At 32.2% G+C, this 144,179-nt stretch overlaps 2 protein-coding genes and 1 long non-coding RNA gene across 6 annotated transcripts; 2 read left to right on the forward strand and 1 right to left on the reverse strand.

Moving 5' to 3' along the window:
* The first annotated feature begins 2,637 nt into the window (after nt 1–2,637).
* On the forward strand, nt 2,638–73,487 carry LOC114329471 (E3 ubiquitin-protein ligase Topors-like). Of its 4 annotated transcripts, XM_050643781.1 has the most exons (9): nt 2,639–3,080; nt 5,717–5,919; nt 13,555–13,653; nt 15,023–15,193; nt 41,108–41,194; nt 48,955–49,259; nt 50,251–50,509; nt 50,945–51,022; nt 71,301–73,487. In XM_050643781.1, the coding sequence occupies exons 1-9, from the start codon at nt 2,931–2,933 to the stop codon at nt 71,968–71,970; spliced, it is 2,022 nt and encodes a 673-aa protein (XP_050499738.1). In that variant the 5' UTR covers nt 2,639–2,930; the 3' UTR covers nt 71,971–73,487. The 4 variants fall into 4 exon arrangements, with proteins under 4 accessions (XP_050499741.1, XP_050499738.1, XP_050499742.1 ...); XM_050643784.1 differs by lacking the exon at nt 13,555–13,653 and having other exon boundaries at nt 2,638–3,080; XM_050643783.1 differs by lacking the exon at nt 41,108–41,194 and having other exon boundaries at nt 2,640–3,080.
* A 19,170-nt stretch (nt 73,488–92,657) lies between these two features.
* Nucleotides 92,658–117,841, forward strand: LOC114329477 (protein snakeskin). The gene is made up of 4 exons (XM_028278595.2): nt 92,658–92,892; nt 109,832–110,028; nt 113,464–113,593; nt 116,925–117,841. Exons 1-4 carry the CDS (start codon nt 92,842–92,844, stop codon nt 117,024–117,026), a joined length of 480 nt encoding a protein of 159 aa, XP_028134396.1. The 5' UTR covers nt 92,658–92,841; the 3' UTR covers nt 117,027–117,841.
* A 2,246-nt stretch (nt 117,842–120,087) lies between these two features.
* LOC114329478 (uncharacterized) lies at nt 120,088–142,194 on the reverse strand. The gene is made up of 2 exons (XR_007696409.1): nt 142,012–142,194; nt 120,088–125,251 (listed from the first exon to the last, which is right to left on the reverse strand). It is a non-coding gene; the product is annotated as an uncharacterized LOC114329478 (long non-coding RNA).
* Between the last annotated feature and the right edge of the window lie 1,985 nt (nt 142,195–144,179).

Raw genomic sequence — 144,179 nt, forward strand, 5'->3', positions numbered from 1 at the left:
CATTTAAAACACACGTTCCAAAAGTGAAGCCAGTTTTTGGTTTGTTTGTCACCAGAAACATGGCGGTCACGTCAAAAATAACAATGGGTTGCCAGTGGTGGGTGTTCGTTGAAGGTTAAAATTTCATAAAAAATAAAGTAAATCATCATCTAAAATTCGTAATAAAAACATATGTATGTATTGAAACATATGTACGTAATATGAGCAACTTAATAAAACATTTACCGTACACAAATTCTTCATTTTAAATACATTTCATGTTTTTATTCTAAATACTCAATGCATAACAATACCCCAAAGATACGTCGATGATCAAAATCTCTGGTGTCAGTTTGGCTTCACTTTTGGTCAAGGATTACTCGTCCTCTCTCTTTCCTTGTCTAAGAATATTAGCATAGAGAGAGTGTCATTCAGAGCGAAGTGACGACACCATCTTTTTTATTTGGATTAGTGCTGTTTCACTCTTATGCATAGTAAAGCTGCTACAGTTGTCCTCCTCTTCCGTGCCTATATTCACACTGAAAGTCATTATAGATTCTCGATACAATGTGTTAGAAGGAGATGCAGCAAACCAGTCCTTGAGATCTTGTCGTCAGGAAGCGCGGAAGGTAGGCTCCCTCTATGTTAATATATACCTCTATGGGAGAAATATTGCAACTATCTTAAATAATTCATATTGTCAATTGAAATTGTCAAATTGACGTATATTTCATACCTTCTGTCATTGACGCAGAAAAATTATATATTGCTCCACAATATTGATATGATATGCAATTATTATATAAAGGTAAATTTAATTAATTGTATTTTGCTTGCAGTACTGCATTTTAATAACTGATTTTATTTACTACATACAATTGTTTACGTTTGCTAAACATAACCTGCATCTTATTTTTTCTTATTATTTTTTTGGACTATGGTCTTGACAATTATCCAGCAACCAGGACTAATATAATTGGCCAATATAATTAAAAGTGCGAATAAAAGTACAGAGCGTAGAAATAGAGGTCGCTTTGCCGAACTTGCACGGTCCCAATACTAGAAATTCGCGGATGGAATCGATTTATCTTTGGAAAATAAATAATAAATAGGCGTACCAGTTTTCGTTTTTCTAAAAATAGAAGTGTTCTACGGGTAATTAAAAACGCTGTGTCTAGGTACACGCTAACGTGTACGCAAATAAAAAAGTTAGGTACTCGCTTAAACGTCATCAAGCCAGTGACGTCATTATTTAGCGTGTACTATGACTGGGTTTTTTTGGTACACGCTAATTTGAGCCGCGTGTATGCTGTGGTATTAAGTATCTGTAAGTATCGCGAGTGTCAGAGTGTGGTTAGAATTTGTCTAATCGCGTTATGTTTACACTGTAATTAATTTGTAAAGAGTTTCCTTATTTTTACTTGTTTAGTGTTTTTTTTTGTTAATTAACTATGGAGTATGGACAATTATTTAGTTCTTTTAATGAGTTTAACAACATTCTAAAACAGTATGAATAAGATAAGAGACAAAAATTCGTGATTAAGGGTAGCAGAAGCAATAAGATAAAATATACGGGGTGATTGATTAGTGTGATAAAGCTCAGTAGATTCGGTATAGTAATAGATAGCAATACAAGTTAGTAACAAAATTTTAGCAAACTTTGAGCTTCATATTACAAAATTACTAAAATTAGTTAGAATGTTACAGGGCGTTCGATAATATAGTGGCAGAACAAACTTATGTTTTTTAAATGGAACACCCTATATTTTATTTTATGTTCGAAATATTCTTAACTTCCATATAACAAAAATATAAAAGTTTATTATGTTATACAGGGTATTTACAAAGTTATAACCAATTTTACATGAAAATCGTAACAAGTTCAACTCCCTGTATAAATAAAAATAAACACCACAGCAAAAATGAACACCAATATAAACTCGTATAATTAACTTACGTATAAAAATTATTTTAGTAGTATTTTGTATAACATCATGTTAACGAATAGGTATTTATTTTACTAACCTGAATATATACTTTTATATACATATTGTTTTATTACAATTAAGTTTGAAATATCTGAATAGTTTTGCTTCCCTTCCCCTTCATTTAATAAAAATATTTTCTATCAAACAAACAACAAACACAAACATATCAAAATAGCGTGTACCAAAATATAAAGTCACTGCGCGCACGCTAAATAATGACGTCACTGGCTTGATGAAGTTTATTTCGCGTGTACCTAACTTTTTTATTTGCGTACACGTTAGCGTGTACCTAGACACAGCGAATTAAAAACACTAATTAAAATATTAAAAGACGCTATATTCAACGAGCTCGCTAGCTCCCGGAAGCATTTTCGGACTATTTAGCTGATTTGAGTTAAACCTTAATATTTTGAGCTCAGGAATTTACAGTTAAAATATTTCCAATTATTAATGAAACACCCTGTATAGATATGCAAGAGAATAAAAAATGTGTTTAGTTTCTGTTGTTTGGAAAAAATATTGTCATTGTCATACAAAAGTAGCTAGTTGCTCAAAGGCAAAGGTCTACTCACAGTAGAAAACGAAGAAGAATAAATTTTCTGTCATGATTTGCCTATTTATGACGTTTATGCCTATTTATGCCTATTTATGTCATGCGCTTCTCATGCGTATGCGTTTGCGTTCTGTTCGTTTTGTGCCGAGTGCCCTAGTGTAATATGGCGGAAAGCTTTTATCAATTTCTTTTGTTACAGTTGTTCTGCATTTGCTTTTAAAAAGTTGTAGTTTGAATTTGATGTTTCGAAATTATTGCAAGCATTCGTAATTAATTTCCTTGCAAAATTTGCAATATTTATTTATCTACCAGTCATATCTACAAGGTCATATGGTTATGACAAATGTAGTTAGAAAGATTGTTTTTCGGAATCAATATTTTTTCAGTGGAAAATAAATCAGAAATTAAGAATGGCGGAGAGTCGGCTGCTCATAAAACGTCCTAGTTCCTCAAGTCCTCCTCCAAATTGTGCAATTTGTTTGGGTTCATTCTCAAATAAATGTGTATCTGATACTTGTTTGCATCAATTCTGTTTCAAATGTCTTTTGGAATGGTCAAAGGTAAGTAAAAAAAATACCTGATAATTTCTTAACCAATATTGTTGATTAAAAAATAATGCTCTACTAATGTAGATGTCACCTAGAGTCTTCTAGAATGTTTTAAAGAAGATAATAATATTACAAAAATATATTATAGGTATTACCAAAAAACCTATTACCACTTACAAGTATAATATAGGATAGTAGCCACAATAGTAAAAATAATGCAGCATGATTGTGTTAAAAATAACACAAATTTTGATAATTTTTATTTCTTGCTCTCATTGCTTCACCTAGTTTCTATAATTGAATGCTATGTTGGAAGCTGTAACCACCAATAGTTTCATATGTGGGTTTTTATCTCAAAACTTCGTTTTTGGCCTTAGGCCACTATTGCTCTGATAGCCTCAAGTACATGTTTAAACATATCTATATCTATATAGATGAAGATATGTCAGGCCTGTTTCTTCAGGTCATCTGACACATCACATTTGTGGCCTTCCCCTTTCTTGTTTGTGGTTCCTTTGTAACTTTGAGGAAACATATCTATATATGAAGAGTACAGGGGAAAAACAAGGAATGTCACATTTTATACATCTTGAGATAAAGACCAATAAAGGTTTAATTCTTATGATAACTACAAACTACTTAGAAGATTCTTAGCAGAATTCTAGCAATTCTTATGCTAAAATCTTAAAGTTGTTCTGAAGCTATTTCCTTGTGGCATTTTTATGATTAACTATTTAGTGGGAAATAAGCCACAATTAAATTGAAAAAATAATTTTATTAACGTTTCGAAGCCCAAATCGGGTTTCGTTGTCAAAATACAAAATACAACTAAAATAAACAAAAATGTTGTTGCTAAGTAAAAAAATTCTTCTAATAATTTATTTAATCTGACTCATTTATATTGGCAATTCAGACGTATATTATACATTTTAAATTAGAAGACTTTAAAATGATATCGCCAATATTTATGAGTTGCGTTCCTGGGACGACTTTACTAAAAGATAGTTCATTCGATTACATGAAATCAATCCCAACTCAAGAATATCCGTCACAAAAAAATCATAGCATGTGATTTGTCTTTAAAAAGACAAACAAATGCAACGATGACAGTAAAATTCTCGCGTTAGAGATTCCATAGTAAATCACGAGGGAAAATCGGGAAAAAACCTTGTGATACTGTCCCGACATCATAAGTATTTGGTCTTACATTTAATTTACTTTCAAAATACTAATACCAAATTCTGACTTTAATATGTTTAAGGTACTAGTACACTTTAGAAGACCAAAAATAAGCATTTTTTCAAGATTTTTTTCCTCAGAAACTTTATTAAAAATGAACATAAAACTTTTTACATATTAATATCTAACTCTTAGAGAATACAAAAATTATATCTTTTTTAATTTGTGCACGTACAATAATAATGTAGAGGGCGCCAAAGTCGAGGCCTCGAAAAAAAGTAGTTCCGATGGCAGACAGTTAATCTCAGGATTGGGATTTCTGAAACCAAAAAATCGTACTTCATTTGAAAAAGGAAGGTTTCTTACGTGACAATTTACCACCGTTAGTGTGCCATTATTATAGACCCCTTTGTTGATTAATTCACCACTCTGTTCTGCTTTGTATTTTCCATCTTAAAAAGCACAGAGGATAACAATTCGAATTTCAAGTATTCTGTATGGGTTTCAATGTGAAAAATCTCATATCTATTTACTTATTGGACCCATGCAATGAAGACTATCCTAACTCATAAAACTTTACATTTGACTTACTATTATGGTATTATTATTCTTTTTAAGCTTTTTTTGGTGGAAAAGTATGGTAAATCAGGTATGAATTTTAAGGCAACCAGTAAAGCATTTGCATGTGTATAGTAAGTTTACTGACCCACACTCCTGCAAGCGAAAACTATAGTAAGTTGAGTTACTGTAGTCTTCGTTGCAAGAAACACCAGAAGGTATTCCAAGTTTGAGTTAAACTGTTTGACTTACTATAGTTTTCTCTAGACTCTAATTTTAGGTATTCCGATTAACTATAGAAATGTTTTTTATTACAATTTTTTAAATAGTACTGTTTTGCTTCAATAAATCTGTTACTAGTAAGTCTAGTCTAAAATAAGTATTTTTTCGGTAACTGTTTCGACGAAAACTATAGTAAGTCTACAAAATTTAGCAAAAAATCTGTTTTTTGTTATTATTGATCTGTGAAATCGCTTAAAACCTTTTATACATAATATAATAGAAATTTAAATTTGTAAGACGTATTTCTTCCAAAGATAACATCATTTACTGTTACTAAGTCTAGAGTAAGTATTATTTTTTCCTTAATTGCTTCGACGAAAACTTTAGTAAGTCTACAAGATTTAAAAAATGTGTTTTTTGTTATGTTTGATTTGTGAAATCCCTTAATATCCTTTAAATATAATATATCAGAAATTACAGTGTGTAAGTATTTGTTCCAAAGATATCGTCATTTCTTACAGCGAACTCTTTGCGAAAAATTTTCAAACCCAATTATCCTCGGTTTATCCCAATTTCGAACCCTGATTATCTCAGTTCAACCAAAATTGAGTTACAATAGTCTTCGTTGCATGGGTCGTTATGTAGTTATAGTTATTAATATTTATATAATTTGTTTCTTTTCTTTTCAGATAAAAGCAGAATGTCCTCTTTGCAAGCAGCCATTTACCAGAATACTTCATAACATTAAAAACAATGGCGAATATGATGAACATGTGGTGGACATTCTTGCTAATGACCTTACTGCTGAGGAAATACATGTTGAGGAAATTAGGGAATATAATACTTTTTTACCAAATGCTCTGCCACCCACCAGACATCACTTTCATTTTAGGTAGGTATATTATTATCTAAATTTACTTAGTATAATTAGTTATTACACTTTTCTATAAGTATTATTTACAGGGGCGTCATTTGAAATTTTGATTGGGGGGGGGGGGCAAGAATTATATATACAATATATTATATATACAATATATTATATATGATTTAATGATGAAAATTGATGTATTTTTTGTAAATTTCAGTCATTTTCAGGGTCAGGGGGCAAATGACCCCCCTTACCCTATCAAATGACGCCCCTAATTATTTACTATCTGCAATGGTTTGGTTGTTTCGGAGTTAAGATGTTTGTTACTTTGGTGAGAATTATGTTTTCAACAGGTCGGAGCAGCCTGTGTTATCCCATAAAATGTTATGCCACAAAAAATTGATTTGGAAACTACAGTGTAAACATCCTTTCTTTGCCTTTTTAACAGTATTTTTCAAAATGGCATTGAAAGAGTATGGCATAAAACTAAACAGACATTAACACGTTGACAGACAGAACGTCTATAGATGTCTAAGTTCCATTGATGTAATGTGACACAACGTCTATAGATGTCTAACTTTACTAAGGAGGCCATAGAATGGATATAAAGTTTTTTTAAAGGATTGAAAACAATGGGTGAAACTATTTAATTTCCAATCAGAAATCATTTGAGGTTTTATCAGGTGTCCCCCAAGGATGCCACTGTTTACCATTACTATTTAATCTCTTTATACAAGGTGTCCCAAAAGTAGTGGAACTGTCGAATATTTCGCGAACTAAACACCGGATCGAAAAACTGAAAAATACATCTTTAATAATTTTCAAAAATCTATCCAATGACACCAAACACTATCCCCCACTACACCCCCTGGAGGTGGAATGGGGGGTAACTTCAAAATCTCAAATGGAAACCCCCAGTTTTTCTTGCAGATTTTAATTCGTTACGTAATAGTAAGCAACTTTTATTCAAGAAATTTTTTCGAACTGTGGATAGATGGCGCTATAATTGGAAAAAACGATTTATCCATATACCATAGGTAAATTATAGAAACGGTCTAATATCTCACGAAATACACTTCCAAATGAGAAACTAAAAAACAGATTTTTAATATTTTTCAAAAACCTTTCGAATAACACCAAATGTGACCCTCCAACCCACCCCCTGGAGGTGGGGTGGGGGGTAACTTTAAAATTTTAAATAGCAACCCACACTTTTTATTACAGATTCGGATCCGTCATTAAAAATTAAGCAACATTTATTCGAAACATTTTTTAGAATTGTTAATAGATTAATTAATCCTTTAATTGGAAAAATACGATTTATTAGCGCCATCTATCAGAAATTTTAAAAAATGTTTCGAATAAATGTTTCCTAATTTTTTATGACGAATCCGAATCTGCAATAAAAAGTGGGGGTTGCTATTTAAGATTTTAAAGTTATCCCCCACCACACCTCCAGGGGGTGGGTTGGAGGGTCATGTTTGGTGTTATTCGATAGGTTTTCAAAAAGATTAAAAATCTGTTTTTTGGTTTCTCATTTGGAAGTGTATTTCGTGAGATATTAGACCGTTTCTAGAATTTACCTATGGTATCAGGTTAAATCGTTTTTCCCAATTATAGCGCCATCTATCCAGAGTTCGAAAAAATGTCTTGAATAAAAGTTACCTACTTTTACGTAACGAATCCAAATTTGCAAGAAAAACTGGGGGTTTCCATTTGAGATATAAAGTTACCTCCCACCCCACCTCCAGAGGGTGTAGTGGGGATTGGTGTTTGGTGTAATTGGATAGATTTTTGAAAATAATTGAATATGTATTTTTTAGTTTTTCGATCCGATGTTTAGTTCGCGAAATATTCGACTGTTCTGCTACTTTTGGGACACCCTATATATTTCTGATAATCTTGAATCATTAGTTTTACTTTTTGCAGATGACTTAAAGTTATATAGATGTATAAAATCTATAGCTGACATACATATATTGCAAAAGGATACAATATTTTCCCATGGCTACAACAGGTTTTTGTATCCCAATGCAATTATACATGCGTTGGACTTGTTACGATTTTCATTAAAATTTTATTATAACTTTTTATATAGTCTGTATAATAAAAACAACTTTGTATTATTGCGGTAAAACATATCTTGTGGTACAATGTTGTGGAAGACCCTGTGTATTTGTAACTAATTTTAAAATGTGAAGCTTACAGCTGCTTCTTCTGTGAATAACTTTGATATCTCCTATAATAATAGCTATATTTTCAAGCATTTCAAGCATTTCAAGCTTATCAGAAAGATCAGTGTTTGAGTGTTCTGCTGCAGAGGTGCAAATTGATGGGAAAAAGATTGTAGTGCTGTCCATATACCGAACCGAAAACCCACAAATTTTAATAGATAAACTGGACCAAATACTCTGTGACCTAGTTGACAAGGACTCCATCATTTTTCTGGCTGGCGATTTTAATTTGGATATGCTGCTTGATGGTGTAGGTTGGCCAGGTACATTAAAAACGTTTTTGAGCTCCTTTGATATTAAACCCTCCATCAAAGACTATACACGCATACAAGGTAACAAAAAATCCTGTATAGACAATATTTTTACAAATCTAGACATATTTGATTCTGTTATATTCAATCCCCATACGTCTGATCATACTGCTCAAAAGGTAAAATTTGAATTAAATAATATTGACTCAAATATAACAAAAAAACGAATATTTAACAATGAGAATAAAGATTCTTTTAAACTTATGTTGAGTAATGTTGACTGGGTATCTGTTATCGAGACATTAGAAGTAGATGATCAGTGGGATACTTTCATGAATATAGTTCAAAAAATTTTTGTAAACTGTTTTCCACTTAAAGAGATAAATACAACAAATAAAAAAAAATCTCAACAGTGCTTGCAAAATGATGATATAAAAAACTGTAAATCTAGGCTTGATGTTTTGTTTACACTATCTAGTAATAATGATGAATATAAAGATATTTACAGGGCAGAAAAACGTAAGTATAATGCTTTACTCACTCAATATCGAAAAAATTGTTATAAGGAACGAATCGAAAATAGTGAAAATAAAACTAAAATGGCTTGGCAGTTGGTAAAAGAGATTAAGGGCAATTCAAAAAATCAAGGTAATTTTTGTTTAGAGGGTGATCCTCAGGTGCTTTCTGATGAAATAAATCAATTTATGGCAAATGCTGCGGCTGAAGCTGTAAAGAAAATTAAGCCTGTAAAAAATTTTCAAATTAATATCGAACAAAATAATCATTGCATGTTTTTAACTCCTGTTTCAGAAAAAGAAATAGGCCATATAATAAATAACTTAAAAAACAAGCATAGCTCTGGTTATGATGAAATATCAACCAGCTTAATTAAATTTGTTTCATCAGAGATTTGTCTTCCTCTATCCTTTATAGTCAACACTTCTTTCAGGCAAGGTAAATTTCCTCAAAGTCTAAAACTGGCAATTGTCAAGCCACTACATAAAAACCTATAAAAACCTATAAAACTATAGACCAATAAGCCTTCTTCCATCATTCTCAAAAATATTCGAAAAAGCAATATATTACAGACTACAAAACTTTTTTACTACAAACAACTTATTTAGTAATTCGCAGCATGGTTTTCTTGCAGGGAGGTCAGTTGAGACAGCTACCTATGATTTTATATCAAAAATTTTAGAAAAACTAGAGTCAAAAATGAAAACACTAGGTGCTTTTTTAGACCTATCTAAGGCTTTTGATAGCCTAGATCAGAGGTTCCCAAACTATTTTTTCTCGTAGACCACTTTAAAAAATATACTGGTTTCGGTGGACCCCCTGCTGCTATATTTTTACCATACTTCCAATGAAAAACATGGGAGGGGGTTAAAAATAAGACATTGAAGGTCTTTTTCGTCTTCTTTTCTTTTCTCAAAATATCATTTTAAGCGATTTTACAGTGATTTGGAATCTACTTAAACAAATTTGCATTTTTTATCGTAAATTATCAATTGAAAAAATAATTTAAATAATTTAATAGAAGGGTTGTCCAAAATGTGATTATTAGGCATTATAACAAGTTTTTTGTTTTACAACAAGTTGTTGATTAACCTTTAGCATAGAAAACGTTACAATACTGTTTTTCCATTTTCCTCCATTCCCAAAATACATGTTCTTCTATTTGGCTGAAAATTTGCTCACAGATAGCCAAAACACAGGACTTTAATGGTTAAAAGAATTTGTATAGTTTTACAATACAAGAAAAGTTACATGCAATAAAGAGTCAAAATTATATAGTACAGTCGGGATAGCATGTAGTAGTGTAAATTTAAAATCGCGAATAAAGGAGAACCGTTTTTGCTCAATATCTCCGCCATATTTAACTTTTCGACAACAAGTGTAAGGAGTGAAGTTGTGGAAAATATGATTTCGTATAATTGATTCTATTATAAATTTTTTTGTGCCGTCGGTATGGGGGAAAGAGTGACAGTTACAGCATAATTATTGAATTATCTCGTTTATTATTAGTTTTAGAACAAAAATGTACCTATACAAAAATGGATAGAATTAAATTTTATACAATTTTGATCTCTATAATGTTTTTGGTAAAATCAATATTTCAGGTAGTACGTATGCGGTAAAGGCGCGAGCATAAGCCCGGATTGATTTGATAGCAGTGCTTTTTGTTCAATATCTCCGAAATTCTCAACTTTTCGACAAAAATGGTAGGAACTGAAATTGATCCAAATAAACTGTGTTTACAATAATTATTATAATTTTCTTAACCATTTTTTTCGTATGGTCGATATTTTCAGAATTAATTGTCCTTACAGTAGACGCCTATATTTTTGACTCTGATATTATTCCACGTATTTTTTTATATTGTAAAATGATACAAATTCTTTTAATCACTTAAAGTCCTGTGTTTTGGCTATCTGGGCAAATTTTCAGTCAAATCGAAAGACATGTGTTTTGGGAATGGAGGAAAATGTAAAAAACGGTATTTTAACGTTTTCTACACTAAAATTTGATCAAAAACTTGTTTTTGATCAAAATAACTTGTTATGATGCATTATGATAACATTTTGTGAGTCACTATTATTAAAATATTATTTTTTCCATTGATATTTTACAATAAAAAAATGCAGATTTGCTTAAATAAATATCAAATCGCTATAAAATTTTCGTAGACCCCCACTTGCAACTTGTGAACCCCCATTTTTATTTCACGCCAACGTAGACCCCCGTTGAGCCCCTCGTGGACCCCTGGGGGTCCACCTGGACCACTTTGGGAATCATTGGCCTAGATCATGCTCTCCTATTGCAAAAATTATATTGTTATGGAATACAGGGACCAGCATTGAAATGGATAAAATCATTTCTTACAGATAGATCACAAAAAGTATGCTTGGAGAAACAGGGATGTAAGGTTTACTCTGAACCGATAAACTTAAAATTAGGTATACCACAGGGGAGTATTTTAGGGCCTTTTCTCTTTTTGGTCTATATAAATGACCTGCCAAATGCAGTGATTAGTGGTTCCTCAAACCTGGTAAACTTTGCTGATGACTCAAACATGCTATTTTGGGAAGAAACATTAGAAACACTCCTCACAGTGGCAGAACAAACTCTGGACAAGGCTGAACAGTGGTTCTGTGGAAATAAGCTGGTGCTTAATACTGATAAGACAGTATTTGTTTACTTTAGAACCAGCCAATCACGAGAAGAGTTCCCAGATACAGTCAATCTTTTATCCCAAAACACAGAACCTTCTAGATCAGTTAAGTTTCTTGGTCTTCATATTGACCAGAACTTGAATTGGGGAGAACAAATAAAAAATGCGACAAAAAAACTAAATAGAGCCTGCTACTCATTAAGAGTTTTGAAAAACTATCTAGACCAGGGAATCTTACTATCGGTATATTATGCAAACTTTTATTCTCTTATGCGATATGGAATAGTCTTCTGGGGTGCTTCGGTGGATAGCTCAACTGTCTTCATAGTCCAAAAAAAGGCAGTCAGGGTGATCCTAGGACTAAAGGCGAGAGAATCCTGTAGAGGCCGATTCAAATCACTCAATATACTCACTTTCTCAGCTGTCTATATATATGAATGTATTATGTTTCTCTTTAAAAATTTTACTTTATTTTATCACCTACAACCAAATCATGAATATAACACAAGAAGCCTTAATTTGAATATTCCACTTCACAGATTGTCCCTAACAGAGAAAAGTCCTTTGTATGCGTGCGTTAAATTTTACAATAGTCTACCATCTGACATTCAACGGGAAACAAGCTATAAAGCTTTTAAAAAAACGGTTTTTCAACACCTGGTTAACATTGAGCCGTATACTGTGGTGGAGTACCTGGCCTATCAGCCTTGATCAGCATATATGTAATTTGTATTGTTTGTATATTTTAGTGTATTGTTAATATATCTTTTTAATATGTGATTATTAGTAGCATTTTTTAATATGTGATTGTTAGTAATGTGACGTTATTTGCTCAATTATGTTAAAAATTTATGCAAATAAAAATTTACTCTACTCTACTCTACTCTACTATAACAGACTTCTTCTAGTGCTGACTCCACTAGTAAGCTTGGCTATAACCATTGCAAATTCGTCTCTATCTTATGCTTTTCTTAAAAGCCTTTGTGTGTTTAACCCAGTCCAGTCGCTAATGTTTTTCAACCAAGATATTTGTCGTCTACCAGGACTTCTTTTTCCTTCAATTTTACCTTTCATAATCAGCTGTAACATCTCGAACTTATCATTGTTACAAAAATTGATGGCCCTGTATGTTTTTCCATTTTGTCTACATTTGTATTCTGTGTTTATTTTTTTTTCATTACCAATTAAATTTATTTATTTATTTACGGGCCTTACCCATTATTACAAAATAATTTAAGAGCTAAAATATACATTAAACCTCAAAATAAATTATAAAAATATGTAAATATACTTAATTAAAATCACAAAATGGTAACGTTACACAGACAATGATAGCATTATCACAGATAATAAATTAACAAATATTATTTGGACACTTAACACTAAATCACCTAGCTACCTATAAATATACTTATAAATTTATAAATTAGTGTTCTTCCCCAAGCGTTAAATCCTTAATAAAGCACATAAAGCGTCTTTCACATAATATACTGAAATCAATGTTCGGAGATAAGTTATTGACTGTCCTTACAGACCTTGAACTAAAACTATTAAACTTTACATTAGTTCTACATAAAGGTTGTTGAAACATGAGGTGAAATCTAGTATTCCTTGACGGCACTGCCAAACCAATACAGTACAGTAGATCTGGGCAATCAGCAATACCATTACTAGACAATTGCTACTGGAATCAGTGAGCTGAGCATATTTTCCTTTTTAAAATAAATGTTTTTTATTAGATGTTAATAGGCATTATACTCCGTCTACCGAACAGACGGAGCAATCACCTGAATAAATTACCATATTTCTTCAAAATATCTTAACGCACGGCTTTGTACACAATAACTATAACACCAATACCGATTACGTTGTTATCGGTATTGTGTACAAGGCCGTGCGTTAAGGTATTTTGAAGAAATATTGTGATTTATTCACGTGATTACTCCGTCTGTTCGGTAGACGGAGTATAGGTTAGGCAAATTTTCAAAAGAATATTTTTTAGGACAACATTTACTGTGGATACCCATGGAGAACATGCAATACAACAAATGCTTTTGACACATCCCCAAATTTCAGTCAGTACAAGTGGATATCCTGAAAGGTGTGTATAAATAAAATATTTTGATAAATTTATCAAGATAAAAAAATATTTTTGATATACAATATTCAAGACAATATTAAAGACATACAACAACGAATAATCAAACAAACGTCTGAATTTGTCCCACAAAAATGGATTATGTTCAGCCATGAATGTTTAAAAGAAGAAGACTCCAATACCAATTCATAAAGATTTGGTGAATAGGTTAAGGGATTCCACTATATCATTATATTATAACGCAATGAAAAGTTACGGTCGGGAGTTTAGATGTGGTACACTCTTAAACGGGTCTACCCCAAAATCCCGACAGCCAAAATCCCGACAGCCACAATACCGACGGCCAAAATCCCGATACGCCAGAATCCCGACAGGCCAAAATCCCGACAGGCCGGAATCCCGACAAGTTTGATAAGTTTCTTTTTAACATATAATTACATTTATTTCTTGTTTTTTGTTTATGGCCATCTGTTTTTTTATTTTTTATACTAAAGAAAGGTATTTACCATTTAATATGAACTAATTTTCTAAATAAAATTTCCAACATGGGTATATAAATTAAATTATTTTTTTTGCCAATATAGTCCAATAATATATGTATAATCAAATCCTGAATTCAAGTTTACTTTCATATAATATGCAATAGATATTATCATGTCACTTACAACCTTCCATTTCAGTAAGTATATATAGCTTTTATATTATAAAATGAAGTGTTTAAATAATAATTTTTTCTTTTAAAATACATAATAATTTACATGTCGGGATTTTGGCCTGTCGGGATTCTGGCGTGTCGGGATTCTGGCGTGTGGGTGTTTTGGCCGTCGGGATTTTGGCTGTCGGGATTTTGGGCGGACCGCTCTTAAACAGATGTACATGCAGATGACAAAAAATGATAAGTCATCTTTTACCTTAGCATAGACAAGACAAATTCAGAAGGTAAGGTCGTGCTAATTTCTAAATTATATTTTAAAGACGCAATTTTAGTAGCTTTTCTACCCATTGAAACAGTGGCAATTGCTCAAGTAGAATTAACGTGAGGATTCTCCAGATTTTTCCCCGAAGTTATTAACAAATATTTCCATATTTGAAAGCACACTGTCTTCAGTTAATGATGTTATATGGGCTCTAAATCAGTGGTTTATAGAAATCAAACAACCTTTCTTTGTGGACATCAGCATTAGAAACTCAAGAATAAGAGTTCAAAATATATGTTAATCATAATAAAGATTATGTTGAAAAATATAAATGAGATATTTAGCAATTGTTTATTGTAAATATATTTTTATCTCAGTAAAATTGAAAATTGGTTTGTTCAAATTTATTTTCACGTGCCAGGTTTGTTTTATTTGTAACATCTTTATTTTTGTAGGCATTCTGCATATCATAGACGTCGACGTGAGATTCCAAGACGTGAGATGCCAAGACGAGAGATTCCGACTACAACTGCTTTCCGGAGATCTGTTTATACACGAAATTTATGGGCCATTGCGCCTCCAGATGTTGATGGAAATTTCATGGCGTGTACTCCAGAGTATTTCAGGTATATATTTTGTTATTGTTGTTCTGAAGCTATTTTCTTGTGGCATTTTTACAATAATAAAAATTATTCATTAACGTTACATTCGAAACGTTAATAATAAAAATCATTTTTTAATAATATTGTGACTTATTTCCCATTCTAAATAGTTAAAATTATTTTGTTATTGTTTTACGTATTAGCTAGGTCAATACAGTTAAGTCCATGGTTCTTTACCTGCGTGTCATCATTTAGAGCATATGAAATAAGTCGAAAATTTACTCCACGCAACAGCAAGTGACAGAAAGTGGCTACTGCTCCGATCAGGGATTATATGATAAAATTAGATGTTACATATTATATTATTTCTATTCAAATTTCTAATACAAAGTACAAAGAGTTTTTCCAGGCATAATCTAAAAAAAATCTTTCACTTTTGCAGAAACTTAAACAAAACCATTATTTAACTGTGTGAATGAGGTTAACTTTGTATGTAAATGATTGGCAAAATAAAATACACTTACCATAAAATTTAAAACTCCAATATAAAATTAGTTGTCAAAACAGCTGTTTGTGTAATATAAATAACTTCTAAAGGCAAAAACAGGACAAAAAAAGACAGCAAAAAATCCCAACAAACTGACAGCCACAAGTAAACAAACCAGAAAGTTACAAATTGTACTTAACACCTTGGCTGCGTTACAAGACAAATATACCTCGTATTACATTAACAGTTGGTTGCATTGACTGTGTCGTAACACACGCGAGCAAATCGGGTATATGGGACATATTATATGCCTTGTAACGCACTCAACGTAAGTTTACAAATACCTCTGTCCTGTCCTGACCTCTAAAGATGTCCTGAATCTAGAGCGTTCATAAAATGAAGATGTGTCTTTACTTAACCTTTAACTACCCGCGCATCAAGTTATAACATAACTACACGCGTGGAATACTTTATACGCCACACTTAAAACAGCGGATTTGTTTATTTTTTTTTTGAAAAATACACTTTAGTTGTTTGTTATAAACCTTATTCGGCATCAGTGAATACTTTGAGTTAATTCTCAGTAAGCCAATTGGGATTTATAACTGAAATCATGGAATAACTGGATTCCATGATAAATAAAACTACTAATATTTTTTTTTTGAAATGTGATTTTTTACGGAAGAAAAAGTATTGTTTATAAAGAAAAATATATTGTGTGCCATAATGACTAAAAAACAATTGAAATATGTACTTATATCACTACTTATATTAATATAATCGTGGCGTATATTGTCCACCACCGGAAACAACAAATAATAAACTGTAAATTACGATCTTCCCAGAACGCCGATTACAACGAAACTAAAACCAAATTGTAAAGCACATTCCAGTGATAGGTTAGAGAGATAAACAAGGTCAAAAATTAAATTTTTAAATAATTTTACAGTATAATTCTTATATCTGGCGTACAAAATACGCCAGCGCGTGTAGCTAAAGGTTAATAACAGGCAGTAGCTGGTTTGTCTTTCATTTCATGTGTGGAAGATAATGATGCTGATAAAAAGTATGTTTTATCTTGCCATGTATTAATGATGCACAGGTAAAGAGCTCAACTGTAACCACATTGTTTGATAAAAACGTCTCACCCTTTCTTAGTCCCTTTAAGTAGCGCATCACTTAAGAGGAAAGGAATATTTTGACGCCTGTCAAAGTTTTCAATGTATTTTTAATGTAATCATTTTTTTCGAATCCTGAGAAAACTAATAAATATTTTTGGAAAATTTAAACGCAGAATGAAAGATTACTTTATTACCGAGGGCCGAAATTCCCTTAGAATGAATAAAAAGTTTCTTTTGAATGAGATATTTGAAATTAAAAATCACACTACATTTTCTCTTAGTTTTTCACCCCTGTAACTTATTAAAATAAACATTATAGAAGTTTTCAGGGACTTTTGGCCCTCGGTAAGAACGCAATCTTTCATTCTGCGTTTAAATTTTTCAAAAATACTTATTAGTTTTCTCAGGATTCGAAAAAAATGAATACCCATTTAAATACCATTGCAGCCGAAAATACGTACCCATCCCCTTAATAACATAAGTCCCAAACTTGGCATAAGTGGTGCTACTAATAACAAATCTATATTAAGAAAGTGGTATACACAAAAAAGATTTAAAAATAAAAAAACCACTACTTTTGGTAAATTGTCAGTTTTGGTCATAATTTGTCGAGATTGCTAAATCTGAATATCTTAATAAGTTAATCTTTGTGTTTCTGGTAGAATTGGTGGAACATTTTGAACATTAAATATTTAAACCTACATTGTTGTGTTACATACTGCCCTGTGCTTTAGGGAGCGTTCAAGTATTACATAACGCGATTTTTGAAGATTTTTGCCCCCCCCCCCCAACCTGCGTTACGTAATTCTTGAACGGTCCCTTAGCGAAATCAATACTCTTTTCACTGCTAATGAGGTTTGGTGTCAAAGTTAGTTAAACCACATTGTGCTTCACTTAACCATTCAACTTTTTCAAAATTTAATTTTGTTATTTACCAACTGATTTGACCAATTTTTGTTATTTAGGTACCAATTTAATTTACCAACTGATTTGATAGTCCTATAGTTTATTTTTTAACCAGGAGGAGTAAACTAAAAGACAGATTCACACCCAAGAAAGTCACTAGAATAATAACCAAATACATCTTCTTTTTGGTTGATCTAGTCGGCCCTCAACGGTAATCCATAAATATTATATTAAATTAATATGTCGCGAAAGAGTTCCAAAAACAACTGCTTTTTATATAAAAGCAGACTGAAAATCTAAAAATTAAAGGAATAACACAGAAAACACAAAAATCGCCGATATAACTTAATTAACCTATGAAATGTCACTAGTGTCAAAATTTGATAAATGTCATTAGTGTCAAAATTTTATAACAGTGGAGTAAACTTGCCTGCGGTTGGACCAATTACAAACAAGCAATACAGCGCGGTAAATTTGAATCACTCCTCTTGGTTAAAAAAACAAACCATAGCTGTTTCATTGCTCTGAACCTATCTCTTCTATTTACAGTCATAGGTTTGCCGTGTAGTCTATAAATATGTAATGAGTATCTAGAATCTAGGCCACACTCCAGTGGTTTGTCGAAAATTAGTCTCAGGGTTGCAATATGATGAATTGTCGATGTACCATCTCTGGAACCAGCTTGGTATTTTCCTATTATTTGATCCGAATATTATGGTGCCATACAGTGGCATAGTATAGTGGAGAATATTGTATATGCTGCATGTAGAATCGTAATTCCCTGTGTTTAGAGTAGTGGTCGGCAAACTTTTTTAATGGAGAGCCGCAAAGTTCAAAAAATTCTATAGGAGGGCCAGAATTGCAGAAAAAATGCAATGGACCCTCTGTGCGCCGGAATAAATACTTTTGCGGGCTGTACCTTGCCCATCACTGGTTTAGAGCATTCAAAGATATCTCCTTTTTCACTTTCTTTATATAGTTCAGCTGGGAGATTATTCCGGGTGATTTATTTCTGGTTAGTTTTTTAACTGTGTCTTTAACTTTCAGAATCGTTGGTGGTTCCTCTTCCTTCTTGTCTGTTCCATTCACCTCATCTCTTTTGTCTTCAAGATTTTCTCCTCTATATTAAGTGCTGGTTAAAATATTTCATCCATCGATTCAAAACATCTTTTCTTGTTGTTAATAGGATAGGTCACCATTTGGACTTAGACTTCTGCATTAGTTTGTAGTTGCCTTGTATGTGTGTTTGAGAATTATTGGCTTCTGAGTCAATGTCCATTCGCCATCTTACCTTTTTGGAATTGTTTGTATTGTTTATGCGGAAGCTCTAAAGGAGTGCTTCCTGCTTCTACTGGTTTGTTTAGGTAGGTATCCAATCACAATCCTGCTCCAATTTTACAAAGAACTGTTTTATATTATATGTGCATTTGCTACCCATACACCTCCGATTGCTACATCCTTAGTTCGAGAGTGCCTCCGATTTTACGAGTTCGCTTCCGAAATCGGAGGCGAACACGTACAGTCATGTTTCTTGTGCATTTATTTGCTAACTCGTCTGTATAAGGCGTTTGCCAATTTTTTAAGTAGAGGTAAAATCGAGTCATTAACGTCTATCGATATACATTTTAGTTCGCCGTATCTGGCGTCAGAGGCGCAGCTTGTTACACGCGTATACTCTGTCGTTAGCCGAAGGTAGTGGGCGCCTCCGATATATACGCTATGTCCACCGGTTCACTTAGCCTCTTAGTAGTGGCAACATCGCAATCATTTAATCGTATAATGTAGTCGGAACCTGATACACAATGATTATGAATAGCTAGATATAAGACACTGCAACGCTAATATTTGTATTTTCTCACCGTAATAGAAAATTTTATGCAAGTTTGCATTTGACTAAATTCGTATAATTTCGGGGTAATCTTAAATTTATTAGATCCTAAGTAGGTATCTATCTTTATCTATTTATAAAATAGGGCCCGTGATTTAAATTAGAAAGTCTAAAAGGACAAAATTTAACTTTCTTTTCGCGTACATGGCTTTCAATAGTAATAGCACTTAATAGTGATGTAATTATTATGAGTCATACTTTTCTTGTACTAAGCATACCATACAATTGTTTTATGTTTTATTAACACTGTCCTTATTCTTATTCCTTTATTTTGATGTTAATCATGCTCATATTATGCGTACAGCTTTTTCGGAACTTCTGTACGTTGTTGGGTTCATCTAAAAGCATCCGCGCGCACAACTAGTGGTAAAAGTGTCGAAAATTTGCTACACGCACTGACAAAATTTTACGTTGTGAATAAATATGCGAGCTCCCTTGCTCATCCTGTCCCAATCCCGGCAATCCATTTTGGGAGTTGGTGACACCTTTAGGTTTTTATAGTTTTTTACGATTTCTTTCCATCCTTCTCTGTACTGGGCTAGTTGTTCGGAGTCATGTAACCCGTGGTTAATCAGGGTTTCTGTTTGATCCACCCAACGGCGAGATCTTCCCCAGATCTTTTTCCTTTAACTCTACCTTCGATTATAAATTTTCCATCGTGCCCTTCTTGTAATGTGTCCAAAATACTGCAAATATCACTGTTGTATTTGTTAAGGCAATATGTCTTTTACTTTTTGAGTTGTTATAGTATCGATACATTAGTTCGATGATCAACCCAAGATATTCTTAACATACGGCGGTATACCCACATTTCATAAGCATCTATTTTATTTCTATTCGTAATGTTATGGTTGAATTTTGAATTTTTCCAAATTGTTTCCAGTTTCATCATAGCTGTTCTTGCAAAAGTCAACCTTCTACGTAACACCCTCCTCGTATGTTACTAGAGACCCCAGGCATATGAAACTACATATTTACTACTTCGAAGCTTCCTTGCTAGGTTGACATAAATGGTCTGTTTTTACCGCATGCTAAGATTAAAAAACATAATGTAAATTTTAACAACTTTACTTAAACACTAAAGAAATGAAGTATAATATAGTTTACAAAATATAAAACTATAACATGTCAAGAAAGTAATCTGCTACCTAATATAAAAACTACTGTAGAAGTAAAAAAATAGAAAATTCAGTAATTTAAAATAAGTAGGTAGGTAAATAACCTGCCGCAAACGCCTAGAACACTGTACGTGTACAGCGTCTCTCAAATACACACTTTACTATAGAAGAGTGAATAAAGCACATAAAGACGAGCCTTTATTTTAATATACGAAAGTGATAGTCAAATAATAATAAAAAAAATCTTCCTAAAATGTTATATACTACTGTTTTTTTTAATTATTTTTAAAATATTTGAGTTTCGTATAAAAAATCTTGTCTCGATGTATCTTATCCGCTCCTTTAAGATTTTACTTTATGTACGGAAGACCCTGTGTTTTAGTCTTTTGTATTTTGTATATTATTTTCTATAGTTATTATAGACGAAAGTTTTTACTTTAACCCAATCTAAATTTTTTAATAGGGTGGGTTGTTCATAAATTAATGTTTGACATTCTTCTTTTTTTGGTGAAATTTTTTTTAATGTGCCCTTTAAAATATGACTTAACCAATTTTTTTCTGTTCTTCTGTCCAACATACTCTGTTATTCTTCGCCTTCTTTTTAATCATACCTGAACTATTGCAATCTTTCTCCTTACACTTTTTCTGCTTAGTTGTTGTCTCATTATCGCTATTGTCCCTATCCAATGCTTCACTGTCTTCACTAACATAATTATCTGGTCGATCGTTTGGTGGCTCAGAGAGACTGTCATCATCGGAATTATCACATGCTTCGACCAAATCCTTGGTAGGATCGATATCAATATCTTCTAATGACTTTCCTTTATATTGAAGGCCCTGGCTCTTATCAAATAACACAAGTATTTTTGACATCTTTGCCATTTGGTAAGCATCCTGCGTAATTCTGCAAGCAAGTATCAAGAAAAAGAAAAAAATCAATACACATTTCGCACCGACGTAATTCAGACTATACTAAAATCACAATAAAGATGCACTAGAAATAAACAAATCAAGATACTTGAATGTTACGAGGAGCACTCCCGAATCATGATTTATAATGTATAAACTTTGTAAAGTATGATTTAGGATTTATACAATGTATATACATTGTTAATCATTATTTTGGGAGTGCTCCTTGTAGCATTCAACGTGTCTTAGTTTGTTTATTTCTAATGCATCGTGATTGTGATTTTGGTGTAGAGGAAAATATTATTAAAAATACCAATGTTTACCTTATATCGGATGTTAGGATTTCTATTCAGAGTACGTATGGTATAACTAGACCCAAACCCAGACATCCAAAGTGAAAGTTATCCTCCAACACCAAATTGTTCTATATGGTCCACATAATGTTCAGAAAAAAGTCACACCATTTTGAGGTCGGGTTTGGGGGGAAGAGGGGGAGAAATCGGTAAATTCGTAGTTTTTTATGTTTTTCGTCAATATTTCTAAAACTATGCGGTTTAGCATGAACAACCTTCTATACAAAAATGTTCTACATTAAATTTGAAATAAAAAAGGTACATAAAAAATACATAATCCTTCTAAAATGAATGGTTCAAAAGTTACGGAGGTAGTATATGTAGTATAATTGGTCCAAAAAAAGGACTAACCCAGACATCTAAAGTAAAAGTTTTCCTCCAACGCCAAATTGTTCTATATGGTCCACCTGTTGTTCAGTAAAAAGTTACACCATTTTGAGCGTCCGGTTTGGGGGGGAGATGGGGGAAAAGTCGGTAAATTAGTAGTTTTTTTAAGTTTTTCGTCAATATTTCTAAAACTATGCTTTAGTGTAAACAATGCTCTATACAAAAATGTTCTACGTGAAATTTAAAACAAAAAAGGTCCGATACATAATTGTTATAAAATCAACGGTTCCAGAGTTACGGAGGGTAAAAAAGTGGATGTTTTCGATACTTTTTATATTCTTTGGGCAATTTATAGAAATTTTCTTTAACAGGATTGTGTTTTGTAAATAAAACTTACTATTTCAGTGGCCGATGATATGTTAATGATAAGCCCTTGAAGAAACGTCAACCTCACCACCCAAAATTATCATCAATTGCCCAGATAATATAAAAAGTATCGAAAACCTCCACTTTTCACCCTCCGTAACTCTGGAACCGTTGATTTTATAACAATTATGTATACGACCTTTTTTGTTTTAAATTTTATGTAGAACATTTTTATATAGACCATTGTTTACGCTAAAGCATAGTTTTAGAAATATTGACGAAAAACGTAAAAAACTACTAATTTACCGACTTCTCCCCCCCCCAAACCGGACGCTCAAAATGGTGTAACTTTTTACTAAACAATAGGTGGACCATATTCGCGGTGTGCAAGTACTTGGAAAGGGAAACGAGAAACGACCGTGCGCGAGTCGCGGAGAAATATTGCATCTATCTTAAATAATTCATATTGTCAATTGAAATTGTCAAATTGACGTATATTTCATACCTTCTGTCATTGACGCAGAAAAATTATATATTGCTCCACAATATTGATATGATATGCAATTATTATATAAAGGTAAATTTAATTAATTGTATTTTGCTTGCAGTACTGCATTTTAATAACTGATTTTATTTACTACATACAATTGTTTACGTTTACTAAACATAACCTGCATCTTATTTTTTCTTCTTATTATTTTTTTGGACTATGGTCTTGACAATTATCCAGCAACCAGGACTAATATAATTGGCCAATATAATTAAAAGTGCGAATAAAAGTACAGAGCGTAGAAATAGAGGTCGCTTTGCCGAACTTGCACGGTCCCAATAGAACAATTTGGCGTTGGAGGAAAACTTTTACTTTAGATGTCTGGGTTAGGCCTCTTTTGGACCAGTTATAATATACTACCTCCGTAACTTTGGAACCGTTCATTTTAAAAGGATTATGCATAGGACCTTTTTTATTGCAAATTTAATGTAGAGCATTTTGGTATAGAAGGTTGTTCATGCTAAACCGCATAGTTTTAGAAATATTGACGAAAAACTTAAAAAAAATTCGAATTTACCGATTTCTCCTCCCTCTACCCCCCAAACCCGACGCTCAAAATGGTGTGACTTTTTTCTGAACATTATGTGGACCATATAGAACAATTTGGTGTTGGAGGATAACTTTCACTTTGGATGTCTGGGTTATGGCATTATTTGGATCAATTATTATCATACTGTACGTAGTCTGACACTAACATAGTTACCTTTATTACTGCTATTTCTGTTATCTGACAAAACACATACGACACGAACTGTCACTCGAATTATTAAGTGCGTTCGCGGGTACCGTGGACAAATTGTCGCCGATAATTTCTAACCCCACTTAATATAAATAATACCGTCATATTAATAGATAAATATATTAATAGATAAATATACAAGGTATTTTACTTTTAATTAATATTAATAACTAATTATTAAATTATACTAGGTAAATATACCTTGCATATTTATCTATTAACGATATTATTTATATCATTTTAAAGTGCGCATGCGTTTTGCTGTTATTATCAGTATCATTCAGTGCGTCACACTTTTTTGATTTTTTTCTAATGCATTAAATTGTATGTGACAGAAAAAAAGGCCCGTCTGTGATTACTTTTTATAATATTTATTTATAATATTTATTCTAGTTGTGGATAGATAGCGCTATAATCGAAAAAAAAATTATTTACGAATTATAAAATATAATATATCTACGAATATAATCTGTACAATTTTTAAGGCTATACAAATCAACGAAAATGCCATTTTATAAATGCAATAAACACAATTGATTTGTTTTTATGCCAAATTGCAAATAAAATGTGACAACTGTCAGATTTAAATAAAATGTCATGTTAGAATAAATGTTATAAATGCATTATCACGGACTTACCTTTTTTATATCATTTGTGACGCACTGAAAAATGCTCATGAAAAGGACTCTAATTTGTCGCAGACTAGTAGCCGACAGGCACCCGCGAACGCACTTATTATTGTCGTTAAGTTATTGTAAAATTCTGCTGCTATTATAAAAAGTAAAAACTTTTTTGTAACTCGCCATTTTGCTTCTCTCTCTCGTTCCATCCCTCCTTGTGGAGTATTGGGCGCTTATGCGTTTCTTGGCCAAAAGTGTAAGATTGCTGTCTGGCCGGGACAGCGTATCTTCTTTTGTTTTTATTCTCTGGATAAATTGTGAACTAATTCCCTCCACTCTCTTCTATCTTTTGCTCTCTTTTTGACTTCGCCCCATCTTAGTCCAATTTTTTTGTGTTCTCTCGTTGTTGTTCTTTTCCAGCTGTTGTCTGGTCTGCCCCTTTTTCTTTTCCCCTCTGGTTGGTATTCAAGTGCTTGTCTTGCTATGCTGCTTTGGTGTTTCCTTAAAGTGTGGCCGATCCATTTCTATTTTTTTTCCTTGACTGTAGTAGATACGTTAGTTTGCTTTGTTCTTTCCCATAGTTCTGTATTAGTTATTTTATTTGGCCAGTATATTTTCAGGATTTTTCTTAGAGATTTGTTTACAAATGTTTGTAGTTTTTTAGTTGTATTTTCGTCCTGTTTCCATGTTTCTGCTCCATAGAGCAGTATACTTTTAATGCAACTGTTAAATATTTTAATTTTTGTTGTTTCCGATATTTCGTTTGTTTGCCAAATTTTATTTAAAGCGTTGAATGCGTGTTGCGCCTTTGTTATTCTCGTCTGTATATCCTTTTTACACCCCCCGCTCCTTTCCATGACAGATCCCAGATATGTGAACTTGTCTACCTCTTCTACTTCTTTACCGTTTATCATTATTTTATTATTTGGATGGTTATTATTTTTTAGAAGTTTAGTTTTTTCTGTGTTTATTCGAAGTCCGATCGTGTCGGAGTACTGTGCCAATTTGTCAATTTTTGCTTGCATATGATTTCGGTGTTCAGTTATAAGGCAGATGTCATCTGCAAATTCGAGATCTTCTAGCTGTTTGAAAAGGTTCCACCTGATGCCTGTTCGATCGTCGATTACTTTCCTCATTACCCAATCTATCATAATAAGAAATAGGGTAGGGGATAGTACACAACCCTGTTTGACTCCACTTTCTATGGATATTTCTTCTGTTACTTCACCTGAATGTTCTAGTTTGGCTTTGTATCCTTCGTAGAAGAGTTTAATAAAGTTTATGATTTTTTGTGGTATCCCATATAATCTAAGGATTTTCCACATCTGTGCCCTATTTACACGGTCAAAGGCTTTTTCGAAGTCGATAAAACTCACATATATATCTTTATTCCATTCATTTGTTTGTTCCAAGATAATTCTAAGGGTGCAAATGTGATCAATAGTGGAATGGTTGGAACGGAAGCCTGCTTGGTTGTTTCTCAGTTTTTTATCTAGTTCCGGCTTCAATCTTTCCAAAATGATTTTGGTCAGCACTTTGGATGTAGCACTTAGTAGTGTTATTGCACGCCAATTGTTGCATTTGCTCAGGTCTCCTTTTTTGGGTATTTTTATAATCAATCCCTCTTTCCACTCCTTTGGCAATTCTTCGTCCGTCCATATTTTATTCAAAAGTGTATGTAGCATCTCTACTGACTGCTCGGCGTCTGCTTTTATTATGTCAATGGGTATATTGTCGATTCCTGCGGCTTTGCCATTTTTTAGTAGTTTTAGGGTGTTTCCAATTTCTTCCATTGTAATTTCTCCAATATTCACTTCTAGCTCTGGTGATTCTACTTCATCTTCTATGATTAGAGTTATTTCATGCTTAGCATATATCTCTTGGAAGTATTCCTTCCATCTTTGTATTATTTCTTTCTCATTTTTTATTCTATTTCCTTGTTTATCCTTTACTTCTCGTATATTTCGTTGTGCTTTTCCTGTTAAGTTTCGTATGATTGTATATTGTGTTCGTAAGTCGTTTTCTTTCGCTGCTTCTTCTGATATATTTAGCATCTCATTTATATAGTTTCTTTTATCTTTTCTGGCTTGTTTTTTTACTTCTGCGTTTTTTGCCTTGTATTTCCTTTCAAGTGCCCTCTCTTCTTCCGATCCTTCCTTTTGTAGAATTTCTTCTTTGATCTTTTTTCTTTCTTCTATCAGTAGTAGAGTGTCTTTGGTAATCCATTTTTTATTTTGTCTTCTTTTTAATCCGATTGTTTCTTTTGCTGTATTCATCATCACTTCTTTAAAATATTTCCATGTTTCTTCGACTGACTCTCCAGTTTGTTGTAATACTGTTCGGTTAATTGCCAGTTTCTCACTGAATTTATTTCTTATACATTCTTGTTTTAGGGCATCAACGTTGTACTTGTTCCTTCTGCTGATTTTTTTGTTTTTATCTCTGGCTAATTTCATTTTTAGTCTCGCTTTGATTAGCATGTGGTCTGATCCCACATCAGCACCTCTTAAGCTCCTGACATCTTGCAGCCAGCTTCTCCATTTATATTCAATTATTATGTGGTCTATTTGATTCTTGTATCTCCCTCCCGGTGATTTCCATGTTTCCTTATGTATCCGCTTATGTTTAAAGATGCTTCCGCCTATTAAAAGTTCATTTTGCTCACAAAATTCGATTAATCGATTTCCATTGTCGTTTCTCTCTCCGATTCCCTCCTTTCCCATCACATGTTCATGTCCTTTATTATCATTTCCTATTTTTGCATTAAAGTCTCCGATTACTATTTTTATATCTCTTCTATATTTATTATTAATCTTATTAAACGTTGTTTGTAGTTGCTCGTAAAATTCTTCCTTCTCATTTTCGTCGTTTTTATTTGTGGGAGCATATACATTTATTACTATTATGTTATAATATCTTGCCTTCAGTCTCGCCCAAATAATCCTTTCTGACACTGGTTCCCACTCTACTAGAGCCTTTCTCCCCTTTTGGGCTAGCAGTATTGCCACTCCCTTTTCGTGTTTGTCATTTACATCCGTATTCCCAGAATATATCATTAGCTGTTGGTCACCTACTCGGGTTGATCCACTACCATTTCATCTTGTTTCGCTTAGTCCGACAATGTCTAATTTGTACTTATCAATCTCTTGGCTTACCTGCTCCAATTTGCCGGTTTCGTGTAGGGTTCTTACATTCCATGCACCTATAAATATGTTCTCTCTTATGTCTATTTCATGTTTATCTTTCGTTTTTGCTCTATTTCTATTTTCGTCCTTGCTCAATTCCTTTTTCTGTGCCTTGTCTGTCGTGATTTGTGCTTTTGTTTGTGTATTTTCATCTTCTGTTAGTTTTTTGGATTTCCCTGGTCTTCTTCTAGCTGGTTGCTGTATTGATTCCATTTGTGTGTTTTTCCATCTATTATTAATTTATTATATTTTATTGTAACACTTTTACCCTTATTAATTTCTTCATTTGCGACTTGTCTTATTTTTTTCTGTGTTTGTAGTTCTTCTTTTGTTATGTCATTATTTATATATACTTTATTGCCTTTTATGTGTTTTAGTTTAGCTTTATTTTGCATGATCTTTTCTTTTTCAAACTTGTTCTGTAGTTTGACCAAACATGTTTTTTCTCCCAGTTTGATAACTTCTTCGATTTGAACATTGATATTCATTTCTTTTTCCATGAAGCTTCCTACAGTTTGTTTCAGTGCATTTCTATCGATTGTATCTATTGGCAAGCCTTGTATTACAACATTATTTACTTTCCTTTCCTTTTCTAGTCTTTGTACACGTATTTTCATATCGTTTAGTTCTTTTTTCATTTCTTCCTTCTCCTTGTGTTTAGTTTGGTTTTCTTGTTTAACTTTCTCCAATTCTGTTTTCAGGTCGTTTAGTTCCTCCCAGTACTTTCTCTGTTCATTCTTTATCTCTTTTACTTCCGTTGTTAAATTTTTTGTTTCTGTGGTTAAGTCATGCATCATTTTAATAATTTGATCGAGCTTATTATCTTCGTTACGGGTTTTGTTAGGCGATCTAGACACTTTTTTACTTTTTTTGGAACAATTCTTCCTCTTCTTCTCTGTTCCTCTTTCTATGGTCTTCTGATGTGTCGTCGTCCGAATCCACTTTGTATCTATCCATTATTTTTACCGGTGTTAACAAATTCGAAGCCATTTTTTGTGGCGCAGCGTGCATGTATTACTCACTCCCGTTACTTAATAGTCCAATCGGTGTTTTGTCAATGTTCGGTTTGCGAAAAAGTGCCGAGCCCGCCTCAAAAGCGCGGAGGCTCTTCACCTTATCAAACCTAAATAGTTACTGTTATTTATAGTTCGTTAATTTGCATACGATATTTTTGTTCTTTCCCAATAAATATAAGAAATTGTACACATACAGATTATTTTCACTTACTTATATTCACTCCCGTTACTTAATAGTCCAATCGTTATTTTGTAACAGTTTGGTTTGCGAAAAAGTGGCGAGCCCGCCTCGATGGCTCAAAATCAAGTCACCTTATCAGAACTAATTAGTTTCTGGTTTTTATAGTTCTTTAATTTGCAAGCGATATTTTTGTTCTATTCAATAAATGTAAATATAAGAAATTGTACTTACAAATTATTCTGCTTGTTTTCTTGGCTCACTTTCTGCACAATTTCACTTTGTCACTTTATGGTTTCTTTGTCGCTTTAAAAGCTTTTTAATTATAGCCGTAATAATCACAAAACTTGATAAAAGTTACGAGCACTCATAAACACGTCTTACCAATTGTACGTCTTGTACAATTTTTAAGGCTATACAAATCAACGAAAATGCCATTTTATAAATGCAATAAACACAATTGATTTGTTTTTATGCCAAATTGCAAATAAAATGTGACAACTGTCACATTTAAATAAAATGTCATGTTAGAATAAATGTTATAAATGCATTATCACGGACTTACCTTTTTTATATCATTTGTGACGCACTGAAAAATGCTCATGAAAAGGACTCTAATTTATCGCAGACTAGTAGCCGACAGGCACCCGCGAACGCACTTATTATTGTCGTTAAGTTATTGTAAAATTCTGCTGCTATTATAAAAAGTAAAAACTTTTTTGTAACTCGCCATTTTGCTTAATGTAATTGAATGAAAGTTCTAATTAACATCTGATATTATTTATAAATTGTTTATTTTAATTAGAAATTTTTAAGTATGAATTAGTAGTAGCAAAAAATCTAGCAAATTCATCTTTTTAAATTACTAAGTTGCCGAGCACTCTTCACTCATATAAATCAATAATTAGTATAACTTACTCGTAATATTCCCTGTGCGTCTTTTCAGTGTGTCCCATAAATTGTGCAAAATGAGCGTATTCTTCTTTCGATAAATTAATTAGTTGCATTACTGTTGCTATTTGTTTACGTAAGCGATTAGATGTCAGTGCTACAGGATTTTCTGCGCCACTTGCATTCGCAAATTGTCGGATGACGACATCTGCTCTAACCCACTGAGATTTAGAGTTATAGTATAGTATAGTTGATCCAAAAGATGGCATAACCCAGACATCCAAAGTGAAAGTTATCCTTCAACACCAAATTGTTCTATATGGTCCACACAATGTCCAGAAAAAAGTCACACCATTTTAAGCGTCGGGTTTGGGGGGAGAGGGGGAAATCCGTAAATTCGTAGTTTTTTTAAGTTTTTCGCCAATATTTCTAAAACTATGCGGTTTAGCATGAACAACCCTCTATACAAAATTGTTCTACATTAAATTTGAAATAAAAAAGGTCCTATGCATAATCTTTCTAAAATGAATGGTTCCAAAGTTACGGAGGTAGTATAGTATAACTGGTCCAAAAAAGGCCTAACCAAAACATCCAAAGTAAAAGTTTTCCTCCAACACCAAAATGTTCTATATGGTCCACATATTGTTCAGTAAAAAGTTACACCATTTTGAGCGTCCGGTTTGGGAGGGAGATGGGAGAGAAACCGGTAAATTAGTAGTTTTTTACGTTTTTCGTCAATATTTCTAAAACTATGCTTTAACCTAGACAATGTTATATACAAAAATGTTGTACATGAAATTTAAAACAAAATATGTTCTATACATAATTGTTATAAAATCAACGGTTCCAGAGTTAAGAAGGGTGAAAAGTCGAAGTTTTCGATACTTCTTATATTTTTTGGGCAATATTTATGATATAACTGTACCAAAAACCCAGACATCCAAAGTGAAAGTTATCCTCCAACACCAAATTGTTCTATATGGTCCACATACTGTTCAGAAAAAAGTCACACCATTTTGAGCGTCGGGTTTGGGGGGGGGGAGAGGGGAGAGAAATCGGTAAATATAAAAAGTATCGAAAACCTCCACTTTTCACCCTCTGTAACTCTGGAACCGTTGATTTTATAACAATTATGTATAGAACCTTTTTTGTTTTAAATTTTATGTAGAATATTTTTCTATAGAACATTCCTTACGCTAAAGCATAGTTTTAGAAATATTGACGAAAAACTTAAAAAAACTACTAATTCCCCATCTCCCCCCCCCCCTCCCAAACCGGACTCTCAAAATGGTGTAACTTTTTACTGAACAATATGTGGACCATATAGAACAATTTGGTGTTGAAGGAAAACTTTTACTTTGGATGTCTGGGTTAGGCCTTTTTTTGGACCAATTATACTATACTACCTCCGTAACTTTGGAACCGTTCATTTTAGAAGGGTTATGCATAGGGCCTTTTTTATTTCAAATTTAATGTAGAACAATTTTGTGTAGAGGGTTGTTCATGCTAAACCGCTTAGTTTTAGAAATATTGACGAAAAACGTAAAAAACTACGAATTTGCAGATTTCTTCCCCCTCTCTCCCCCAAACCGGACGCTCAAAATGGTGTGACTTTTTTCTGAACATTATGTGGACCATATAGAACAATTTGGTGTTGGAGGATAACTTTCACTTTGGATGTCTGGGTTTGGGTCTACCCATACCATACTATTAGGATAAGAAAATAGATACGGATTTTCCTTAGATAGCATGTTGGTTTCGTTTCTAATTTGCAGTGTTAAGTCGATATATGCTTGTACATTTTTTGGAAATAGTATAATAATAGGTCGACTACCTTTTCCGCCAGCTACAACTCTCTTGTATGTATTTGATAAAAGCTTCTCGGATTCAGTCAGTTGCTCTAAGTACTCTGTTTGGTCAACACATGCGAAATTTTTTAAATATTAATCTATAATTACATATTGAACATCTCCTATCCTCCTTCTATTAAACAGAATAGTTAGTGATAATGCAGAATCAATTACTTTCTTAAAAGCTTGTTGATTTGTCCAATCTTGCTGTAAGAGTTCAAAATTAGTTTCTGCGCAGCTTACAATTTGATTTCTAAATTTTATTATATCTTTTGTCAGAGGTAATAAAACTGGTTTATTCCACTTTTTTTCCGCAAGATCTTTCGCAGCTAATGATGATATTTCAAAACTCCACTGACTATTCACTAACAACTTAAATCTCTTCAATTCTTTTAGTTTTGCGTCTTTATCGTTACAAAAAATATCGGGGTGATCTTTCATTAACAAATGACTACACAAATCACATATTTGCTTTAGTGTAGTTTCCAAATGCATGGCTAAACTTGGAGCTTTATAGATTTTAGTTTCGTCGTTGTAACCGCTTATTATTCTTGCACTTGCTACAACGGTATCAAAGAGCATAGGGTTTAATATCTCAAAAAAGGGTAAATTTTTCTTCTCGGTATGTCGGCGCATTTCAATTAGTAATCTAGAGCATTCCCTCATTTTATTAGAGCAAGCGACCGAAATTTGAGCGCGCTTATGTTTCTTCAAGTAGTTTTCCCCAAAATGTCGAATTAATGGGTCTCTTTTTGCAACTAATGAAATTTGGTCTGCTTTCATTTTTGCAAATACATCATTTTTAAGCCTTAAAGTAGCAGCTGTATTTATAGAAAGATCAGCACAAGCAACTAGAGTTTGAGATTGAGCACGATGCTGAATTTTATGGCCAGTTTCATTTATGGGTTTGGTAGCACACATTTTGTAATGGCGACGTAAGTAATTTACAGCAACTATACGTTTACAATAAACGCAGGGTAATCGATTAGAATCTATTTTCTCTTTCTGTATGAATTCCTCAAATTGAGTTTCATATCGCAATAGAGATAAAATTTTTCTTCCTATTTTTTTGTCTTCCTTCGACCTTGTTGAATAATTTGAAAGAGCTTTTACCTCTTTTTTATCGGCATGATGTCTAACTAGATGCCGTTCAAAATTTGTTACATTATTCTTACAAAATTTGCAAACAGTCCTTTTCTTGTTCCTTTTATTCGATTTTTTTTCTATCTAAAATGAAAGGGATGATAGATAAATCCCACATAACTTTCTTAATCGCAACTTGAATAACATGTAAAATATTTTTTAATGCTTACTTACATGAATGCTTACTGTGGTCTATCGTAAATGAACTGAGAGATAAGACTTCTTCTCCCACCACAATCCCGACTTCTCCTGAGACCCTGAACAATTACTTTGTAAATGTGGCAAAAAATTTAACAAATACTATACCTCCTTCTCAGGATCCGATTTCATATCTTTCGCATAAGAATGTAAATAGTTTCTTTTTTACACCCATAGTATTAGGTGAACTACGCTCTACAATAAATGACATTAAAAATAAATCGTCATCTGGGACTGATGGCCTCACTCTTAAAATGTTTTCTGCTCTACCTGATTGCACTTTAAACCATCTTACTACCTTAATAAACAGGTCATTCGAAACTGGAGTTTTTCCAAGTTGCCTTAAGACAGCGATAATTATTCCTATACACAAAGGAGGCCATAAAGATCTTGCTTCGAATTATCGCCCTATTGCACTCCTGCCCACGTTGTCGAAGATAATTGAAAGTCTGGTAAAAAAAAGAATCTTATCTTTTCTGTTGAAATACAAATTGCTTACTCCACATCAATTTGGATTCCTGAGTGACAAATGCACGAATGATGCTATGTTCTTCCTTTTCGATCATGTTTACTCCAGTCTAAACAACCATCACTCTACAGCAACAATTTTCTGTGATTTCTCTAAAGCATTCGATTGTGTAAACCATAACATCTTGACTGACAAATTACAGCACTATGAATTTAGGGGAAAGGCTCTTAAATGGCTTAAATCATATCTTAATAAAAGAAGTCAGTTTGTAAGGGTTGACACGAAGACGTCTTCTTGCATGCCATTAGAATGTGGGGTACCTCAGGGTTCAGTTCTAGGCCCTATATTGTTTCTGATATACATAAATGATATCTCTAGTCTGAACATTAAAGGTAAAATATGTCTCTTTGCAGATGATACTAGTATTACTTGGAGTAACACGGATATTATGGATCTTCGCAATACCATAGCTACAGACCTAGTCACCATTAAATCGTGGTGCGATTCGAATCTCCTGTTATTTAACGTTTTTAAAACCAAAGTCCTACCTTAATCGGTGAAGTTCTTAGGGCTTATTGTGGATAAGTCTCTAAAATGGAACTTGCACATTGATGCCTTACACAAAAAATTAAGTTCTGCTTGTTTTGCGCTAAGATCAGTTGCTACGGAAATGAATTTGTCAACATCTAGGACCGTTTATTATGCCCTTTTTGAGTCTCATCTTCGGTACGCCCTTCCATTCTGGGGTACGTGTTGTGCGACTCAATTTGAGCGTATTTTTAAACTACAAAAGAGAGCTCTTCGTTACTACCTGAGACTCAATAGCAGAGTTCATTGCCAAGAATTCTTTAAAAAATTTAAAATATTAACTCTTCCTTCTTTGTTTGTTTTTGAATACGTTTGTTTAATCCGCAAACATGCATCAGAAGGTCCAGAGAGACCCACTCACAACTATCCCCTTAGAAACGTGGAGCATAATCTTTATCTGCCAACCCCACGGTCTGAGCTGGTTAAGTGCTCTATACTATACAATTCGAGAAAAATGCACAATCACCTGCCATCTAACATCAAATCTATTACAGCATTTCCCGCTTTTCGCAAGGCCTTGAAAGCTTATTTGCTAGAGAGAGCTTTTTATACAGTGAATGACTTTTTTATAAACGATTTGAATTCAGCAAATTGACTTGCAGGATTATTACTTTCGAGTACTTTTGTACATATTTGCAGCGGCATAGAACTTTTGATTTACTTTCCCTTTTCCTTGTTCGCCTTCTTTTTGCTCTGACGTTGTATACATATTGTTTGCAAAATTTTTAATTTTTTAATGTGTACTTAATAACTGTAAAATTATACTCACGCCATTTACTTGGTTTCTGTTTTTGTTTTGTCTGTAGTTTTTTATTATTTTTTGTTTTTTATTGTATTTTTTTATTTTGTATAAGCTTTGTCCACAAATTGGTAAAATTTTATGACAATAAAGCATACCTTACTTACCTTACATATTCATCCAGTGCAACAGTATTTCTTCTATTAACGACTATTGGTTCCTGAATTGTCAAAATGTCTGAACTAACATCAGAAACTAAATCATCGGAATCGGAAACATAAGAACTGGATATGTGAGATGGATTGTATTCGTCAGTATCGGAATCAGAATGACTGTTTTGGGGATCATCATATTTGTAGACGTTAAAATTATTTGACTTCACCCACTCCTACAAATTACGCGTAATTATCTCGTCAACAATAAGAAGTGTACCAAGCCTGTTTTTGATTATACAGTATGGTGCAAATGAAAGGAATAGATTCGTTATTTCGTAAGCCCGTAGGCGTAACCAGGGGGGTTTTGGGGGTTATAACCCCCCCTATTAGATGTACTTTGAGCTCTATACCCTTAACACCATTCCATACCCCCAAGAGACCGTCAAGTAGTTGTAACCCCCCCCCCCCCCCTTAGGATTATCCTGGTTACACCTCTGCGTAACCCGGCGACTTATCGACCAAGGAAAAATCCTGAAACAGATGGATTTTTATTTTTAAATTATGATTTTTTGACATATTTATAGATATACCGTACTAATGACGTCACTCACCTGGGTGTGATGACGTATGATCGATGATTTTTTAAATGAGAATAGGGGTCATGTGCTAGCTCATTTGAAAGGTTATTCAATTCTTTATCCACTAATTTAAACATTATCATAAATATTTATACAGGGTGTCCAAAAGTTTTTTTTTAAATTAAATTAATTTTCACAAAAAGAAAAATGTATGTAATTTATTAAAGTTAAAATAAATTTTACTGTTGCGAGAGAACCCAAAAAACATTGCTTTTCGCATAAATTCAATGTTCAAGCTGCTACCCACCTGCCTCTTGGCAGTTTGACCATTGAGTTTGAGCGGAAAGCAAAGTATATTGGTCAAATAATTATTTTTTCTATTTTCTTACGACAGTAAAATGTATTTTGAATCAAGTAAATTACATCAATTCTTCTTTTTACAGAGAACAGAGAACTTAATTACCTTGCACATAAGCTATCACACGACCCCTATTCTCATAATTCGCCGGCTTAAGTAATAACGAATTTATTCCTTACATTTGTACAATACGATATAACAATATTACAAAATAAGGAAGTTTAACAATCTTACCAACACATTCCTTTTTCTATCAGCAGAATATTCCGTCTCGGGCTCTTGATGTTGACTTATAATTTTAGTATTCGTACCTACATCCAAAAATATTAAGGTATTTTAACTTAATCATTTACTACTTTCTTATAATATTCAAGACTAATAATTATTACGGTGTTTGCGGGGGTAACTGCATCAATAATAAGATTGTTGAAGCGTTAAGGTACGTATCCATACGTGGATGCTCCGTGCTCGGTGTAGCTGCTCAAATGGATACGGCATCCGCTCCCCTACATATAAACCGCAAACCGGTTGAATCGAAGAGGGTGAGCGGCGAGCACCAACGTATCCACTATGTGGAGCTGCTACACCGAGCATGGAGCATCCTCGTATGGATACGTACCTTTAGAAATAAAGTATAAACTAATAAACATCAAATTCAGTAGTCATTAATAATATAATTGATTAAAAGTAAATAAACTTTCCAAAATATATTATAGAAGTTAACCTAAATGTATTTAATTATTAAAATAATAATAATGTAATTAAATGTAATGTCCAAAAAACACAGTCCAAAATTAAAAAATTAACCGACAAAAACGTAGATATTATTATATTAGACCACAACTGTTTGTATCACCTAATCATACAGTGGCTCACAATAAATAAATACATATCGCCATTCGTTTATTGTAGGTATATTTATTGTGAAAAATATAGTATGTACAATAAGAACATTAAAAAAATTAATAAACTCGATCCTGAAACACAGCTTTTAATGTAAATAATATGAAAAGGAATTAAACAAAAAATAATCTTAACTACACCAAATTTAAAAAATTAGAGTATTTGTTAATTCTAATTCTAACAAACATTGTCATAATCGGAATATCGAGGAATTCCCCTAAGCCCTAAGCAAAAGAGGCTCATTCGATACTATTTCATGTATTTGTTTTGTAGTTAGTAAGTAAAAGTGTTTTATTATAACTGCAAATAGTGTAGACGTCATCATTAAACGTGAATGTTTAGAAGTAATAGAAGCCGAACAACAGTGCAGTACATAATAAAAAAATAGAAACACGAAACCAGCGTGGCAAATAAATTTTAAGCTAGAAATACGAAAAAGTTAACTATAAGCAAGGAACGATGGATTTCTATAAAAAATAAAAAATGATACAAGAATTAATGCACCAAAGCGTACTATTGAAGTACAAACGTGCTGAAACAAGATTGTTCATCCTGAAAACATCCGACGGATATTACGAAAGAATACTTTCATGGTAGGTGTAATAAGCTCGAAGTAACCTTACATTAGTCAAAATAACGGAAAAATTAAAATGCAAAAATTGAAACATGTGCTCTTTCTTGACGAGAGCAAATTTTACCATAATATTATGTTGAAAACAAATTTAAATAAAAGCGTCGAGAAGTTAGTAGTCCTGTCGCCAGGGGGGTACAACGGCCTCCTGTATTCAGATGGACTTACCCAAGTTTTTTTTATGTATTTTGACCTGCAGAATACGAATTTTTTGGGTAACAGTTGATCCGGATGTTGATAAGATTGTTATAAACGAAGAAGTTGAGGAATCACATAACAGCGATTTCTCGCAAAACAAAACATTTTTTTGTATTTTTTGGGCCATTCTAACCAAAAAATGTTCCTACAAATTTTTTCGTAGGATGCATAGTTTTCGAGATAAACGCGGTTGAACTTTCAAATAATCGAAAAATTGAAATTTTTGAACCCGAAAAGCTTTTGATTAAAAAATAAAATAGCAATTCTGCTTACCGCATTTGAAAGTGCAAGTCAAATTATATCGGTTTTAATTATTTGTTTTGCTAAAAATGTATTATTTTATTGTTAAAACAAAGCTATAAACACCTAGTGCTTGAGTGATGTTTCAATGATTTCTCATTTAAAATCGAACGAGTATGTAGAGGAGGTAAAAGTGCAAGCGGGGCTATTTCTAAGTAGCATGCATTAAAACGCATGTATTAGGCACGGGAAACACTATGTGTTTATAGCTTTTTTTAACAATCAAAAAATAAATTTTTAGCAATGCAAGTATTCAAAACAGATATAATTTGACTTGAAACTTTTAAAGGCGGTAAGCAGAATTTCTATTTTATTTTTTATTCAAACGTTATTCGGGTTCAAAAATTGCAATTTTTCGATTTTTTGAAAGTTCAGCCGCGTTTATCTCGAAAACTATGCATCCTACGAAAAAACTTGTAGGAACATTTTTTGGTTACAATGACCCAAAAAATACAAAAAAATGTTTTGTTTTGCGAGAAATCGCTGTTATGTAATTCCTCAACTTCTTTGTTTATAACAATCTTATCGACATCCGGATCAACTGTTACCCAAAAAATTCGTGTTCTACGGGTCAAAATACATAAAAAAACTTGGGTAAGTCCATCTGAATTAAGAAGGCCGTTGTACCCCCCCTGGCGACAGGACTATAGGTATTGTAGATAGTTTTGTCTTCTACATTGATAGTAATTCAAAGCATTCCGCACAAATTGTTAAATAATGGCTATTATATAATTTAGCGTAGGTAATTCAAACACCGACAAAATCACCTGACTTAAATGCAATTAATTTATTTCCTAATTTAGTTTTCCTTATTGAGTTCAGATCCGTTAACATGATATTCACAATAATAATAATAACAGAAGATATTAATATAAAATATAGAAGATACATATACATATTAATATAAAAGATAGAAGATATATAGAAAATATTAATATAAAATATAAGACATTAATATAAAAATGCTCTTCTAGAAGAATGGAGTAAAATTAATCCTAAATATTGAAACAAATTAGTGAAATCAATAATTGATCCAAACAGGCTTAAAAGTGTGGTAGCTCAAAGGAGCTACTGTTATATTGTGGTAATATAATATTATTATATTATCTTATGTGTTAATATTATAATAAAGTGGAGATTGACGATTTTTATTGTGAGCATTAGTATTAACAAATACACAATTTTTTAAAAATTTTTGTGGTTGGAAGACTTTTGTTTAATTTATTTAATATTATTTACATATGTTAAAAGTTGTATTACCACATTGAGTTTATTAATTTAAATTTTAATTTGTTATATACAGTGTTCTGGAATAAGTGTTACACCCTTATTAACTTATTTATTTTTAGCACATAAGCAAAACGCTCGAACAGGTCGATTTTTAAAGTAATCATAGTATATTATAGCATCAATGTTTCGAACTTTACGCGATCCCTCTTCAAGTGACAGGCATAACTTTGACTTTTTTAAATAGGAAAGTACATCATGTGACACCTCATTTAAAAGCTTTTGAAATGCTGATTACAAAAATGTATCATACGTTACTCCGGTTTGAGAGCATAGGCGCAAAATTTCGATCAAATTCTATTTAAACGCATTTATTTTTTTCGAATTCTGAGGAAACTAATAGGTATTTTTGAAAAGATCAAACGCAGAATTATTACGGAGGGCTGCAAGTCCCTTAGACTAAACAAACAGTTTTTTTGAATAATATATTTGAAATTAAAAATCAGACTAAATTTTCTCTTCTTTTCACCCCTGTGAATTGTTAAAATAAACATTACAGAAGTTCTTAGGGAAACTCAACCCTCGATATTTAAAAAAAAGACTTATTAGTTTTCCCAGGATTCGAAAAAAATGAATGCAATTGAAAATAATTCGACCGAAATTTTGCGCCTACGCTCTCAAATAGGATTAAAGTATTATATATTTTTGTAATCAGTATTTCAGATGCTTTTAAATGACGTGTCACATGATGTACTTGCCCATTTAAAAAACTCGGAAGTTATGCCGATCACCTGAAGAGGAGTCGCGTAAAGTTCGAAACACTGTAGTATACTATGCTTATTTTAAAAATCGACCTGTCCGAGCGTTTTGCTTATGTGCTAAAAATAAATAAGTTAATAAGGGGGTAACACTTATTCCAGCGCACTGTATATAATAATGTAATATTTTTTGCAATAAACATATTTCAAACGAATGACCATATTTACCGTGAGCCACTGTATAAGTTGAACAATAATATATAAGTTAAAAAATAAAAAAATATGAAAAGAAAATTTTTTAAGAAACGCTTTTCTTTAGTTACGAGTGACTAAAGGTAAAAATCTTATAAAAAAATCAACTAAAAAGCAAAAAATAAACAAAAATTGAAAAATCTAACACATTCGTCAAAGAAAAGCGTGTTCATCGAATAAACAGTTTTCGCCCCACGCTTTTCTTTAACGAATGTGTTAGATTTTTTCAATTTTTGTTTATTTTTTGCTTTTTAGTTGATTTTTTATAAGATTTTAAATTTTAGTTACTCGTAACTAAAGAAAAGCGTTTCTTAAAATTTTTTTTTTCATATTTTTTTATTTTTTATTTTTAGTCTTACACTTTTCAAACATTAAAATATATCGTCATGTTTATTAAAATATGTATAAAACATATGATGTACTAACATGAAAAGTAGTCGGAATCGGCAAAAAATTTGAAACTTTATTGTTTATTTATGAAGCATAACGTAAACAATTGACGTAAAAAGTGAAATTATGTATTGTTCCTATCATTAGCTACAATCCGTAAAAGTTTCAAGTTTTACATTGTAAAAAACAAGAGCATTTTCCATTAAAATCGTTTTTTTTTACAATTAATAAACATGAAAACATTTTTTTTTATTAACTATTCGTGTATTGTTCCCGCGAATGCAAATGTCTACAAATTTTCATTCATTTGCATTGAAGAAAAGGCAGTCAAATTAACGTCTAAAGATTTGACGTAAACTATTGAACTAAATAAAAGCGTTTAATAATTATATTTTTGGAAAAATATTTACAACAAAATGTGAAGTACTCAATGTATCCAAAATAAATCAAGGAATAAAATAAATAAAGCGTTAAAATGATTGGGATTTCTGTCCGCGTTTATTAATCTTTTGAGACAAATTAACTCACCGTCTTTATTTTCCTGTAGCTCATTAGCAAGTTCCAATAACATCCTTCCTCTTGTTCCGGGTACGTTGGCCATAACATCATTGTTTGATATACTGAAGACAATAAGGTAATAATAATTTAAATTATAGTCTAAATTAAAATTAAATATTTTTAAACTTACCTTTTTAATCCTGGCAGTTCTGACATATTTATGATAGTCAGAATAGATAATGTATACCACTTATATTTATACACAAAGCAAAACTAATTTCTAAAATAGATAAACTGTGTATACACTAACCGCTAAGTAATCATACTATACTGAGAAGTGAGAACTGAACTGAGACAGAGTTCGATTAGCTTGCTAATCACTGAAAAAAGAGCGTACAACACGGGAAACCACCGGGCGAAAGCGATTACGCATTAATAATCTTTATCAATACCAATACCATTAAAAAATAACAGAGAAGGTAAAATACAACAAAAAGTTGCGAAGATTATAAAGAGAAACCGAAGAACTGTACAGTACCTAATAAAAAGGCAGACAGACTAAAAGAGAGGGTGCAAATAAATTCCAAACTAGAAATACGAAAAAGTTAAGTATAAGTATGAATCATCTGTCGCAATCGCGATAATAACACGATAAATTTGGCAACATCTACAGAGGTGGACCCGCACTTGCAACATCATATAAAATATGCAAATGAGGCCATAGAGTATGTTCAGTGTATGGAGGCAGACACGAACTACACAAATAAAATAACTGTATAAAATTAGGTTAATAAATGTTTACCCCTCTTTCTTTGCCTTTATATTATACATCAAAATAAGGTTAATGATGCATTATATGTGCACATACTACCTTTAGTTTTGGTGGAGCGATGGACGTCTGTTGTATGTGCGGAGGCAAAAAGGATACAAATGCACATATATAAATATATATATATATATATATATATATATATATATATATATATATTTAGTCTTGTCTATATATAGTGGCTAAACACCCATTTAGGGGTTACGCCGCTTACGCTCTCTAGATCTATGGTTTGAGGTAGATCAGTCCTCATGTTCGTTATTTAATTTTCTCGGTTATTTTTCTCCACTCTTTCCTGTCTCTGGTTTTTTCTTTCCAATGTCGTATGCCCGCCTTGTTGAGATCACTTACTACTTCTTGTAACCATGTAGATCTTGGTCTTCCACGTCTTCTCTTGCCAGCTGGTGTCCATTCCAATATTGAGAATATCGTCGTAGTTGATCCGGATCTCCATATGTGTCCTAGCCATTTTGCTCTTTGCTGTTTTATTTTACACACTATATCTTCCTTAATTTCATCCAGTAGCTCAAGGTTCGTTCTTTGTCTAAATTCATTGTCACTTATTTTTATTGGTCCTAGTATTGCTCTTAGTATTTTTCTTTCTTGTATTCTAAGGTTTTCCTCTTGTTTTTTTTTGTCATGCTAAGAGTTTCTGCTGCATACATCATCATCGGTCGAATTATTGTTTTGTATACTTTCATTTTATTTCTTACTCAATACTTATTTTTAAGTAATTTTTTATTTGCATGGAAGCTCTTATTTGCTGTAATAATCCTTTCTTTGATTTCGGTTTCTCTTTCTCCATTGTTTGTTATTAATATTCCCAAGTATTTAAATTTTTCGACTTCTTCAAAAGTGTATTCTCCTACTCTAACCTTTCTCTTTTCAAAGTTTTTGTCAAATCTCATTATTTTGGTTTTTTCTTGTTTTATTTTTAATCCCATTACTTTTCCTTCTGTTACCAATTCGTTTAACATTCGTTCCATTGTTTTTCTATTTTTTGTTATTAGAACAATATCATCAGCGTATGCTATTATTTGTCCTTTCGTTCGGAGGGTGCCTTTGTTGATCTTCCTGACGATGTATTCTAGGGCAAGATTAAACAGAGTTGCTGATAATAATGAATCTCCTTGTCTCACGCCTTTATTGATGACAAATTCTTCTGTGTCGCCTACTTGAGTTTTTATGCTAACTACAGTTCTACTCATTGTCATTTGTATTAATCTTCTTAATTTATTTTGTATTCCCATTTCTTTCAGAGCTACCATTAATTTTGATCTTTTTATTGTATCAAATGCTTGTTGAAAATCTATAAAAAGCAGTTCAATTTCTATTTTATATCCATGTGCTTTTTCCATAATTTGTTTAACCGTATGTATGGCATCTGTTGTAGACTTTCCCTTAACAAATCCGCATTGATAGTGTCCTATGATATTAGTGGTAGCTTCGGTCAGTCTTCGTTGTATTAAGGCGGACATGATTTTATATGCTATGTTTAATAGCGTCAGTCCTCTGTAGTTATTGCACATCTGTTGATCTCCTTTTTTTTTAATCGTGATAATTTGTCCTTTGTACCATTCTTCCGGCATTTTTTCTTTGTTCCATATGTCTTTTATTAAATTGTATAATTTATCTTTTAATTCTTCACCACCATATTTTATAAGCTCCATATTGATACAGTCCGATCCTGAGGCTTTACCATTACGGCTGCTATTAATAATTTCCTCAACTTCCTCTTTTGTTGGTATTTCTAGCTGGTTTCCTAACATCATTGTCACTTCTTCTATGTTTTCATTTAGGTCTTGATCTTCTTGTTCTGTTAATAATTCTTTAAAATAGTTAGTTCAAATTTCTTTATACTCTTCATCGTTTTCTGATACTTTTCCATTTTTATCTTTTATGCCTTTTATCTTTCCTTTAAAAGTTTTGTTCTGCTCACTAATTTTCTTATAGAATTCTTTTGTGTTTCTGTTCTTACTTTCTTTTTCTATTTCTTTTATCTTATCATCCAACCAGTCACGTCTAATTTTTCTTATTTTTTTCTTGCATTCATGTCTTATTCTATTGTATTCTTCCCTATAATCCTGTCTATTTGTTCTTATCCACATTTGTCTCATTTCTACCTTCTTTTTTAGCATGTTATGGCATTCTTCGTTATACCATTCTTGTCTTTTTTGTTTCTTTTTATCCCGATGTGTACATCCGCTGTTTCATTTATACATTTTTTTATATTTCTCCAATCTGTTTCTATATCCTTTGTAGGTTTAGATTGTTCCTTCAGTTTTTTATTCATGTCGTCAGCATACTTAATCCTTATGTCTGGAGCATTCAGTTTTTCTACTTGCCATTTATTTTTTGTTGTCGTGTTTTTTTAGAGTTCTTTTGACTTTTTGTCTTACCTTTGCAGTTACCATAAAATGGTCTGTGTCTGCATGTGCACCTCTGTAGGTTCTCACGTCTGTTACCGATGTTTGCTTCCTTCTTGTAATCAGTATATGGTCTATTTGTGACAATGTTTTTTGGTCTGGGGAAATCCACGTTACTTTGTGATATTTAGGATGTTCGAATTTTGTACTAACTGTTTTATATACCTATATCTAATTTTTCAACGATTTTTATTTCTATTTGGAATTATTTCCTTTCGTTGTATTTTTTTTAAATCTTTTTTTTTTTATTTATTTATTTACTTATTTTTTTATTATTATTATTATTTTATTTTCCATTTTTTTTTCATTGTCTTTTTTCAATATAAATTGGGATATTAGACTAGGACACAATTTGACGCTCAGGGGTCGATTAGAGCATTTAGACGAGACAGGTGGACCTCGGATAGACATAGGGTTTAACACAAAGGGAAAAAAACATAGGTTATAAACTTAATCAAATACGATAAAATATGTTTGTACAAAATTTGATAAATATTGTAATCTTCTGCTATTAAGAGGAAACAGTAGCGATCAACAGGTAGCAAAAACGCGTTCCAAGATTGCGGCTGTAATTTTGAATATTTTTTCGAGATACTTGCCACACGTATTCGTAATATAATAAAGAATGGCGGTACAGAGCCCAATTTGAAAAATATATTAATATGTGGAAATTACTCTGTAATTAAATACAATATTAAAAAACGAGCCTGTACCGCCATTAAGAAGAACAAAAAAATACACTTTCTTCAAATAAACTTTTTTATCCGATGCCTAGATTTTGTGTCTTTTGGAACTACTAAATTTTTTTATTTCATTATTAGTTCCAAAATGACACAAAATCTAGGCATCGGATAAAAAAGTTTATTTGAAGAAAGTGTATTTTTTGGTTCTTCTTAATGGCAGTACAGGCTCGTTTTTTTTAATATTGTATTTAATTACAGAGTAATTTCCACATATTAATATATTTTTCAAATTGGGCTCTGTACCGCCATTCTTTATTATATTACGAATACGTGTGCCAAATATCTCGAAAAAATATTCAAAATTACAGCCGCAATCTTGGAACGCGTTTTCGCTACCTGTTGATCGCTACTGTTTCCTCTTAATAGTTGAGTTAGGTTATATGGTCTGGTGATTTTGGGTATTTTGGTCATTTCTTCATTTAATACTTTAACCTCGTTTATTATTTTAGAACAGCTTAAGATCATGTGCTCCGCTGTACCTTCTTCTCCACATGAACAATTAGGAGAATTACTAATTTTATTTTAAATTTGTACTGGGGAGTTAAAACATGGTTGAACCTTAACCTGCACAAAACAGAGAAAAACCGCTTGCTTTCCGAGAGTCTTGAGAATCACGACTGACCAGGAGGCTTGGTAACTATGTGTTTATAACATAGGACTGTTACTGTACATTTCTCTCCATTCTAGTATTATGGGTTTTACGTGGCAGGCAATTTCACTGTAGGGTCACTTATAGCTTAAAAGCTCTCCTGTTCTACTTCCTTTCTTAGCATCTTCGTCCACTTCTTCAATCTCTTTTATTCCACAATGTCTTTTAAACCAAACTAATGATGCCTTGAACTTATTTCTGTTGATGTATTTAATCTGTTTTTGTAAAAAGTCCTTAATCCATAAGGGAAAGAAATATGTCAGGTAGAAAAGCCATCACAATGTTACACAGCATTTTATGGGACCAATCCATCACCAAAGAAAACAAAAAGGGGATAATATGAGACTATAGTGAAAAGTATCACTCTATATATAGCTGTGAGGTATGGCCACTGAAAGAAAGAACACTAGCACCGTTGAGAGCAACAGAAATGGATTTTTGGAGAAGAGGTGCAGGAACATCTAGAAGAGAAAGGATACCAACGATCGCATTAGAGAAATAATGGGAATCAAACGAACAATCACTGATGACGTATCGACAAAACAACTTATCTGGTTCGGACAGATACAAAGAATGGATGAACAACAAATACCAAAAGAAATACTAAAATGGCAACCAGAGGGAAAGAGAGAACGAGGTAGACCGAGAAAAAGTTTGAGGGAAGGAATAGACAAAGAGCTGAGAGAAAGAAACATAGAAGAGGATCTTTGGAACAACGGAGGAAGTGGCGATTTAAGTCGGAAAACGGCGGGGAAGGTTATAAACTGACATGTAGTAGTTTTGTAGAAAGTGCATTTAACATATCGACGCTTGAAAGCTAAAACTGCTAATACGCCAATTACGAATTTTACAGGAGAACCGTTTAAGTTTGAAATTTTATAAAAAAAATTATAATTTTTGTTGTAAGCTTACTATCTTGAAAAATCTTAGGAATATAAATATTTTAGGCTGGAATGCTTTCATGGTATAAATTTCTAAAAGAAATATTATCTAGTTTTAAAATTAATGGCGCATTATACAAAGTTATTCTTGAATGCAATCAGGAGAAATGTATTATAAGCATAATGCGTTATATAACCAGGTAACTGAAAACGGCTAATTTACCAAATATGAGTAATTTTATGAGAAGGTGAAATGTTTTATAATATATTTATCTTATCAGTGCAAGCTATTAGAAGTGTCTTTTGGGAAAATTACAAGAATATGTCATTCTCGGTTTAAATTCTAATATTATTTTATTATATTTATTGCATAATTATTAGATATTCTAGACATTCTACATTAAAAAACAAAAAGAAATAGTTTGAGTTACTAGAAAATACTTTATTTCTATGAAAAAAAAAAGTGAGGTTCATGACAAAAACAATAAAAAACACATCAGCAATATTAAAGTTGAACTCAATCTTCTTCGTCAGTCTCTGGAAGGACATCATTTACACTATTATCTCTAGGTAGATTTGAATATTAATTATGATATTGCAAGGGTACATTCAAACAAAACTTTTACTAAAATAAAAAAATTTCAGCGAAAACCACATACATATTTCTATCTTGAGCCTTTTAAAAGTTATAGGCAGTAAAAATGGGGGAAAATATAAGTGGACACCTGGTATATCAATTACTATTTAACTACCTGTATCGTAATGAACTTCATTATGATACAGATTTTCATTACGATACAGATTTGTAACCAATAGAATCGCGATATGGCATTCGCGATGAAGGTGGCACTCGCGCAGTGACCAATGGCAAGTCAAATACATACTTTGATGGCTTTGACAGTTCTCAATATGTAAACAAACTGACAAATTACTTAATTTGTTTGCGTTACAAAATTAATAAATTCGAATATACAATGATGAGCGCGCTAATAACCCGCAAAATAGCACAAAAGATGGAAAACGTATTAAGTTGTGAGATAAAAAGAAATGAAACCAGTCGAGCTGGGAAGTTTAGCGATATTAACCTATGAATTTACATTATACTTATTGATCGTTTCCCACCTTTACACGTATCAGATGAGTATGTCAACTAAAACTGTAACTGTGACAGTGGCAGTTGCCAAACTCATCCGATACGTCTAAAGGTGGGAAACAATCAACATGATGTAAATTCATCGGTTAATATCGCTAAACTTCCCAGCTCGACTAGTTTCATTTCTTTTTATCTCACAACTTAATACGTTTTCCATCTTTTGTGCTATTTTGCCGGTTATTAGCACGTTCATCACAGTATTTTTTGTTTTGAATGATCATAGAAAAAATCGTGTATACATCTTGCATTTAATTGTCATTATGAAGCACGTACTCTATACAAAACTCGCCGCTAGGCGGCTCGTTTCATATCCCTCATGCTCGCTTCATAATGACCATCGTTAAATGCTCGTTGAATAATATACTATTATGACACTCTCTAATTTTTGTGTTGTAAATCTTTCAATATTTTAAACTTCGAGTTTATTATGAGAATACTATGTGTATAAAAATTAAATGTTTTATTGCCAAAACTGCACCAACTTTTATCAGGAAGAAATATTTCTAAGAGATTTATAATAAAACATTTTTCATTTGCCGCGAACATTTTGGCTCACACTGTACATGTACATATACCTACCATAAAATCGAGTTTCTGTAGGTGAAGTCAGAATTAAAAAAAATTGTTATTTACTTATCAGACATAACCAATTTATATTTTTATGAGTGCTTTTCGCAAAATATTAATAAACCATGTCTTTACTTCTGTGTTGATGTTATGTTTGAAATTTTGTTTGGAAATAGTTTCTATCTTTGGAAAGACCGTCTTCGAAGTGAATAATGTAGCACACTTGATATTATTTTAAACAGATAAAATGTATAATACGCCACCTGTACCCGTAACTGATGTAAACAAAGCACCACATTGCAAAAATATTCTGCCATATGAAATGACTAACACGGCTTTAAGGCTCTAATACCTGAAAGTAAAATTGACTTATTTGCTAGAATCAAACGTGGTGGGTGTATTATACGACTGATAACATATTTTTGTATTAAAATTTGGCGCATAAGACATAGCTGCTTTCAAAACCACTCCAAAAATAAAATGTTTAATACGCCAAAAAAGTAGTTCAAACAGCTTAAATCCCCTTTATACATACGTAGAAAAATTCACTGAATCTAATGGTATATAAAGTCTATTTTACAAAAAGTGGCGTATTATACATTTTACCTTTCAAGCGTCGATATTTATATTGTTCATTTTTAATTTTAGGCAAGCACCATTAACTCGCAATAGACTGGTACCCTGGCTGAATAGAGAACTCAACGCACTTCTTTATGATAACACCCAGTTAGTTATGAGACTTGTAGATACAATCCTGGATATGTTATTGCAGCGTCATATTTGCAGCAGAACATTCCGAAATGTTCTTTTAGAACACCTCAATATCAGAACAGACCACTTTATTCATGAATTTTTCAGTTTCATGAAATCACGGTTTGATATGATTGGATATGATAGACAAGTGATATACAGTGAACGACCACTGTCCCCTTTATCTGTGGTTACTCTTCCAGGTTAGTATAATATAAATATATACACTCACAGACTAAATATTGCAAATTATTTCGAAATTAATGTGTGAAATGAACTTTTTTGGACTGTCCCCAGTGTCATAGAAATAGGATTTCTTTTCTGAGTGCGATGTTTTAAAGTGTCATATAAATGCTATAATCACATAAGCGCTAATATGATGGCTAATATAATTTTTAAATTGAATTTCATTAAGGTAAGTATTCACTATTCTAGCTATATGAAGACATTAATTATCATACATTAACATAACATGCAATATGGCTGACAAACGGCAAAACATGATGTAAAATGTTTTTAATCTACATATAAGCTGTCATTTACCCAACCACCTCCACAAGTTCGGTACCTCCTTTCCAAGAAATCCCACTCGATAACACAGTGCTGCCACCACTAACATTAACGCTCTGTATAAGGTTAAATCTGGCATACCGTGTTCCATATGGAAGCGAGATTCACAAAACTTCGTCTACAGAAGAATTGGCGAACAGTATGTCAGTTGTAACCTCTAACATAGCGTTAGTCTTGGTGGTGGCGGCATAATGGAAGGAGCGATGTTGCTTTGAAAGGACATACCGAACATGTGGAAGTGATTAAGTGAATGCCAACAGACATTGAAAACATTTTAAAAGATCATGTTTTGCCATTTACCAGCTACATTGAATATGACATATTTGTGCTAATGCACGCTAACACATGTCTTCATGTCGCTGAGTACTTACGAATACTTACCTTGATGAGATGAAATTTAAAAATTATATTGATATATATTGATATATTGATATATTGATCACGTTTAAATCCGATTATAGCATTTATGACACTTTAAAACATCGCATTCGGAAAAGAAATCCTAGTTCTGTGACACTGGGGGCTAAGGATAACAGTGTGTATATTGTTAATTTGTTTATATTTATGATTGTAAGTTTAATTTTTTAACTATACTTTTTTTTACCCGTTACATTCTTTTTCCAGATGATGTTTCAGACAGCGGCCATGATAGCGATGTCATTATAGTAGGTTCGACTGGTCCTCAAGAACCTGTAGTTATAGATCTTTTGAACACAGACTCTGATGACGAGCCCATTTTAGTATCTCACGAAGAACCTCCGCCACCAGAACTCATCCCTATATCTGATAGCAGTCCAGAAGCACCACCAAGAGATAACAGATCCCCAGTATTACCCCTTAAGTTACGCCTTAAGCACAAAAGAAGATCTAGGGAAGAGGAAAGGTAAGTAACTATTTGTCTGAATGTACATATGTTTGTATGCAGAAATTGATAAACCCGAAAATTTATTACCCCAACCCCAAGGGGGAAGATGATAATACCGGGGGATTTTAACGCTCGAATTTGGATTTATTGTGATTTCTATGGAAAATCGGCTTAATTTTGCGATACTAGTTTCCGTGAGTTAAAAAGAGACCTGGGGTGGGATTACGAACACTCGATACGAATCGTATCCGCCATGTTTTCCCGTAAGGCGCTATAGGAAAACATGGTGGATACGATTCGTATCGAGTGTTTGTAATCCCTATGCTGGTATAAAAAGTAATTCGTGAATAATTTCATGCATGGGAAAAGATAGCGTGAAAGAACTATATGTAATTTAGTTTTTTTATTTAATGAAGAATTTTACCAAAGTAACAACCCATCTATTTATTTCAGATACAGAAAACGTTTCCGAAGATATCGCTCTTCAAGTTGTAGCTCTTCAAGTGATAGTAGTGTTAGGAGATCAGTTGGGTTTGTACTTTTTTTATTTTAAACAGTTACAAAACTTTACTAAATAAGTCCTGAATAGGGAACTTGCACATTTTTTTATTACACAATAATGTTCAGTTTTGTTTAAAAATGAAATTTCCAAAATTTCACGCTTCAAGAACTCATAATAACTTGGAAGTACAAGTTTAAAATCTTCTGTGATTTAAATAGTTCAAACGACCCGTGACGTCACATAGTTCTACTATATGGTTATGTTTATAGTTATATTTAGGTATATTCTTCTTCTTTAGTTTATTCGCCTCCACTAACTCGGGTATTTGGCCAGCTCATCGTGGCGGAATAATAGTCAATGTGGTGAGACCGCTCCCGTCTGAAAAAAAGTTCTGATTCGGTTTCTTTGTGGATTCCTATTCAAAAATGTGCCCTTTAAACAAATCTGAAGGGTGCCGGGCGAAATTTTTGGGCAAAAATTGTTTAAACAATTTGTTTAAACAATTTTTTTAAACAAATACAAAAGATCACGTTTTTTTGCTCTAATATACAGGGTGTCCCGAAAAGATTGGTCATAAATTATAGCACATATTCTGGGGTCAAAAATAGTTCGACTGAACCTAACTTACCTTAGTACAAATGTGCTCATAAAAAAAGTTACAGCCCTTTGAAGTTACAAAATGAAAATCGATTTTTTTCAATATATCGAAAACTATTAGATATTTTTTATTGAAAATGAACATGTATCATTCTTATGGTAGGAACATCTTTAAACAAAATTATAATGAAATTTGTCCAACCCATAACAATTTTATGGGGGTTTTGTTCCCTTAAACCCGCCCCCCCCCCCCCCAACTTTTGTGTACGTTTCTATTAATTCATTATTGTGGTACCACTAGTTAATCACAACGTTTTTAAAACTTTTTTGCCAGATGCGGCTTATTTTTTAATATATTTACATAAAAATTTTATGGGGGTTTTGTTCCTTTAAACCCCCCAAATGTTTGTGTACGTTCCAATTAAACTATTATTTTAGTACCATTAGTTAAACACAGTGTTTTTAAACTTTTTTGCCTCTTAGTCTTTTTTTGATTAGTTACCTTTTATCGAGATGTGGCTTCTTTTTCAAAATATACCTAAAAATGTAAATTATAAATAAATTTTCAGATTATTAACAGGTCTCTATAATCGTACTTAACCATATACAAATATGTGGTGGATTCGACAAATATTCAAAATATCTCGATAAACAGTGGCTTATCAAAAAAGTACTAGGAGGCAAAAAAGTTTTAAAAACATTGTGTTTAACTGATGGTACCACAATAATAATTTAATTGGAACGTACACAAAAGTTTGAAGGGGTTTAAGGGAACAAAACCCCCGTAAAATTGTTATGGGGTACACAAATTTCACTTTAAATTTTATTTAAGATGTTGCTACCATTAGAATACATACAACACGTCCATTTTCGATAAAAAATCTCTAAGAGTTTTCGATATATGAAAAAAAATCGATTTTCATTTTGTAACTTCAAACTTTTTTTGTGTGCACTATTGTATATAGGTAAGTCAGGTTCAGTCAACATATTTTTGGCCCCAGAATCGGTGGTATAATTTATGACCAATCTTTTCGGGACACCCTGTATATATTTTTAGGTTTTTTGGGTCATTCTAAACAAGAAAGGTATCTTGTGATTTTTCTCAAAAATTGATAGTTTTCGAGTTATAAGCGATTAAAAATCTGGAAAATGCGAAAATACGCATTTTCGAGGCTTAATTAGTATTTTTGAGGTTCCCAGATACTTAATTTGAAGGTTAAACATTTAGCTTCAAGATTCTGAAGAGTGATCGCGTCTATCTTTAATTTATACCGTTGTTTTTTTATTGTTAAATATGCATGTTTATCCGATTTTTTTGCCGGTGCTGCGCGATCTATTTCCAAAATCTCCTATTTTGCTCCGAAAAATATTTTTTCTAGATTATTTGGGATATTCTAAATAAAATAAGTGTCTTGACATTTTTCTCAAAAGTTAACAGTTTTAAAGTTATAAGCGATTTAACATCCGAAAAATGACAAAAAAAGGTATTTTCGGTTTTTAAATCGCTTATAACTTTAAAACTATTAACTTTTGAGAAAAATGTCAAGAAACTTTGTTTATTTAGAATGTCCCAAAGAATCTACAAAAAATATTTTTCGGAGGAAAATAGGAGTTTTTTGGAATAGAGCACGCCGCACCGGCAAAAAAATCGGATGGACATGCATATTTTAACAATTAAAAAACAACTATTTAAATTAAGGTTAGACGCGATCACTCTTTAGAATCTTGAAGCTGAATTAGACCAGTAAGGATCTGTGAAAAAACGTCTATTTTTGGATGTGAGAGGTGGCATTCGGATTTTTGCAGATAAAGTTAGGTGACACCTTCAGTAATAATAATTGACTTATGCTCCTTCTCAAATATGCCCGGAACATTAATAAAAAAATTAAAATATTTAAAAATTTCGAAAAACGTCGATTTTTTTCTGCTTTCTTTGCTTATAACTTTAAAACGATTCGTTTTGGAACAAAGTCGTAGAGAAATAAAATAAAGATAATTAAATTTTGTATGATATACAACTGGTCAAAAATGTCTTAACGTATTACCTTTTCTGCAATATAGCAATAAATACAAAATAAGGGGGCAAAATACGCCTGTTGTTATTCAATGTTTTTAACCACTTTGGTGGCACTTAGAACCTTAGTAATTCACTTAGGAAATTCTTTGTAACATACTTAAACCGTGTACCAAATTTCATTAAAATCGACCTAATAGATTTTGCATAATAAATTTGCAATCTAAATGTTTTTAAAAAAGTTCAAATTTTTTAAAAATCTTTCTGAACAAAAAATAGACCATTTAGAAGTTGGCTAATTTTTTATACCTATACTTAGGCTAATTTTTAGACCTATCTAATATACTTTACAGAATTAAAATCGGATTATTTAAGGGGCCTCAGCAATGTTTTAAACTTATAAACAATTTTTTGGCTTATAAACAAATAGCTTTGTTTAATAATAAAAAAATCATTTTTAGCAATGCAAATAATTAAAACCGGTATAATTTGACTTAATTAAACTTTCAAATGCTGTCAGCAGAATTGCTATTTTATTTTTTAATCAAAAGTTATTCGCGTTCAAAAATTTAAACTTTTCGATTTTTTGAAAGTTCCACTGCGTTTATCTCGAAAACTATGCATCCTACGAAAAAACTTGTAAGAACATTTTTTGCTTGGAATTACCCAAGAAATACAAAAAAAATGTTTTATTTTGCGAAAAATCGATGTTATGTAATTCCTCAAGTTCTTTGTTTATAACAATCTTATCGACATCCGGATCAACTGTTACCCAAAAAAATCGTGTTCTACGGGTCAAAAAATACATAAAAATCTTGGGTAAGTCCATCTAAATAAAGGAGCGCGTAGCACCCCCTCCTGGCCACAGCACTAATTTGTTTATAAGCCAAAAAATTGTTTATAACTTTAAAACATTGCTGAGGCTGCTTAAATAATCCGATTTGAATTCTGTAAAGGTGGAGTGCTTCTTTATATGTAAAAAAATTGACAAATCTTTGTATGTTCTAGTTTTTGTTGAGCAAGATTTTAAAAAAATTTAATTTTTTAAAAAAAGTTTGATTGCAAAATTATTATTCAAAATCTAGTAAGTCAATTTTATTGAAATTTGGTGTACGGTTTTAGCACATTACAAAAATTTTCTAAGCGAATTAGGAATATTCCAAGTGTAACCTAAGTGATGGAAAATCATTGAATAATGACAGGCTTGTTTTGCCCTCTTATTTTATATTTATTGCTATTTTGCAGCAAGGGTGATAAATTAAGACATTTTTAACCAATCGCATCTGATAAAAAATTTAATTATCTTTGTTTTATTCCTATACGACTTTGTTCCAAAATGAATCGTTTTAAAGTTATAAACAAAAAAAGTAGAAAAAAATCGATGTTATTCGAAATTTTTAAATATTTGAATTTTTTTATTAATGTTCCGGGCATATTTGAGAAGGAGCATAAATCAATTATTATTAACGAAGTTATCACCTAACTATATCCGCAAAAATCTGAATGCCACCTCTCACATCCACCTAAAAACAGATCCTTACTGGTCTAAATGTTTAAACTTCAATTTAAGTATATGGCAGGCAACCTTAAAAATACTGATTTAAATACATATGAGTTTTTAAGCCTCAAAAATGCGTATTTTCGCATTTTTCAGATTTTAAATTGCTTATAACTAGAAAACTATCCATTTTTGAGAAAAATTACCATTTACCAAAGATACGTTTCTTGTTTAGAATGACCAAAAAAACCTAAAAATATATATTTCAGAGCAAAAAAACGTGATCTTTTGTATTTGTTTAAAAAAATTGTTTAAACAATTTCTGCCCAAAAATTCCGCCCGGCACCCTTCAGATTTGTTTAAAGGTACATAGGAATCCACAATGAAACCGAATCAGAAATTTTTTTAGACGGGAGCGGTCTCACCACATGGACTATAAGGGAAAAATATTTATATTCTAATGATATTTATCGTATGTCATTGTAATAATATACAGGGTGAGGCAGATAAAGGGCCAATTAGAAATATCTTGAGAACTAAAGGTAAGAGAATCATGAAAATTGGAATACAGGGGTTTTGAGGTATGAACTATTTAATGAAAATATTTTGGTCTCTTTGCTACTTCCGGTTATACCGGAAGTGGATTGTAACTTCGTTTTTTTAATGGGACACCCTGTATATTTTTACATTTTTGGATTTTGCTTAATGTCTTCTTTCTTAAAATATGAGATTTTGTAATATTATACAGGGTGGTTTAAAAGATAATTACGGTTTTTTATAAATTTTGTAGCAAACTTCACACCCTGTAGAATTGTTTGATATCAAAAACTCCATTTATGTTCAGGTGATTTTTGATATAGTCTATTATTATTAAAAATTATTAATATAACGAAATATTTAATTTTATTACACAGGGTTTGTCGAAACTCGGAATGAGTTTTCTTAAATGGAACACCCTGTATTTTAGTATTGTAATAAAATGATATTTTATAGTACTTTTTTATTTCTTAAGCATTCCCTATATCTTAATGCTTTAATTTGTAAGTTATTGGTAGTTCTTTAAGCCAAACATTAATTGCAACAAAAATTACGTGAAATTTTATTAGGTTTGCCGTGAAAATATTCAATCATAAATAAATTTTCGAAAATAAATACATATTAATCTCGACTGACCCTTAATTTATTAATACTGGTTGATATAACAAAATAACTACGCAGTTAAGATTGTTGGTGTGTTTAATATTAATAAAAACATACAATATTCTATCTAGTTGGCTATGACTTTGACACTAAATATGCTTAAACATTTGCTTTGCTTAAACATTCTACTTTTTCTGAAGTTCCAGTTGCTTTGCTACCATTGCTAATATGAATTTTTCTAATGAGGAACTGATTCAGTCAGATGTTTTTGTGTTCTAGGAGAGCATAACCAATAAAAATGTCCTACTAGCAATAAGAATTTATAATCAGCAATTCCATGATAGATGACAACCAAAAAGAGAAACTTTTCAAAATTTACTAGAGCGGTTTCGACGAACTGGAAGTTCGAGAAATCTGATCGAACAAAAACTCTTTTAAATGATTAAAATGAATTAAATGTTAATGTCGCTGAGAATCTGCATATTAGTATGAACGTTCTCGTAATCTAAGTGTCTAGTACGTCGAAACTATTCTATCTAACTTGGCTGTCATCTATCAGGGAGATGCAGATGATAAATTCTTATTGCTAGTAGTACATTTTTGTTATACTCTTCTTAAACAAAAGCTTTACTAATCAGTTCCCCATTACAAAAATTTATATTAGTAATGGTATCAAACCAACTGGAACTATAAAAATAATATAATGTCTAATGTTTAATCAAGTTTAGTGTCAAAGCCATAGCCAACTGGGTAGAATATGGTTTGTTTTTATTTAAATGGTTTAATTAATATTTTATGCACCAACATCTTGACAACGTAGGCATTTTGGTATCTTATCCAATATTAATAAACTAAGGATTATTCTAGATTAACATGTACTTATTTTCAAAAAATTATTTATGATTGATTATTTTCACTGCAAACTTAATAAAATTTCACATAATTTTTGTTGCAATTAATGTTTGGCTTAACGAACTACGAATACCATACAAATTAAAGCAGTTAGGTATAGGGAATGCTTAAGAAATAAAAAAGTACTATAAAATATCATTTCATTACAATACTAAAATACAGGGTGTTCCATTTAAGAAAACTCAGATAATACTCATTCCGAGTTTCGACCAACCCTGTACACTAAAATTAAACATTTCGCTATATTAATAATTTTTAATAATAAAAGACTGTATTAAAAATCACTTGAACATAAATGGAGTTTTTGATATCAAATCAGGACAATTCTACAGGGTGTGAAGTTTGCTACAAAATTTATAAAAAACCGTAATTATCTTTTAAACTACCCTGTATAATATTACAAAACCTCATATTTTAAGAAAGAAGACATCGAGCAGAATCCAAAAATGTAAAAATATACAGGGTGTCCCACTTAATAAAACGAAGTTACAATCAACTTCCGGTATAACCGGAAGTAGCAAAGAGACCAAAATATTTTCATTAAATAGTTCATACCTCAAAACCCCTGTATTCCAATTTTCATGATTCTCTTACCTTTAATTCTCGAGATATTTCTAATAGGCCCTTTATCTGCCTCACCCTATATACCAGTTTGTTGAGATTGGAGTTCGATATAATTTTTGAAGGAAAGAAGGTTTACTATGGAAAATAAAAGAAAACACTATAAGCGTTGATTGATAAATACGGAAAGATACGAAAGCCTATGCATTATTTTGTTGTCTTTAAAAGCTCCCCGTATAGTGGCGCGCCTAGCTTAAATTTGTTGGAACTAGCCTTTGAGGGAAGTGTAAAATTCTCCCTACTCAAGAAGCTAGCCAAGAACACGCGGTTATTTTACGTGGCCCGTATTCAAAATTTTAACGCAGCAGTCACTATCATATTAATATGTATTATTTTTTTTTTTGTTTTTGTTTCTGCAAAAATGTTGAAAATATAAATTGACTATAGAGTTTTTTCACTAGTCTTGACCTCACAAGTAAAACAAGTAACTTTTCGAGTTATTTGCAAGTAAATATATTCATTTCTCAAAAAATAGTACGTTTTTAGACGGATTTTCGCAAATAACTTAAAAAGGAAGTATTTCACCAAAAAAACATTCATAGCAAAAATACAGCTTATCAAAAAGTGAAAAAAATGTTTTATATAAATATGACATATAGAATAGAATAGAAATAGAAATATGCTTTATTGTCACTGAAAATTATATAATTTTATGGACAAAGCTTAACATAGATTCACGAAAAAGATATACATAACAATAACAAATACCATTTTATAAAATTAGATAAATCGTCAATAAAAAAAATATAAACAATTTAAAAAAGTGAAGTAAAAAAACAAAAACCAATATATTGCAAAATTACTATAAATTGCAAAATTTAACATACAACATAATATAATAAAACACAAACAAAGGAACTAATAAGTTTAAGCTGCTGTATGTGACACCCAAATATATATAAATACACTTTTGTTACTTGTACATTACTGTGATTTCTTAGTTAGTCATTAAGAAACTCTTCTACTGAATAATATGGTCTTTTAGATAAATGAGCTTTTGTCATTTTACGGAACTTGAGAAAGGATGTTGCAGATTTGAGTTGTAAAGGGATATGGTTGTATAGTTTTTTTGCGGAATATAGTATAGATTTCTTTACTAACTCAGAAGACGGGATCGGTAAATAGACATCAAAAGTTGAATTTCTGGTGGAGTAGTCATGATGAGGCCTTGCTGGAAAGACATGCATGTGTTTACGAATTAAGCAAACAGTTTCTAAAATATACAAAGATGGAAGAGTTAAAATTTCGTGATCTTTAAAGTAACTTCTGCAATGGGTTGTTCTTCTGAGGCCAAACAGATATCTTATTGCTCTTTTTTGTAATTTGAAAATAACATCAAATTGGGCAGCTGTACTAGATCCCCAAAAAGGAAGACCATATCGAAGATGAGACTCGAATAAAGAAAAATATGTTATTTTAGAAGATGCTAAATTGAGTTCCTTCGAAACAGATCTTATGGCATAGCAGGCCGAGGCGAGTTTCTTACTTAACAAATCGATATGAAGGGACCATTTGAGGTTGCTGTCTAAAAGAATACCAAGAAATTTTACAGAATCAACGGTAGAGATCTGGTTGCTATTTACAAGCAGGGGTTGAAGAGCACCTTTATATGATAATGCTACCGTTTTATCCACGTTAAAGGAGAGTAAATTAGAGTCAGACCAGGTTTTTATCGTAAGAAGATCAGAAGTTATAGTTGCATGAAGAGTTGCAATAGTTGAGTTGCTCCAAGTGATACTGGTATCATCAGCAAAAAGAAAAATTTTTCCATCGATTTTTAAATTAGTGATGTCATTTATAAAGATCAGGAAAAGTAGAGGACCCAATACTGAACCTTGTGGTACTCCACATATAATGTTTTTGAGACTAGAGTCAGTATCATTTGCTCTAACCAATTGTTTCCTATTATCTAAGTAAGATTTGAACCAATTCAAAGAAATACCTCAAATTCCATAGTAATTAAGTTTTTTAATCAAAATGTTGTGATTTACACAATCAAAAGCTTTGGAATAGTCACAGAAAACAGTGGCAGTATAAAGATTATTGTTTAGTGCTTGGTAAACCTCGTGAAGTGCAGAAAACATGGCATCAGTTGTACATTTATTAGTTAAGAAGCCGAACTGATTTTGTGATAAAATATTGTTATCAAAGAGAAAGGACATAAGTCGGGTTTTTATGAGCCTCTCAATAATTTTGGAGAGTACCGGTAGTAGGGCAATAGGTCTATAGTTGCAGGCATTAGATTTTTCGCCACCTTTATGAAGAGGAATAATAATGGCTGTCTTTAGGCACTCTGGAAATTTACCGTTTTCAAAGGAATCATTAATTAGTGACACGAGGAGTTCTAACACATTATCTGTGAGCTTTGAGAAGATTTTTATGGATAGTCCATCAGTACTACAAGATGATTTGCTTTTGATACTATTGATCGTTTGGATTAATTCAGATTTATAGATTGGTCTTATAAAGAATGAATTCGAGACAATTTCTGAATTAGGGAGATAGGAAATGGGATCTTGTTGAGACTGAATAGTTGATGTTATATTTTTACCCACGTTAATGAAGTATTCGTTTAGATTTTCAGGGTTTGGAAGGGCAAATGTTTGAGCTGCGTGGGTTTTATTTCGAAGATCGTTTATTATGGACCAAGTTTCTTTTGCAACACTTTTGGAGCTTCCCAGACGATTTTGATAGTAGGCTTTTTTAGCTGATTTGATGAGTTTTAGGTATGTGACTCTGTAATTGGTGATATATTGAGTGACAGAGACGTTGGTAGTAAATTTCTTGATATAAAGTAGTGAACGCATATTCTTGGCTGATATGCGGATACCTTTCGTAACCCACGGTTTTCGATGTTTTGGCTTAATCGTAATTAAAGGAAATGCCTTATTGAAGATACATACAAGCTTCTCCAAAAAATCACTGAAATTATAGTCCACGTCCGTAGAAGGAAAATGCCAGTCAGAAGTTAAACATAAATTTTGAAATTTATGAAAATTCCGAGCGGAAAAAATCCTACCTAAACGTCTGGTTTTCGAGGAGGGTTTGCTGAAGATGTTAAATTTCATATATACTGCTTCATGATCCGATAGTTCCGCATTAATAACTGTAGAGCAAACATTAAGGGGTGAGAAATCGGAGACAATATAAAGTCGTAGATCCAGTAAAAACTGTTGTAGCTAATGAAAAGTAGGTTCTTATTATTTGTCAATTCAAAATTGAATATTTCTACTTGAAATAACCAAAAAATTAAGAACTTTTCGTGGAAAACTCATCATAACTTTTGTAAAGAGTTTAAAAACAGCTTTATTTTTTTTGAGTTTCTAGTATCAGAAGTAAACAAGTTGCGCACAAAATAAAGTTGATCCCCTTTTTTTGTAAAAAAAATTTAAAAATCACCTCCTAATTAGCACCTCAAATGAAATAATCAGTAGCGCTTCATAAGTTACTTTGCTTATGTATGCTTATAGAGGATCTGTAAGTTTCATCGGTTCAAAATGCTTATTTTTGAAAGGCTGTAGTTAAAAGGGCTTCAATGAGTCACTAATCACGAGTATGCAAATTCGGAACAGCCATATCTTAACCAATTTTTGTATTACAGAAAAACAAAATATTTAGAAAAGCAAAACCTTTACACTTTGGGATATTTCGTATCACTGATAATTAGAAAGTTATTTAAAAAAAAAGGCATTTTTTTAATAAAAAAAATACTGTAAAACTAAATTTACGATAAAACTTACAGATCATATTATAAACAATACATAAGTAAAGTCATTTGTGAAGCGGTAATAATAATTTGATTTTATTCGTCTTGAGGGGCCAAACGAAAAACACAAACAACTTTTTTTCTTTTTAAATCGTGTTCTGTTGTGATTTATACCAAATTTATAGCATCTCTTTCGAAATAAAAATTTTATGTAAGTTCCCTTTTACAGGGTAATTTTCACGCTTTTTTAAAGCTATCTTTTACAAAAAAGGACCAACTTTATTTTCAGCGTAACGTGCTTACTTTAATGCTAGAAACTTTTTTAAAAACAAAAACAAAGCTTTTTTAAACACTTTAAAAAAGTTGTGATGAGTTTTCCCAGAAATGTGATTCATTTTTTGGTTATTTCACGTTCAAATATTCGATTTGGAATTTGACGAATAAGAACTTACTTTTCATTAGCTACAACTCTGCTTCTACTGATTATAAAGACTTTATACAGGCATTTTTTTTTACTTTTTTATAAACTATATTTTTCTTGAATACTTTTTCGATAAAATACTTACTTATTGTGTTATTTGCGTAAAACCGTCTAAAAACGTGTTATTTTTTGTTAAAAAACGAACATATTCACTCGCAAATAACTCGAAAAGTATAAGCTTAGTGAAAAAACTCAATAGAACAAAACTTGCTACAATTAGTCAGTTTATCCACTTGATAGATATTAGATAGTATTACACTTATTGATATTATAGCTACCTAGCCTTATACAAAGTGGATTTAGAAAGTCCACATCTACATTAGACAACCTAGTGGATATTGAATCTCTAATTCATGGGTCATTTGGATGTGATCAAGTATGTTTGGCTTATGGCTTTCTTTTATTATATTTTATAACGCGTGCCATTTGGGGATTAGATATAAGAATTCTATTAAGTTGGTCAATTCCAGGAAATATAAAATTTATTAGTAATTTCCTATATAGACGAAACTTATTCGAATAGACAACGTTCTTTTAGACTCAAAAATCCAATTAAACGACATTCCTCAATGGTCTACTCGTTGCACTTTTCCTTATTGCCATCAATGACATCGCTAAATCACTTAACCCACTAGTCATTTAGAAATTAGAGAATTGGTCAAACACTACTGGCCTAGAATTTTCTCCCACCAAAACGGAAACAATAATCTTCAGTAAAACTCCACAGAAGCACATTATACTACCAAAAATCTACCTAAAGAATTTCTTCTTCTACTTTTTCTTTTATATAGGCAGTACTGCCTGTTTTTCTTCAACGGTGCCTTTCATTCTGTCTCTAAATTGTCATTCCCCCTCTTTTCATTGGGCGTCCTATACTTCTTCGGCCTAACGGTGACTTGTCCCTGGCTATTCTTACTATTCTTGATTTAGACATCCTGCTTATGTGTTGATTCCACTCTTCTTTTCTATTCTTTACCCAGGTATTTATATTGTCTACATCACATATGCATCTGATTTCCTCACTTCTTACCCTGTCCTGTAGTCCTTTTCCAGCAATCCTTCTTAAGATCTTCATTTTGTTGGTCTCCAGACGTCTTTGTGTTTTGCTTGCATCTGGTCCTGTTGCGGCAGTGTAAGTCATAACTGGTCTAATAACTTCAGTCAAATGACTTATATATTCGGTCCTTTGTTTCCACTCTAAGGTGTTTGTTTTTCCAAATTGTGTCGTTTAGGCATCCGGCCGTTCTACTGGCTTTAATTATTAGTCTTTAACCTCTTTTTCGATATTATTGTCGGCTGATAGATTAATTCCTAGGTATTTACTTTTATTGTCTAAGTCCAATTTGCATCTTATTGGTTCTTTGGATATTACTAAGCTTTTTGTTTTTTGGGCTATTTTCATATTCATTTCTTTTGCGTTAATGTTGAATTCGTACAGTAATCTTTGTAGATCGTCTTCGCACTCTGCTACTAACACGGTGTTATCAGCGTAACAGAGTATTTTTATCTCTTTATCGCCCATTTTTTACACTCTTTTTTTCTTCACTTGTTTTATTATTGCATCCAGCGTTATGATAAACAGTAGAGGGCTTAGTGAATCTCCTTGCTTAATTCCTGTGTTTGCTTCTATATGGGTTCTGTTATTATTCCATTGACTTTCATTTCTATTTTATTTCGTACATAAATGTTTTCTATCAGTTTTATAATATCCAGTGGTAAATTTTTGTCATATAGTAGGTGTATCATATCTTTTAATTGTATTCTATCAAACGCTTTCTCTAGGTATATAAAACAGAAAAACCCTCGCTTGTTATATTCTAATGATTTCTCTGCTATTTGTCTTATCACAAAAACTGCATCGTTATGATCTTCCACTTCTAAATCCTTGTTGTTCAACCGATATATTTATGCTCGCCATTATTTTCTTCATCAGTATTTTTGTTGTGAGTTTCAGTATAAATAGCGCTCCGTAAATTTATCCCTCTATAATTACTGGGGTCTGCCCTATCACTTTCCTTAAATAACGCTAAGATCTGAGTGGTACTCCATTCTTCTGGAATTCTTCCTGTATTTATTATTTTACTTATCAGAATATTCAGTTCTTTGTGAAGTCTCTCTCCTCCATATTTTAAAAGTTCATTAGCTATTCCATCTTTCCCTGGTGCGTTTCGATTTTTCATCTGTTTTAAGGCGTTCGTTATATCTTCCTCTTTAGTTTCTGTTTGCTCATCCGATTCTAATCCTGGTTTTCCAGTTCTTCATGATTAGCTGTTTGATACAGGTTTTCTAGGTAAGTTGTCCATGTATTTGTATCAATATGTTTTACTTCTATCAATCCCTTCATCTCTGCTGTTTGACCTCTTATCATTTTCCACATTTCCTTTTGCATCCCGTATAAGTCGTGCTCCATCTCTTTTGAAAATGCTTACCAACGTTCTGCTTTCTTCATAGTCATAGTCATACTTTATTGATCCTTTAAGACATTCAAAATAAATGTATAGGATACGTCAATACAGAATTCAGTATATAAAAAAACATCAATGTGTATAATACAATATTCACAGTGTAACAAAATTGACAAAACATAAAATATATAAAATAACATTCTTACAAGTAAAATATGAAGCTATCTTCCTTCTTACTATTGAGTTTAACTCATTTCAAACTCTTTTATATTCTTCATATGTTTGTCTCGTTCTTTTATTCTTGGCATTTTATTTTTATTTCTTCACAGATTCATGGTGTTCTCCTTTTCTTTCGTATATGTTTACTTATCTTACGTTCTCCAAGTGCGTCCGTTGCTGCCATTTTGATATTATCTCTAATCTTCCTCAACCTTTCTTCTATGTCTTCATCTAGTGTTATGTAGTTTTCGTTCAGTACTTTTTGCAGTCTTCTCTGGTATAGATCTCGTGTTGACAAGTCTTGTAGCTGTTCTACCTTTATTCTTGTCTCACATTCAATAGGGTCTTTTTTCCTGTTTTTTTCTTTGTAGATGTGTTCCGATTTTTCCAAGTACTAGGTTGTGATCACTTCCAATATTAGCTGCACTTAAACATCTTATGTCTGGTACTTGAGAATGATGGATGTTTCTGTTTGTCAATATATAATCAATATCGGATCTGTGTGCTCTTGTATTTTTGAATGTATATTTTTGTTGATCTTTGTGTCTGAAGAACGTATTGTTTATTCGAAATTCGTTCTGAGGACAAAAGTTAATAAGTAGTTCCTAAAGAGTTTACAATAAATTATTCAGAATTGATTAGCTTCTTGGGAATAAAACTGGATAATCGTCTATCTTGGTAAGACAATATACACTTACTCCGACTGTCAGCTCAAACGGGCTCAACTTAATGAAAAATATTTTTTATAAACAATGGGATGTCGACTTCCAAACTCTTATGACTGTTCACTGAAATTTGGGTTTCAACCTGAGATACGCTAAAGTGTTACGTTTGGCTTGTTCTCTTGTATGGAATGAAAGCATGGATAATAAAGGCCAGCTCCACTAACAAACTTGAAGTATTTGAAATGAGGTACCTGCACCGAATGCTTAAAATATCATGGACGTACTTAGGGACATATTGCGAGGAGAACGATATACTTGTCGGCAACTGGAACTCGAAGGAAACATAGAGGGTAAGAGAGGTCTAGAAAAAGATGTCATGGCTGGGTAATATTCGCCAAATGATATTAATGAAATTACTCTTAATAGAATAATGTAATCGTGAATGTATCTAATATCTCACCTGACAATACAATGCACGGTGGACGCCTACGCAGAAATACACGGCACCAATACCCCAGAAGTAAAGTTAATAATAAATAATTCAATAATTATAAAAAAACTCTGTGTGGAGTATGAAGGGAACCATTCTCGTTGGAACTTTACCGCGCTGAGCAGATGGGACGTGAATTGTAAATTGTAGAATTCCCTCATCTTCCTTAGTCTCAGCATCCGTATGGCTTGCAAATTGTAGAAGCCTCGGAGGTGTAACCAGAGAAGGTTCCCATTGTTTTCATTCTGGTGGGATGTAGAATAGCATTATGTTGTTTTATATGCCATTAGAGTGAAAACTAGTATTTTTGGTAGCAGTTGCCGCTAGGGCATCTATGCCATTTCGTTCGTTGCAATCCGGGACTGCACGCTGGGGTTTGTTTTGGTTGGATCAGGGAGAGCAGCATATGTGCCTCCTGATGAGAGACTAATAAGTTTCGAAACCGGTAGAGGTGCTTGCAGCACTCTCTGATTGGACTAGAATATGGTTCGGCTGTATTTTCGTTTTGCAACGAAATTGAAAATGGTTATTCATTTTTAATTCAATAATTATACTTAGTCACTATTTTCCCCCTAACTCGGAAAATATCGACCGCACGAAAAAACTTGGAAGAAATTGTAGGAAATCGCGATTGCAACAATTTACGAGTCCTTACCATTTTTCTCTCGAAGAGTTTAAAGTGGCCGAGCGGGTAACTAAGTCAATTTTATTTAAGTAAATACGGTTGCAATATCTCCAAACAAAATATACAATCATCATAAGAGACTGTAATTAACGAAAATAACTACCTAATTTTTTATCGAGATTATGAGGCAAATAAGAAATACAATATCTAAAATCACCCAGTGAGTATTTTTCTCGTTAAATAATTTTTTTATTAAATAAATTATATTATTATATATATTATATAAAATTATTAAATAAACTTTAGAATATTCAATGATTTGTTTCAAGAATTCAAATTAAAAGACAAATTACAACTACAATTATTCTTGCTAATTTAAAAACGAGTTTAAAAAGTAATACATAGGTACACTCTAATAATAATTATTTTAAAGATTGCCATTGTTATCGTTGAATAAGAACTCAAATTTAAATGCATCAAATGAAATAAATAATTTTTATTATAATCCGATCGACCCGACCGACCCCAAATTCCGATAACCAAAGCTATCTGAATACGTCTCATCGTTGTCTCAGGTAAATTCAATCCCGTACCTAGAAAGCTGCTAACGCCATCTATTTCTAAAACCACTGGTGTCGTACATAAACGCTCATTTAGTTTCGTATCTTCCAGTATAATTTATCAGTCAACGCTATAAGTGTTGTTTAGTGCCATTTTGTAAAAGTACAAGTTTTGTATTTAAAATAGTTCAAATGATCAAAAACACTTGTGACGTCACATAACTGTATTTTCTACTGACGTTTATAATGTATAATTTAAAATTATATACAATTTTGTTTACTTTGTTGGTGCAGAATGTAAACATATAACCCATATGACGTCACGACGCGTTTTGGGCTAGCTGCTTTAATTTTGAATTTAGAATCGTCTTTAGGGGCCAAACGGACACGAAAACAACTTTTTTATTTTTGATATATGTTTTAAATTATGTTCTGTTGTAATTTATAACATTTTTTTCGAATTTAAAATTTTTTGCAAGTTCCCTATTCTAAGTTATAAAACAATAGTATCATTTAGGTGCAGTTCAAATTGTTCAACATTGACTCCTTCTCTATAGTGATAAAATAATTTAAAAGCTTGTCTGACAACTCGGAGCCGTCGTTGCAAAAAAATGTCTTTTGCTTTAAAATACGTTATTTATTTTCAGCAATAACTTCCTCATTTGATTAAAATTTCTGACCCTTGAGTATCTTTTTAAGTGTGCAAACAGTCACTTAGTCACTGGAGCAAGGCGCGGAAGAGCAACTCTAAGTTGTGGTGGACGTTGTGACACTGGGCCTTGTCTGGGCGAAGAGAACCTGTTTTCCTTTTTATCTGCCGCTGTAGCATAAACTGTTAATAAGCTGACCTCAATAATTGCACACCAGAGGAAATAAAAAGGCGGATCATAATTGCAAATAGTTCTCATGGTGTATCAAAATATTTAGCTGTCAAACGTTTGTCTCAGAAACTCACATAAGACTATATAGAACACTTAGGGTAAGAACAGAACAAGTGGGTCGAGGTGGATGCTACTAGTTAAGTCGCGGTCGATGTCGACAGCACATAGCAAGGAGGTCACCTGCGCTGTCACTCGAGCTAGAACCACTATCAAGTGAAGTACTTTAATGAAATTTGAATGACAAAAGGACTGTGCTTTTGCGATGTTGTGTCAGTCAAGTGATGATAGTGATGAAATGTCAGCTGTAAATAATCAGATCCTCCTTCATATTTCAAAAATTTACTGAATTTAATTACTTTAGAAATTCAAAAATAAACTGAATACAAAAAAGGGATTATATTATAAAAAGTATCAACTCAGATAGCGCAGTTAAATCTACGCATCCATATTCCGTTTACACAGACCGCTTCGAATATTTTGCGTAATACCTTTTTTTCAAAAATCGTTACGGATGATTTTTCGATTTTGTCTCTGATCCATATGTGACAATGGGAACAGAGCAGGTAAGTCGCGGTGGAGGTTTAACGCGATGCCATACAGGAGGTTTACATCGATGCTTTTGAAAATAAAACAACGCAGTTAATGGCAACTTGGCTTCGAACGGACCAATCACAGGGAAGCATCCTTGTAGGCCGCACAGTAGCCATCCATGTAAAACAAACTCATTTTATTTTCAAAAGCATCGATGTAAACCTCCTGTATGGCATCGCGTTAAACCTCCACCGCGACCTACCTGCTCTGTTCTCATTGTCACATATGGATCAGAGACAAAATCGAAAAATCATCCGTAACGATTTTTGAAAAAAAGGTATTACGCAAAATATTCGAAGCGGTCTGTGTAAACGGAATATGGATGCGTAGATTTAACTGTAAACTAATGTCTGTCCCTCCTTGACTTTACAGTACACGAACATACGGTAATGCAATCCTTATGGGAATTTTAGCGCGGCGATGCCGATTTTCTTCAAAAGAATTTTAAATCGAACATTACCAGGGTCCTAAAAATGTAGGGCCATAAAAATGTTAAATTAAAACTAATTTGTTACAGTCAATAGCATTGTAGTAAAACAATATTTTTCATTGTTTTTTGTGAGTGATAATCATTTTCGAAAAGTAATCAGCAATTTTATAATCGATATGTGTAATAAGTTTTTTTGGTAAAGAATGTTAAAATATCCAACATTAAAAGTGGATGTTGTTCTGCGGTTGTTAATTTATGTATTGACAGTATGTATAGACAGTTCTGAAGTAATGTCAAGAAAAATATAAAATAGATTGTCAGCCATGTTTAAGTAAAGTTTTATACTGTCCTACAGTTGAGAATAAATAAATTATAATTGTTGATGGTCAGTTCACCTAATTATTTATTTATCGTATGGCATAGATACAACAAGAACACATAATTTAAAAAAAAAGTATATAAAACACTACATGAAGTATCACAAACGAACATCTAATGTATTAATATACTGTAAAACATTTTCGGTCGCATTCAGGAACTCATCGAAAACTCCAGGGTATCGCCTTCGGGGGCATTCCTCAATAATGTGGCGGATGGTCTGCCGTTGCGCACCACAATCACACTCAGGAGTAAGGGCCTTTCCCCATCTATGCAAGCTGTCAGCACATCTACCGGTCCCTGTCCTTATTCTGTTCAGCGCCGTCCATGTATTGCGGGGCAGTTCAAAGCCTGGCGGTTTCTGATCGATACAGGCCATTTGGTGTGATTCCTGTGGTGAGTCGCTCTCCCATTGTCTTCTCCAAGCGTTGGTGAGGTCGAAATGTTCCTGATGTAGGGAGGTGGCCCTTAACAATGGGGGATATCTGGAGCGCAGTCTTTTCATTTCGATATCAAGCTTATCATGGTGGATGGGTAGTTGATGGTTAGCCTCGATTTTTCGATATTCTCTGAGAAGAGAATGACTTCTTCTTAGTTTAGGCGGAGGAATGTGACTCAGAATGGGAAGCCAATAGTTCGGTGTTGGTCGAATTGTACCTGAGATCATTCGCATTGTCTGGTTTAATTGGGTGTCAATGATCTTCGTGTGTTTGCTATTGAGCCATACCGGCGAAGCATATTCAGCCGCCGAGTATACGAGTCCGAGAGCGGATGATCTGAGTACGGAGGCTGAGGACCCCCATGTGGTGCCACATAGCTTTTGGATTATATTATTTCGCGTCTTCAGTTTTTCTGCCGTTCTTTGTAGGTGTTCCTTAAAACTTAAGGTTCTGTCAAGAGTCACTCCAAGATATTTTGGTGTTGAGTTATGAGCGAGTAGTCTGTTTTCAAAGTGAACGGAGAGTTTTTTGTTGGCTTGGGCATTATTAAGATGGAAACAGTTCACCTAAATTAAATTATAACAAAGAATATTAAATACGCTTATAATTATTACTGATAACATAGTATTGAGTAACTCATTGCTTATTTGGAAAATTTGGATTGCAATTGCAGTTTAGTGTTATTCTAAAATACATAGTTTAAATACATTTTAATTATTTATGTAGGTACTTACGTATTTATTAAAGTTTAACATATTTATGCGCTTAAAACAAAATTATTTTTAATTTATTCACATAAAGGTATTTGTCGAAACAAAAAATGTTTTAGAACCCCTGACAGCCACAAAATGTCAATAATATTAATTCCTAAGTTATTTATAGTTATCCTATAGAAAAAAGTAAAGTTGCTTAAATCCTGTTTCTGATAAAATTTGGCATCACTGTTGGTCATAAGCACTTATACTGTAAAGTCAAGGTGGGACAGACTATAGATAATTGTACAAACATAACATTGGAGGAAACGTTATTAGCACCATAATCAAGTGAAACCGTCTGTAGTGAGCAGGACTTGTAGCCAGGGACCCAGAATTGAATATGATAAAAAGGCAAACATCAAATTTCTGCCAACTGGAAACCCTCAAGCAAGGGATAGAGAAGAATGGAGCAGAAAGCTTGAGAAGGTCGAGACCCTTCAAGGGCTGCAGCACCGTGATGATTGATTGGATGATTAATATGGTTACACCGCAGTTTTGACCTACTTCACTGTAATCATTGTGTAGTCATCCAAATTTTTAGTTTCCTGAAGTTTCTTTTTCGTGTCAGCTATGAAGGCTAAGTTTATCTTACGATTTTTTAGTTTGTATTTTTTTTACTACAATCCTCTACAATTCCAAGTAGCTGTCTTCCAGCTTGTGTATCATTGACTTGCCTGGTTCGTCGTGATTTTGATCCATCTGGCCTTTAATTGGACGCTTCTGAGTATTTGTGCTTTCTCAAGTCAGGATACCAAAGTGTAGTAGATAAGTCTGATGCTGAGGATGCCAACTTGCCGTCTTTCAATCTTTGTAAACCTTCTCAACAAATCTTTGGTAATGACGGGACTTATTTAGTGATGTGTTACCACTTCTTGTTTTAATTATATTTGTTTTTTTAGATTTAGAAGAAAGAGGAAACAGAGGAAACCGAAAAGAAGAGTTCCTTCGTCATCTGAGAGTGTTGCAACAGCTAGTTCTGATTCAAAAAGAAAACAGAGGAAACCAAGAAGAGTTGCTTCGTCATCGGAGAGTGTCGACAGTAGTTCTGATTCCTCCGATTCTTGTTCACACTCACGACGTATATATAAGAAATTATTATCTAGTTTCAAAAGAAACAGCAAGACTGCAGCCAAAGAACGCACTGAACAAAAACCTGAAAGTGATAATAAATTCCACAATTTACCGAGCTGCTCTAGAGATTCGGGACCTAGCAGTAGTATCGATTTTATAAATAGCAGTAATTTATTAGATCTTAGAACCAATGTTAAACGGGAACCTAGCGCTGCTGTTGAGCTGGCAACGCCAGATTCTTCTGGCCCGAATGAGCGAGGCAGTTTTGTAATTAAGACGTTAAAAAAAGAGCCAAATTCCAATAATTTATTAGACCTTAGAACAATTTTTAAACGAGAACCTGCTATTGATCTGGCAATGCCTAGTTGTTCTGTCGCATCTGAAGAGACCGAGTTTATTCCAGATCAGAATACTCGAGATCATCATTATTTACTTAGGAAAATGAGAAAAGAGCCACATGAAACATTACTTAAAAGACCGCATATGAAATATGATTAAAATACACTCCGCCAAAAAAGTATCGCATCACCTTAAAAATGGGACATTTTTAATGTCTTATATTTCCTAAACCTGTTGTTCGATTTTAGTGATTTTTTTAATATGTCATGGCTTTATTCTTCAAGAATATCGATGTAATAATATTGTTGCTAAACAGATTAGTGTCATTGTATACCGGGTGTAACAATGATAGTGTGTTTTTTCCTCAAAGTTTGGAACACCCTGTGGAATATTCTAGCATATATAAAATATTGAAATTAAAACTCAACTGTAACCTTAGGCCATCTTAACATTTTGCTTTTTGATTCATTGGCTTATGTTGGATAATGAAAAAGTTAGGTACTTTAACAACTAGCAACGTTCTTCATCAATACGGTGTTTCTAAATAAGTGCGACAAACTTTAAGGGGTAATTCTGAATGAAAAAATAATGACAGTTTGCTTTATACACATATGTCCGCAAATGCTTCGTTTCCGAGATACGGGATGTTGGAATTTTTTCTTACAAACTGACGATTTATTTATTGCTCTAAAACCGGTTGAGAAATGCAAATGGAATTTGGTGGGTTTTAAGAGGTAGTTATTGCGCATTTTTTTGGCATACAATTAACAATTTTATATTCACCATTGGCGTACATACGGGTAATATGACCTGTATGCACGCCAATGGTGAATATAAAATTCTTAACTGTACGTCAAAAAATGCGCAATAACTACCTATTAAAACCTACTAAATTTCATTTGCATATCTCAACCGGTTTTAGAGCAATAAATAAATCGTCAGTTTGTAAGAAAAAATTCAACATCCCGTATCTCGGAAACGAAGCATTTGCGGACACATGTTTATTAAAGTAAACGGTCATTATTTTTTCATGCAGAATTACCCCTTAAAGTTTGTTGCACTTATTTAGAAACACCCTGTATTGATGAAGAACGTTGCTAGTTGTTAAAGTACCTAACTTTTTTTATTATCCAACATAAGCGAATGAATCAAAAAGCAAAATGTTTAGATGGCCTAAGGTTACAGTTGAGTTTTAATTTCAATATTTTATATACACTAGAATATTCGACAGGGTGTTCCAAACTTTGAGGAAAAAACACACTATCATTGTTACACCCGGTATACAATGACACTTATCTGTTCATCAACAATATTATTACATCGATATTCTTAAGGAATAAAGCTATAACATATTAAAAAAAAAGCACTAAAATCGAACAATAGGTTTAGGATATATGAGACATTAAAAATGTCCCATTTTTAAGGTGATGCGATAATTTTGACGCTTAGTGTATTAACTCCGGGTATTCTTGGTTTATTGATTATTTATTGACTATTTTGCAGATTATCTTGAGCCTAAAAATTGTATAAATATTGTATATTAATTTATCTTATATTTGCGATTTATTTTAAGTTGTATAATTGTGTACCTATCCATAGGTTAAATTTATTTTATATATTGTTAATTACTCTTTTATAATTGTGTATTGTCAATAAATATGACAAACCCACTTCCAGCCAGTTTGTTTTTTATTGATATCTCAAATAACCAAATAGTCCTGGATCACGTACCAAATAAAAGATTATTACTAGCAAGCTGAAAATTTGTTCATAGCTTAAGGGGTTATCGTAGTGTAAAAGTACGAAATTCAAATACTTTTTTGGGAATTTCTAAAATAAAAAGTACTGTACCGATTGTTTTGAAAATTTGAATGAGCATTCACTATAAAAAGAAATACATGTAAAACAATTTTCATAAAAAAATATTGAAAATTAAACGATTCGTGCGCCATCTACTGACGCCGTGAAAATAAAAACAGCTCCACTGCTGCAGTGATTGGGACTAATAGAGATCCTGAAACATAAAATTTCAAAGTTATTGTTGAAATATTTATTTTCTATACCATCAACTAGGAGTTTTTTGATCGGATAAAAATGTCAATTTGGCGGTTTTTGAAACAGAAAATGTTTTAGCTAATTAAAAAAAAATCAACACTTCATCATTTTTACAAATTTTAATATTTTTCAAAAATCCTAGTTGATGGTATAGGAAATAATTTATATTTCCATAATCACTTTGAAATTTTATGTTTCAGGATCTCTGTTAGTCCCAATCACTGCAGCAGTGGGGCCTTATTTTTATTTTCACGGTGCCAGTAGATGGCGCATAAATCGTTTAATTTTCAATATTTTTTATGAAAATTGTTTTACATGTACTCCCTTTTATAATAAATGCTCATACAAATTTTCAAAACAATTGGTACAGTTCTTTTTATTTTAGAAATTCCCAAAAAAGTATATGAATTTCGTACTTTTACACTAGGATAGCCCCTTAACGGTGTCGAGTCGGACAAACTTTGATGTACGGGAACACTGGAACAGGGGAATCTCCAATTAAAATAGCTATGATGATTGCCAACCTCCGTAGCAGAGATAGCACCCGAAGAAGAAGAAGGGGAAAAGTGGGAACTAAAACTAAAATAAATCATGTGAGTCATATACCTATATAAAAAATTTGTGTGTAGGTCTTGTACAAGCAAAATTAAAAAATTTTGTTACTACGTAATAAATTGTGCTTAACCCCTTCGGTACGGTGATGCACCCGTGTGCATCATGCTTGACTGTCCTCTCAATACGGTGATGCATACGGGTGCATCATGAGTTTTCGTTCGCCATATACGGCGGGCCACCATCTGAATCATATTTCTGGTATTTTTGTTCCATCCGAATTACCTTATTCAAATCTAAAAGTGGGGAAACCACGCCCAAAAGTGGGTGATGTCCAGGAGATTAGATTTAGTTAATTTGATTGGTGATAAAGTGATAAGGTTGTTTGGATGTTTGACTGATGGGATTGTGTGGGAGGTGAAGTTACTGTGCTGCTGTTTACAACTTACCTTACTATCCCTTGCAAGATAATTCGGATGGAATTTCCCAGATTAGGAGACTGGGGCGATATCAAGCACAACATATAATCTGGGGAATTCCATCCGAATTATCTTTTTTAATAATTTTTGCTTAAAATGGCATTTTATGGATAAAATTTAATTTAACTCACATACTATGTAGAATAATATTTATTTTTTTTTATAATAAATTTAATAAAAATAGTTTTACTATTTCTAAAATTAGTGTTATTATTCCATTAACTTTAATTAGTTGTAGTGTGATACTGTATTTTAACCGACTGCGCGAAACCGCCCGGTAAGCGCTCGAATCCGTATATAGGAGCCGACTTGCCGAATGACGATCCGGCACGAAGGGGTTAAATAATTTATTTAAATTAACTAAATGTCTTTTGTTAGTAGGTATCAACTCAATATATATATATTTTTTTTCAATTAAAAACGATACGAAAACGACTGGCGATAGAAAATTCTAATACCAGTCATCTTGACCGCTCCGGTGCTTCTAGGTATGCAAAAATGTTGGTGCTTCTAGTGTTAAATGACCCTAAAAGTTTGAAAAGGTAAACTGATAAAATTCAATTTTCAGCATTTTTTTAACAGCATAAGGCAATCAGATAATGGTTTGTAATTTTTTTTTGCAAAAAACATACGTACATACTTTAAATGAAAAAAGTTTGCGCTTCGAGACTTAAGTAAATTTTTTCAAAAAAAATCTCAAAGTTTGACCCCTTACATATCTGATAAGCACGCATGTAAAAATTTGAAATTTGGAGTTGTAGACTTACGTCATATAGGAGTTACAGGCCTGAGAAAATGGTCAAAAATCAATAATTTGAGCGTTTGCGGGTAGAGTAATTAAAATTCAAACAAACTGTATACTCTGGGCTAATTAGCAAAATACATGGAAAAGTTATTTACCAGCAATTTTATTGCTGGAATCGAATCTTATGATTGTATATTAATAATATAGGTGTGCTACTTTTTTTTATAAATAAAATGGCGCCCGAAAATCATGTTTTTTTTTTTATTTTTGCTCCATAACTCCAAAGATTTTAACTTGACACCAAAAACCCCCAAATAAAAATTCACTGTAATTAAATTCTGCATACAGACGTGTTTTTTCCGATTTACTTCGACGAAAATTTTCCCCGGAAAATGCGGGTTTTTCCAACAAAATCTTTAATTTTCAACTACAATTTTAGATAAGTAATTGTTTATCAATAATTAAATATCTTGGAATAAAAGCTCTTTTCGTATAGATTATAATTCCAGAAGCCGATGGAAATTGAATGAACAATTTATAGTCGGTTCGTTAAACTCGGGCACAACTGGCTAGTGATTTTAGTCGGTAATTTTTTTGTTTTTGGGCAATTTTGACAAAATTACTAACTATTTAGTAATTTTTTTTTGCCAATTTCACCAAATTGGCAAAATTACTTACTTAAATCACTAGCCAGTTGTGTCTGAGTTTAGCGAACCGACTATAGCAACAATTGAATTTACGGTCGCTATAATAACCATAATAATTCTTATATAATATTCTTTTTGTATACTTAGTTGGAAACATATGGGAAACTTTTTTGTTATTCATTTTACGAAAAAAAGTTATTCTTTATAAAAAGTTTTGCATGCTCTAAAACCTAAGATTCAGTCATCAGATATCAAATTTTGTCGATATTATACGAGGTATGTCAAAAAATATAAACTTCGTTCAAGAGTAAAGTACCTTTAGAAATACAAAAATAGACGGTTTAGTTTTGATTTAAATCTGTCTCCTGCCATCCCCCGATAGCGCTATTTCTAGGTCTACCTTTTGTCAAGGAGGCTATGCAAGAAGACAAATTTAAATCAAAACTTCCGTAGTTCTCGGTATACAATAAAACTATTTATACCGGAGTAAGGTTAGAACGCCCTCTAACGGGGAATAAGTGAAATAAATGGCGTCATTTATTTCACTTATTCCCCGTTAGAGGGCGTTCTAACCTTACTCCGGTATAAATAGTTTTATTGTATACCGAGAACTACGGAAGTTTTGATTTAAATTTGTCTTCTTGCATAGCCTCCTTGACAAAAGGTAGACCTAGAAATAGCGCTATCGGGGGATGGCAGGAGACAGATTTAAATCAAAACTAAACCGTCTATTTTTGTATTTTTACTAATGCCATACTCTGTATAAGAGTACAAAGACTCGTTTCATATAGTTTCTCTGAACCGCATTTTTGGAATATTTCCCAGCGGTGCCTGTTGATATTTTGATATCTAGGTCAACAGAAAACTAGAATCGAGTCGCCATTTATTTTAAAGTACCTTTATTTCTCTCAATATCGAAAATTCTTATTATGAAAAGTTGTTTGGAAATAAAAACTAAGATCAAATATGCAATTACATGCTTCTAATTGAAAAAAAAAATTTTCCAAATTTTTCTCAAATTTATTGATACTAACTTCGTTTTTATTTATTACACGTACGATAACTCTTTAATTATTACTTTTACGAAAAAAAGGTATTATTTATAAAAAGCTCTGTGTGTCCTAAGACTGAAGATGCAACTATCAGATATCACATTTTATTAATTTTATACGAGGTATGTAAAAAAATTTGAATTTCAGTCAAGAGTAAAGTACCTTTATTTTTCACAATATTGAAAACGGTTATGAAAAAAGTTGTTTAGAATTAAAAACTATGTTTCAATATGCAATTACATCCTTCTAATTGAAATATTGTGAAATATAAAGGTACTATAATCTTGAGCGAATTTCATATTTTTTGACACACCTCGTATAAAATTAATAAAAGTTGATATATCATTGTTGTGTCCTAGATTTTAGACCATGCAAAGCTTTTTATGAAGTATAACTTTTTTTCGTAAAATGAATAATAAACGAATTATCATATTTGTAATAATTAAAAACGATGTTGGGTATCCATAAATTTGAGAAAAAAATTTAAATTTTTTTTCAATTAGAAGAATGTAATTGCATATTTGATCTTAGTTTTTAATTCCAAACAACTTTTTATCATAAGAATTTTCGATATTGAGAGAAATAAAGGTACTTTACCCTTGACCGAAATTCATATTTTTTGACATACCTCGTATAATATTGAGAAAATTTGATATCTGATGATTGAATCTTAGGTTTTGGGGCATGCAGAACTTTTTATAAAGAATAATTTTTTTCGTAAAATTAATAATAAAAAAGTTTCCCATATGTTTCCAACTTAAGTAGACACGCTGTAGATTATAATTCCAGAAGCCGGTGGAAATTGAATGAACAGTTTAGCAACAATTGAATTGTTAATTGAAAATTTACGGTCGCTACAATAAATAATATCTCGGGAAAAATTAAATTAAATCATGAAAACGGTATTGGAAAAAAAGCGGCACGACGCTTCTTTAAAAAGAAAAAACTTTTAATTGTGATGAATGGTTCCTGAGATACAACCGGTCAAAGTTGACCGGCATTTACGGCAAAGACATAAACGATAGGATCATAATTTTCGAACCATAATCTTTTTATTTTTGTCCTCTTTCTGCACACCAATTTTCATATCTTTAAAATACTCATAACATATATTATTATAATAAAAACTATCGATATTACGAGTGAAAATTGTCAAAAATAGCAAAATTCCAATCAAAAATTAGGTTGGAGAAAATGTAATCTCAAAGTTCAAAAACAGTATACGTTAAAAAAATGCATTTTCTCGGCTTCCCATGGAGCAATTTTCTTCATTCTCGTTTTGTTCCAAAATAACTCGAGTAGAGCCATCTAACTAATGCATTATTAAATGTCAAACTTGCTTTTGTTTTGTTATAATACATTAAGTTATTTATAAAAAAAGAAAACTACATATTTTTTCCAGTTGTAGACATTTTTAGATAAACTTACTACAAGTGTACCTTTTAACGTTAAAAACACAAATATTCTCATTTGAAAGCTGTATAATTATTTAAACAAATTAAAATTTTTTGTTATAATAGACAAATTAATTTATTTTAACAAAACAAGAGCAACTTGTTTTGTCATGAGACATTTAATAATGCGTTAGTTAGATGGATCTACTCGAGTTACATGGGAATAAAAAAAGAATGAAGAAAATTGCTCCATGGGAAGCCGAGAAGATGAATTTTTAACGTATACCGATTTTGAACTTTGAGATTACATTTTCTCCAACCTAATTTTAGATTGGAATTTTGCTATTTTTTGCAATTTTCACTCGTTTTCACTCATTTTATGAGTATTTTAAAAATCACAATTAAACGTTTTTTTCTTTTAAAAGAAGCGTGCCGCTTTTTTTCTAATACCGTTTTCATGATTTAATTTAATATTTCCCGAGATATTCTATTTGTTTATAAGCCAAAAAATTATTTATAATTTTAAAATATTCTCGAGGCCGCTTAAATAGGCCAATTTCAATTCTGTAAAGTACATTAGCTAATTAGATTGTCTTTCTATACAAAAATCATAGTTATTATTATTTATCCATAATTCATAATTATTGTAATTATTATAGCGACCGTAAATTTTTAATTAACGATTTAATTGTTGCTAAACTGTTCATTCAATTTCCATCGGCTTCTGGAATTATAATCTATACGAAAAGAGCTTTATATTATGAAGTTATTTAATTATTGATAAACTTAAAATTTTAGTTGAAAATTAAAGATTTTGTTGGAAAAACCCGCATTTTACGGGTAAAATTTTCCTCGATGTAAATCGGAAATACTCGTCTCTATTCAGAATTTAATTACGGTGAATTTTTTTTGGGTGTTTCTGGTGTAATCTGGTGTTTAAAATCTTTGGAGTTACAGAGGAAAAATTGAAAAAAACACGATTTTCGGGTGCCATTTTGTTTATAAAAAAGTAGCACACTATCTGCGGACTTTGCATACTTATTTTATTAATGTATGTAATCATAAGATTCGATTCCAGCAATAAAATTGATGGTAAATAAATTTTCCCAAAAATGACCTATTCTCCGATAATCTGCCCAGACTAGTACTGAAATAAAAATTAATGTATTTTCACCAGATTTCACAATTAATACAAATTTATACAACATTATGGAAATATTAACTTTCATTTTGAATTTTGGCAGTTCAGAAGTTGGGATATTTCATCGCATAAATCTTGTAGACTTGGATCCCGCGTACCAAAAAAAGTTGATTAATAACAAGCGACCACCAAAACACCGCGAGTAATGGTTATTGGGACCGTGCAAGTTCGGCAAAGCGACCTCTATTTCTACGCTCTGTACTTTTATTCGCACTTTTAATTATATTGGCCAATTATATTAGTCCTGGTTGCTGGATAATTGTCAAGGCCATAGTCCAAAAAAATAATAAGAAGAAAAAATAAGATGCAGGTTATGTTATGCAAACGTAAATAATTGTATTTAGTAAATAAAATTAGTTATTAAAATGCAGTACTGCAAGCAAAATACAATTAATTAAATTTACCTTTATATAATAATTGCATATCATATCAATATTGTGGAGCAATATATAATTTTTCTGCTTCAATGACAGAAGGTATGAAATATACGTCAATTTGACAATTTCAATTGACAATATGAATTATTTAAGATAGTTGCAATATTTCTACGCGACTCGCGCACGGTCGTTTCTCGTTTCCCTTCCAAGTACTTGCACACCGCGAATTGACTGATATTGAATGATTATAACATAAAACTCCAGGCGACGAGTTCCACCCTGGGCACATGGTAACTTGAAGACCATCGCCGACATGAAATTCGTGCTCAGCGAATCCCTAAACCACCCGAGTAATGGATATTGACTAATTTTTAATGATTATAACATAAAACTCCAGGCGACAAGTTCCACCTGGGCACCAGGTACCTCGGAGACCATCGCCGTCGTAGAATTCGTGCTCAGCGGCCTCAAAAACCCCCGAGTAATGGTTATTGATTGATTATAACATAAAACTCCAGGCGACCAGTTCCTCCATGGGCACCAGGTACGTCGGAGACCATCGCCATCATGAAATTCGTGGTCAGTGACCATCAAAACCCTCCGAGCAATGGTTATTGACTGATTTTGATTATAACATAAACCTCTAGGCGACGAGTTCCACCCTGGGCACCAGTACCTTGGAGACCATCGTCAAGATGAAATTCGTGTTTAACGACCTCCAAAATCCTGGAGTATAAAAATTGAACTTATATCCGTCAGTATTTCCCGAGTTCGAAATTTTTCATTTTCCATCTCTTCGAGATGCACTTTGAATGTATTTTTCATATGGACATTTTCATCTCCTGGAGATCAATTTAGTTAATAAAATTGTCATGACGATTCATCATTCTGCACAAAATTACTAGATGTAATGCTTCGTTTCCTCACCTATACATGAAGTAGTCCATCTGGTGCGGGATCGCAGCCAATGAAGACAGCAAGCAATAGCAATATTTAGAGTATCACCACTCCCTGAGAAGGGCTCAAGGAATGAGGAGGAGGAGGGATACGAGTCCGAAACGCTGGAGTATTATGTTGCTAGTAGTGAGTTAACTATAATGATACATATAATTACGCCAGGGAAATAAGGCAAAAATACACCACGTTCGGGACACTTGAGCAGCTAGGTTGCAAATGGGTTTTTTGGGTACTATACAGGGTGATTCATTAAGAATGTCCAATCTCAGAGTTGTAGATTCTAGACCTCAAAATATTAAGATTTAACCCAAATCACCAGGGTGTTTTATTTAAAAAATTATTAATCATTTTTACCCAGTACGTTAAAACTATTTCACGTATCCTTATCATACTTGGCATAAAGTGTAGGTACTGTACACCCTACGAAATTGTGATAAACAAACGTTTCTACATACTACCAGAGGCGTACGACAGGGGATAATGAATGGATGACCCTTCCCAAATTCTACGCCACTGGCGGAATTGCTATTTTGCGCAATATTTGGATTCTTCAACACTTTCTGTGTAAATAATGTACTTTTCATTAGTAACGACAAAGTCATTATTTTTCGAGATATTTGAAGTTGAAAATGAAACGGCAAAGCAATTTTGTGCTATAGGGGAGTGCAATTAGAACGAAAAGATACAATGTTTCGGAAAAAATCAAACAAGGTTATATTTTTCTAAAACTTCTTTTATTAGTTTATAAATATGTTAAAGTAAAAAGTTCTACTCACAAATTTCGCCGCTAATTGTTTATTAATTGTTTAAGCAATAACAATTGTTTTGTATAAATAATGTTAAGAATATGGGTGAATTCAACATTTTATTTTGATAAAAAATGTTTTTATTTTAGTTTTGATTATGCTTATGCTGAACCCGAATCTGACATTACAATTTGCAAATATAAAATGGCGGATTTGTTCCTAAAAATCCTTAAAAAGTAGTTGTAAAATCCGAATTTTTTTTATTAAATGTGTTTGTTTACATATATGTGGATATTTTTGAGAGGTTGCTGAACCTGAATCAAATTTTGATAATTTAAATTATAAAATGGCAGATCCAAAATGGCGGATAACTTAAAAAATAGTTGTAAAATCATAATTTCTTTACAAAATGTATTTATTTCTACATATATTTATTTTTGAGAGCTTTGATAAACCTAACTTAAATGTTAACATTATAAACTATAAAATGGCGGATCAAAAATGCGGATTTTCTAAAAAGAACATAAAAAAGAACATTTTTCTAAAACATTTATTGTCTTTATTTTTAACAGGTTGTTGAATCTGAATTAAAGATTAAAAATTTAAATTTCAAAATGGCGGATCCAAAATGGCGGATATTTAAATGAAAACAAGTAGAATCCAATCAAACAAATATGGAATTTCATTCTTAAAAAAAAAGATAAACAAATAATTTTCACAATAATATTAAAAATTAAAATGTATTAGAAAGAATATTAAAAAAAAAACAAATTTTCGATTAGAAGGATGTAATTACATATCGGGACATAGTTTTTAAATCCAAACAACTTTCCTTTATAAAAATTTTCGATATTGTGAAATATAAAGGTATTTTACTCATGAGTGAAATTCATATTTTTTGACATACCTCGTACAAAATTTGATATTTGATGATTGTATCTTATGTTATATACGATGTAGAGTATTTTATAAAGAATAACTTTTTTTCGTAAAGCTGATATTAAAAAAGTTATCAATAGGTTCCAAGTTACGCAGACATACTGTATAAGAGCTAAAAAAAATTTTTTTGTTGAACATTTATTATTGTTGAAGCTTATTATTAAATGTATTTTAGGTAAGTTTTACAGAAAAAAGTTTTGATCACTCTGTATATACATTTATTCAGCTGGTAATTTTCGGTTTTTGTATTATATTTTTGTTATCTTTCTTAGTTTTCTCAAAAAGAAATTATTTATTTAATTTTTAAACTAAAATGATTCAGTGTTTTTTAAAGATTACATCCCAAGCTTTAAAAAAATAGCAAACAAATTGTATTAGACTTATTCAAATTTGAGTAATACCGTCTTAAAATGGTGGGAATTCTGTAAAACTACGAAGTTTTCAAAAATTACATTTTTTGAGACATCCTATTATTTGAATTAAATTTTTGAGATTTTTTTTGAACAAAACATCGTTTAGTAAGATGATTGAGAGGTAAGTTTTGCAAATTTGAGAGTTTTATAAGTAAAATTGTATTAGTTACACATGTTTAAATCATTTTTAAACAAAATTCATGTAAGGCTCACTTTCCGCCCACACCGTACTTATGTCCATAAATTTTATTTCTTTTTATTACAACCATAAAATAGCTTATTTCATCTTATTTCATGTCCAATTTGTAAAATTTCTTTTGATCCATTAGTTAAAGAATTACATTAAAAAAACTCAACCGTGCACTTCTTACAACGCTAGTTTACAGTGCGCCAATGTGTGTGAGAAGGGTGACTTTAGCGTTATAAATAAAAAATTACAGAAGCTAGAGATTTAATTTTAGAAAAATCTTTATATAAGGTTTTTTTTGTAAAATTTTCTGAATTTTTCAATGGTCAAGTCAGTTTTTTTCTAAAAATTATATTTTCGGAGTTATTTAAAAAAACATCTAACTTCGCTGTTCATTTGTTTAATAAAAAATAAAGCACCCACTTCTCGAGTAGAACTTTTTGATATGTTGTTTATTAAACATTTCTTAATGAAATTACAAAAAGTTTTATCTTGTTTGATTTTTTCCGAAGTGATAATCTAAATGCACTCCCCTACTATGCATTGTGCCCATTCACTTCAAATATCTCGAAAACTAATAACTTTATCGTTACGAATAAAGAGTACATCATTTACATAGGAAGTATTGGAGAATCGAAAAATTGGGCTAAAATAGTAATTCCGCCAGTGGCGTAGAATGTGGGAAGGGTCAACCATTCAATGTTCCCTGTCGTACGCCTATGGTAGTAGTCAGAAACGTTTATTTAACATAATGTTGCAGTGTGTACACTACCTACAAATAGTTAATATTTCACCCAAATCACTTAAATAAAATGTGACTCCTTATTGAGTTGCAGGATATTTGATTTAACAATTTAAAAATTACCTATTTGTACCCAGTACTTTAAAAGTATTTGACATATCATTATAATACTTGCAAAATAAGTGTAGGCACTGTGTATCCTGCTAATTTGTCTTAAATAAACTTTTCTCGCTACTACCAGAGGCGTACGACAGGGGAAAATGAACGGTTGACCCTTCCCAAAATCTACGCCACTGATGGAATTGCTATTTTAGCATAATTTTTAGATTCTTCAATACTTTCTATTGAAATAATATACTCTTCATTCGTAACGATAGCATCCTTAGTTTTCGAGATATTTGAAGTTAAAAATGAACGGGCTCGACACATTAAACCAAAATAGCTATGCCGTTTCATTTTCAACTTCAAATATCTCGAAAACTAATGGCTTTATCGCTACTAATGAAGAGTATATTATTTACATAGAAAGTAATGGATAATCTAAATATTGCACTAAAATAGCAATTCCGCCAGTGGAGTAGAATTTGGGAAGGGTCAACCATTCACTATCCCCTGTCGTACGCCTCTGGTAGTAGGCAGAAACGTTTGTTTATCATAATTTCGTATGGCGTCCAGTACCTATATTTTATGCCAAGTATGATAAGGATACACGAAATAGTTTTAAAATAATGGGTGAAAATAGTTATTAAATGTTTAAATAAAACCCCCTTGTAACTCAGTAACGAGACATATTTTATTTAAGTTATTTGGGTTAAATCTTAATATTTTGAGGTCTAGAATCTATAACTCGGAGATTGGACATTCTTAACGAATCACCCTGTATATCTAATACATTATAAATACAAAAATGCTCGTCATAGTTCGGTCGAGAATTTTAGTTATTAACAAATAAGGGTCAAAATGGCAGTTTTTTCGTTTAACCCTGCTGTCCTGTTCGGGTCTATTTGACCCAAAAAATAATTTATTTCTAATTTTACAAATTATTACGCGGCGTAACGAGTTGGTGTTTCGTGACTTTATTTCCTAATATGAGGTCTTTCAATTAAATATAAGATAACCAATCAACTTCCTGATTTTTTTGATAAAAATGAAATTGTTACCTAGGGTACGTTCGGGTCAATATGACCCGCGTATTTAAACCGTTAAAAATTACCTGTGTATGTGTGTTCGAGTTGGCAGTATTCTATATTGGCAGTACTCTGTGTGCTTGGCAGCCGGATACGTCTGTAAATAAAAACAGGTTTCTACAAGCTAGATCTTGTAAAATAAACTGTAGTATAGCTGGACGATGTTGCAAACCAAATTATAAATATGACCAACATCAACATGGACGGACAGCATGTCTTTGGAACCAACTGGAAAGACATGAATAAAGTTGGTTTCCAAGCATACATTGGTCTTTTCTTTTTAGCTCGAGTTTACAAGTCCGATGGTGAATCAACTAAAAGTTTGTGGAATGAAGAAACGGGTTGCAGTATATTTCAATCAACAGTGTCGCTTGATATATTTACAGAAAGTTTGCAAGTAATACGTTTTGATAACAAAACTACTAGACAGGATAGGAGACGTTTTGATAAACCTGCTGCAATACGTGAAATTGATGAAACGGGTAAAAAATGTACCAAAATTTTTTAACCCTGATGAAAATGTTACCGTCGATAAGCAACTAGTTGCCTTTAGAGGCCGCTCTCCCTTCAAATGGTACATTCCAAGCAAGCCAGCGAAATATGGCAAAAAATGTGGGTTTTATTTAATTATGAACAGTAAAACTTCGTATGCTCTAAAGTTGCAGATCTATACAGGAATGCGTGTGATGTGTGCCTTGAGTAGTGATTTGAATGGCCACAATATTACGTGTAATAACTTTTTTACATCGTAAAATTTAGGACAATTTCTTCTAAAACAAAGCAGATACAATGCCGGGGATTATAAGTAAACTAAACCGGAGCTTTCAGCAAAAATCGCGAATAAAGAAGTTCATAGCTCGTCTTTTTTGCTTCATGTAAGGTACCACTGTTGTTGACAATATTCCTAAAAATAATAAAAATGTTGTTCTTATGAGTACTTTGCGATGCATCATGCATCACTTTCATCAAATGAGAAAGCTCCAAATTATTTTAGATTACAATTCCAATAAGGGAGCAGTGGATACTCTAGATTAGCTTGTTGGCACGTATACATGTGAGAAGGGATTAATCGCTGGCCATTGATTGTTTTTTAACATCTGCTGGACATTTCTGCCTACAACGCCTTCGTGTTATGGGCATCAATAAATATCCAATGGAATGCCAATAAACTGGCAAAACGACGAATTTTTCTTGAGGAATTGGGAAAAAACTAATGAAACCAGTCATCATTTTCATAAAAAATATACAAATAACCAAATGCTATCACGAACTGGTAAAAAGGACACGACCAGAAATAAGTAGACAAGATGGAAATGCTAGTGAACCGTCTATGAACAATCTAACTCCGCCTGCTAAACGAGCAAGCTCGCTGTAAACTTGCCCTAAAAGCGATAACAAGACTAATTATTATGTTGTGTAAATATCATAAACATATTGTTAAAATCCATTCTTCTTATTACTGTCCCAGTTGTAAACTGAATTAAATTGTTGTAGATATTTGTTACTAGGCTTTTTTGGTAAGAAAAAAATACCTTTTATTTTGGTTAATAAGGTTTAATTTACATTAACAATATAATTTTTGTTTAATTAACCATAATTTATTGTTAATTAAGTTTTATTTATCACCATTAGCTTATTTTATTTCGATTAAGGAGCGTAAACCATAGTTGGGTCATATTGACCCGAACAGTACATTTGTGTAGTTGACTCGAACGGGACAGCAGGGTTAAATCGCTACAGGTAAAAATATGGTAATTAAATATCAAATTCTTATTTATAGTATTTTTCTTTTAGTAGATGAGCTTTTTTTTTTTGAATTGCAGATTTTGAATTTTGGTCCGATCATTTGTTGCTTCTGAAATTGCAAAATAAAACTAAAATTTCGAAAATAAAAAAATTGCTATAACTTTTGCAAAAATGACCTTAAGACTTTCATATTGGACGAAAGGTTGACTCATATACTCCACATAATGCACAAAAAAAATTTAAGATGAGTCGTCAATTAGTTTAAATTTTATTCAATTTGTTTATCACTAAGAGCTTTTTTTTGTAATGTTAATGTTCAGAAAATAATAATAATAGGTATAGCAATTCTGTGAAAACCGTATGAAAGAAGTTATAATTTCAACGTATTTTAAAAAATCATTAAAAATTCATTTTTATCATTCCAAAAACATTTTACCAAAGTAGAGTCATTTTTAGCTTTTCAACAATTTGAATAACTTTGTTATTATTGACTGTAGACTAAAACTGCATTGGGATTTGAAAATATGGTATTTTTACACGAATTTTCGAAAAAAAAACTTTTGGCCTAGGTTAATTACGGTCAAAGTTAGCCACTGTTTTTATTTAATTCACAGCTACTTTGTTTATAGTAGTTAAATAACCTAACTAGTGCCATTTTGATGTTCAAGGTATATAGTTTATGTGTAAAAGTTTGAGTAAACTTTGAACTTCAACAGAGTGGTTAATTTTTTTTGTTCTGATTCTGGCCTTGGTTTAAAACCTTTAGCCACAAGAGTGGTTAATAAAGCTATAAAAACGACGTTCTAACGAGGTGGAGAGGAATTATTAAAATCCGTGCACTCAAGAAATGAAATTGATTCTTCAAACATATGCTACGATTAATATCTCCGGAGCTTGTTGATGGATTTTGATCATAATATTTTAAATTTATTTGTACTCGTAGTCTTGTAGAGCACGTTATGTACACATATCCCCACCTAACAATATAAAATGGTAGGGGGAAGCCCCCTTATCACTCAGGGATATGAAAAATAGATTACGACATTCTAAGACCTACCGAATATACGTATACAGGGTGTTTCATTAATAATTGTCCATATAGTAACTGGAGAAACCTTAGCACAAAATACGAAGATTTAACGTAAAATACTTAAATAAAATGTGGTTCCTTACTGAGTTACAGGGTGTTTTATCTAAAAATTTAAAAACTATTTTTGCTCAGCATTTTCAAACTATTCGACGTATTCTTTTCATACTTGGCAGGTAGTATAAGTACTGTACAAGCTATAAATTATGTTAAACAAACCTTTCTGGCCATTACCAGAGGCGTACGACGGGGGAAAGTGAATGGTTGACCCTTTCCAAATTCTACGCCACTGGCGAAATTGCTATTTTAGTTCAATTTTTGGATTCTCCAATACTTTCTATGAAAATAATGTATTCTTCATTCTTAACGATAAAGGCATTAGTTTTTGAGATCTTTGAAGTTAAAAATGAAACTACACGGTTATTTTGATTAATGTATTGTGTCGCTTAATTTTTAATTTCAAATATCTCGAAAACTAATCATTTTATCGTTACGAATAAAGAGTATACTATTTACATAAAAAGTATTGCAAAATCAAAAAATTACACTAAAATGGCAATTTCGTCAGTGGCGTAGAATTTGGGAAGGGTCAACCAGCCGCTATCCCCTGTCGTACGCCTCTGGTTGTAGCTAGAAACGTTTATTTATCTTAATTTAGTAGGGTGCATAGTACCTACACTTTCTGCCAAGTATGATAAGGATACGCCAAATAGTTTAAAAGTACTGGGTACAAATAATTTTTAAATTTTAATCATATGAATCAAATATCATAAATTAATCAAAATAACTGTGCCGTTTCATATTTAACTTCAAATATCTCGAAAACGAATGACTTTATCGTTACCAATGAAGAGTATATTATTTACGTAGAAAGTATTGGAGAATCTAAAAATAGCACTAAAATAGTAATTCCTCCAGTGACGTAGAATTTGAGAAGGGTCAACCATTCACCATCCCCTGTCGTACGCCTCTGGGAGTAGCTAGAAACATTTGTTTATCATAATTTAGTAGGGTGTCTAGTAGTCGCACTTTCTGCCAAGTATGAAAAGGATACGTTGAATAGTTTTAAAATGCTGAGCAAAAATATTTTTTAAATTTTTAGATAAAGCACCCTGTAACTCAGTAAGAAACCACATTTTATTTAAGTGTTTCAGGTTAAATCTTCGTGTTTTGTGCTAAGGTTTCTCCATTACTATATGGACAATTATTAATGAAACACCCTGTATATACATATATATCATATGATGATGATACATATATAATTTCATAAAAATCGGTCAAGCGGTCTCGGAGGAGTAGACCAACTAACATTGTGACAGGATAATTTTATAGATGTAAATATATAGATGGATGTTAAAAAATAGGGGTTGGTGATAGAAGAGTGAAAATTAAGGGTTGTATGTATTTTTTAATTCTACATCATATAAGGTAGACAGTTTTGTCCAAAAAAATATAAAAAAATGTCAGGGAGCAACTCCCCTTACAACTTACGGGTATGAAAAATACATTACAACCTATTCTCATTCCTACAGGATATACGTGTAAAATTTCATAAAAATCGGTCAAGCCGTTTCGGAGGAGTACGGTAACTAACACTGTTACAGGAGAATTTTATGTATATAGAAGTAACTGTGAATTAAATAATAAAAGTGGCTAACTTTGACCGTAATTAACCTAGGCGAACTTTTTTTTCGAAAATTCGTATAAAAATGCCAGCTTTTGAAATCCCAAAGCAGATTTACTCTACACTCAATATTAACAAAGCTATTCAATTGTTTATAAGCCAAAAATGACTCTACTTTTGTAAAAAATTGCGGAATGATAAAAATGACTCTATTGTTTTTTTTTAATACTTTGAAAATATGAATATTTTTCTTTCATGTGGTTTCCACAGAATTGCTGTATCATTATTATTTTTTGAACAATAACATTTCAAAAAAAGCTCTTTGGGATAAACAAATTGGATAAAATTTAAACTAATATTGGCGAATCGTCTTAAAATTGTTTGTGCACTATACGAGTATGTACTGGTTTACTCAACTTTTCGTGCAATATCAAAGACTTAAGTTCATTTTCGCAAAAGTTATAGTACATTTTTTATTTTAAAAATGTAAGTCTTATTTTGCAATTAGCGAAGCAACAAAATAATCAGACCAAATTTCAAAAACTGCCATTTTAAACCTTTGCTCATCTACTAAAAGATGAATACTCTAAATAAGATATTTAATTACCCTATTTTTACCTGTATCGATTTAAACGAAAAATCTGCTATTTTTGACCCTTATTTGTTAATAACTAAAATTCTCGTCCGAACTGTGACGGGCATTTTTATATTTATATTGTATTAGGTATATAGTACCCAAAAAACCCATTTGCAACCTTGCTTGTCAAGTGTTCCGACAAAACCCTTATTTCTCTGGACTAAATTGTAAAATCCTCATTAAATTGGAATTTATTTCGTATAAATTCACGTAGGTACGTCTTAGTAATCAGGGCCTATTTTACCACTAGGCCAATGAGGCACCTGCCTCGGGCCCGCATTTTAATGGGGCCCGGAAAGATCATTAAAAAATTGTTATTGCAATAAAACAAGATACATTTTCAAATTTGTCAACTGTGGTCTTAGAACCACATGAGCCACACTTTGAAAATCTTTCTACGTATCATACACAGTAGAATCAGAGATACATGTGAAGAAGACCAGGATGAAACACAATTTGGCTTCAGAAATGGACTGGGAACCCGGGTCGCACTCTTTGCACTAAATGTATTATTGCAGAAATGCCGAAATCAAAGGAAGACGTATTTGCTGTATTTATTGACTATGAGAAGGCCTTTGATCGAGTACAACATCACAAATTAATTAAAATATTAAAGGATTAAGGAGTTGATAGTCAAGATGTACGAATCATAGAAAAATTATACTGGCGTCAAAGAGCTTGCATAAAAAGAAAATGAACAGAAATATGCAAAATACAAAGAGGTGTCAGACAGGGTTGTATACTGTCCCCACAGTTATTCAATTTATATTCAGATATAATATTTAAAGAAGCGCTCCATATTTTGGAATGGGGTGTGAAAGTTAATGGAATTCTGATAATTACAATCAGATATGCAGACGATACAGTTGTTTTAAGTGATGATATGAACAGATTACAACACCTTTTAAATGCCATTGACACAGTGGGAAGAGAGTTTGGCCTAAACATAAACTGTTCAAAAACAAAATACATGGTATTTAGCCGTTTGGCCCATCAAGATTCACAGTTATAGTCTGTTCGCTAAACTCAGACGCAACTTTCTAGATATTTTAGTCGGTAATTTTGCCAATTTTAGTAAAATTGGCAAAAAATAATTACTAAATAGTTAATAATCACTAAATAGTTAGTAATTTTGCCAATTTTTGCAAAATTGACAAAAAACAAAAACATTATCGACTAAAATATCTAGCCAGTTGCGTCTGAGTTTAGCGAACCGACTATATATGTTGATGATCATATAATTCAAAGAGTACTCAGTTTTAAATATCTTGGTTGCCATATTACTGAACAACTAGATCCAGATAAAGAGATAAAATGTAGAATGGAGATAGCCCGCACGACATTTTTAAAAATGAGGTCATTCTTCTGTAATGATAACTTGCAACTTAAACTTCGAAAGCGCATGATTGAATGTTACATTTGGTCAGTCCTCTTGTATAGTGTCGAAGCATGGACATTAAAAATATCGACGATTAATCGTTTGGAGGCCTTTGAAATGTGGCTGAACAGACGTACACTGAAAATACCATGGACGGCTACTCTGACAAGTGTGGCAGTCCTTAAGAGAGAAAATGCTGCCCGCGAGCTGCTTGATAACATCAAATATAGAAAGATGGCCTATTTTGGACACGCAGTAAGGGGAGACCGGTATAATATTCTTCAACTTATTATCATGGGTAAAATCTAAGGACGCAGAGGAATTGGTAGAAAGCAGGCATCTTGGTTGAAGCATATCCGGGAGTGGACAAGAATAAAGAAAGCAGAACAAATATTTAGAATAGCTCGAGACAGAGACAGTTTCGCCATGTTAATCGCCAACGTCAAGAGGACTTGATAGGGCACGTTAAGAAGCAGAAGAAGAAGGTCTTAGAACAATTAAAAAATTTGATATCAATATTAACTAATTAACTTAATTAATATTATTAATAAATTATATTTAGGGGCCCGAAAATTATGTAGTGCCTCGGGCCTGATTTGAAGTAAAATAGGTTCTGTTAGTAATACCTATTTCTTAAAAATAAATGATAAATAGATACCATTGTTTACTCAAGTTTGTCATGATCTTTTATTGCCTTCAACGAACGGTACTAAGAAAATAGAATTTTTATTGGAGGGCGTTGATGCCAAAACAGAATCTTATCTGTAAAGATAAACTAATTATCTCTATTGACTCACCTCATTTTATACGTAGCAGGTGAAAATACACCATTGTAGTGAAAATTATTATTAGTTCGATTTATAATAAGTTCGATTTTTTACGAAAATGACAAGTATCGAGACTGTGGGGACCATTGTCCTGAAATTGCTGAAGTTGGTAAGTAGAACAAACGATAATTTGTTAAGTAAATATGAACGTTTTATTGTTTATAACAGATATTTTGTCTATTTCGTAAATCTAGGGCGGATACCATTATTTTCATCATCTCACGTATTAGAGATCGTGCTTTTAAAAAATAGTTTTTTTAATACATTTTAATGTACAATCTGCTTCATCTAAGCTATACCTACTCGTAAGTAAATAGTTTGAGTATTAAGTGCATCAGAGAGAAGCTGCCCTATGGCAACCCTCCTATTATATTTTTTACTTGCTTTTTTTACTTAGTCCTAAGCCTTTCTACCTTTAGGTGTAGACTGGTAGAGTTGTTTTGCATTGTTGTCTCCATGCTTTCCGATCATATGTTAGGTTTCTTGCACTTTCCAATGTCAATACTTTCATCTCGACTTCCTTTCTGATTTCATCTACCCACATAACTATTGGTCTTCCTCTTGTGTTTTTCCCCTGCACTCTCGTTTCGAACACTCGTTTTGTTAGTCTCTCGTTCGACATTCTACACATGTGCCCGAACCATCTAAGTTGTTCCTCTACTATTTTTTCATTGATCGGCTCTTGTTTTAGATTTTGTCTGATTGTTTCGTTTCGTATTTTGTCTGTCCTCTTTTTGTTTGCTATTTTCCTGAGGAACCTCATATCCATAACATTGACACTGGATTTTTCCAGAGTCAGTGCTATGGAAAAAAAATATTTCTTACATTAGATCACAAATATTTCATTTATTAAGTCTGTTGGCCATAGCCCAGGCAACCAAGTGACGTCATATAACGTTAAGGAAACGTCAGTTTTTGGTTGAAAATAACACGTGTTTGAACAGTACGTCAAATAGACGTCTTTTGTAGGTGATTTTAAATACGTAAGATTAGTGACGTTAAAATTACGTTTAAAAAACGTTTTAATTTTAGACAGCCTAAGTCTGACGTCACAAAATTGGGAGGAGCTTGCTTGTTTGTATTGACTCCAAACAATTTCGTTTAGGTATAGGTAACGCTAAATGTTTATAAGAAATTTCTCATTTATTGTTTACGCGGTTTGTGTCTTGTGTGATAAAATAATATTTTTCATTTATATATTTAGTTAAAGAAAGGTATAAATTAAGAGATTTTTATGCGTTTTTGCTCAGTGAGTTAGTTTAATGCAGTAATTCTTCTTGACAACTATCTGAGGTTATGTTAGTTTGTTTTTAATTAAGCGTTAAATGAAGATATTAAGACAGCGTTAAATTAAGATATTAAGTATGCTGGATAATTTGTTAATAAATTATTTTTTAGTTTCATATTTTTTGTTTTTTTATATTTATGTTTCATATTTTTAGTTGTTACAGATTTGACACAGTAATTAGGTATATATATTGGATAGATTGAAGTAGGTATATATAACTAGTGAAAATTCTATAATGTGAGGGCTGGTGCAATCAATGTTGCTTCTAGCCTAGCGCACAAGCGATCTTAAACAAGTGGTATAGCACTTATACCTTCGACACATGGGACGTAGGCCTATAGGTTTCATGTTATGTATCTATTATACTATTTATACTATTTTGAAACATCTGAAAGAGGTCACTTTTTGAAAGTATTAAAGACGTGATTTTACCGACGTGAAAAAACGTAGATACGATTACGTTTTAAAATGGTCACAATTATGACGTCAAATCGATGAGACAAATACACGTGATTTTTCAACGTCAGTATTACGTCATAGAAACACGTCAATTGGTCATTTTTATGAGGTGTTATCTACGTTATAAAAACGTCGCTTGCCTGGGAGTTTCTTCAATCGTCTTGCAAATCCGGAGGAGCGTATAGCAGTCTTGCTTCATCATTTAGATGAATTCTCAGTCAATCATGATAGTTCTTTGTGATTCTTCGAATTTCTTCGTCTACCAAAAGTGTGGCTAAGTCCTCGTGTAGGGTTTTCTTGCTTACATACCAGGGCGCGTTGAATATCATTCTCAATATTTTTGATTGGACTCTGTATTATCTTGATATTTGATGGCTTTGAGCAACCCCAGAGTTGGACAACAAATGTCCAAATTGGTTTTATCATACATTTATACAGGAGCAGTTTATTTTCAATACTAAGTTTTGATTTCGACTCATAAACCAGCTCATTTGTTATTTTGATGTTGATCTGGGTTTTCTTGGCTTGAATATGCGGCTTCCATGTTAATCTTTTGTCAAGGGTTAGTCCCGAGTATTTAACTTGTGTGCTGACTGGTAATTGTGTATTATTTAATGTTATTGTTGGACATACCCTTCGTTTTGTAAAAGTAACTTAAGTTGACTTCGTTTCATTTACTTTTACCTTCCATTTGTTGAGCCATGCTCGCAATTGGTCAAGGTGGTTTTGCAGTTTGTTGTACAGACGCGATAATCGGGTCCTCATGACAGCGATTATGGTGGTGTCATCGGTGAACGTTGAGATTTGGGTTGTTTCAGTGGTTGGAATGTCTGCGGTAAATAATAGGTAAATGATAGGATACATCCCACATAACAATTTCATGTTCTTAGTAGATTCATAGAACATACTTTTCAGAAAAAGTATATACTTAGAATATGCGTAATTACCATTGCGAATGTGCAGAGCATATACTGAGTATATACTACATTACAGTACTTAAACGTTCTATGTATATACTTAGAATGTACTACCGCACTTCTTTTCAGTATATACCAAGAACATACTTTTTAGAAGATTCTAAGGAGGTGCTATAAACCTTCTATTTATATACTTAGAATGTACTATCGCACATATTTTAGTATATGGGAAGAATATTCCAAGGAAGTGCTATATACCTTCTAGTTATATACTTAGAATGTACTATGTACATATTTTTAGTATATGGGAAGAATATTCCAAGGATGTGCTGTATTTCTCAGAAGTATGTTTTCAACATCACCCAATCTCATCCTATAGGTTCTACCAAAGAATACTAACACACCCACAGGGTGTGTTAGTATTCTTTGGTTCTACTAATATATTATATCTACATATTCTAATTGCATATGAGAATGTAGATATTACATTCTACAATATTACGTAAAAAGTAAGTATAAAATATATAAACTTTAGTTAGTTATATAGGTACCTATGTATAATAAATATTATATGGGTAAGTAGCCTATATATAAAATATAAGTAATATATTTAGTTATTATGTGCACATCAAAATAAAAAAGCTGCTTATATAATTATATAATAGCCAAATATATTATAATATGTATGTAAATTACTAAAATTTATAGGTATCTATATAAATTATACATACTTTTACTTACTAGGTATTTAGGAAATATTGAAGTACCAATATGAATTTATTATTTTCAAACTGCTTTTTATGTTCTTAAAAATGTTTTAGTCCTTGTAGCTAGAAATACTTGGTCCTACCTAACAGCGTAGACATAAATGCATAACTGACTGGAAACTATTTTCATATTTTGCTCTTTTGTTACCTACCCCCTTCCCTTGTGCAGGTATAAAATGCAATGCAAGGGTCAGAATGACAATGAATGGCCGTTTCCGGATTCCCGAAAATTATTTTACTTATGGCACTTATGGTATAAACTACTCAAATCAAAGGTATATTCATTTCAACTGAAAACGAAACGAGAATTTCTCATTTTTCTTCACAATAGAATTAAGTTTTAAACTTTTTACCATACAATTAAAACGGTTAAAAAAAATGAATTAGATAGTTCAGTAGTACCTACTAAAATACATAAATTTTATTAATTATTCGAAGTTGATAATCTATAGGCTCACATTATTCTTCTTCCTCTAGGTAGGTACATACAGTATATTATTTTTTAGATATTTTAAAAGTATATACAAGTAGGTATGTGTTAAGTATATACTTTTGCATATACTTACGCATATACTAAGAATATTCGATTAAGGTATATTCTAAGAATAAACTTTTACGAACGTTCCGAGATACTACGTACCCGAATGTGCTCAGTATATTCGGTGCAAGAATATTCTTTGAGGCACATGCAAAGAACATGAAATTTAGAATATTTTTTATGGTACATGCTATGCTTGTACTACGCATATACTAAAAAGGATATACTTCGACGAATGTTGGTAGGATATGCTTAGAACATGATGCGAACATCATTGTTATGTGGGATAACGCTACCCTGTGGTATACGTGATTTAATGGGAATATATGTGGAAGTTGTTGTATTATATTTTACTTGGAAGTAACGATCTTCAAAGTAGGATTTCATAATTAGGTAGTAGGTGGTTGGAAGAATATTTGGGTTTGTATAAGAGTCCAGTATGCCATACTCTATCAAATGCCTTTTAGACATCTAAGAATGCGGCTAATATTTTTTCCTCAATAGCGGTAAGGATTTTTGTTATAATTCTATGGATCTGTTGTGTTGTGGAGTGTCATCTCTCCAAAACCAAACTGGTGTATGCGTATTTCTGCATCTAGGTTAATGTTCTTCTTCAGTCTATTAAATAGTAGTCTTTCGCAGATTTTGGACGCTGTCGGTAACGGTAAAAAGCTGATTGAAAATTAGTAAGAAAAGTTTTTGAAGCTTTTATGTTTATCTCGAGTACTGGACAATGCTGAAGATGAGGAAGAAATACGAAGTCATAAAAACAATACAAACGAGAAAAATGAAATATCTAGGCCAAATAATGAGAGGGGAAAAGTACTCCCTGCTAAGGCTCATAATCCGAGGAAAAATCTTGGGAAAGATAAATGTGGGACGTAGGAGGATTTCCTGGTTGCGAAATTTAAGGGAGTGGTAGGGGTTCAGTTCAATACAATTGTTCAGAGCTGCAGCCAACAAAGTTAAAATTGCTGTGATGGTAGCCAACCTCCGATAGGAGTCTGTAGTGCAAGAAGAAGAACTGGACAATACGGTGTGTGATATATAATTTTTCTTATTACAAAGCATGCAGTTTTTTATTAATGGCTGGTTGACTGGTTTCCATGTTCTTAGAGTAAAATTGAAAATATTGTAGAAGATAATTTTTATGTTGTATGCAGAACGATTTTGTTTCTACTACAAGTTCTTTGTCTCGACGCAATTGTTCAAGACTGCATTGATCCCAGGCAACCAAACGACGTTTTTATAACGTAAATAACACGTCATAAAAATGACCAATTGACGTGTTTCTATGACGTAGTACTGACGTTGAAAATCACGTGTATTTGTCTCATCGATTTGACGTCATAATTGTGACGATTTTAAAACGTCAAAAAGATGACGACTTTTACACGTCGCCGTCGGTAAAATCACGTCTGTAATACTTTCAAAAAATGACCTCTTTTTCTTTTTGATGCTTCAAAATAGTATAAAAAATATATAACATGAAAATGTAGGTTAAAAATTAATTTAATTAAACTCGATAACACATAATCAGTTCATTAACAGAAAAAACATAACCTCAAATAGTTGACAAGAAGAATTACTGCATTAAACTAACTCACTGAGCAAAAGCGAATAAAAATCTCTTAATTAACACGTTTCTTCAACTAAATATCTCAATGAAAAGTCTTATTTTATCACACCAGACACAAAGCACGTAAACAATAAATGAGAAATTTCTTAAGAACTACGTTATAAACTAAATTGTTTGAAGTCAAAACAAACAAGCTTTTTAAGCTCCTCCCAATTTTGTGACGTCAGACTTAGGCTGTCTGAAATGAAAACGTCTTTTAACCGTATTTTAACGTCATTAATCTTACGTATTTAAAATCACCTACAAAAGACGTTTATATCCCGTAATGTTCAAACACGTGTATATATTCAAACAAAACTGACGTTTCCTCGACGTTATACGACATTACTTGGTTGCTTGGGATGTTGTTATTGATGAATACTTTCGTATTTGTATATTTATCAATTATCAATAATTGTCTAAATTATGTTGATTACTCGTACATTTTTCAATATATTGAAGCAATTTAGCAATATTTTTAGGTTAAAAATAAAAGTAGAAAGTGCGTTGTTGCGTTGTCTATTGCATCATCGCACTATCAGTAACATGATTCATATGTTAAAAATACCTTTAAATATTATTCACGGCAGAATATACCTTTTCCTAAAAAGGTAACATTGGGTTCATCACTGGATCTTTCATCGTCATTTGCTAACATTCAGATCCGTACGTCAAAATTGGTTCTACAACCGACTTGTAGATGGTCATTTTTGTTTGTAAACTAATTTTAGGAGACCAAAGTAATAAGTTTAGTGTTTATATCACATTTTGACCCTGTTGTATATTCTGCTGAATGTCATGTTTCGATGTTAGGCGAGCGACACGCACCCTCAAAATGACTAGGTAAATACTGACCACGGTGTTGTGAATGGCTAATTTTGAAAACGTGTGGTGAAAAAGTGATTTTATTTTTTGGGTAAAATTGTGATTTTGACAATGTTGCTCTACATAAAATTCAAAATAAACCTTATTTTCATTTTCAGCACCAAGCGCGGCTCCTCCTTAGGGTCAATTGGTCAATGACCCCCCTAAAATAATCTCATAAAAATACCAATTTTATTAAAAATATCTTTTATCTAAAACTTCACTCTGAAATATAAAATTCTCTCTCAGCAGTCTGCATTGGCAAAACAAATATAATAGATATAATAACGTCGCGCCTCGCGCTATACACAAGCCCGTGGCTGGGCCGTATTTTAAATTGTCTATATACAGTTCTTATGGCTTATGGACAAATGCATGTAAAATAGAAAAGAGACGGCAGATAGCAATTTCGTGGGCGAGAGTGGGAGTGACCTTTCCGTCGTATACCTCTAGTAGAGTCGACGGCCTCACGTTTAGTTAGTTACCGTCTGCTGACCGCACTTCACGGCAGGTCTATATCGATCGCGGCGTATTTGCGTAATTTATTTTGTTTTGTTGGATTTTTTTGTGATTGTAACAAAAACAAGATGAGTGTTGTTGACGAAATAATTGCCTTAAAATCTGCTGGAACACTAAATTATGAACGGCGGCTTGAGAAAAAAGAAAGTGGTCGACCAAAACCAAACATGAATTTAAAACAAACAACAGAGGATAGGGGTAAGGACATTCAAAGATATTTTAAAGAATCAATGTACAATTTGTGTGATTGGATTTGTGGCTGCAGTGTGAGAAATGCATTTTTTTGCTATCCGTGTTTACTGTTTTCGAATGACGCTGTATGGGCGAAAAATGGAGTAACTGACATTAAGCATTTAAAAGTGAAAATTACAAAACATGCCTCTTCAACTACTCATATAAATTCATCAATGAGTTACGCAAGTTTAGGACGTGTTAACATAAGACAGCAACTTGATAGTGTATATCGTAAATCTGTGCATGACTTTAATGAATTGGTATCTAAAAATAGGTATATTTTAAACAAACTAATCGACTGTGTAAAATTTTGTGGAGTTTTCGAAATTGCATTGCGCGGTCATGACGAAAGTGACAGCTCCAATAATCGTGGAATTTTTCTGGGCCTTATCGATTTTGTTTCTGAACTGGATTTAATGTTTAAAGAACACATTGAAAAAAGTACAGTATTTAAAGGAACATCGAAAACAATTCAGAACGATATTTTAGAATCAATGTTAGCCATTGTGCATACTCATATCATGAAGGAGATTGGCCAGACAAATTTTGTGGCCATTCAAGTAGATGAGACCACAGACAGCTCCAATAAAACGCAGATGATTATCATATTGCGATATGTATTAACTGGTATTGTACATGAAAGATTTTGGAAATTTGTTAACCCCCTAGGTACTACAGCACAACATTTAACTAATGTAATATTGGAAGAACTTCAATTATTAAAAATTAATGAAGCACCTGAAAAATTGATTGCCCAAAGTTACGATGGTGCATCAGTCATGAGCGGTAAACTGGGAGGAGTACAAACAAAAATTAAAGAAATATACCCAAATGCACACTTCATTCACTGCTATGCCCATCAATTTAATCTTATCCTCCAAAAAGCGGCGAGTCAACACAAACCGATAAAAATATTTTTTGCAAATTTACACGGATTTTCGTCCTTTTTCGGCCGATCTCCAAAACGTACGATGGTTCTGGATAGAGTGGTTAAAGTAAGGCTACCTAAAGCTGCGCCTACTCGATGGGCTTTCAATACAAAATGTGTTGAAATTGTATACACTTATAAAGATGATTTAAAATCTTGCTTAGAGGAAATTATTGATGAGGAGCAAGATGGTAACAATATAAATCAAGCAACTGGTTTAAAAAGACATTTGGAAGATGAGCATTTTTTATTTTGGTTAAATTTTTTCCATAAAATAATGCCCCATGTTGATATATTGTTTAAACAATTGCAAATGCGAGACATTGATGTTATATCTGTCAAAAATTGTATCCTGTCTTTTAACAACAATATCCAAATAATTAGAAATACTATTTTGGAATCAGAAGTACCAAGCACATCAACAGCAAAAAAAAGAAAAACTACTGCAGAGGATCCAAAGCGACGAACTGCACTTGAAATTTGTGATATTATTATATCTGAAATAAATCACAGGTTTAGTTTCAATGATCATCTCATGATTTCACAGTTATTCTACATAGAGAAATTTGAAGCATACACTACCAACTTTCCGCAAAATATTTTAAAAATGGTGACGGCTAATTATCCCACAGTGAATATTTCCAAACTAAAATCGGAACTTGAAGTCTTATATTGTCGTGAGGATTTTCGCAATAGTGCTGGTGCAGTAGCCATACTTCAGCTTTTTATTAACATGAATTTGTCTGAAACATTTTCTGAAGCAGTGAAGTTATTAAATATTTTGTGCACACTCCCTATGACAACCGTGGAAAGTGAGAGATGTTTTTCTACTTTAAAAAGAGTAAAAACATTCCTGCGTAATACGATGGGACAACCTAGACTTAGTGCCTTGTCTATGCTGAGCATCGAGAAAACGCTTGTCAAGAGCATTCCAAATTTCAATGAGAAGGTCATAGACTATTTTGCAGAACTAAAGGATAGAAGAATTGACTTAAAATATAAAAATATTTAAAGTAAGTTTCGTTTTAATAAATTTACAATTTATTATACTATAAATATTCCTATCTATATATCAGTCAATAACCTGTTCATACCATTTTTCCTATATTTTTTAAAAGATTTACTCTAAAAAAAGACAAATTTAATTTTCGGAAAACTAGGGTAAATAGTATTGAGTTTTATCTAAGTCTGTATTTTTTATCTAAAATATAAATGCTAAAAGATCTTTTAAATACTTTAAAAAATCAACAGTTTGAAGTTTTCAAACCAAAATGACCCCCCTGAAGATTGACCCACGAGCCGCCGCTGTTCAGCACCATCAAAAACATAAAGTATCTATGATCAATATTAGCCATTCCTTCTCTCACTATCACTGCCCCTCTGTATTTAAATTCCTCGCATTTTTTTGGTATCTCTAAACAATGTTGTGGGTATCTTTCTTTGTCCTTTATTCTAAGATATCCCGTTTTGTTAATGTTGATGACGATTCCCCAATTTTCGTATTCTTCGGTTAACATTAGAATTTTAGAATCCGTGTTCTGCTCATCGTTTGCCATAATCACTTGATCGTCTGCGAAGAAAAGATTTAGTATGTACTTATTCACAAGTTCTATTCCCATCATTGTGCATTTTCTCCTCCAGTTGTTTAACGCTTCCTGAATACAGATTTTGAATAGAGTTGGGAATAAAAAACATCCTTGTCTGAAGCCTTTTGTAACAGGAAACGCGTTTGAAATTTTATTCTTCATTTTCACGGCATATTTGCATTTATGTAGGGGAAAGTCACCTATGATGGCTAATTTTAGCTCAATTTTTTATGTTTATGTAAAATTTTCGAGGCCGATTTTTTGTGATGTCAAGTGATACCTCTTAAGCTACATTTTAAGTTTCGTAAAATAAAATATTGATTTTGAACGTTTTTGGCACGCTTTTATTTTTTTTGAATCAGCAAGTACACCATCATAGGTGACACGCGTTTTCCATGATGGCACACCATTTATTTTAAAACAAAAGAACTAAATTTTTTATGTTTTCTTACGAAAAATGGCAACAAAAATTAAAAAATAAATGCGTAATATTCTACTAACTTAACTAAAGGGTTATTAAACAAATAATATTATTTATAAACACATTTCGCATATAAACTGTTTTACTTTTTTTCCCACATTCGCACATTCTTCATGGCACCATGAATGGCATGTCTGACTCCGAATAAATATTTTCCTTGATTTAGATAGGGAGTACAGTTGATTACAATACAAACAATCGACATCAGAATTGCCATCTTTAAGATGATTTCCAGAATTCCATTTCTTCTTCTTTTTCTTCACTGCTATTTTTTTCACTAAAACTTTCTTCTTGACCCTTTTTGCCAGTTTTTTCTTTGTTAAATTGCTTTTTCTTCTTAGGTACTTCTGTCTGAGCTCAAATCAGGTCTGGAGTAGAATTGAGCATACCTATATACCGGTCTTCCCACGTTTTCGCTTTTTTTCATTTTCTGGTTTACGGGAGCTTACTGGAAGCGGTGACAATTTTACAATACTGGTCCTTATTTTTTGTACAAATGAAGGTCCAAGCACATTAGCTTCTGACATTTTACCTTCAGATTTCGAAGATATTCCATCATTAGTATTTTCGAAGTGAATAATGGATGCTGAAATCAGTATTTTATTAAAACAAGACAAAAAGTTTTAAATCGAAAGATAACTTCAAAATTACGCACACAACAAAATATGTCTAAAATATAATATTCAAGGTATTATTTAAACTTTTCTTCTGTTTACTATACTGGATTCTAAATTTTAATTTTGTTTTGTTACTACGGGACTTGCCGAATAATGTATAATTTTCCTACTCTCACAAAAAACATCATAGCACCATTAACTTTATACGAAACTACAAACCGACTAACTAGTATATACTAATATGTACCTACAACAGTTGTCAGAATAAGGGCAATACCAGACGGATCACGCTGCAGCGCTACGCTGTGGAGCCACAAAAGTGCCTCGTTTTCGATGACTTACCGTGGATTCTTATGTAGAGTGGACGTTACACCCTAGACGAGCGACTGTGGCCGGGCACAGTCGCTCGTCTGGGGTGTAACGCTCACTCTACTAGTGATGTTGAAAAAGTAACTATTCGTTACAAAGTACTCGTTACTTACGAATACCGAAAGTAACGATTACTATACAGAGAGGCAAATCGTTACTTTGATTACTCTGATTACTTCGTTACTTCGTACCAATCGTATCAGAGCTAGTAACGACTATTGTATCTACTTTGATTACTTTGATTACTCTGATTACTTCGTTACTTCATACCAATAGTATTAGAGCAAGTAACGACTATTGTATCTACTTTGATTGCTTTGATTACTCTGATTACTTCGTACCAATCGTATCAGAGCGAGTAACGACTATTATATCTACTTTGATTACTCTGATTACTTCGTACCAATCGTAACAGAGCGAGTAACGACTATTGTATCTACTTTGATTACTCTGATTACTTCGTACTTCGTCAAGGTCGTTATTATATCGGAATACCTATACAAAATACCTACCTACTGAGAAATACGATTCTCGATATGATTACAGGTACTAAAATGCAAAAGTAACAAAAGTAATCATAGTAATCAAATCATTTTTATCCCTTAAACAGATCGGTGAAGGTCGTTGTTATATCGGAATACCTATACAAAATACCTACCTACTGAGAAATACAATTCTAGATATGATTACCGGTACTCAAATACAAAAGTAACAAAAGTAATCATAGTAATCAAAGTAACGAATACTATAAATGATTACTTTATTCGTAATACCTACCTACTGAGAAATACGATTCTCGATATGATTATAGCGGTATTCAAATACAAAAGTAATAAAAGTAATAATAGTAATCAAAGTAACGAATACTGTAAATGATTACTTTATACAAAATACCTACCTACTGAGAAATACGATTCTAGATATGATTACCGGTACTCAAATACAAAAGTAACAAAAGTACATAGTAATCAAAGTAACGAATATTCGAAAGTAACTATAATCAACATCACTACACTCTACATAAAATAAGAAACCACGGTAAATCATCGGAAACTTCTTTTGTGGATCCACAGCGCAGCGTAGCGCTGCAGCGTGGTCCGTTTGGTTTTACCCTAAGTGAAAAGAGTTTCAAAATACACTCGCTATGCTATCATACGCACTATGACATCATAGGCGACTTTCCCCTACAGCCCTACATGTTCGCTATAGCGTTGATCATTGATATAATATGATATATGCATTAGTTAGGCCTACGTTCTTTAATATTCCAAACAATTTTTTAAGGGTACTCTATCATAGGCCTTCTCTTAGTCAATGAACACTAAATGAGCCGAGTATATAAGTCCAATAATGAAGTAGACGGTAAGAGGAATCTAAATCCAAATTTTCAAGCAAATCCGTCGTGACTAGGAAAATTACATTTCAAAACGGTCATTTACTGGGCATAACATTTCCTCGAAATAAATAATAATACCATTGTTTATCTACACATGGTCTAGTTATACAATGATAATACTTTTATTATTATTCATACCCATCAAAAAATAATTTGAGATGTAGCTGGTATTTAACGTAAAAATTTGTGCTTTTTTAATGTGAATTATTATTTAAAAAGTAATTCAACTTGTTTAAGTGTGAGGAGACCTACCTACCTACCTACAGCAATAAACCATGATTTAACTGTTGTGAAAGATAAATTCAGTTGAGACATTTTTTTATCTATACTATGTTTAACGCTGATATCAATTTCATGGCAAGTGAATCAAGTATTTAGTAAGTAAATAAATGAATCAAGATAAAAATGCCTCAAGATAAATTATTATAGTATCTATAAACAGATCTATACCTATCTGAAATATGTTAGACTGGATCCCGCGTACCAAAAAAGTTGATTAATAGCAATCTGAAAATTTGTTAATAGCTTAACGGTGTCTAGTCGGATAAACTTTGATGTAAGGGAACACTGGAACAGGAAAAGTTTTAATTGTGGAACAGTTTAAAAATTTGGAATGTCAGATTACGAAAACGCCCCATATATTCGGTCGGACAGAACTTCCAATTGATTTGTTACCGTTTCATTAAACTCTCATGTAAAAATCAGACTGCTATTTATAACCAATAGGTATAATTCCTGTCATTTGACATATTCTTCTTGTTGGACTCATTAAAACACCCAGTAGGCGATAAACATCAGTCTGATTTTTACATAAGAGTTTAATGCAATGGTAACAAATCAATTGGAAGTTCTGCCCGACAAACTAGGTACATGGAACGTTTTCGTGGTCTGACGTTCCAAATTTTTAATCTGTTCCACAATTAAAACTTACCCTGTTCCAATATTCCCATGCATCAAGGTTTGTCCGACTAGACACCTGTTAAAAAATTTTCAGCTTGCTATTAATCAACTTTTTGTTACGCGACATCCAGATCTATATATTTTTTAAGGTGATAGGCGAAAACTTTCGACTCCAATGCTATTTAAATGTATTCATTTTTTTCGAATCCTGAAAAACTAATAAATATTTTTGAAAAATTTAAATGCACAATGAAAGACTAAATTATTACTGAGGGCCGAAAGTCCGTTAGAATAAATAAAATGCTTCTGAATGAGATATTTGAAATTAAAAATCACACTCAATTTTCTTTTTTTTTTCACCCCTGTAACTTATTAAAATAAACATAGAAGTTTTCAGGGACTTTCTGCCATCGGCAATAATGTAGACACTCATTCTGCGTTTAAATATTTCAAAAATATTGATTAGTTTTTTCAGGATTCGAAAAAAATGAATACATTTAAATAAGCCGAAAATTTGTGCCTATCATCTTAAGAATAATCAGGTAGAAACAAATTAAGAGTGTACTAGATTACATTATGTCCTAACTTTTCAACACCAAGTTTGGAGAATCAGTTTCTTGTGGAAGCATTGTTTATATTAAGAAGACAAAAATGAGGAAAGTGAATTGAGACTTTATTACATAGATTTTTTAATGGCATGGACTATATGTCAATCAGCCAGTCACAACATGACTAATATATCAAGAAAATTAAACATTTAAAGACCAATATGACATTTGATATAATATATCAACATTTGATATATCAAGAAGATCAAACATTAATTTAAAAAATGACAGATGAATTTATTTTATTAATGGACTGTTACTATTAGACTAGACTTAATGGAGAACGTAGCCAAAAATTCAAACGTGCTGTGGTTCATGTAGTTTGAATCGACCTCAACATTGAGGTCAATCATTAGTTAACTGAGCCATGATTATCTCTTATCTCTTGGTTGTTGGTCCAATCTTCATTTATTATGGTGCCGAGGTAGTTAATTGTAGTGCGTCACTCTTTCTTTCTACAGGGGTTTGGTTGATGTAGAGTTGACCTTCTGCTATCAGAGTCAGACACATTCAGGTTGACCGAATCGAAAACTTCGCGTGTATATGATAGTATAACATGCAGGGGGGGTGTGCGGTGCGCCACTAGAGAGAACTACAGTTTTCTGGTAGTTATGTTGAAAAAGTAACTATTCGTTACAAAGTACTCGTTACTTACGAATACCGAAAGTAACGATTACTATACAGAGAGGCAAATCGTTACTTTGATTACCTGATTACAGTGGAACCCCGATAAGTCGGCCCCCGATAACCCGGAAGTCCGGCTAACCCGGACCGATTTTCATCAGATAAACATTTTGATTTTCAATATTTTGTATTTTTCAATTTAATTGTGGCTTATTTACCATCAAAATAGTTAATTATCAGACAAACCTTTCAACAATAAAAATGTATGTAATATAATATTTGAGAGATAATGTGTATGTGTGTAATTTGAACTATACGATATTAAAAATGAATCATAGCACACGCCGCAGAAACAACAGTCACCTGTCTGTAGTACCTATTTCTTTTTATTTCAAACTGTCTTAGCATTGTTTAGGAAAGACTATTTAAAAAATTCTTTTATAAACAATGGTCTTTAGTTTTCACTGTTCTTAAATAACATTACATCGTTGTGACTGTATTGTGTGTCTTGTATTGTTCGCTTCCGTTTGCTTACGTTTGTGTTTGGTGTTTTTTTTTAGTAATTTTAATGAGTAGGTACTGTGCATATTTATAAATATATTTCATGTTATTTCAATTCTAACGGAGTTTATCTGTAAGTATACCGTATTTTATTAATTTTTACCATATTCTCCGGCTATCTCGGATTTTCGATAACCCGGATCGGCCGCGGTCCCGATTAATCCGAGTTATCGAGGTTCCACTGTATTTCGTTACTTCGTACCAATCGTATCAGAGCGAGTAACGACCATTAATTGTATCTACTTTGATTACTTCGTTACTTCGTTCCAATCGTTTCAGAGTGAGTAACGATTACTGTATCTACAACCAGTATTTTTGCATAATCACATTCGTGAGACACCCCAGAATAAGGTTCAAGAAGTCGCCCACGCGAAAAGTGGTCCAAATTAAAAAAAAAAAATTGTAATCAAATTGCAAAAATCAATATTTTTGGCCCGGACAAATTTTTTTAGGTTTTTTGGACCATTCTGGACAAAAAAAGGTCTGTTCCATTTTTTCTCTAAAGTTGATCGTTTTCGAGTTATAAGCAATTTAAAATTTGAAAAACGCGAAAATAGCCATTTTCAAGGCTTAATAACTCGGTTAAAAGTTATTATTATGAAAGTCAGAAAGTGACTAAATCAAAGTTTAAAGCCTCCGCTACATGATCCTGAAGAAATCTGTGTCATGTGTCATTAATTTATTACTTAGCTGTTATTTTTAATTAATAACAATGAGCGGTTAGATCGTATTAACGCGGCTGTAAATGTGAGTGCGAGTAAGATGCACAAGTGGACTGCCGGAATGGAATCTCTCTCGCACTCAGCATGTACGGCTGCCTAATACGTGCATGGCGGTCATTATTATTACATAAAAATAACAGCTTAGTAATAAAATAATGACAAAAATTTCTTCAGGATCTTGTAGAGGGGGGGGGGGCTTTAAACTTTGATTTAGTCACTTTCTGACTTTCATAATAATAACTTTTAACCGAGTTATTAAGCCTTGAAAACGGCCATTTTCGCGTTTTTCAGATTTTAAATTGCTTATAACTCGAAAACGATCAACTTTAGAGAAAAATATAACAGACCTTTTTTGTCCAGAATGGTCCAAAAAACCTAAAAAAAATGTCCGGGCCAAAAATATTGATTTTTGATATTTGATTAAAAAAAATTTGGACCACTTTTCGCGTGGACGACTTCTTGAACCTTATTCTGGGGTGTCTCACGAATGTGATTATGCAAAAAAATCTCATGGGAATATTTTTCCCAACGAACCCGCCGTTTTCGCCTTGTCTATATACAAAATACCTACAGTAGGAAAATTGAAAGAATACCCATAAACGAACATATAAAACACGCTGTATTTCCTGTCACCGTGTCACACAAAAAATTGGCTAGCGCAAGTACATGTAATAATTATTGTTACATGTACTTGCACTGGACAATTTTTTTTGTGACACGGTGACAGGAAATACAGCGTGTTTTATATGTTCGTTCATGGGTATTCTTTCATTTTTCCGAGTGTACCTACTGAGAAATACGATTCTCGATATGATTACCGGTACTCAAATACAAAAGTAACAAAAGTAATCATAGTAATCAAAGTAACGAATACTGTAAATGATTACTGTATACAAAAGTAACGATTTGTAACGAATACTCGAAAGTAACATCACTATTCTCTGGGATATGAAGTGAATCTTATTTATACATCTTACATCGCATTTATTTTTTTATTCAGTTACTAACAATTATTATTAGAATAGGTATAACGTTTTACATTGATTTTGCAGGTGATCAATTTGATATGTCTCATCTTGTACCGAACCGGATATCAAGGCTACTTCTTGGGAGTAGGAGGAACCTGGAATCTAAACGAAGAAAAAAATCCCGATGCAGAAATTGTGGCTTCCGGCGTATTCGTAGGATTTATGATTTACACATTCGTCTCGCTGATCAGCCTTTGCTTCGCTAGTGGAGATCACAAAACGTAAGATAATAGTTTGTTAGATTCTGTTGTGACTGTAGCTTTTCCTCAACTTAAGACCAGAATCAAACTTCTAAGTGGTTGATTATGAAAGACTCTGATAAATTAATCTTCGTCAAATCGGGTACATTTTGATGTTGATGTAATGGACAACTTTAAAATGTCGAGTATGTATGATAATACGGGGTGAAAGCGAAATTTTCAGTAGGGTGAGATATGTAATAGGTACTTAGAACGCGTGATGTAAGTATTTATTGCCAGACTTCTGACTGGAGAGTGTATGTGTATAATAGAGCATAGAGATAATATTCCATTCAGACTTGGGAATCTTTCTTCTGAGAGTGCGAAATAATTTTTCTATACGTAGCGTAGCGCTGTAATGTGAATGTCCTACGTGAGAATGTGACAGGATGTCTGATTGTGTGTAAGAGAAAGCCAGCCTTTTATAGTAATTTTAATCGAGGGGAGATTCAAAGCAATAAAATGTTTTTTATGATCGCCTATTCAGAAACCTTTTAGTAAAAAAAGAACGATAAAAAATGCAGGTATTTGATTCATGGCTTACAGTTTCGTATGAAAAAGCAATAAAATATTTTTTCTATGGATGCTATACAATGTGCCGCTTCTCTCACTACTTACATACGTTCAAAACGAAACATTTCTCACGCAGTGAGAAAAGTCGGCCATTGCCGGTTTTCCATACACATGATCGCCGTTTCCATGGTAACATGCACAATACAAACACAATTATTTTTGTCAAACAAAATGTGTTGAAATAAAACCAAGAATTACCTTTCAAAACTGTTCAAATATAACAGTGAATTATAATTTTAAATAAAGTATATAAATATTAAGAATATTAAATACCTTCATATTATGTGTATATATATATTTTATTTCAATTTAGGCATAGGCATATATACAGGGTGTTTCATTGGGAAAGTAACATACGTTAACTGTAGAAAGAGGACACTTAGGAGGTCTTAAAAATACCATACTTAATGGGTCTTACTCCATTAATAACAAAGATACTGGGTGTTTTATCTATTTTGCCATTTTAATAATTGGTTCATAACTTTTTAACCACACTGTATATTTATTTTATATTTGGCACACAAATATCATTTAAGGTGTACAATAAATTAATTTATTTACAATTGTAAAAAATGCAGGACCGGATTAAAAATATTTGAAAAATATTCCGACCCAAAATTCGATTTTTTTAAAATCGATTTTTCAGTTGAAAAGAGGATGAAAAACCAAATTTAGTGGTATACTTTGAGTTTTCGGCAAAATGATTTTTCTGGTCAAATTTTGAGTTTGAATTCTGAAATTATGTGATTTGCGAGAGCTCCAAGTAAAAAAAATTAAAATACAGCTTACAACTTGTCAACCGCACTGTATATTGATTTTATATTTAACACGTGAATATTCTTTTAGGTGCCCAATCAATTAATTTACTTACAATTATAAAAAATCCAGGTCTGTTTTAAAAAATATTGTATAAATGTTCCGACCCAAAAAAATACACTGTATATTAATTCTTTTTAAGTGGATTTTGCATTTGAAAAGAGGATGAAAAACTAAATTTAGTGGTATACTTTGAATTTTCGGCAAAATGATTTTTCTGGTAAAATTTTGAATTTGAATTCTGTAATTATGTCAATTGCGAGAGCTCTAAGCAGAAAAAATTAAAATGCAACTTAATTTTAATTAATACCATTATTTAATCTAAATTGGTAAAATGTTAACATTTCAGTGTCCTTTAATTATGCGTGACAAATAGTTTATGGCGAATATTCATCTTTAAATAATGAATAAATAATAAAGGGTCAATAAAGAATACCTCAATTTAATCAACAAAGTATCTAAAAATGATAACAAACAGCGAAAATTTGCAGTATAATAACTATTCAAAACTAAAGCACTTATTCAAAATTACCACCATAAAAAATTATTGTTATGTCCGCAAATGTTAATATTTTACCAATTTAGATTAATAATGGTATTAATTAAAATTAAGTCATATTTTAATTTATTTTTTCTACAACCGTGTTAAAAATGTAATTTTTAGCACTCCATACGAGCGTTAAAAATGATACTTTAAGGCACTAGTGCTTTAAAATATTTTTAAGGCACTGCAGTTCGTATTGACCGTATAGGCAATTTTGATGTAATGTCAAATAAACATAAAAATGGAATGTCAGTCAAGTTCAAGTAAAAGTTTTTGTAGATATTGTCCTGTAATTACGTTTGTAGAAAAAATATTGTATGATATGCGTGTTAAAAAGTACATTTTTAAGGCACTCATGTGAATTGCTATCGCTTATTCTGCAAACTTTCACATGCGTGCCTTAAACGTGTATTTTTAACACTTATATCATAAATAACTATTACTTTGACCTTCGCAATGCACATAATTCATAATTCAAATTCAAAATTTTACCAGAAAAATCATTTTGCTGAAAATTCAAAGCACACCCCTAAATTTAGTTTTTCATATTCTTTTCAAATGCAAAATCCATTTAAAAAAAATTTAATATAAGTACAGGGTATTTTTTGGGTCGGAACATTTATAATATTTTTTAGTCGGATTTTTTATAATTGTAAATAAATTAATTGATTGGACACCTAAAAGAATATTCGCGTGTTAAATATAAAATCAATATGCAGTGCGGTTGACAAGTTGTAAGCTGTATTTCAATTTTTTTTCTACTTAGAGCTCTCGCAATTCAAATAATTTCAGAATTCAAATTCAAAATTTGACCAGAAAAATCATTTTGCCGAAAATTCAAAGTATACCACTAAATTTAGTTTTTCATCCTCTTTTCAACTGAAAAATCTATTTTGAAAAAATTTAATGTACAGGGTGTTGTTTTTGGGTCGGAATATTTTTCCAATATTATTTAATCCGGACCTGGATTTTTTACAATTGTAAATAAATTAGTTTATTGTACACCTTAAATGATATTTGCGTGCCAAATATAAAATAAATATATAGTGTGGTTAAATAGTTATGAAACAATTAAGAAAATGGCAAAATAGATAAAACACCCAGTATCTTTGTTATTAATGAAGTAAGACCCATTAAGTATGGTATTTTTGAGACCGCCTAAGTGTCCTATTTCTACAGTTAACGTATGTTACTTTCCCAATTAAACACCCTGTATCATATACCTAAAAGCACCTAAATTATTTAATTTTGAAGTTTGAACTCTTGGCCAAAACGCATTCATAGAAAAAGTACAGTGTACAACAACCTGAGAAAATGACATATTTCTCCATCGCTTGATTTGCGGCACTCGCCTCGTGAAACTTCTGCGCTCGTGAGAAATATGTCTTTTTCTCTCTGTACAATACATATACTATTATGACCGGCTATTTAAACCTTATGCGTAACACTACAAGGGCATTTTCTAATATATGTTGATTTTTTAGGACATTCACTGATATTCTGATGAATATAGTAGGGATTTTTATGTGGATAGCTGTTGGAGCTACAGCTCTTCATTATTGGCTTGGGTACTTGTCCGAATACAAATACACGACAATAGATTCTGAACGACAAGTAAGTTTCTTTTTAAGAATTTTTTTAAGAGTCTTGTAAGAAAACGAATGTTGAAACTAGCCTATTATGTAATCGACTTCAACGACGTAACCAGGATGATTCTAAGGGAGCGGGGGATACAACTACTGGAAGGTCTCTGGGAAGTATGGTGTTAGGCGTATAGAGCTCAAAGTACATCCCAATGGAAGGTTATAACCCCCAAACCCCCCTGGATACGCCTATGATCGACTTTTACTATTACTATATTTAACCATAGTTCCTTAGAATCTATCGAGGTTCTTGATATTCCGAGTCTATCCACGACGCTCGTATGCTCGTAATACAGACATTGATCGAGAATTTCGAATCAAATAAATATCTTCCTCTTTATTATATACTATTCTCTGTATCTACTGTAGCCGTCCGGTTGATCAGTCCTTTCATTCTTCGAATTGTGTTTCCTGTTTCTTAATTTATGCTCTCATTGACACCAATATATTTCTTTTTGTGCCTTCATCTAGTTGCTGCAGCTATTCTGTGACCTCAATCCGTGATAAGGCATCTTCTAATCTACTTGAAGGGTATATCATCCCAAATAGGGGTAACCGCTCAACACATACTATTGAGCGGTAGTCCATCAGAATACCAAATTCCTTTTATAGTAGGTAATGTCTCCATTTGTAAATAAATTTTAAACTATTTCCAAAAACAATTAAATTCTCTAATATATGAAGATAATTTCATTCATTGGTTTTGCTTCTATTCCTGTTTGTCAAAACCAATCTTTCTCAAATTTCTTGCTGCGAGCCCTTTGCTGACCTTTGGCTCATTCAAAATTGAATTATTTATCCTGTGGTCGGTCCACGTAATTCGTAACATTCTTGTCCAACTGAACATTTCAGTGAACATTTCTTCTTTCCGCTTTTCTTAGGATCCAAATTCACATTCGTGTGCCAGTATAGAGAATATTAATCAGTTGACCAACCTCATTCTTTGAGTTGAGGAAATTTGAGAGTTCTTCCATATTTTGATATTATTTCCTAGAGCGACTCTTGCTAAATCACATCTACGTTTTATTTTTTCCTGTAGTTACCCGCCTGTGTTTGTGATCAATGATCCCAGATATAAGTATGAGCTCACTAACTCAAAAACTAGTCAATCGTGGTTATGTATGGATGATTGTTATGCAGTCTTTCCACTATCATGGTCTTTGTCGTTGATAAATTTAATTGCAGACCAAATATTTGACTTTCGTTTTCAACTGAACACAGTGGCGTAGCTTAAGATTGCCCCCCCCCCGCGACAATTCTTGTGGGTTCCCATATTATAAACATGCAATACAGCTAATAACAGTATAATTACTAAAATATGTGTAAATGACAATATTTGGCCTTTCTTTACGTCTTCATCAGTTACTGATAATATATTTTTTGAGAATAGACATGAAAACCTATTATACATGTCTCTTAATCCGACAAACCTATTAGTAAGTTGTTGCAATATTATATCTAAATTTACATTGAAAACGTTAACTTCAAAACTTTTTTGCTACAAATTATTTTTTCGTCGCAGCTAAGCCCATCATAAATATTTTTAGACGTTCTATCCGTTTCGTTTTAAATTCCGGTATAATATCCCACTGTTCTGCTATTCCTGCTGTTTCTGCTAAAGTTTCGGAAAACGAATTTCTCATTTCTCGAAGATTATCACCAATTTTTTCAAAAAGTTGAAAGACGACCGTTATCTCTTCCGTTTCAGATTACAAAAGCTGGTGCTAATTTGGTTTAAAAAAGTTAAGTATTTTAGATTGAATATCTAGTAATATGAACAGCAAATTCAAAATTATTCATATGCTCTAATAATGCATTAGCTTCTAATTTTTCATCGTTTTTTTAAATAGCAATGAAACTTTCGTTAAAGATTTCATTACTTGTCGGAAAGCTCGACCATAGCCGTAACAGCCATAACAGCATCATGTCTGGATGATCACCGGGTTTAAAATAACCTTCTAATTGTTGGCAAATACGATGAATTCAAAGTCATAAAAGTACAGTCACAATCACTGAATAGTTTACACCCTTTAATATCCAGTGGCCAATTTTGTGAATTTTTACCTCGTTTAAACGCACCTTTTACGTCAAAATGACGTTACCAGTGGCGGTCCCAAAATAGGTTAATTAAAATTAAAAAACCAAAATAAAATAAATCTATTTTACAAAATTTAACAAAACGGAAAGTATAGAAAGGCATTTTTTAAATAAAATTGAGTTAAAATTATTGAGTTTGGAAATTACTTTTGGTTTTCCGCGTGATATAAACGGCATTTTGGACGCTTTTAATAACTTTCTTATTTTTTTTTTCAATACGCACTAAAATTTTTGACAAGCCCTTTGATATTTAGTAAATCCGTACAACACTGCGATTTTACAGTATTACCACAGTATAGGAGAATTCTCCTATAATGTGGTATTACAATATAAAAATAAAGGTGTAAACTATTCAGTGATTGTGACGTACATCCCATCTTTTAATACTTGCACTAAAAAACATAATATATAATCTCTTATAATAATTATATCGTAAAAAATCCAACTTCTGTACACCAGCAACGGCATCATTCAACACTAGGTTCAGATTATGGGATGTACACTGAACATAGGAAGCTGTTTTTTCAATATCAGTTATGCGCCTTTTGTACGCCTGTATTTACACCACTCATAGCGGTTGCCCCATCATCCATCATACCTCTTTCGTCTGCAGTTGAGTATGGAAAGGTGTTTTGGTTGTATAAAATTTAAAATTTCGTTTACAAGACCTTCTGCAATTTGGTCTAATATGCGATTAAATCCCAAAAACTTTCAGTAACGTCTGCTTTGGAAGGTAAATTATTATTTTATTGGAAAATAAAACTAAGCTGATCGTGTTTTGAAATATCTTTAGTGGTATCAAGAATTATTGAATAAAAACAACTTTTTTTAATTAAATTAATCAATTTGTTTTCAGTTTCTTGAGCCAGCTTTATAACTTCGTTTTGTATTTGGGGGCTCACGTAATTTGTTTTTAAGTTATTGTTTTTATCGATTAATTTAGCTAAAACAGCATCATTTTGAGCTAGTAAAAGACCAACATACCCACGAAAGGCTAAATTTCACCCGGAAAGGGTAAGAGTTACGTCAATTTTCTGTCTAAGTGGCCTAGCCACCGCAACCTGCTTATTTTGATAGATCCACCTCCAGGCGTGTACATATTAATATTAATAATTTTTAAACTGAATATTCAAAAAACTTTGCATAGGAAATGGATATTCCGCACTTTATTATTATTAAATTGATGATAAAATTCCTTGTTTCAGGTTGGTTTGGCGTTAGGAGCGATGTGTATAATAAATGGAGCGGTCTATCTTGTAGACGGAGTACTTTCCGCAATCTTTATCCTCAAAGCCAAAATGCAATAACTTTCATCGTAATATAAATATATTTATTTAGGTTATATACTTTACTTTAAGCAGCTCAAGTATACCGTGACATCCCACTCATACATCAATGTCTATAATTGTTTCATGACAAATCATTTAATAGTATTTTAAAGCATTCATTCGTTCAACACCTTTTTTACATTTTTCAAGTATTATATCAATCTTTTTAAAGAATTGTTTGGCTATTAACCGGATTCAATCCATATAGTTCCGTAAAATAATTATGCGTTTTAATAATTAATGTAATTAAAAATAGTTAGTATATTTTTGAAATAAAACAACTGCCGCAACAAATTAGGGAGAATACTTTTGTCTCCTGTAGTTTTATCTGTTATCCAAAGTTCGATTAAATTGTTTCAATTTAATGTATTTTTCCATATAACGCACCAAATAGTCTTAAAAAAATAGTGCCTGTTACTACCTAATACTTTCTACGTATGCCTTATGGTTAGTAGTGGCTCCAATAGGTGCATTTTACATTTTTCATGAAAATTCAATTCACATTATTTTCCTCCCGTTCTCTTCATATTATATTTATTTATTCTTTAATATAGTTTTGGGCGTGAAGCCCAGTAAATACCTATATGAAGTATATTGATGGAACTGCCATGCTTGATGGGTTTTGTCTGCAATTAAAATAAAACCAAAACAAACATTTGTACAGTATTGTAAAATTCACAATATTTAGGTAGATGTTTAAAATTTAATATTTTTTAAGAGTTTGCATTTATGTTAATCGTAGTTAAGTTTTTATAAAAATTTAGTAGTTGTGAGAAATAAAATAAGTAAAAGAGTTGAAGTTTTTTATGACAATCCTGAAAAATATCCCAATAAATAATACGATTATTGCAGCAGTAAAGCAACTGTAATAAAACATGTTAAAATTGTAAGTATTGTCTAAATTGTACCAGTCTGTTATAAATTTTTAGGGCTAAAAACGGGTTATACCGATTTTCAGCCAAACTACACATCTAATTGACAAATGTTAAAGTTGCCTCCATATTTTATCGCCCATCCAAAAAACGCGGTATAAATATTTGGTATAAATGTTTAAGAAATTAGAATAGTTTTTATCGCATTGCTCATTGTAAACTAGTTATTTTAGAATTTAAAGTATTGCATTTTAGTACAGTTAAAATTATTAGACGATATAGATATAGATATATTAAACAAGAGAAATTAAACTTTTTTTGTACTTTTAAGTACAAAAACCAAGTTCATTAGAAGAACTGAGTCCACAATTATTTTGCACATTATATTTGAAGCATTATTTGGTTAAAACATCTCATTTTTGGTGGTAAAAAATTGACACTCGGGGGCAGGGGCGTCATTTGAAATTTTGATTCTGGGGCAAGCATTATATAAATATATACAATACATTATATATGATGTAATGATGAAAATTGATGTATTTTTTGTAAATTTCAGTCATTTTCAGGGTCAGGGGGGGGGGGCAAATGCCCCCCCTGACCCTATCAAATTCGACAGAAGTGAAAACTTTATAAAAAATAACATATTTCATAAACAATGTGCTCCGTAAGTACAACGCTTTACTACTGATTGAAAGTATGCTCATGAAAGTATGATTTAAGGTGTACCTCAGGTGCTTGATTCACAAGCGCCTTTTCGAGTACACACTCTATCTATCCTCCAACCATTATAACTTCGGCCGAGCTCATACGCAATTCAACTTATACTATATAAATTAATAATACCTCGCCGTAACGATGACGGTCGTGAGTTCAATGCTTTTCCCCCCTCCAAAAAGAAGTGCTATACCTATATTATATACGCATTGAGTGCGTGCTATACTATTTATATATACATATACAAAATATATATACGTACAGAATTTATTTCGGCGAAGCGATGACGGTCGCGAATTTATTGCTTTTTCCCCAACTAAAAAGTGCACAACGTTGCTAAAAAGTTTTCACTTAGAAAAATCTAGTTAAAGGTGGTATTTGTTTGAATTTACTGACGGACGATATATCGATGAAGGCAACTATACATGGCCATAGTTGTTGGTAATAATAGTAAGGAAGCCTTGGATGCTAAATTTGCAGTTACTAAAGCTTCATAGGGACCTATTGGGTTGTGAAGATTAGGTCCTAAAACCAAAAAGAAGTTTTCCGTTTTAGTGTTACGATTAGCGGGTACAAATTTTCAAAAATCGTTTTTTCCGATTACAGCGCCATCTATCCATAATTCGAAAAAATGTGTCGAATGTACCTACCTACCTTTTTTATGTAAGGAATCCAAATCTGCGATAAAAAAAATGAGGGTTATTCGATAGATTTTTGAAACATATTGAACGTGTATTTTTCAGTTTTTCGATCTGATGTTCATTTGTCAAACTGTGACTCGTCCATTTCCTTACGGCCCGCTCACATCGTCAGATTTTTGAAATATACACTGTTCTTCATATACTTAACTTACCTTGTCCTAATCTTACGCGCTTGAGTTTTTCTAAGGATCGATTTCTTTACGAACTACCCCAAATGCACGCCTCTGTATTAAAAGTCCATATTATATGATAGGGGTATATTTACAGGGTAGGTACAAGGTTTTCCCATGTGATTTTCTGACGCGCTCGAGTAACGTGCAAAATCCCCGCTTGGGCTCCCTACCATAAAAAACTTTAAACAAAGTAATGTGCAAATAATATACGATTAGGAATATTTAAAGTACATCTGGTCTACCTGCCATTGTATTATGAACATGGGATGATATTATACACATAAGCCGAGATTAAACAACTTTTCTTTAGATAATAAAGGTGTCGTGTACAAGCTATAGGTAACAAAATCCTAAAACATATTCTGATTATTTATACTTTATAGCGGCATGTTTATACCAAAATATTACATTTTATTGAATTTTAATAATGAACGTAGAAATTTTATGTAAAGCTTGGAAGTCATTATCATGAAAGGGGGAATCCCCAGTTGGACAAAATGGAACTTCAACATCTATGGAATACCACCCGCTTTCTCTAATTCAAGAACTCAACACTAACAAAAAGGACAAGAAAAACTCCTGCAAGTCAACATCATTTTATTTACAACAGATGCACATGACTAATTAATCAAAAAGTAGGTGTACATCAAAATACTATTAAATATAGACTTACATAAATCCTTTAATAATATTTTAAATATTTCATTTGAATTATGTTGACTTATTAGGCTATTGATTACGTTCATAATAAGAGGGCTAAAAAGAATTACAACGTTCAAAGGGTTTTATTATTTCATATGGTCAATGGAACACTCAATATGAAAAAACCGCGGAGTGCTACCATTTAAAGGGGTGCGTTTTTGAGAAAGGGGTGAATTAACTCTTATGCACTAGGTTAGGTACATAGGGTGAGCTTTATGCACTTTTCGTACATACACATGTACAGAAAAATTGTTCCAAAATATATTAAAAAACAGCAAAAAAACGAAAGAAAGCAATTTTGTTTTTTGCCCCATAACTTTTTTCCAAGGGGATATAAGTATAGACATTGCTTCACAGAAAAAAAAGAATGTGTGTGTACTTTGTACGCACGTAAGAAGTTATACTTCTATTATTATGATTTCAACGAAATTAATATACTTAACAGGTTATTTGTATTTTATTTAAATATTAAACTAACTTTCTTTACCTACCACTTTTAAAAAAAATTTATAAAACGATACCAAAAATATAAAAAAAAAGAATATGAATCGTCCGGGATTTGAACTCAGGACCTCTTGATCTCCGGTCACACGCTATACCACTGAGCTATATACCTTTTGCTTTGACAGGTTACAAGATTTCTCATACATACTGACAAAATTTAATAGACCAAGTGAGGTATACAAAAATACTTTAAATATACTTACTATTTACTATTATTATAAAATATCTTATTCCCGAGGAAGACAAATCCAAAGACACAAAAATTATAATAAATAATACATTCACTAAGAACACTAATATATCCTTTTATATGATATAATATGACTTATTTGCGCTGACAGCGCTGATACATACATACATATCTTGAAAGATTAGCAACGAAATACATACTGTCTGTGTGCGCATGCGCCCGGCATTATAAAATTTCACTCTCGATCGTAAAGAAGTATAACTTCAAAAACTTCCATCCTTCTTCTTTAAAAGGATGTTTTACAAGTCTTTAGGATTTATAGTTTTCGAAATATGATTTTTCAAAGTTCGCCACTCACAGTATTTTTGGGCCATTTTCCTTATTATTTCGCAAAAATTGTTCTGTAACTTTTTTCTACGCATCTTTAGGTATATGCAATGGTACATTTGATAGGAAGCTAAGTCAATTACCTTTGAAATGGTTTATTGTATGACTATTTTTAAGCATGATATGGTTTTTCAAAGTTTTAAACTTTTAACGACTTTTGATATGTTTTACGATTATTTTTTAAATTTCTCATTATACCTTTTGTTCTTGTACATTTAGGTTTATATGTTGCTTAATAAAAAGGAAAGTATATTTTCTTTGATATGTTTTTTTATATGTTTTACGATTATTTTTTAAATTTCTCATTATACCCTTTGTTCTTGTACATATTTTGCTTAATAAAAAAGAAAGCTTATTTTCTTTGCTTTAAAATGGTGCATTGTAAGAAATTCTAGGACTATTTTTAAAGAAAGATATCCGTAGGATATCCAGAGGCATCAGTAATTTGAGAAAAATTTTAAATTATTTTTTCAATTAGAAGAATGTAAATGTGTATTAGCTTTTCTTGATACACTTTTGAATATTGTGAAATATAAAGGTACTTTACTCCTGAACGAAATTCATATTTCTTAACATACTTGGTATACTATTGATAAATTTAGATATCTGATGATTAAAAAATAGTCCTAGAATTTTTTATAATACACCATTTTAAAGTAAAGAAAATAAGCTTTTTTATTGAGCAATATACACTCACCGGCACAAAATTCCGCCACCCAAAAGTTTTGATTAAGTTTGACAATTTATAACTTTATTATTTGTACTCCGATTTTCAAGATTCTTGCATCAGTTTGTAGGTACATCTTTTCGTGTCGTTTGTTAATATTCCAGTAGCAAAAATTTTTGCTTAGATTGCATTATACGGGGGCGTTGTATTTTCTCCTAACTTTAAAACATTTTGTGGAAAAATTGGAGGGTTGATTTTGGTACATATTCCGAATATCTCTTTTCTTTTAAAAGCTGCCAATAAAAACACTGCTTTGAAGGTTTACTTCATTAAAAATATCAAACGCACTCAAATTAACAACACAAAACAAAATTAACAACAAAACAAAACAATTCAATGGCGGGTATGTCCACCTCTCGCAACAAAGCCTGCTCGCAATCTGTTTGGCATCGAATAAAGATGTGTTATCATTGCCTGGGTAATAGCCCGATATTCCTCTACCAGGGCCAAAACTGTACCAAATTTTCGTGAGACCTAGGAGACGGCGAATAGCTATTTTTAATTCATCCTGTAAATGCTCTATTGGATTGAGATCTGGGCTGCATGCGGGTCATTCTGATATTGTCAATCCAACCTCTATTTAAGATATTTATGTTCATGAGTCAGTGTTTTTATTTACTAAAAATTGTACAGCTCTTACAAGAAAAGAGATATTGGGATAAATCAAAAAGCAAAATCTTAGGAATATCTCCAGGATAATACAAAAGGAGTATGTAACAAAATCAGCCCTCCAATTTTTCCACAGAATTTTTGAAGTTATACTTCTTTCGGCGCGATTGGGAGTGAATTTTTATTATTCTGCGCGCATGCGCACACAGACAGTATGGCGTTAGTTGCTAAATCTTTTAAGTTATGTATATATCAGTACAAAAAAGGTGTGAAAAGAATATATTAGTGTTGTTAGTAAATATATTTATTATAATGTTTGTGTCCTTGGATTTGTCTTCCTCGGGAGTAAGATAAGTATTGTTAAAACATTTTTATATTTATTATTATGTATTTCACTTCGACTGTTTGTTACCGTGAATTGTCATTATATCCGAGAAACTATATAAACAGAGAGGTCGTGGCGTTATTGGTAGAGCATTTGGCTACAGATCGAGATGTCTTGGGTTCAAATACGAACCATTCCTATTCTTTTTTTTATTTTTGGAAAGTAGTAAGCATTAACATTAGTTTAATATTTAAATAAAATACAAATAAACTGTTTAAAGTATATTTATTTCGTTGAAATCATATAATAGAAGTATAACTTCTTACATGCGAACAAAGTACACACACATTCTTTTTTTAAAGTTAGGAGGAAATACAAGGCTTCCATTCAACCCCGTATTTATAAATTGTCAAACTTAATCAAAAATTTTGGGTGGCGGAATTTTGTGCCGGTGAGTGTATATATAACTAAAGGTACCAGAAAAAAAGTTATAATGAGAAATTTAAAAAATAATCGTAAAACATACTTATTAAAATTACAATAGACTATTTTAAATGTAATTGACTTCTCTTTCTATTAAATGTACCGTTGCATATACCTAAAGCTGCGTAGAAAAAAGTTACAGAACAATGCTTGCGAAGTAATAAGGAATATTTCCCAAAAATGCTGTAAGTGGTGAAATTTGAAAAATCATAATTCAGAAACTATAAATCCTAAAGATTTATACCAAACGTCATTTTAAAGAGGAAAAATTGAAGAATTTTTCTATGAACCAATTCCTATACCTAAATCCCCGTGGAGTAAAGTTATGGGTCAAAAAACAAAATTGCCTTCTTTCGTTTTTTTTGCTTTCTTTTGAATAGATTTTTGTAAAAAAAATATTTTTGACTCAAAACGAGGATATTTTGATAGTATGTATATTTAATTTGGAACAATTTTTCTGTAGATCTGTATGTACGAAAAGTGCATAGAACTCACTCTGGTGCATAGAAAAGCTAATATACATTTATATTCTTCTAATTGAAAAAATAATTTAAAATTTTTCTCAAATTACGGATACCCCTGGATATCCTACGGATATCTTCTTTAAAAATAGTCCTAGAATTTCTTACAGTGCACCATTTTAGAGCAAAGAAAATATGCTTTCTTTTTTATTAAGCAACATACCTATAAACCTAAATGTACAAGAACAAAAGTTATAATGAGGAATTTAAAAAATAATCGTAAAACATCAAAAATCGTTAAAAGTTTAAAACTTTGAAAAACCATATCTTGCTTAAAAATAGTCATACAATAGACCATTTTAAAGGTAATTGACTTCGCTTCCTATCAAATGTACCATTGCATATACCTAAAGATGCGTAGAAAATAGTTACAGAACAATGTTTGCGAAATAATAAGGAAAATGGCCCAAAAATACTGTGAGTGGCGAACTTTGAAAAATCATATTTCGAAAACTATAAATCTTAAAGACTTCTGAAACCTCCTTTTAAAGAGGAAGGATGGAAGTTTTTTTCTGTGCAGCAATGCCTATACCTATATCCTATATATCCCCTTGGAAAAAAGTTATGGGGCAAAAAACAAAATTGCTTTCTTTCGTGTTTCGTTTTTTTTTAAATATAGTTTTTGGAACAATTTTTCTGTAGATGTGTATATACGAAAAGTGCATAGAGCTCACCCTATGCACCTAGTGCATAGGGGTTAATTCACCCCTTTCTCAAAAACGCAGCCCCTTAAATGGTAGCACTCTGCGGGTTTTTTGATATTTAGAGGTCCATTGACCATATGAAACGATAAAACCCCTTGAACGTTGTAGTTCCCTTTTAAAGTACATAATTAAATCATGTCTACGACTTTATTTTTCACCGTCAATGGTCAATCGAATACGATAATGGTCTTTGGATTCTAGAAGTCAATTGATACGATAATGGTCTTTGGATTCTAGAAGTCAATTGATACGATAATGGTCTTTGGATTCTAGAATTCTTTAGAGGTTGAGGTATCGCCTTAGTATGGTACTCAGTGTATTTGAGATTCGGACCAACGAGTTCAACATTTAGGGAAAGATCTTTCCAAGTAGTTTTATCCATCCATCCCACAACGCGTGCTGCGTTCTCATGGCTATTAAATATGACGTAGGCAAATACTAACTGTAAACGGTAATCCATACCCATATGAACCTTTTCGATCTTGTCTCTTATAAGGATAACGGTCTCTTCTATATGTTGTATTAATTCCTTTGACGTTGTGCCTTTGGTTAAATTTACAAAACGGACAGATCTTGGGGATTGAGTCATTTTCTGAAAGATATAAAAAATGGTAAAATCACAAAAAATAATCTTAATAACAAATTTGTAGATCATCGAAATAATGTAAAAATAGTTGCATATACCAATGTCCCGATTAATGGCACTATTTTAAAAAAATGTTATTAAATATTAAATTAAATTATAATTTAATTAGATTAGATTTAATAGAATTAGATTAGAAATTCATAATGTAGAGATACTTAAATCAAACTGTCACCCGCTTACCTCTTGGCAGTAATTAAAACTATGACTAAAATTATATCCCTATATTAAGGATTTCCAATCTAATTAATTATATTTTTTAAATTTTTAAATCGGCGATCCAGATTATCCTCATTGATTTCTTAAAATATAACTTAATAAATTTATCCCTACACTAGTAGGGGAACATGGGTAACAATGAGACACTTTTTTTTTTGAGCTTAGTATTTTAGAAACTAAGCTAAATAATATTTATTTTTTGAGTTTTACATGATGGTATAAGTATTTACAAATAATTTTGAATAGAATATAATGCAAAAAATGATAAATAATGTAAATACAGAAAATATTCTATCAAAATGTCATTTGTCTCATTGTTACCCATAGCGGAGGTACAATGAGACACTATTTGAAAAGTGCAATTTTTTATGCAAAACATTAGAAAAATAATGAAAAAAATATATCAAATGTTTAATTATTTATTATAAAACACCAGCATGAGCTAAAACTAATAATAATATAAGAAAAACGTAGATAAACATTCATTTTACTGAATATTAGAACTGAGCAAAACGTGATCCAATAATAATAAAATAAAAAAAAAACATTAATTTTTCTGCCTTTCGGAAATAAATAAACTAAACCTTATTGTACCTAATATAAGAAAAACATAAACATTAATTTTGCTGAATATTTAAATTGAACTTAATTTCAAATGAATAAAAAGCGTTTTGTTATGCCATAGTAAACAGGACATGGCAAAATCATTTTTATGTCTTTTTGGCAGCGTTGTAAGCCAAACTAAATGGCTTAAAGACTTTTAAAACCAGAGGTTGCAACTTGTTCGTTGAATGTGGAGGAAAAGTTATAATAGTAATTCAATTCTCTTGACAATGTCTAAAACTTTCAAGTTATTTTCCTTAGCTACTCTTCTGATGCTGGATCCAGCATCTACAGCTGTACGCAATTGTTCCTTTGTCGAATTTCCTAGGAGGATTTCGCGTCATTTTTTTTCAAAAATTAATTTAAAATTAAGATAGAAAATAATTTACATTATGGGATACAATGCGACATGTCTCATTGTTACCCAACAAGCAATGTCTCATTGTTACCCAAACGACCTTTACAACAACAAAAATTAATTTCAACCTAACCTTTAATCGATTTAATGAAAAAATATCTCCAATTATCAAACAATAAGGCCCTGCATATTATCCATTCGCCAAAAAATGAAAGAAAACAGGTTTTTCGTTTAAAATTCAAAAATACCTACCTTTAACAAAAAAAGAATTGGTCAAATATTAACACTCACTGCCGGTCGGAACGAAACTGAACATGTGGGATGCCTACAAACAGAAACCTTGTGGTCCTTACATAAAAGCTAAAGCGCGCATGCCAAAATTTTGACGAAAAAGTCGCATAGGTAGCCAGAAATACAGGTGTCTCATTGTTCCCCGTGTCTCATTGTTACCCATGTTCCCCTAGATATAAACAAACCAAGACACGTTAAATGCTACTAGGAGCACTTCCGAATCATAATTTACAATGTATATACATTGCAAATCCCAATAATAATGATTTCCAAAGTTTATACATTGTAAATTATGATTCGGAAGTGCACCTATTAGTAGCATTTAACGTGTCTTGGTTTGTTTATTTCTACTGCATCTTGATTGTAAATTAAGTATAGTGTAGTGTCTATTATTAAAACACTTATCGGAGAATATTTAAAATCCCGTGGACTGACTGAGTCACAAATGAGGAAGTTCCCAGAAGAATGAAGAAGAACCGAGAGGTACTGACCACCATCAGATTTCGAAAGTTACTCGAAAAATACTTCGGACACATTATGCGAAATGTATCAAGATATGCCATCCTATATTATACAAGCCATCCTGCAAGTAAAAATATTTGGAAGGCGAGGTTCAGGCTGAGAAAGAACACACCCTGGTTAAATAACATCAGAACCTAGTTAAACACATCTGTGCAGCTTTTTCACATTGCTACAGATAAGATAAATATTGCCATTATGATCGTCAACATTTGTCACGGATAGGCACGTCAAGAACATTAAAACACTTAAAAAGAAGTTTATTAATAAATGTTTAGTAGGTAGGGGAAGTCGGGGCAACGTGAACCAGTTAAGATTTGTCAAATAATATGACTTATACGAAAATAATAATTACGACTATTTTTTGTTCATACGATAGCAGAACCATTTGGCTACATATTCCAATATCTAAAAACTAAAAAACAGTTTTATGTAATATGCTGTAAACATATTTCCCAAAAGTCGCAAAAAGTTCACTCTGTCCCTCAGGCGGTGCAAAGTGAACTTTGTTTTTGGGGCAAAGTAAAACATATCAGATCAATTAAATATTTAATCAGGAAATACAATTAAACAAACTTAAAACATATAAGATTTACTCTCATTAATTTTACTTCATACCCGTTTTTTAATGGATCTTTAACTTGGGCAACAAATTCTTTTTTTATTTTATCATTAGTTAGTTGAACTAATATAAAATCTTCGGCAAACACATTTTTCGTTGGAACTGCAGTAAGCTGGTTTGTTTGCAAAATTTCAACATCTTCATCACTGAAAGTTTCCGTGTCACTGGAATCTTCGCACAAGTGGGCGTCATTAACATCATGGTCTTCGGAGTAAGAAGATTCTGGAACAGCAATTTTTCGTTTTACTGCAACTTTTTTTTCTTTTTTCACTATTTTTGCCTTCTGTTGTTATTTTTCTGCCTTCAGGTCAGCAAGGTAAGGGGAAGATGTTATTACCGTTGTAGATCCTTTTTTTCTTTCCTTTCTCAGAGCAGTTTTAGAAGCTACTTTAGGGACAGACATTATATCTCTTGGGGATATCGCTTGGCTAAAATTGGCTGAGCTTGTGGTATGGAGTTCGTTAGCTACCGAAACATTTTGCAGTTGATAATGTGACGAGCTAGAGGGTTTATGGATAGACGATACATCTCTTGATGGCGCCAAGTTGTCTAAAATGTTTAAATTTTTGACAGCGCCTTGAACTTCATTAGATGTTGAACGAGTTTGTTTTATTTGTGAAGTATGTCCATAAAATTTGTTAGTGGATAGTGGCGGTAGATTTTCATTTGTTCTGATTTTCTTACTAACCGTACTAAAACTTCCAGCCCAAACATGATCATTTTTGGGTGCATTACAGCGGTCGGCAACATCTGCAGTATCACGAGTGATATTTTCTACACCGCCATTGTCATTATTTTGAGTTAAAAGAGGACGGTCAGTAACCTCTGCAGCCGCAAATGCCATATCTGGGAAAATGTTATCATAAGGACAAATTCCCGTCTTTTTACAACCGGATAAAGCATTTTCAAGTATTTCAGCTCTCATATATGCTTGACCAAATATTTCGCTCACATCATGTATCGTCACGACTTTACCAGGATTATTTTTTAGCCAATTCTGAACACCCTGGCTATAATATGAACTCAACGGAAACATAAACACAACATCAAGAGGCTGCAAACGATGAGACGTGTGTGGGGGAATTGTAATAATGTGAACGTTACTTTTTCTTGCCATTAAAATCAAATCTAAATTTTTAACATGTGTTGAATGACCGTCACAAATAAGTAACACTGGGTCTTCTTCTGTTGGCTTAGCATATTTTATAAAATGTGTGAACCATGTTGGTGCAAAAATATCACTTTGCATCCAACCTGAAGGATGAGGAACTACTATACTTTCAGGTGGTAGACTCCTTGAGAAGTTGGGATTATTTTTTACACGAGGGAATATCAGCAGAGGTGGTATATATTGACCTGCTGCATTAAAACAAATTTCTGCAGTGATGAGTATACCTCGCTCTGCAAATGAGAGGCTACCGACCTGTTTTTTCCTTTAAGAGATAACACTTTGGATTGTCTATTTGGAACTGTACTAATTCCGGTTTCGTCACAGTTATAAATTCTACTGGGAGAAAATTTGTAAGTGTCCATAAAATGTTTTAAAAGATCAAAAAACTTTTTGATATTTACTCTATTAAATGCAGATGCTCGGGCTGCAGATGTTGCCTCCGGTGTTCGAAGAGATAAGTTATGGTTCTTTGCATAAATTTGGAAGCCCAGTCTCTTCCTGCTAGTTGTTTTTCTTGAGAAAAAGTGTGCGGAATATTATTTCTTTCAGCATATTGATAGGCAAGGTGCCTAAAATTCTGAATCGTTAACCAAACAAATGTCATTCCATGTCAAGTACATGCTCATTTAATTCGTTTTCCTGTTCTGGCGTAAATAGTGTTCTAAATCTACCCAGCCCTTTCTTTGCTGCCAGGTCAGATGTTCTATCTAGTTTCAGTCTTCGGAATAACGTTGCTGGTGGCACATCAAACTGTGTAGCAGCTGCTTTATATTTTAATGTTCCCTCCCGAATAGCATCAACAGCATTTTTGATCGTTTCCTCTGACCAAGACTGTTGATTTCTTTTACGAACATACGTTCTAACCATTTTACCTTAAAGAGAAAATTCTCAACAATAAAAGTGTACTCACTCCAGCAAACAACTAATTTATAATATATCTATACTAGTTTTTTATCCGGTTTAATTTTAGGCGATACAAGAATTAGTAAATTAATCTCGGATAATTATTGAACCGAGATTAAGAAATCCCAACTAAATATAGTTTCTAACCTTCAATAAACACATTCTACAAATCTATTTTGCTACTACTACAAAACAATAGTGGGGGCAAAGTGAACCTAGGATCACTTTGCCCATTGTTAAAAACTTCACTTTACCCCACACTGGTACTTTTTTGACATTTGATGTTAATGTGAAACTGTCATTACATATCATCTTCGTTTTCTTGCAAAACTATCTCTAATTAGATGTCTAACATAATAGATTAACAACGTTTGAATGTAATAATAACTAGTTGAGTTATACATTAGATTACACACTTAAAAGATTAGAATTTTACCACGATAAAATAAAAATTTCATCCACAACTTAGCAGCTTTCGTCAAACGTGTTCTCGTCGTAAGCACACTGTTACCAACTTAAATATATTCAATTTACGTTTGAAACTGTATTACTGGAGCGAATAATTTAAAATTTAAAAAGATAGTTCACTTTGCCCCAACGGTTCACTTTGCCCCAAGTTCCCCTGCTGATATTCTTCCTACTCGTATGAAAAAACAAAAATAAATTCCCATATTAGCCACCTAAATAATGAGATCCAAAAAGGACTATAGGTAAACAAAAAGTTTAGTTCATTAAAAATCGAGTTAACTTTTGTCTTTGATTTATTTTTTTACATTTTCTTATTGCATGCAATAAATAAAAAATTATCGCATTACCGGAGATACAAAGAATCAAATCATTAATAATTCTAGGTGGGGATTGCATTAATTATATAGATATGGAAAGAAAACCAGAACACAACAAGGCAACAAGAGGTACCTATCCAATTTATTTAATAGCAAATCCTAATACGCCCATCACACAGTCCATTGTTAGTAAAATTAAGAAGAAATTTAGAGAAACTGGACACATCAATGGAAATATATGAACTTTGGAAGTGTGGAAGAGAATCCTTAAGGCAAATTATAGCTGATACAAACATTTCTACAAGGTCTGTTTTACTAAAGAAGAGAAATATCATCCGTATAAAATTTATAATGTCCTAGACATCAATGAGGATGATCCAGATCGCCGAATTAAGTTATGCAAAATAATGCAAGGCTTTAGGGTGTCCAGAAATTCTCCTGACAAACGTAGATAATTTTAAGACAATTTAACTCAATTCACCTAGTCCGAAAATGGAAGAAGCTAGAACTCTTTGAAGATTGCGCTTTGTAATTCGTTTTTCTTAAATACCTTCAGAACGCTTCTATTTAGAAAAACGAAAACTAGTCTATCTTTTAGAGATAAATAGATTCCATCAATTAAGAATTTCTAGTACCGGTCATAGGTGTCCGTTTTGGGTGAGGCAACGGTTATGTTATCGCATAGCATTTTTGACACTGGATTATTATATTGTGAGGTATTCTAGCACTAAAAGGAACCCTTGCTTTAAATCGGTAGGATGCACAATTTTGTAGAAAAATCGATTTGAACATTTTTCGTTTTTTGAATTTGAAAAAATTGTTCAAAAAACGGTGTTTTACCTATTTAAAGAGTAATTTATAGTATTAAAGAACCTAATAATTTAATAATCTAGTGTTAAAAATGCTTAAAAATTAAAGACAAAAAAGTTGTGTGATAAAATAACCGTTGACCTACCCAAAACGGAAACATATGACCCGTACTAAAAATTCGCAATTAATGAAATCGATTTATCTCTGGAAGATAAATAACCGTACCAGTTTTCGTTTCCCTCTAAATAATTTTTTTAAAGCTTTTTCAAATAATTCAAAAAACGAAAAATTTTCAAATTGATTTTTCTAGAAAACGATGTAGGTATCCTACCGACTTAAAGAAAGAGTACCTTTTAGTACTCGAATACCACACAATTTAATAATCTAGTTTCAAGAATGTTTAAAAGTTGCCCTACCCAAAACGGGCGCCTATGACCGGCGGTACTATAGAAATTCGCAATTGATGGAATCGATTTATCTCTAAAAGATAAATAGGCGTGTCAGTTTTCGTTTTTCTAAATAGAAGCGTCATGGAGGTATTTAAAAAAACTAATTACAAGACGCCATCTTCAAAGACCTCTAGCTCCCTTTGGAAGCATTTTCGGACTAAGGTGAATTGGGTTAAATTGCATTAAAATTGAGATGTGGACGTATCGAAGAATGCTGAGAATCTCCAGGACAGACAGAATAACCAATGAGGAAGTGCTAAGCGGAATACAGAACAGCAGGGAGATACTGCGGATTCCATCAAAATAAGAAAACTTCAATACTTGGGTCATATATCATATAACACGTGGTGACAGATATGAACTCCTAAAATTAATTATGCAGGGAAAGATTCAAGGAAAGGAGAAAAATGTCCTGGCTGAGAATAGCAATGATGATTGCCAACCTTCGTCGAGGAGATGGCACGTAAAGAAGAAGAAGTATTAAAATTATCTGAGGAATCTCCGGTCTTCGTTTGTCAGGGAGTTTCTGGACACCCTGTATAATCAAAATCAACACTTCGAAATTCGTAATATAACTCAATATGAATATCTGTGGCAAAAAGTTCATCTAATGCCATCCCCTCTTTGTGAACACACACACAACTCAATATGATCCATAAAGCCGGCTACTCACCTCACGATACTGCGGCGTAGTTCAATTTTGTCGAATTCGACTAATTGACAAATATTTTGGTCGTGTGTGACCGTGCATCCAATAAAATTATTATAATTTTACCAGAGAGACTGGCCTGCCTGCTGCAATACTGCAGAATTGATATCATCGACGATTTTGTCGAACGACACCGCAGTACCGTGAGGGGCCGGCTTAACGTTCAGTAATATTGTCGTTCTCGGTTCAATTACTTCTTAAGAGGCGCGTGGAAGGCAAATTGAAATAATTTAAACCAAAAACAAATTTTAATTAGTCAAATAAACATTTTTTTCTGTTTTCTATTAGCAGTAAGATGTAGAGCATTAATCCAATTACAAACATAATACAAAACTTAAATATTTTTTTGCTACTTTGAATAAATAATTATAGTAATACTTATATTACTGAATAGAGAATTGAATAACCTTTCAAATGAAATAGCACACGATCCCTATTCTCATTGAAAAAGATCATCGATTACGTCATCACGCCCAGATGCATAACGTCACTAATATGATGTACAGTAGGTCCTATCTATGCCAAAAAAATCACAATCTTATATATAAAAATCAAATGCTGTGCGTTAGTCTCGCTAAAACTCGAGAATGTGTGGACCGATTTGGCTAATTTTGATGTTGAATTATTTGTGGAAGTTCAGGGAAGGTTTATACGGTTTTATATTGTCATTTTAGTAGCCACCAAAATTTTTACAGCTATATGTATAAAATGCTCTTTTTACAGTGTTTGTTGCCATACTCCTCCGAAACGACTTGACCGATTTTTATGAAAGTTTGCAAGTATACTCGACCGGACCGAGAGTAGGTTGTTATCTATATTTCATATCCGTGCGTCTTAAGGGGGCTTGCCACCCTTATATTTATTTCTATTTTTTTAGACAAACTCTTTTTTTTTAATTTCATATGATGTGGAACGTAAAGATACATACATCCCTAAATTTTCACTCTTCTATCACTAACCGTTATTTTTTAATGGCCATTTAAATATTTTACATCTATATAAACAAAAGAAAGTCGTGACAGTTACCAACACATAACTCGAGAACGACTGAATAGATTTTTATGAAATTTTCCACGCATATTTGACCGGACCGAGAATAGGTTGTTATGTATTTTTCATATCCGTACGTCGTAACGGGGGCTGGCCCCCTAAAATATTTTTTTATTTTTTTGGTCAAACTGTTTTTTCTTAATTTTGTGTGATGTGGAAGGCAAAGGTAAATACAACCCTAAATTTTCACTTTTCTATCTTCGACCGTTATTTTTTAATAGCCATCTAAAATTTTGCATCTTATATATAAAAATCAAATGCTGTGCGTTAGTCTCGCTAAAACTCGAGAATGTGTGGACCGATTTGGCTAATTTTGATGTTGAATTATTTGTGGAAGTTCAGGGAAGGTTTATACGGTTTTATATTGTCATCTTAGTAGCCACCAAAATTTTTACAGCTATACAGAATAAGCCAAATAAAAACGGAACATACGCAGTTAATACAGTGTATCGGAACTACGTTTGAAATAGTCTACCAATACAAAAGTTTGACAAACATAAATCATAGCAACTCAACTACCTGTTTTCTTTTAGGCTAAGGCTACGACCAGACAAGCGACAATTTACGGCGCCATAAGAGCAGTAAAATGAAGCGCGAAAATGGGTCCTGGTAAGAAGGATCTGGGTCCAAATTTGTAGCTCATCTAACCACAACAACGACCGAAATACGGTATTTACATCTCGCGACACGCTGTAATTTACATCCCCATCTGGTCATGCTTTTTACGGCCGCTTCATTTTACTGCTCTTACGGCGCTGTAACAGCAGTAAAATGAAGCGGCAGTAACTGCAGTAAAAAGCATGGCCAGACGGGGATGTAAATTATGGCGTGTCGCGAGATGTAAATACAGTGTTTTGGTCGTGGTTGTGGTTAGATGAGCTACAAATTTGGACCTAGATCCATTTGTTTGCGACACGACGCTGAAGATGGACCCGTTAGATATTGCTTCGCGATATTTTACAGATCAGTCTGGCCATCCACTACACTCACCGCGGGACCAATTTTCGCGCTTCATTTTACTGCTCTTATGGCGCCGTAAATTGTCTGGCCATAGCCTTAGCCCAAGAAGACAGGTAGTTGAGTTGCTATGATATATGTGTGTCAAACTTTTATATTAGTCGACTATTTCAAACGTAGTTCCGATACACTGTATTAACTGCATATGTTCCGTTTTTATTTGGCTTATTCTGTATGTATAAAATGCTCTTTTTACAGTGTTTGTTGCCATACTCCTCCGAAACGACTTGACCGATTTTTATGAAAGTTTGCAAGTATACTCGACTGGACCGAGAGTAGGTTGTTATCTATATTTCATACCCGTGCGTCTTAAGGGGGCTTGCCACCCTTATATTTATTTCTATTTTTTCAGACAAACTCTTTTTTTTAATTTCATATGATGTGGAACGTAAAGATACATACAACCCTAAATTTTCACTTTTCTATCACTAACCCTTATTTTTTAATGGCCATTTAAATATTTTACATCTATATAAACAAAAGAAAGTCGTGACAGTTACCAACACATAACTCGAGAACGACTGAATAGATTTTTATGAAATTTTCCACGCATATTTGACCGGACCGAGAATAGGTTGTTATGCATTTTTCATATCCGTACGTCGTAACGGGGGCTGGCCCCCTAAAATATTTTTTTATTTTTTTGGTCAAACTGTTTTTTCTTAATTTTGTGTGATGTGGAAGGCAAAGGTAAATACAACCCTAAATTTTCACTTTTCTATCTTCGACCGTTATTTTTTAATAGCCATCTAAAATTTTGCATCTTATATATAAAAATCAAATGCTGTGCGTTAGTCTCGCTAAAACTCGAGAATGTGTGGACCGATTTGGCTAATTTTGATGTTGAATTATTTGTGGAAGTTCAGGGAAGGTTTATACGGTTTTATATTGTCATTTTAGTAGCCACCAAAATTTTTACAAATATATGTATAAAATGCTCTTTTTACAGTGTTTGTTGCCATACTCCTCCGAAACGACTTGACCGATTTTTATGAAAGTTTGCAAGTATACTCGACCGGACCGAGAGTAGGTTGCTATCTATATTTCATATCCGTGCGTCTTAAGGGGGCTTGCCACCCTTATATTTATTTCTATTTTTTCAGACAAACTCTTTTTTTTTTAATTTCATATGATGTGGAACGTAAAGATACACACAACCCTAAATTTTCACTTTTCTATCACTAACCATTATTTTTTAATGGCCATTTAAATATTTTACATCTATATAAACAAAAGAAAGTCGTGACAGTTACCAACACATAACTTGAGAACGACTGAATAGATTTTTATGAAATTTTCCACGCATATTTGACCGGACCGAGAATAGGTTGTTATGTATTTTTCATATCCGTACGTCGTAACGGGGGCTGGCCCCCTAAAATATTTTTTTATTTGTTTGGTCAAACTGTTTTTTCTTAATTTTTTGTGATGTGGAAGGCAAAGGTAAATACAACCCTAAATTTTCACTTTTCTATCTTCGACCGTTATTTTTTAATAGCCATCTAAAATTTTGCATCTTATATATAAAAATCAAATGCTGTGCGTTAGTCTCGCTAAAACTCGAGAATGTGTCGACCGATTTGGCTAATTTTGATGTTGAATTATTTGTGGAAGTTCAGGGAAGGTTTATACGGTTTTATATTGTCATTTTAGTAGCCACCAAAATTTTTACAGCTATATGTATAAAATGCTCTTTTTACAGTGTTTGTTGCCATACTCCTCCGAAACGACTTGACCGATTTTTATGAAAGTTTTCAAGTATACTCGACCGGACCGAGAGTAGGTTGTTATCTATATTTCATACCCGTGCGTCTTAAGGGGGCTTGCCACCCTTATATTTATTTCTATTTTTTCAGACAAACTCTTTTTTTTTAATTTCATATGATGTGGAACGTAAAGATACATACAACCCTAAATTTTCACTTTTCTATCACTAACCGTTATTTTTTAATGGCCATTTAAATATTTTACATCTATATAAACAAAAGAAAGTCGTAACAGTTACCAACATATAACTCGAGAACGACTGAATAGATTTTTATGAAATTTTCCACGCATATTTGACCGGACCGAGAATAGGTTGTTATGTATTTTTCATATCCGTACGTCGTAACGGGGGCTGGCCCCCTAAAATATTTTTTTATTTTTTTGGTCAAACTGTTTTTTCTTAATTTTGTGTGATGTGGAAGGCAAAGGTGAATACAACCCTAAATTTTCACTTTTCTATCTTCGACCGTTATTTTTTAATAGCCATCTAAAATTTTGCATCTTATATATAAAAATCAAATGCTGTGCGTTAGTCTGGCTAAAACTCGAGAATGTGTGGACCGATTTGGCTAATTTTGATGTTGAATTATTTGTGGAAGTTCAGGGAAGGTTTATACGGTTTTATATTGTCATTTTAGTAGCCACCAAAATTTTTACAGCTATATGTATAAAATGCTCTTTTTACAGTGTTTGTTGCCATACTCCTCCGAAACGACTTGACCGATTTTTATGAAAGTTTGCAAGTATACTCGACCGGACCGGGAGTAGGTTTATGTCTATATTTTATACCTCTACGTCATTAGGAGGTTGCGTGTGACGTCATAACTCTCACAATAATGACGTGAAAAATACGAAATTAAGTAGGTGTAGCTGATCTCCGAACAGAACCTTACTAAAATTTTTTTTCTAGCTCAATCGGTGTCCAAAATACAATATCTTAAGCCTTAGAAATATTCTGAGGACAGAAGAAGAACGAGCAACAAATTTCATCGAAGAAAAGTGCAACTGTTTAACTTTTAGACTTAATTTGTGCAAAATATGAATTTCTTAATTTTTCGAAACTTTCAAAAAATATCTCTACCGAACTTTTCTGACGAACGGCAAGCAAAAGAAAAATTCTGAGCACACGAAAAGAACAAGCAGCAAATTATAAAATGTTATTTAATTTTAATTAATTTTGTTTCATTTTATTAAATTTTAATTATTTTTATTAGATTCTATTTATTTTTTTTAATTTTATTATTCGTTTAAATTTATTTATTATTTTATTTATGTTTATTCAGTTTTATTTATTTTTATTAACTTTTATTCAATTTTATGAAATTTTTTCTTTCATTTTATTTAATGATATTTAATTTTAATTTTATTTTATTTTGATTAATCAACACCTATATAGTTGGACAACCCCGAACCCAATTATAAATACAAGGTTGTTTTGAATGTAAATAAAATAAAGCTGTTATATTCATTATAAGAAAAACAAATTTAAGATTGCAACTGTTGCACTGCAAACTTTATTTTGTTACTTCTAACTAAACTTTATTACTTCAAACATTATGTGTAATTCATTAAAAATAATAATAAAAACTCATTCACATCGAGCATTTTTTGTTTATTAATTACGAATTCCTTTTGTTTATTTTAAGTTTATTGTTGACAAAAGTTTGTTCTTATCTATTGAGGCAGTACGAAGTCTGCCGGGTCAGCTAGTTCAAAAATAAAAATCGACCTCTTTCGGGATTTACTTCCATAATCGCCCATTCTAGAAAAGATGAATTTATTCCATAATTTTTCCAATCACTATATGAGTGGCTTAATATCAAAGACGGACATGTGTCATTCAAGACAAATGGAGATAAATTGGTTTTTTGTACACAGCTGCTATTATTATTTTTATAAAAATCTCACTTATTTTAATTTTAGTGAAGGCTTCAAAAGTAATCTTGTGGACATTCTGATATCAGAAATATATGAAATTATTATAAAATTATTATTTGAAAATACAGATGTCCGCTTTTGGAACAAAATTGGGTAAATGTCCATGTTTGATACAAATGTGATGGTAGGTGTCCGTTTTTGAAACCAACAAATTTTATTTGAAAGAGTGAACCCTCGATTTTCACCTAACTTAAAATTTATTGCTTATAACATTCATATAGGGAGTCGGGGCCAACTTTCAAGCTTCATATTTTAAAATCAGACATTATCATATTACTGAAAAACTATTCATAATTCGGATAAATATATACAGTAACTTCTAACATATCAAAATTCCACCCAACTATTGATAATTTTTTACAGCAATTAAAAGTTTAAGTACATGATTAAGTTCAATGATTAGAACTACATTTGCCGTTTCTTTTCCATTTTTCGGGATCACTCTTCCTCTTACGAGTCGTCCCTTGACTCACAGATATATTTGACTCCATGAATATCCAATTATAACTAATAATTTGCACAAAAAGCAGTTTTAACTAGTGATAAACACAAATAAAACAATTTACATCAGACACGTTGACAGGAGTGGTGGCCATTGTTGATCTCAGAACAGGAAAAATTCTATAAGAAACAACTTCTAACTCAATTTTTATTTTTTTTGCAAATGTCCGTCTTTGATATGAAGCCACTCATATTATATAGGTACAGAGTAAGTATTTAATGCGACATTTAGGCTATTGATTATGTACTATAGAAAGGATCTACAACGTTAACGGAGTTTTATTATTTCATATGGTCAATGAATCTCTATATATGAAAAACCTCGGAGTGCTACCATTTAAAGGGGTGCATTTTTGAGAAATGGGTGAATTAGTCCCTGGGCACAGGTTACATTAGGGTGAGTTCTATGCACTTTTGGTACAAACACGTTTAAATAAAAATTGTTCCTGGTTAAATTTCCTATCTAAATGTAACTTTTTAAAGTCAGATACTTTTTTTTACAAAAATATATTCAAAAGAAAAGCACAATGACACCCAAAAGAAAGAAATTTTGTTTTTTGTCCCATAACTTTTGTCCACGGGGATATAGGTATAGACATTGCTCACAGAAAAAAACTTGCATATTTTCTCTTTAAAATGATATTTGGTAGAGGTCATTAGGATTTACAGTTTTCGAAATATGATTTTTTAAAGTTCGCCACTCACAGCAATTTTGGGCAATTTTCCTTGTTATTTCGCAAATATTGTTCTGTAACTTTTTTCTACGCAACTTTAGGCGTATGCAGTGGTACATGTAAGAGGAATATAAATCAATTACCTTTAAAATGTTGTACTGTATAATGTACGACTTCTTTTAAAGAGGTTATATTTTTCAAGATTTTATACTTTTAACGAGTTTTTATATTTTTTACGATTATTTTTTAAATTTACCATTATAACTTTTTTCTGCGTTTAGGTATATATTATATAATAATAAAGAAAGCTTATTCTGTTTACTTTAAAATGGTGTATTATAAAAAATTCTAGGATTCTTTTTGAATAAGATATGCTTTTTCAAAATGTAATAAGTACTTGCAACGATTTTTGATTTTAGGATTATTTTTTAAATTTCTCATTATAACTTTTTTATGTGATTGTGTGTTATGATTGAATCTTATTTTTTATAGGTAATACTTTGGATCCACTTGACTCGGCCGGACAAACTTCAAAATATGGATTAATTCCAATATTTACTGTCAAAGCTCCTGCACCGCAAGCTTTGCTTGAAAAAATAGCATGTAAATGTACCAAAGGATGTACAAAAAACTGCGGTTGTAGGAAGATAGGAATTAGTTGTTCAATATTCTGCAAAGGGTGCATGTGCATGGGTACTAATTGTGGGAACTCTAAGATAACTGAGGTGTCAGAGGAAGATATTGAAATGCTAACGAAGATATGGACTTTTATTTTGAAAATTTTTTAAATGTCAACGTTTAAATAATTTTAAATAAAGTGATGTTTTTTGAGACTGATGTTTGTGTAATTTTTGTAAAAGAACTAATTTTAAATAATACAGGTAAAAAAATATCAAAGAATCACTCGGTTTCCATTATTTAAATATAGATGATACACCATTTTAAAGAACAGAAAGTAAGCCCTCTTTATTGAGCAATATTATAGTACCTATATTCATGTACCTACAAGAAAAAAAAAGTTATAATGAGAAATTTCAAAAATAATCGTAAAAAATGTAAAAAATAATGTTTTTTTATATTAGGTATTATATAATATAATATAATATATATTTACTATATATAGGTAATATAATATTATATAATAATATTATTTTATTTTTATATTATATTATAAAAATCGTTAAAAGTATAAAACCTTGAAAAACCATAATCTCTCTAAAAAAAAGTCGTACAACGTTATACAGTAGAACATTTTAAAGGTAATTGATTTCTATTTCTATTACGTGTACCATTGCATATACCTAAAGTTACGTAGAAAAAAGTTACAGAACACTATTTGAGAAATAACAAGGAACATTGCCCAGAATTGCTGTGAGTGACGAACTTTGAAAAATCATATTTCGAAAACTATAAATCCTAATTACCTCTACTAAACAAAATGTTAAAGAAGAAATATGTAGGTTTTTTTTCTGTAAAGCAATGTCTATAATATACCTATATCCTCGTAGACAAAAGTTATGGGACAAAAAAACAAAATTTCTTTCTTTTGGGTTTCTTTGTGCTTTTTCTTTTGAATATATTTTTGTAAAAAAAGTATCATTGACTTTAAAAAGTGATATTTAGATAGGAAATATAACCAGGAACAATTTTTATGTAGGTATGTTTGTACCAAAAGTGCATAGAACTCACCCTAATGTAACCTGTGCCCAGGGACTAATTCACCCATTTCTCAAAAACGCACCCCTTTAAATGGTAGCACTCCGCGGTTTTTTCATATATAGATGTCCATTGACCATATGAAATAATAAAACCCCGTTAACGTTGTAGTTCCTTTTAGCTATCTTATTTTGAATATAATCAATAGCCTAATTGGTCGATATATAATTCCGTTATGATACAGAATATCCAAAAATGTTATTTAGAAAAAATCTGGGCAGTGGTATTCTTCATGCTTGGAATCTCGAATTCTATAGGATGAATAGCAACTACGTGGTAAAGCAAACATAGGTACAATTTTTCAAATAAGACACCCTGTTCTTACAATATGGGGTCTGGCACTATGCAAGAAGAATTTCTCTATATTCTTATTCAGGTTTGCAACTGGCGCATGTTGTGTTTATTGATACAAGGTAAATTATGAAATATACTTTTAAAAAATAGACTCATACGAAAATTGTCCAATTCAAAACAGATCCCCCCTATACTAGTTTTAAAGTCGAGTCAGGACCATCTATATTTTGCTCAGTGAAGGTGCACTATTATGGAAGATGTCCAAAAATAATACACGTAGATACCTAATGAATAGTTACAATGCTCAAAATACCTGTACAAATCACGGTCAATGCTCAAAATATACGTCTGCTTTTGTTAGTTTTGTTGGTAAAAACACGCATCCTTTTTCTTCTTTCACAGTTATTGCACAGTACCTATTTTTATTGTAAGTAGCTCTTTACGGTTCGGACGATGAGGATGTCAATATCATGCTTGTTTTTATTTAAATGGTAAACCACAGCAAAACCTTATTGCTGTTATTTTTTTTTTCATATAAACCGCAGCCTGTTGAATTATCAATTGCGATAAATACTAATAGTCCATGTGGTGAGACAGCTCCCGTCTGGAAAAATTTCTGATTCGGTTTCTTTGTGGATTCCTATTCAAATATGTCCCCTTTAAACAAATCTGAAGGGTGCCGGACGGAATTTTTGGGCAGAAATTGTTTAAACAATTTTTTTAAACAAATGCAAATGATCACCTTTTTTGCTCTGGAACATATATTTTTAAGTTTCGTAGGTCATTCTAAACAAGAAAGGTCTCTTGTAAATTTTTCTGTCTCCTGATAGTTTTCGAGTTATAGGCGATTTAAACTCTGAAAAATGCGAAAATACGCATTTTCGAGGCTTAAAAACTCATATTTAAATTAGTATGTTTGAGGTTGCCATATAGTTAAATTGAAGTCTAAACATTCAGCTTCAAGATTCTGAAGAGTGATTGCGTCTAACCTTAATTTAAATCGTTGTTTTTTATTGTTAAATATGCATGTCCATCCGATTTTTTGCAGGTGCGGCGCGCTCTATTTCAAAAATCTCCTATTTGCATCCGAAAAAATATTTTTTATAGATTCTTTAGGACATTCTAAATAAAATAAGTTTCTTGACATTTTTGTCAAAAGTTAACAGTTTAAAAGTTATAAGTGATTTAAAATCAGAAAATGTGTTTTTTGTCACTTTTCGGATTTTAAATCGCTTATAACTTTAAAACTATTAACTTTTGAGAAAAATGTCAAGAAACTTATTATATTTAGAATATCATAAGGAATCTAGAAAAAATATTTTTCGGGGAAAAATAGGAGATTTTTTAAATAGAGCGCACCGCACCGGCAAAAAAATCGGATAAACATGCATATTTAACAATTAAAAAACAACGGTATAAATTACAGTTAGACGCGATCACTCTTCAGAATCTTGAAGCTAAATGTTCAACCTTAAAATTAAGTATCTGGCAACATTAAAAATACTAATTTAAATATGAGTTTTTAAGCCTCGAAAATGCGTAATTTCGCATTTTTCAGATTTTAAATCGCCTATAACTCGAAAACTATCAATTTTTGAGAAAAATTACAAGAATCCTTTCTTGTTTAGAATGTCCCAAAAAACCTAAAAATATATATTTCAGAGCAAAATACGTGATTTTTTGTATTTGTTTAAACAATTCCCAAAAAATCCGCCCGGCACCCTTCAGATTTGTTTAAAGGGTATATTTTTGAATAGGAATCCACAAAGAAACCGAATCAGAAATTTTTTCAGACGGGAGCGGTCTCACCACATGGACTAGTAAGAAATTTTCGTTGATACGCACAATGTTATCTGTGTATAAAAAACAAAGCTTAGTATTATTATCATTTGTTCTGTTTTAATGCCTGCTGGTGTACAGTCATAATATTATGATCGAAGAATATTTACTTTCATAAATAGATGATACCATTTTATTTACTGAATTTCTTATAATGTCGATTACATTCATTTTGTGTGTCTTTACTTAAGTAGTGGGTTCTGTGCACTGTCAATATTTGTCTCCATAATCGGGTCAAACTTTCCAAACAATTCGACTAGTTTTAAACAAGCTGAGAATGCGAGCATTATCATAACGAAAACTTTGTTTACCGCTGGCATACAACATTTATATATTACTATTGTATATTTGTATAGTTTTATATTTGTGTATGTATCTACATATGTACCGGGTGTCCCAATAAGAATGGCTCTCGGCCATATCTCAGGAACCGTTTATAGTAGAGCTTTGAAATAAAAAATTTTATAACAAAAGTTGCCTCAGGAAAAGCCTGGAAATTATTTTCATAATTGTGGGACCACCACTAGAGGGCGTAATTGAATATCAAAAATTAAAAAATCTAAATTTTACAAAATTTTCCTAATGAAGGGGCACTGGAAGTCCGATCGTCGTATCCTTCATAAAATTCTACGCATATTTGAT

The sequence above is a fragment of the Diabrotica virgifera genome, chromosome 2 (assembly GCF_917563875.1).
Source record: "Diabrotica virgifera virgifera chromosome 2, PGI_DIABVI_V3a".
NCBI lineage: Eukaryota > Metazoa > Arthropoda > Insecta > Coleoptera > Chrysomelidae > Diabrotica > Diabrotica virgifera.

Excerpts from the sequence above, each read along its gene's own strand:
- LOC114329471 (XM_050643781.1), top strand. The coding sequence starts at position 2,931 with ATGGCGGAGAGTCGGCTGCTCATAAAACGTCCTAGTTCCTCAAGTCCT. Across the intron at positions 13,654-15,022 it reads ACAAGTGGATATCCTGAAAG|GCATTCTGCATATCATAGAC; the intron begins GTGTGTATAAAT and ends TTATTTTTGTAG. Across the intron at positions 15,194-41,107 it reads TGTACTCCAGAGTATTTCAG|CTCATTAGCAAGTTCCAATA; the intron begins GTATATATTTTG and ends ATTTTCCTGTAG.
- LOC114329477 (XM_028278595.2), top strand. The coding sequence starts at position 92,842 with ATGACAAGTATCGAGACTGTGGGGACCATTGTCCTGAAATTGCTGAAG. Across the intron at positions 92,893-109,831 it reads TCCTGAAATTGCTGAAGTTG|GTGATCAATTTGATATGTCT; the intron begins GTAAGTAGAACA and ends TTGATTTTGCAG. Across the intron at positions 113,594-116,924 it reads CAATAGATTCTGAACGACAA|GTTGGTTTGGCGTTAGGAGC; the intron begins GTAAGTTTCTTT and ends TCCTTGTTTCAG.